The sequence below is a fragment of the Sorex fumeus genome, unplaced genomic scaffold (genome assembly GCF_029834395.1).
Source record: "Sorex fumeus unplaced genomic scaffold, SorFum_2.1 ptg000039l, whole genome shotgun sequence".
Classification (NCBI taxonomy): Eukaryota; Metazoa; Chordata; class Mammalia; order Eulipotyphla; family Soricidae; genus Sorex; species Sorex fumeus.
Genome location: NW_026606096.1, coordinates 1,943,091 through 2,087,269, shown reverse-complemented (window position 1 = coordinate 2,087,269; position 144,179 = coordinate 1,943,091). Strand labels below are relative to the sequence as shown.

General features: G+C 44.9%; 2 protein-coding genes across 2 annotated transcripts in view; both read left to right on the top strand.

Annotated features, from left to right (window-relative positions):
* Nucleotides 1-1,066, top strand: part of DYRK3 (dual specificity tyrosine phosphorylation regulated kinase 3) — a 10,484-nt gene extending 9,418 nt beyond the window's left edge. The window contains exon 3 of the mRNA XM_056118954.1: nt 1-1,066. This exon is cut by the window's left edge and continues 737 nt beyond it. Within this exon, the coding sequence (XP_055974929.1) occupies nt 1-826 (826 nt within the window). The 3' untranslated portion in view covers nt 827-1,066.
* Nucleotides 1,067-44,860: 43,794 nt separating this feature from the next.
* On the top strand, nt 44,861-112,680 carry MAPKAPK2 (MAPK activated protein kinase 2). The gene is made up of 10 exons (XM_056118963.1): nt 44,861-45,517; nt 106,912-107,051; nt 107,223-107,287; nt 107,584-107,663; nt 108,346-108,472; nt 109,102-109,177; nt 109,578-109,702; nt 110,040-110,125; nt 110,250-110,330; nt 110,998-112,680. The coding sequence occupies exons 1-10, from the start codon at nt 45,191-45,193 to the stop codon at nt 111,136-111,138; spliced, it is 1,248 nt and encodes a 415-aa protein (XP_055974938.1). The 5' UTR covers nt 44,861-45,190; the 3' UTR covers nt 111,139-112,680.
* The last annotated feature ends 31,499 nt before the right edge of the window (nt 112,681-144,179 follow it).

Below are 144,179 nucleotides of genomic sequence, written 5' to 3'. Positions count from 1 at the left end.
CAAGTTTGCTCAATCCATCTTGCAGTCCTTGGATGCTCTTCATAAAAATAAGATCATTCACTGCGACCTGAAGCCAGAAAACATTCTCCTGAAACACCATGGCCGCAGCGCAACAAAGGTCATCGACTTTGGGTCTAGCTGTTTTGAGTACCAGAAGCTTTATACATATATCCAGTCTCGGTTCTACAGAGCTCCAGAGATCATCTTAGGAAATCGCTATAGCACACCAATTGACATTTGGAGTTTTGGCTGCATCCTTGCCGAACTTTTAACAGGACAACCTCTTTTCCCTGGAGAGGATGAAGGAGACCAGTTGGCCTGTATGATGGAGCTTCTAGGGATGCCACCGTCAAAACTTCTGGAGCAATCCAAACGTGCCAAGTACTTTATTAACTCCAAGGGCCTACCTCGCTACTGTTCTGTAACTACTCAGGCAGATGGGAGGGTTGTGCTTATGGGGAGTCGCTCCCGTCGGGGTAAAAAGCGGGGTCCCCCAGGAAGCAAAGACTGGATCACAGCACTGAAAGGGTGTGATGACTATTTGTTTATAGATTTTTTGAAAAGGTGTCTTCATTGGGACCCCTCTGCCCGCTTGACCCCAGTTCAAGCATTAAGACACCCTTGGATCAACAAATCAGTACCCAAACCTCTCACCATTGAAAAGGTGTCGAGGAAAAGAGTAGTAAATCCTGCTAATGCTTTCCAGGGTCTGGGTTCTAGGTTGCCTCCAGTTGTTGGAATAGCCAATAAGCTTAAAGCTAACTTAATATCTGAAAGCAACGGCGGGATACCTCTGTGCAGTGTGTTGCCAAAACTGATCAGCTGATGGACAGCAGTATGTTCAAAGATGCATATGTGTGTATTTTTAATTATCTTGCAAGCCTTCAGGTTTTTGCAAATGGAAGGAAAATATAAGCCCATTGGTGGATATGTTTTTGTTATCTTAAACTTTTTTAACTAGGAAACACATTTTTATATGACTGTAAAAGAACTCTCTAAGGGCTAATTACCTAACCAGCCTATTTGACCATCCTGGAACATATATTAAATACCATTTTATAGGTCATTGTATCTTTGTTATTATTGTCAGATGTACGAAAGTCGTATGTATTCTGTTGGTTTGAACCCATTCTTTCGCTCAAGACAGAAAGTATATCTTGACCTCTTTTCCCTTCTAGTGTTTCTTAGCATCTGTTCCAGAGGACCAATTCAGTGCTTGGCCTTCATTATAGATGAGAGCCGAGTTAGTGCTCTTGTCCCAGATGGACATGCTGAGGGCTTCTAGGTGGAAGACTCAGAGCAGAATATAGAGTTGAGGACATTCCAACTGTTGGTACTTGAAGAGATGCTGTCACTTTTCATTGACTCATTTTCTTTCAGTTCTGTGGTACATGGTGTTTATGGTATTAAAACTAATAACCTCTGATTTGTTTCTTTGACAGAGCCTTTTACAAACATCTTTCTACTTTACCATATAGTGATATTAAACTTTAGTTTTACGCATTTCTTCCCATCCTTCATCCCAAGGAAGAGTTGCACCAGATGACACATAATGTTAAAAGTACAATCAGCAATTTAAACTGCAGCTTTCTGATTTCTTAGAATCTTGAGAGTAGGCCACTTGCGACATTTAACTAAATTCCTTCTTTCCTTCCTCTAAGAGGGTCACTTTCAGAAATACTTGGCTAAGTGGGCAGTTGGTTCAGCTGCCTACCATGTGTCATATTTACCCACATTCATATTAAAACAGTGACTATTTTTTAGTCACTGGTTCTGAATGTACTGCAGTTTTAAGGTAGAAAATCCAGAAGCCAGTGATAATATATACCTTTTTATTCACTTCAACAGATTTTCTTTATCTCTGCTAATATTTAAATGACAAGGATCAGTAGTAAAACTAATTGCTTGGGTCAGGGACCTACTTCAAAGGGTGAGAATGTATGGCTTGCATACAGAGCTTCTTAGTACCTTGTTGGGAAGGTCTGTGGCCCTCATCCCCTGAAAAAAAAAGATTGCTAGTTTTACAAGAATGAAGAAGGGACAGTTAATGACACTTTTTTTCCTATACTACTTTTTTGCCCTCCTCTTATATTGTGCTCAAACTCTGATCTCTTGAAAGTAGAGCATTGCTTTTTACAACAATGTTCTTAAAATGGTCCAGTTTCAACACCAGAAAAATAGCATTAGACCTCTTTCGTTGGGTATCACAGTAACAAAAAGAAGAAAAATCCCAATGGGGTATTACGAAAGGAACTTTTTTCTTCTCTCTCCCTCCCTCCCCCTCATATTTTTGGCTACACCCAGCGATACTCAAGAAATGACTCCAGTTACGCCCTCAGGAATTATTCCTGGTAGTGCTTGGACCTGGAGCGATAGCACAGCGGGTAGGGCGTTCGCCTTACAAGCGGCCAACATGGCCAACCCGAGTTCGATTCCTCCGCCCCTCTTGGAGAGCCCGGCAAGCTACCGAGAGTATTCGATATGCCAGACACAGTAACAACAAAGTCTCCAATGGAGACGTTACTGGGCCCGCTCGAGCAAATCGACGATCAACGGGAGGGCCTTTACCTTTACCTTTACCTAGTGCTTGGACCATTTGGGATGCCAGGAACCAGGTGCAAGGCAAGTGCCTTAACTGTCACTCCAGTCCTAGGAACTTTTTTCTTGCCCAAAGCATTCCTAATTGCCACAGGCTGTGAATAAATCAGTGTCCAGAAGGTATTCTTAGCCTCCCAGGCATGATCATTCCCTGAAAGGATAGCCTGGTACTTTTGGTTCCTTAAACACTGGGCTGTATTTTCTTTTTTTCTGGTTTGTGGAGGATGGTGGAATCAACAACACCTTTAGGTCCCTCTAACTCCTACTGACCTCTATCTTAGAAGTGACTTGAAAATTTCCTGCTTATCTAAGCAGAGCATATGTTGAGGTTGCTTCAGCACTTATCAATGCTCTTTTAAGCAAACTGTTACAAGGATTGCTACCCTACTACCGAAATATAACCAGCATGCACTGGATCTCTCTCTCTCTCTCTCTCTCTCTCTCTCTCTCTCTCTCTCTCTCTCTCTCTCTCCCATCACTCTGATAGATGACTGAAGTTCACATGGCCTGTTTCTCTGTATTGAAGGATCTAAATTTACTGAAATGTCCAAGTCATGGGATTAAAAAAAACCCATGACACTAGTCAAATTCTAGAAAGCTCTGAGAAGGTTAATCAGTGTTTTTGCCTAAATTTGGTAAACAAGAGAGTGACTCAGAGTTATTCAGGTTAACATGACTATCTTCTGTGGGTCTATTCATGTGTGGTGAGAGGGACCTGCTTTAAAACATACATGGCAGTTGTCATGCCAGATGGATTTGGGAAGGTTTATAGGTGAGTTTCAAGTTTAGAAACAAGTTGAGGTGTTTAGAAGTTAGCACTTTGTGTACAATTTTCAGCCCTGGTTGAGTGTGTGTGTGTGTGTGTGTGTGTGTGTGTGTGTATGTGTGTATCCCTCTCCAGCCATAACTATGAGTGACTATGGATTATTTAAAGACAGAGTTACTGAACCATTTTAGAGCTCTTGAACCATGGTTCTTAGAGCTCTTGATTATTAGAATGGTTCTTAGAGCTCTTGAACCATTTAACTTTGTCTGCTGATTTGTTTCCAAGTGATTATTGACACAGTGAGTTAGGAGGGGCTGATAGCACAGCGAGTAGGGTGTTTGCCTTGCACACAGCCAACTTGGCCGACCAGAGTTCAATTCCTCTGCCCCTCTTGGAGAGCCCGGCAAGCTACCAAGAGTATGTTGCCCACATGGCAAAGCTTGGCAAGCTCCCCGTGGCATATTTGATATTCCAAACACAATAACAACAAAGTCTCACGATGGAGACGTTACTGGCCCGCTCGAGAAAATCGATGAACAATGGGAGGACAGTGACAGGAGTTTTTTTTAAAGACATTTTTTAACATGGAAAATGTAAATCCAGCTAAGACGTATCCTACTTTCGCCTCCTTTAACATTTTCCAGTTTATCATTTATCTCTTAAATTATCCTTTTTTTATGATAGCACAGCGGTAGGGTGTTTGCCTTGCACACAGCCAACATGGCCGACCCGAGTTCGATTCCTCCGCCCCTCTCGGAGAGCCCGGCAAGCTGCCGAGAGTATCTCACCCACACGGCAGAGCCTGGCAAGCTCCCCGTGACGTATTCGATATGCCAGACACAGTAACAACAAATTCTCCAATGGAGACATTACTGGGCCCGCTCGAGCAAATCGATGATCAACAGGAGAGCCTTTATGTAATTTAAGGAGAGGGCAAGCTTCAGCAGGGAGGCCCTTGTCTTGGCGATGTTCTCAATGAACTGATTATAGTGCCAATGAGTGGGTTGATTTTCCTCTGTGTGGGGGAGTATGCTCACCTCTTGCCTTTTAAGCAAATCACAGAATCTGATCTCTTCATTTGGAGACAGAATAATCAGGTCAGTGGCGATCTTCTTTTGGTCCAGTATTAGACCTCTTACTAAGAAAAGAAAAATGCAGCTCTGATGGTGAGATTCTGCTGCTGGCCCACAAGTGGCCCTGTGCAAAAGGAGGATCTTCTTTCCCAGAAAAAAACTTAATGTATGGTTATGAAAGCATACTTTTGTCCTAGGAGCTATAGAAGTGTTTGGGACAGACAGGACAAGATAGCTCACTAATGTCTATTTTTCATTATATTTATTAAGAATAGGACTTACCTTTCGGTATCTGTATTGCAAATTATAATGCCCCAAAGGAGGGACGGGGTCAGGAGGAAACTGGGGACATTGGTGGTGGGAAATGCACACTGGTGGAGGGATGGGTCTTGGAACATAATGTTACTGAACCCGGATGATGAACGGCTTTGTAACTATCTCATGGTGATTCAATAAAAAAAAATTTAATTGTTAAAAAAGAATAGGGTTTAACAGCAACTTGAGATCACTAGAAGGGGCCCTAGCTTTCCCTGTGACTTCCTGGGAGGCCAGAACTGAAGATTTGGGGGGGAGGGGTTGGGGGCGTGGACTTAATACATGACTCAGAAAAACAGAACAAAAGATTAAAAACTTTGGTCTGTGAAATGACTTGAATCCATAGCAGCTGGATCCAATGTTGAAACACTTGTTTTTAAAGGCCAAATTTTAGGTTGTATCTGATAAATGGCTTTATGTTTTTCTGACTAAAAAAAATTTTACCACTTTAGTGGATCATAAAAACCGCTTTCTCATCTTTAATTATTTCTCTTGCATCTGTTATTTGATGTCATCAACACGGAAGTTGGAAAAATGACAATGATTGTTCTGTACTGCCTGTCTGCTTTTTCTCCTTTGAGAATTAAGGATAAGTACTTATCCTTTGAACCATATGGAACTGCCAAAATGTTTTTCTCCATCTTTTTCATCTTTCTGAACATGTCCAGTCCATTAAGCTTTATAATTCATGATACATAATGTAACTGCAGACAGCTCTGACAGAACAATAAAGCTGGGGATCGACAAATCAGAAAAAGGTGTCCTTTGATGGAAATTGTCCTTCCGATTTTAGTTCATTTTTTTAAAATTGAATCACCGTGAGATAAAGTTACAAAGCTTTCATGATAGTTTCAGTCATACAATGTTCCAACATCCGTACTTCTACCAGTGCACCTTTCCCACCACCAATATCCCCCATACCCCTCCTGCCCTCCACCTCTGTGGCAGGCTCCCCTCCTCCCTCTCCCCTGCCCTCTCCTCCCCTCCTCATCCCCTTATATTTTTCTTACCTTTCCCTCCCCTCTTTCCCCTCCCCCACCCATTTGGGTGGTAAAGGTAAAGGCCCTCCCGTTGTTCGTCAATTTGCTCGAGCGGGCCCAGTAACGTCTCCATTGGAGACTTTGTTGTTACTGTGTCTGGCATATCGAATACTCTCGGTAGCTTGCCGGGCTCTCCGAGAGGGGCGGAGGAATCGAACTCGGGTCGGCCATGTTGGCTGCGTGCAAGGCAAACGCCCTACCGCTGTGCTATCGCTCCAGCCCCTTTTTATTTGGGTGGTATGGTTTGCAATACAGATACTGAGAGGCATCATGTTTGGTCCTTTGCCCACTTTCAGCACACATCTCCCATCCAGAGCGGTCCCTTACAGCCATCATTGTAATAATGGTCGCTTCTCTATCCCAATTGCCCTTTCCCCCTGTCCTTGAGGCAGGCTTCCAATCGTGGACATTCATCCTGACCCTTGTTCTACTGTCCTCCCAGTGTTAGTTTTATTTATTTTTTTAAAATTTTTTTATTAGTGAAACACCATGAGGTACAGTTATAGACTTATAAATTTTTGTGCTTGGGTTTCATATACAATGATCAAGTACCCATCCCTCCACCAGTGCCCATCCTCCCCCACCACGGGTCCCAGCATCCCTCCCACCCCCCCCCCACCCCCCGTCCCACCCTGCCTCTGTGGCAGGGCATTCCCCCTTGTTCTCTCTCTTCTTTTGGGTACTGTGTTTTGCAAGAGAGGCATTGAGTGGCAATCATATTTGGTCTATAGTCTACTTTCAGCATGTTTCTCCCACCCTGGGAGGATCCTCACAACACCCTTTATTTGGTGCTCTCTTCTCTATCTGAGCTTCCTTTTCACCTAGCACGTGTGGCTGGCCTTCAAGTCATGGAGCAAAATTCCTGGTACTAATCTCAGCCATTCCCCAGTGTTAGTTTTAATGTCCTCATTGCAATGTGTCTCACTTATTAGCTCTTCAATTTGTACTTTTTAAAGCCTATGAACTTAAAATAATTTATTTCCAAAGTTTGCTTCATAAAATTCCTAAGGCTCCTTTCTTTTTGTAGCAGTGGACAACTTTTTATATTTTTGTAGATGAGTCGTATTCCTTTGAATAAATATACTGCATCTTGATCCAATCGTCCAGAGATAGTCACTTCATTTGCTTCCATATTTTAGCTATTGTAAATAATAGTGATAATCTTTGGGGAGGTTATGATTTCAGTTAAATTCTTTAGATACAAAAAAAAGTCATTTGATTAGGGGCAAGCCTTTTCAGGGATATGTCAAATTATACTTGTTAATTTTTAAGAAAAAATTTTGATTAATTTTTTTTGGGGGGTCACATCCAGTGATGCTCAAGGGTTACTCCTGGCTTTGCACTCAGGAATTACTCCTGGCAGTGCTCAGGGGACGGCGCATGCAAGGCAAACTCCCTACCCACAGTGCTATCGCTCCAGCCCATGACTTAATTTTATTGGCATGAAGTCTTGCACTCTGGCCTCTTCTCTTTAGGTAATCTTAGTTTATCAGTGTCCTCTGGTTTGACTTCTGCCTGTTTGCCTATACTTACATTGCACAACTGGTTAAAATCATCCAATACTTATATTTTTCTTCATTATTTTGCTCATTGCTAGGTGATGTTGTGTTCCCTATAGCTTTTGCATGTGTGTTTGGACAGCGGAGGCCAAACCTGGCTTTATCCTTAGGGTCACTTCTGGTGATGCTGAGGCAGGGTAGGTCTGGGAGGGACCATGTGGTGCTGGAGGTTGAACTGGGCCTCCTGCATGCAAAGCTTGTGCTCAGCCAATTCAACTCTGGCCCCATATATATTAAGCTTCTTAAAGGAAACCTCAGTGTTTTCCAAAATGGTGGCATCAATTTACAGTCCCACCAACACTGGACAATAGTTCCCTTTTTTCTCCACACCCTCTCCAATACTTGTTGCCTTTTTTTTTTTCTTTTTAGGTCACACCTGGTGATGCACAGGACAGGGGTTACTCCTGGCTCTGCACTCAGGAATTACCCCTGGTGGTGCTCAGGGGACCATATGGAATGCTGGGAATCGAACCTGGGTTGGCCATGTGCCAGGCAAATGCCCGACCCACTGTGCTATTGCTTCAGCCCCACTTGTTGCTTTTGATACAAACATTCTCACAAGTGTGAGGTGGGATCTCATTGCGTTCTTAATTCGCATTTCCCTGATGGTAAATATTTTTTTAATGTTTATAGGCTCCTGGATGTACAAATCTTTTACCCAGTTTTTTATTGGGTTGTTGTTTTGTTGTTGCTGTTGTTAAGTTCTTTATATTAAGTTCTTTCTATGAGTGCATGTTATACTAAGAAAAGTTTTTAACATTAAGTCACTTTTACCCATCTACATAAGTACCAAAAACTCTGGTCCCGAGATAAGCAGGAGCTACAAATAAATTGTCTAGACTTTGAAGGAGTGAATATGATTCTTAATATAGATCACCACTACTAAGTCAGTCCTCGACTTCTATAACAGGAAAAGCCTGCTTGTTGACTAGAAAGAGTCTCACCTCTTCTGCCACCACATGAATGAAATAAAAAGACCGGGCTGCCCTAAATCAGGCAGGATGGTGACTTGTGGCTATTTCAGCTGAGGAGGTCAGTCTCTAAAGCATCAGGTTTGAGTCACTTTGGTATGAGATTCTATCACTCTTCATTTTAATCTGCTGACAGGCTGCTTGTGGAAAGGGCAATTTAGCACGAATGAGTCTGCGGTTTTTACTTTTTTATTTTGAGGTGGGTTTTGTTTTAAATTAATGATGAATAGCTTTGACGATTTTTCAGTATCATATGACTGTTTTCCAAACTAAGTCCAAGGGTTTTCCCAGCAGGTCCTCAGTGGTCTGTGATGTCCCTAGTGGCAGGTAAGGGTGATAAAGAAAATATTCTGTAACTGGAGTGTTTGTTCTACTTAAAGGGCTGACGAGTTTCTCTGCATGTTCAGTTCCTTGGGTTCAGTTCCTGGTACCACACGGTTCCCTGAGCAGCCTCTGGGCACCACTTGTGCACCCCATCCCCCAAAAGAGGGCTGGGTTAAGGTGCCTGCCTCTGCATACAGCTAACATTGGTTCAATCTCCAGTACCACAAGATCACCTGAGCATAGCAAAGTAGGGCCTTAGACATTCCCCTCCCCCTTACCTCAGCACCATGGGTAATCTCCAGCACTGCAAGGTCCAGGCAGCAACTCATTCTTAGGTCCTTGAATTGGACTGCTAGGCTGAGAACCATTTGGGAGGTCAAAAAGAAAACAAGCAAAAACACCAAAGTATTGGGAAGGGAGGGAAGAAGTGGATAAGAAACGTTTGCTTTAATAGACTCGCCCCTAAGATGCTTTTAGCTCCTGACTCTGAGAATATGCTGGAACATATTGCGTAGGGAAAGGAGAAAGGTACTTGGGCATGATCCTCTTCCTGGGAGCCTGAGCTGTCAGCAGTCCTACCAGGACTTAGCACATTTACCCTCCAGGGACCCACCCTTGTGGGTGATGTCTGAGGAAGTGCACCAAGGAATGCATTTGATCTGGGAAGTTTGGGTGATTTCCTTAGGTCCAGACCTTGATTCCTGAGATATCTTAAACCCTAAGGAAACTGAACAAATAGAAAGTGAAGCAATATTTTTAGGGAGGCTTGGGGCCACTTATCTCCTGCCTGCTTCAAGCTGGCCCTGAGCCACTGCTCTCAGGAAAGTGGAGCTAAGTGGAATCTGAACCAAAGATGTGCTTTTTCTGCTGCCCTTGAATTGTTCCCTGGATTTATCTGTGAACAGGCTACCTTATGTAAGCCTGGCCTAGTGCTAGAGAAGGTCCTTCCGCACTGCTTTTAGAGAAACCATGGGCCAGACAAAATTTAAAAGAATATTTACCTTTGCCTTTGGGGATGGAGAGCTATTACAGTGGGTAAGGCAAGCGCCTTGCATGTGGCCAGCCCAGGTTTAGTCCTAGGCATCCCAAATTGTCCCCCAAGCATTACCAGGAGTGCACCCTGAGCACAGAGCTTTGAGTAAACCCTGGGCATTGCAGGGTGTGATTCAGTACCCCCTTCCCCCACAAAACTTGCCATCAACTTATGTTTGAATCCCCCCATAGTTTAGTACACCTGAGCCAAGACATGCCTATGGCCTTTTGTGCCATTTAAACAAAGATTATCAGAGGTTGTAAAAGGAGTGTCAAAATGGTGATGAGAGTGAGAGAGAGAGAGACTGTGCATGTGTGTGGTGTTATCTGTTTTATTATTTAAGAAGGATTTCTAGTCCAGAGGTAGAAATCTGAAGCTACGCCAAGACTAAACTTTGATGTTGACCTTTCTGTAGTATGACTGGGCACAATTTGGCCATGCTTTGCAGAGCTGCCTCTGGATGCAGGAGCCAACTTAGGATACCCACTGTGAAGCACTGTTGAGGATTCACCCACTCCTATCCTCTGACGCATATTTACACAGACTTCTGTTGTGTGACAAATGGGACTTTATTGAGTAACTACCTTGAAAATAAAATCCATGGCATTTTTCAGGGATCAAGAGCACAGAGAATGTTGCAGACCATATGTTCAGAATTTAACAAAAGCCTGGCAGTTGGTTTAGAGAAAACACCAACTATCTATACTCTTTTGGTGTTGATAACTTAGATTTTTAAACCCAGAAATGTAGGCTCAGGAACCTGAAATCGGCAAGTGAATGGGGTAAGAAGGAGAGACAGTTTCAGAAGAGAATCCTCCTGTACAGAGTGAGTTGTGCGCTCTAAATTGCAGTAGCAGGAGGAAAGATCAAAGACCCACTTCCTGCTGTTTCTGACCTTGGCAGAGACCTGGGCGCCTTGGTCACCAGATTTCTCTGACATGATTTCTGATTGGGGGTTTGATTCTGCTCCCCCTTCAACATAGTTTTAGCACAGATCATTTGCCACCCAAAGCCATTGCATATACCAATTTCCCTACTCCTTTCTTCTTTTCCAATTCCCTCAGCAACTTAATTAGCTGTGCGCTACTGGTTTTTTTTTTTCTTTATAGCTAAATCAGTGCTATTGCTTTCTGTCCTATCATCAAACCCAGGCATAACCTGAGACCAGGATGAGAACCTGGGATGGATTCCAAGGCTTCACTTCTGAGGCCCTTTCCTGCAGATTTGAGGAGCTGGCCCTAGCTCCTTGTCTGTCCATAGTGTCCTTTCATTCAAGAATCCATTCCTTTCATGAGACCCTAAGGTCGTTGTTTCTAAGTGCTGGGAAGAGTCCAAGCAGTGCAGCCCACAGGAGGACTGGCTTCTTGCCTGCTGTGGGACTGACTTTAGGTGCTGCGTTTCAATCCCACTAAATCACAGGATTGAGGGTCATGGTGGATTCTTTCTCAACTTCCTGGTGCCTCTTACTGCCCCTCCTACCCCAACCTGGCCTTGGAACAGCTGCATTTTATTTTATTTCATTTTATTTTATTTTTATTTTAAAGTTGTTCACAATAGTTCATTGCACTTAATATTCAAACACCAATCCCACCACCATGCACCTTCCCACCACCATAAGAGGAAAGTGTGTGAAGATTGTTGTATTTTATCCTGGAGCCATGTAAGCACTTGTATAAGAGATTACAAGCATGTATGTTAAACCCAAACAAATGTGTGCTACTTTTGGTACATCAGTGGGCTAGAGCATAAGAGGTCCGTGGCCACAAGTGCAGCCATGTGCTTCAGAACATTCTATATCACTCTCTTCCTCTAAATCACTCTTCCAGGAGCTTTATTTCATAGCCTCTGGATCTTGGCTGTTGATGAGATTATATGGTGGGTTGTATTTGTGGGTGTGACTGTCAAGCTACTGGAAAACTAAGGAGCTGGCGGGAGCAGGCCCAGTCCATTCCGAGTGAGCTTGGAGAGCTCAGTCATAGGTCCCGAATACCTGGGTTTTTCGAGCAGCTGCATTTTAAAGAGAAAGCAACCCCTCTATTTATTTGTTCCTCACCCTAAATCCTACTCTTCCCAGAAGGGAAATGTGTATGGTAGGGTGGGACAGAGGAATATCACAGAGATTTCCCAATCCTCAGCATTCGTAAAGCCAAATACCTGTTTGGGAACAATTACAGGAGACTTATGGCTCAGGACTGTCTTCTCCTCTTCCTCCGTTTTCTACTGGTACACCTTCAAGGGCATCAAGCTGCCCACGCTTCATCCAGTTCTTTTCATTATCAGTAAGTGCCTAGCACCCCTGTACCAGACCAGGGGATTCTGAGAGGCATAAGCTCTTGCTCTCAAAAAATAACGGGAAGTTCAAATTCATGTAAAGCAATGAAATATAATGAGATGCGTACAATGGTCACTATGGACCAGCACCCTGAGGAGTAACCCCAGGAAAGAGTCCAAGAAAAGGGTTTCTGGAACTACTGCATCAGACACAGACACCCCCAGACCACCCACCATCTGCAATGCAATGCCCCTTCCTCAGAGATCATGACTTAATGACCTCCAGGCTTGTCACAACACGACAGAGAGAAAGAGAGAGAGAGAGAGAGAGAGAGAGAGAGAGAGAGAGAGAGAGAGAGAGACCCAAACCAGAGAGATTGTTGTGGTTTAGGGCCAAACTTGCTCCTGCTGCTAGCAACAAATGTGCCCCATTCAATTGCCCTGACAGTGTTAACATTGCTTTAAATTCCCCCACCCCAGCCCCCTCCCCTTAACCCCATCCAACTCTACCAAGTTAAGCAAAATGGGGAAGGGGTGGGTTTGACATATAGGTTTGAGAACAGGGCCAAAGCTAAACCTCTGTGGCTTTGGCTGAAACTTAGAAATAATGCGACAAACCCCGCCTGCCCCAGTAGGACATTATCTGACAGAGGCGTCACATGAGCTGAAGCGGGTTAAAAGGGGAGCTCCGGTAATCTCCCAGCTCAAGTGTCATTTGGCATGAAACTGTGGGTGAGGGTGCCAGCTCTTCCTTATGGGTTGGGTGGACGGGAGCAATTGGAAGGGGCCACTTGGCCAGCTGACTTCACTCTGGGCAGCTCTCATAAGGTTGCAAGAAAAAAGGAGTTGGGAGGAAAAGAGTCCATGACCAAAGGACAGGAGAGAAAGCTCAGAGGACTGAACACATGCTTGGCTTGACAAAGGCCAGGGAGCGAACCCCAGGCACCGCTGGGTATGATCCAAAACAAAACCAAAACATTCATGGTCAAACATTAATTTGGCCACAGCCTTTGTTGCTAGTGGAGATGTGTGAACAGGTGTATACATACATTCATACAGTGCCTCCCGCATAGCTTTGTGGCCTCATTCATTCCAGTTTTTCTACCCCCAGCTATTCTCTCTCCCTTCACTCAGCCCTGGCACCTGTAACTGGGGCAGGAACTGCTTCCCCTCGTTAGGCCTCAATTTCCCTTTAAGCAACATGATGACTCTCAGGCGATCTAAGGCAGCATGCAGAAGCTCCTGATAAGAGAGTTTTTACTCCAGACCATTTTCTTGGAGCAATAGCACAGCGGTAGGGTGTTCGCCTTACAAGCGGCCATCATGGCCAACCCGAGTTCGATTCCTCCGCCCCTCTCGGAGAGCCCAGCAAGCTACCGAGAGTATTCGATATGCCAGACACAGTAACAACAAAGTCTCCAATGGAGACATTACTGGGCCCACTCGAGCAAATCGACGATCAACGGGAGGGTCTTTACCTTTTTTACCTTTACCATTTTCTTGACAGTTTGAAACCAGGTGAAATGATTCAGCAAACTGAAGACCGTCTTGTTCAGATTTGAGTTCCCTGAGATGCCGGGTGTGTTGGGCCAAGAGACAGCTGACTCAGATTTTCCCAGTGAGAGGAATGTCTCCTGGGTGTGGATGGAAGTAGACAAGAGCTCCCATCCACCGCCATGGGGTAGCTAGGCACACAAGAAGATGGGACTCTTGCTCTCTGCAGGATGACAAGGCACTGTTCAATAAGGAAGCCAAGGGAACAGAAGATACCTGGATCCCAAGAAGCCTCCACTCAAGACTAAAGCACGGTGACGGCCATGGGGAGGTTGGGAGCAGCACCACACCCTAGTACTATAGGTTATTCACCTCATAATTGGTTGTTCAAGGAGAAACCGCAACCCCAAACCATTCAAGTTTGCACTTCTTGCGGTCCAGAAATACATTGAACTGACCATCACAGGAAATAAGCAAGATCACTGGTCATTTTAAGAACTATTTTGGAATTCTAAACAAAAGTCCATTTTCTCTGGGAAATTTAAGAAATTAAAAGGGATTGGAACACCTAAGGTTTTTTTTTTTTTCATTTTTTTCATTTCATCATCCTGTTACTCGTCGATTGCCTCGAGCAGGCCACAGTAACGTCTCTTTCATCCTAGTGCTGAGATTATATTCAAGGCTCATAGGGCTGGAGCGATGGCACAGCGGGTAGGGTGTTTGCCTTGCACGCAGCCAACATGACGGACCCAGGTTTGATTCCCAGCATCCCATATGGTCCCCCGAGCACTGCCGGGAGTAATTCCTGAGTGCATGACCCAGGAGTAACCCCTGAGCATCGCCGGGTGTGACCCAAAAAGCAAAAAAATAAATAAAAATAAAAATAGTATCAATATCAATAAATTAATTCTGAGGCAATAAGCATCAATATTGAACAACCATTTAGGAGAACCCTTGATAGACACAGAGCTAGTCATGGGATAAAAATTGGTCTGTGTTGATACTGATCATAATCCTCTCTAAAACCTTACAGGGGCAGTATCATGAGAATACCATTTCCAAACCAGGGGTGGGTACAGGAACCAGTAGGGATTGTGAAACATATGGGAAAGCCCCATGAAATAAGGAAAGAGACTGAGGCTGAAGAAGGCTGCCCCATAGAAACTGCCTTCCATTGGCCAAATCTTGCAAAAAAGCAGAGGACAACAGTCTGGGATGGTCCCTAGAACTCAACCTCCTGGAGTCACAGAGCACAACGAGGGGAATAGAGTAGTTCCAGGGCCAGCGTACATGGCACCCTCTCTACAAGCCCGACAGCAGTGTCATAGCATCCATCAGCATTTCCTGAACACAAATAATTGTAATGACCACTGTATGACTGTCATTCCGTTGTTCATTGATTTCCCTGAGCAGGCACCAGTAACATCTCCATTCGTCCTAGCCTGAGATTTTAGCATGTGCCACATTGGAGGCTCTTTCAGGGTCAGGGGAATGAGACCCATCATTGTTACTGGGTTTTGGCATATCGAATATGCCACGGGGAGCTTGCCAGACTCTGCCGTGTGGGCCGGATACTCTCTGTAGCCTGCCAGCTTCTCCGGAGCGAGAAATAGACAATGAGAGGTCGAGAGGCCAGGAATGCGGCCTCGAGAGCTTCTGGGAGCTTGGTTTTATAGTCTCTGGGTCTTGGCTGTTGATGGGATTACACGGTTGGGGGGGGAGGGGGGGAAGGAGGTGGAGGGAACAGTTGGTGGGTGTAACGCCTAGCTACTGGAAGGTGGGGGATCTGGGTGGAGGAGGCCTAGTCCCGATCTGAGCAAGCTTGTAGATCTCAGCCCTGGGTCCTGCACACCTGGGTTCCTCTGCTGGTTCCTTCATGCGTGAAACTCGTTGGAGCATATGGAGATTGGTGACCACAGAGCTTCAAGAACTCTGCCTCCAGAAACAATGGGTAAAACACTTGCCTTGAATGTGGCTGACCCTGGTATTATTCCTCGCAACACATAAGATCCCCCTAACTCTGCCAGGAGTGATCCCTGGGCACAGAACCAGGTGTAAGCTGAGTATTGCTGGGTATGGCACATTCCTCCTCCACCCCTTACCCCCCACCACACACACACACACACACACACGCCTGAGACTGGTCTTCAGGAGTCCTGCCTCAGCTGGAGGGATTGAAACAGGTGTTTTTTGGAATTGCATTTCTGGAGGAAGTGTGACAGAGCTATGAGGATCCAAGAGAAGAGGCCTGGAGTGCTTTCCTTCACTGAATGTAGGAAGATGCCCCTGGGTCTCTCCACGGTGCAAGTTTCACATCTTCCATCTCTGGGATTATACACAATAGTCAGGGCTAGCAACATGCATGTGATTCTGGGTGTTCAACTGGGCAAGTTTACATCTCACCTCACTGAAAGGATCAGTTTTCCAAAACAGCCCTCTCCCATGTTGGCTGTCTGGTAGGAATTATTCCTTCACCAAATGATTTTTCTCACTAAAGAATAATCCAGGGGTTAGAGTGATCGCACAGCAGGTAGGGCATTTGCCTTGCACGCAGCTGACCTGGGTTCCATTCCCAGCATCCCATATGGTCCCCTGAGCACTGCCAGGACTGATTTCTGAGTGTATGAGCCAGAGTAACCCCTGCGGATTGTCAGGTATGATGCAAAAAAAAAAGGAGGAGGAGGTGGAAGAGGGGAAGAAAGGAGAGGAAGGGGGGGGGGAGGAAGGGGAAGGGGAAGAGGAGAAGAGAAGGAGGAGGAGAAAGAGGAGAAGAATTCAGTGAAAATACTTTTGGCTCCTAAAAAGACACATCATGCTGGGAACTCAGCCTATGCTGACTAAAGCACACTTCCTGCACTTAAGAAGCTCGGGTTTGACATGGAGTCGAGATGTGTTAGACTGTGATGGAAATTCTAGGGAGGATGTGATTAATTTCTAGAAAGGTTGGTTTTTGTTCTTGTTTATTTGTTTTTGGGCCACACCCAGCAACGCTCAGGGCTTTGTGCCAAGGGATCACTCTTGGCAGGGCTTGGGGCACCGAAGTGGTGTGCAGTATTGAACCCGGGTCAGTGGCCGGCAAGTCAAGTGCTGTACGATAGCTCTGGCTCCTCTAGAGGGTTTTGGAAAAAGATTAGAGAAGTAATGTTAACATGTAATTATTAGTAGATTAGTATATTAGTAGATTTTGCTAGATGGAAAAGGAATTCCTGGTAGAGGACCTGAAATGTGTGGGAATAGCTAGAGGTGAAAAGAGAGGGTGAGAAATTCAGGATGTAGAGCACAGCACAGAGGGAAGTGAATCTGGGAAAAGGTTTGGATGTTTAGAGAGTGACTATGGAGTTGGGTATGTGGCTCAGCGGTAGAGCACACACTGTACTGGCTTAGCTTCCATTACAGAAAAAATAAGGATTGCATTTAGGTCAGCTTCAAGATTTTGTCACTTAGATAAATATGGATCCAAGGAATGTTTTATATTTTCCCCCAAAGGAAGTTTTGGGAAGTCACACCCGGAGGTGCTCAGGGCTTACTTCTGACTTTGTGCTCAGTGATCACTCCCGGCAGGGCATAGGGACCCATATAGGGTCCTAGGGTTGGCCGTGTGCAAGGGGAGAGCCCTCCCTGCTATCCTATCTCTGCACCCCCCCCCCACATACCCCAGGATGTTTTAACTTAGTATAGTAACACGAGTTTTCTTTGGATCTCTCCAATTTTAAGGTTGCAAATATTATAATTAATATATATGCATTGGTAAAGCCTGGCAAGCTCCCCATGACATATTTGATATGCCAAACACAGTAACAAGTCTCACAATGGAGACGTTACTGGGCCTGCTCGAGCAAATCGTTGAACAACGGGAGGACAGTGCTACAGATATGCATTGGTGGAGCATGGCGTTAGGGCCACACCCAGCAGTGTTCAGAGGCTCCTATTGGCTCCGTGCTCAGGGCTTTCTCCTGGCAGCACTCTGGGTACCATGCAGTCCCTGCAGGACTGTGCAGTGTCAGGGATTAAACCAGATTTCCCACATGCATAGTATGCACAATAGTCCTCAGAGCTATCTCCCTGACCCTGGAAATATTATTTGTTCAAATGCCAAGGATGGAATCTAAGATATGGATATGTACCTCTGTTCCACCCCTTATTCCACATGCCATCCTCCACTACTCCTTTCTCAAGGAAGCAATGAGTATTTGCAAACAGTTTCTGCTCTACCTTTGCAACAAATCACCAGGTAATACAATGAGATTTTTTCTGCTTCTAGGACCATAAATATAGAGAACACCCAAAAGAATATGTCCCCTTCCTTGTTCTATCCCATGCCCAAATTGGACCACCTAGAGGATGGACTGGAACCTTTACTGGAACAGCCAACTCATGGGACTCAGAAGATGCTGAGTTTAGCATGACTAGTCAACCCCAGAGCTCTTTAGCTCCCACATTATTCTTTCCAGACCTTGTGGCTATTCCCCCAGGTCTTAGCTGAAAGACACCAAAAATAGGCCAACTCTTCTCAATTTAATTAGCCATTTCTCTGAGGACACCAGATGGAATGAAGCAAAGACAGATGCATTGGGGGCTAGGAGGGGTGGGAGTAGATTCTAAATGAGGTTGCCTCATGAGTCCAAACTGAATCCAAACTCAGCTCCACAAAGGGTGATCTTGGGGCAAGGAGCTTAAGCAGCGGAAAAACTTCCTGCCCCCTCCCCCCACCAACACCCCTCATTGGAATAGAAGGAATGGAAGGGAATCAGGTCTCTGGGTTTCCTGTTCAGGAGGAAGAACCTGTTTACTATGCAGGGGCCAAAAGCAGTTACCCAGGGGTCTTGTCGACCCTCATGAGCTCCTGTCCCAAGGAACTGTGGGCAGCCAGCTGCCCACAGAAACTCAAGGGAAGCACTGCAGTCTATTTCTGGAGCTCTTTAAGAGTGGGGTAACAGCACCAAATGACCCATTAGGTCCTTTTCTTATCTAAGAGTGACATTAGCAGATACAAGCAGCTCCTGACCAGGGGAAAATAAAATGACCCTGGGTTGCCTTAAGGGTCTCTTATGTTTAGTAACTAGCTAATAGCTTAGTGACTGGCTTCTACTAATCGCTTAGTAACTAGCTTCTTAGCAGAGCGCAAAAAGACCACCGATATGGAGCAACTGCCCCCTCTGGTGGTGAAAAAAGGGAAAAAAGTTATACCTGGGGCAGCTTCACCCCCTAATTTGGCAGCTTCTCGCTCAGATTGGGGTGGGTGTGAGGAAGAGAGAGAGAGGGCAGAGGGGGAAATTGTGCACGTGAGCTTGAGTCCCCCTGGCTTCCTTCTCTTTGCAATTTGATCCCTTGCCAGGAGCTTCTGGGTTGCCTTGCTCTGAAGCTCTGAGGCTATGCCTGGAAGGTGGGTCTGCGTCTCATGATAACACCGAGTCCCTTTCCCTTTGTGCTCCTCGGAGGAAAGAAAACCACCCACTTGACTGTTTTTCCTGAAATGTAACTCTAGCCACATCTGGAATATGGCGATGGCAGAGACACTGCCCATCCTCTGAGGGGCTGCTGCTTGGAAGAGTTGCAGGGATGCAGGCTTCCCTGCCGAGCAGAGGTCACCGTATACAAGAACTGGGGGGAGGGGGGCTGCCTGGTCCCGAGACTCATTTAGTCTCCTTGCTGGGGCTGGAAGCTGGCATCCCTGTCAGTGGTGGACCTGAGCGGCCTCCTGTTACTCTTGCCTGGACCTATGACAAAAGGTGGCTCAGCCCCTCATGTCTGCCAGGTACCTGCCAAGTGCCAAGTACCTGCCAAGTACTCTTGCCCAAGTGCCCGGTGCTGCCTGACAGGGAAGGACAGAGTGATTCAATGACTCAGAACAGAAAGACATTCCACATGTCATTCTCCACTACTCCTTTGCGCGGCGCGCGCGCGCGCGCGTGTGTGTGTGTGTGTGTGTGTGTGTGTGTGTGTGTGTGTTGGTTGGTTGTCACTTAAGTCTTTGTGATTGACATTTATTTTAAGGACCTTATCAGACATTCCTTGTATGTGCATGAGCAACTTTATCTCTTGGGTGCTATTGGTGGGGGAGGGAAGCAAGGCAGAAGCACACATTCTTGCATTCTTGTTCTTTTCTTTTTTTCCTTTTTTTTAGGAAAATGCCCCTACTGGGGTTATGGCTCTTTCAGAATAGAAATGAAGGAAATTTGTGCTATGGTTGCTTCCTTTATTTTTGCTACTCATTTATACTCATCCACTCCTACCCCTCCTTTCTTCCTTTCTTGTCTTTTTGTCCTGTCAGCTCTTCCAATTTTTTTCTCTAAACGATCATATTTTTATTGTTCCAAATTTAAGAACTTAGCTCCTTTCTCTGAGACAGAGGACACAGACCTTTTATCAAATTCACCAGGTTCAGGCCAGAAAGGTAGTACAGGAGTTAAGGATCTTTCCTTGCAAGCGTGATCTTGGACACCACATATAATCCCGCAAGCTTCCAGGACTGACTTCTGAACATAGATCCAAGAAGAGCCCCGAGCATTGTGAGGTGTGACACAACATTCCCCCCCCACACACACACCTCACCCCCGCCAATAGTGATCAGGTTTTGGCACCCATTTTCCATTTGACTTTGTCATCCAAGCCTTCACTTCAAACATTTATTTTTACTTCTAACTTCTAAGATAAGTCTGTGAAGTAAGTAATTTGTGAAAAATTAAGTGATCTGGGTAAGGCTATGGTCTGTATGAATCTGTATAATGTGAAGTGGTGGGAAACATTAAAATGCAAAGGAAGGGCTGGAATGAGGGGTCGAGCACCTACCCGACATGCATAAAGGAGACAGTCCCCAGCACTGCACAGGCTGAGTGTGATCCCTGCACTGTGGCCACTGGCGACCCACAGCACCGTCAATCAATGTGTCAACCCCCACAACCACATCCTGGACCCCTGATGATGCAACCAAGTCTTGTTTGAGCACAACTAAAGTGTGTGGCCCTAGGCAAGCCCCTCAAATGAGTTTATGTGATGCCTGGCCATCACAATAATAAGGGGGAGGGAAGAGGAAAATCTTTCCTGGGGCTGTAAGTGTGATAAGATTAAAATGCCCCCACCAAGCAGGCTAAGAGCCTGCAGAGCCTCACTTCTCAGTAGCACCAGGGGTTAGAAATCAATGTCTTCAAAGTTTCAGCAGATGACAGAAGTGATGGGTTAGCTCACCCTGTGCACTGGCCAGAGTGTGTGAATGGATATATGGATATGTATACACACGTGCACACACATATATACGGATATATATATTTATAACTCTTGGTGAGGTTGGGGAATCATATAGAGTGCTGGGTATTGCGTGTAAGGCAAGCATCATACCCTCTGTCTATCCCTCCGGCCTCATTAGTGGATTTCTTTGGGGAGGGAGTTACTAATGCTTTACCAGCTGTCCAGGCTCTATGGGGACACCGCAGCCTTCTGCTGTCAGTGACCAGGAGGCCATGCTGCTTTAGGAAAGGAGACCCATTTGTCTCCAATGGATACCTGAAGAGGAGAGGTGAGGTGACAGGCAAGGGAAAGAGAAAGGAGAAGGAAGCAGAAGAAGGTTGGAAAGAGAATCTCAAAGGGTAGCAATGTGATTCTTTGCCTGAAAATGGAGCTCACTGGCTCTTCCCTCAGCTCTGGCTTTCAGAGGCCCCAGATACCAGGGCTGCTGATGGGGCTTCCTAGAGGCCCTGGGGCCCAGACTGGGACAGGCATACACTTCTGGAGGGGGTGCCTGCTCCCAGCTGCTCAGAGATCCCAATTCCTCTACCTGCCGCCAGCGAGGGTCAGCTGGGATGAAGGAGAGATGCTCTTCTCTGGCCAGACGACTTGTCACTGGGCACAGGTGTGCAGAGGTGAGGTGCACGGCCCAGCTGTACACTGCCGCCTAGTCTTAGGGACATCGGGGGTTCAGAGGGGAGCTCTGCTATTCCTCCACCTCCCACCTAGCTCCCTTCCTTTTGAATATATTCATTTTTCTCCTTATGTACATGAAACTTTTTTTTTCTTTTTTTTTTTCTTTTTGGGTCACACCCAGCAATGCACAGGGATTACTTCTGGCTCTGCACTCAGGAATCACCCTTGGTGGTGCTCAGGGGATCATATGGAATGCTGGGAATTGAACCCAGGTTGGCTGCGTGCAAGGCAAACGCCCTACCCGCTGTGCTATCGCTCCAGCCCCTTAGCTCCCTTCCTTAAACCAGGTCACCCACTTGGTTGAGCTGCTGAATAACCTGGTATCTCCTCTCCTTAGTCTTAACAAACTCCTAACAAACTCCTAACTATGGGGGCCAAAGCGATTGTACAGTGGGTAGGGCATTTGCCTGGCATCCCCTTTGGTCCCCTGAGCACTGCCAGGAGTAATTCCAAGTGCAGAACCAGGAGTAACCCCTGAGCATTGCTGGGTGTGACCCCAAAACAAAACCCAACCGACCAATCAAACAAACAAACAAACAAACAAACAAAAACAAACTCTGAGCTGTGATATGTTTAGACATTATTCCTTTCCAGGTTGAAAGTTTTTTCACTGATATTGGGTGTCTGGTTTACTCTGGACCCAAAGTAACTTAGGTAAGTCATAAAATGAAAGTATTGTGTGGATAAGACTTTTAAAATGTGAGAGCAAATGGGGCCCAAGAGATAGTACAGTGCAAAAATACTTGATTTGCATGCAGTTGATCCAGATTTGATCCCTGACACCTCATACAGTCCCCAGCAGTGAGTGATCCCTGATCACAGAGCCAGGAGTAGGCCTTGAGCACCGCTGGGTGTGGCCCCAAAACAAAAACAAAAAAATGTGGAGGTAAAGTATCTTTGTGGTGTTTTCCCTAAAGTGGCAGTTTGGACCATGAATCTTGAAACCAATCCTAAACTTCTAGTTCCTGGGTAATGAAAGGTGGCTGGGGAAAACGGAAGTCAGGCTTCAGCCAGTCTGGTTGGAGCCAAGGTAAGCCTCCCTCTGCAGTTCTCTGAAAGGTGAACTGCTTCTTACTGGGGCTCCTCACTCATCCACTGGGCAGCAGCAACTTCTAGGCCATGTTTTTGTTGTAATGGGAGAGGAACTGTGGCTATCCGACTGCTTTCCCTTGATTGACAGCTCAGTGAACTGTAGTCCGGAGCAAGGACCTGCAGATAAAAGAAAGAGTAAAAGAAACAGAGGCATTGGATAAAGACCCAGAGACAGAAACTGCTTGTCTCAGGACCACTGAGAAGGGTGCTGGGTAATAAAGCACCCACCCTGGAGAAATTTGCAACCTAGCAGAGAGAAAGTCTTAGAGAGTATCTAACAATAATTGACTGTAGGCCTGGGGGAAGCACTTGCTCGGAGGAGGGCATGCCTTGCACTCGGGAGGCCCAAGGCTTGATTCCAGCTCACTGTAAGGAGTCACCCCTGAGCACCACTGGGTGTGGCACCAAAACAAACAAGAAAGGTCTAGGTGTAATAAGCAGAGTGTTGATGGATTGGAAACAAATGAGGCTGAAAGCAAGAAATCTAATCAATGCGTTACTGGAATATTCTAGGGAAAAACCCCAGGGCAGAAATAGGAGTGATGGGGGCTGGAGTGAAAGTACAGCTGGTAAGGTGTTTTTGCCTTGCAAGCAGCCGATGACCCGGGTTCGATTCCCAGCATCCCATATGATCCCCCAAGCACCGCCAGGAGTAATTCCTGAGTGCAAAGCCAGGAGTAACCTCTGTGCATCGCCAGGTGTGAACCAAAAAGCAAAAAACAAAACAAAAAAAAAAAAAAAAGAAAGAAAGAAAGGAAAGAAATAATAGTGATGGAAAAGGTACAGGGCTGCCTTGCTGAGGCAAGAATCAATGAAGAACTGCCAGAACATCACGGGATGTGAGTAGAGGGGTCAAAGAGAATCAAATGGACTGGAGACAAAGTACAGTGGGGAAGGTGCTTGTCTTGCATGCAACCAACCTGGGTTCAATCCCTGGCACCACATACGATTTCCTGAGCCTCCCCAGGAGTGAACAGAGGCAGGAGTAATCCCTGAGCACAGCTGGTTGTGCCCTCCACCACAAAAGAACTAACAGCATAGGGAAAGATCTTTTAAAATGAGTAGATTAGGGGCTGGGGAGATATACAGACGTTAGGTGTAACCTAACCACCTCCCACTCCCCACCCCCACCATTGCTGGGTACAGATCTGGAGGCCCATGAGCTCCGCTGGGGTGATCTTGGTAATGACCAACTCTGCATGGCTGGAACAGCACCAAACTAGCCTGAACTACTTGTCCCAGTTGACCAAGAATTGTCACGGGCCCCCTGAGCCTCCTAAGTAAGCTCTTGGGAGGCCCCGTCGATACTTATTTAACCAGGGAGAAGGCAAAATGGACTGGAGTGCAGGCTTTGCATGTGGGAGCCCAGGTTGCAGTCCTGGTACCTCACGCCAGTTAGTCCCTGAGCATTGCTGGCTACGGCTCCCAAAACAAAGTATTTTTTTTTTTAATCTTTATTAGTGAAACACCATGAGGTACAGTTGTAGACTTACAAATTTTTGTGCTTGGATTTCAGTTTATACAATGATCAAGTACCCATTCCTCCACCAGTGCCCATTTTCCACCACCACAAATCCCAGTATCCCTCCCACCGCCCATCCCCCCCATCCCACCCTGCCTCTGTGGCAGGGCATTCCCTTTTGTTCTCTCTCTCCTATTGGGTGTTGTGGTTTGCAAAAGAGGCATTGAGCGCCAATCATGTTCGGGCTATAGTCTACCTTCAGCATGCTTCTCCCATCCTGGGAGGATCCTCCCAACACCCTTTATTTGGTGCTCCCTTCTCTATCTGAGCTGCCTTCTCCCGCAGCATGTACGGCTGGCCTCCAAGCCATGTAGTGAACCTCTTGGTACTTATCTTGGCTATTCTTGGGTGTTAGTCTCCTATTTTGTTTCTTTATGTTCCCCAGATGAATGCAATCTTTCTATGTTTATCTCTCTCTTTCTGACTCATTTCGCTTAGCATGATACTTTCCATGTTGTACCACTTGTATATAAATTTCATGACTTCATCTTTTCTAACAGCTACATAGTACTCCATTGTGTAGATGTACCATAGTTTCTTTAACCAGTCATCTGTTCTCGGGCACTCAGAAAACAAAGTATTTAAATCAAGGTTGTAAACCTGACTTTCAGCTGTGAATTAACATTTTCAAAAAAGCTCTCTGCAGTATGCTTGGGTTGAATGTGTATTTTGCCTTTCATTTTTCTTGTTCAGGAATTGAACATACCAGGGAAGAAGAATGGCTATTTGGTGTGGGCTTAGCAGCCCAGGGTGCTGCACATGTAGTCTCACAGAGAACTGAGCCAAGAGGACCTGAGTCTGGTCCTTATAATTCTTTGAAATTATTGAACAAAGATCTTTTGAATGTTTATTTTTTTAAATTTATTATTATTGTTATTGTTATTATTTTTGCTTTTTGGATCACACCGGCAATGCTCAAGGGTTACTCCTAGCTCTGCACTCAGGAATTACTCCTGGTGGTGCTCAGGGAACCATATGGGATGGCGGGGATCGAACCCGGGTTGGCAGCGTGTAAGGCAAACGCTCTCCCTGCTGTACTATCACTCTGGCACCTCTGCATGTTTATTTTTAACTGGGTCTTGAAATTACGTATGCAGTACTGGGGCAGGGGTAGTTGTTGCTGGGAAGAGAAGCAGAGCTGAGGGACTTAACCCCGTCCTTCAACAGGCTGTCAAATGCCAAGACAGTCAGGGCAGGAATGAAATCTGAAAGAGAAGCTCATCCTACTAGCTGGGAGTGTTAAATGATTAAATGAGCAAATAAATGTAATGTTTAGAACTGTCTGGCACAGAGTAAATGCTCTCTACATGGTTAAAATCGTTATTCTCTCTTGCACTTATTCAACATCAGGTAGGTTAATTCACGGGGTCACAGTTAAGTTTTCCTGGTCACATTGATATATATGACCTATAGATATATTCAGAACTGGTGGTGCTCAGTGCTTAGTCCTGGCTTTATGCTCAGTGATCACTTCTGGTGGGCTCAGGGGCAGGGGTCATATGGATACTGAGGATTGAACTCTCATCAGCTGTGTGCAAGGCAAGCACCTTCCCTGCTATACTGTCTCTCCCCCACCCCCACCCCTGCTGGCCTTAAAAATATGTTTTTGTTATTGTTGATGTTGCCACACCCAGAGGTGTTGGGGCTGGGCCATCAGGGCAACACCTGCAGGTTTTTAGCTTCTCACCATCCAGTCCCAGGCTTATGACTGTCTTTGGAGCGGGGAGGGAGGGGGACACCCAACAACACGATCACAATAAATAAATGTGTGAAAATATGTGACATCTCACTATTTCCCCAACTTTGATGTGCTTTGGGTGTGTCTGTGTAGTGTGTGTTCAAGTCTTTGTGAACTTTGTGTCTCTGTTTTCAATTTTCTTTTTTTCGTTGTTGTTTTTTTTTTTTTTTTTTTTGGATACACCTGGTAATGCACAGGGGTTACTCCTGGCTCTGCACTCAGGAGTTACTCCTGGCGGTGCTCAGGGGACCATATGGGATGCTGGGACTCGAACCCAGGTCGGCCGCGTGCAAGGCAAACGCCCTACCCGCTGTGCTATCTCTCCAGTCCCTTCAATTTTCTTTTAACCCCATTAGTGAGAGGTACTTCCTAGTGGCTCCACCCCCCACCCCCAACCTGTCTTTTTTGTTCCTTTTTAGAAAGAACTCTTTAGGGCTGGAGCGATAGCACAGCGGGTAGGGCGTCTGCCTTGCACGCAGCCAACATGGCCGACCCGAGTTCGATTCCTCCGCCCCTCTCGGAGAGCCCGGCAAGCTACCGAGAGTATTGGATATGCCAGACACAGTAACAACAAAGTCTCCAATGGAGACGTTACTGGGCCCGCTCGAGCAAATCGACGATCAACGGGAGGGCCTCTACTTTAGAAAGAACTCTTTAACCACCACTGCCCCACCCTCGATCCAAGGGAAAGGCAGGTCCTGAAGGAGGATCACCACAGGCATCAAGAAATGGCTCCTCCATAAACACACAGGGCTCAATCTTTAACAACATGTGATCTCTTATAGAAGCGCTTACTGGTGCCTGGGTGAAATACAACAATCTTCAACACACTTTCCTCTAAGGAAACTTTTTTGGAGTATTTTCAGCGATTTATTCATAACAAACACTGTAACTGTCACTGTCCTCCCTGTTGTTCATCGATTTGCTCAAGCGGGCCCAGTAACGTCTCCATTGTGAGATTTTGTTGTTACTGTGTTTGGCATATTGAGTACGTCGCGGGTAGCTTGCCAGGCTTTACCGTGTGGGTGAGATACTTTCGGTAGGTTGCTGGGCTCTCCGAGAGGGGCAGAGGAATCGAACCTGGGTTGGCCGAGTCGGCCGTGTGCAAGGCAAATGCCCTACCTGCTGTGCTATTGCTCCAGCCCACATAACAAACAATACAAAACAAATTATTTTGATTCTGTTTGGCGGCAAGGGTTGTGGTTCGGGATGGAAACATTCTAAATACGGCGGTGGGAAGGTATAGAGTTGGTGGGATTGGTGTTCGAATATTCAATGTAATCAATTATTGTGAGCTACTTTATAAAAATTAAAAAGAAAGAAAGGAAGAAAGAAATGCCTCCTACCCTGCATGCTCCCATCCACCCCCATCTGAGTCCCACAGTCTGTAAAGTGCTGAGACTTTGTTCCTAGAGCCCAGCTCCTCACAAAAACAGTTCAAATTCTGGCCTGCACTTCTGTTCCATGAACTCTTGTCCTGATGAGAGTCTGAAGGTTGCTCCTCCTGCCCTTCCTAATCTTACATGTTCCAGACACATTTCAGAAAGAGAGAACTTGCTCCCTGATGGTTCCAGGGTTTCGAATCTCTAGGGATTACAGCTTTTTTCCTTAAGCAGAAATAGTTGTGGTTTTCCCTGACAGTTTAGCAAGTTCCCCATAGAGCTGGAAGTTCCCTTCATCGTAGTTCTTCACGGATGCCACAGAACCTGGCCTGCTCGTTGCCTTCCTGATGACTCTTGTCTGACTGTGGGAATCTGCTTGTACTCTGGTCTCAGATCACAAGGATGGCCTTGATGAGAGGGCTTGGAAGATGGAAAAGTTTGAAGGAGGGTTTATTTTTGGAGCACCTTGGGATTTATAAATAAATATCTCTGTGGTGAAAATAGCTATTTGGGGGAACTGCCAACCCATTTGGATTTCTTTTGAAAAAAATTGAATTTAATAATTTTTATTGCTAATTCTTTTGCTTTCTGAGGGCACTAGGGGCACATCTGACTGTGCATGGAACCCTGGATCGGATGTGTGCGAGGCAAGTACCTTATTCTGCTCTCTCCAGCACCCTTCACTGCTAATTCTCATCCCTCGCCCTCACCTCCATGCTTAGCCCCCAGCCCCCAGCTGTTGATTGGTACAGTAGATAAGCTACAACTGCCCCTTCCTGCTATACCTACACTTCTGGGAGGCCCTAGATAAACAGGAGGCAGAGCAAGGCTGCATAATTGTTATCATCGTGGTGATTATTATTCTTTCAGCATGAGAAACAGGAAGTGAAACTGTCTAAAATGTCCAGTGATAAAAGCCTACACCATCTCCAACACATGACCAGAAGGCAAAGCAAGCAGCCAGTCAAAATTTAAAATGTGCCTTGTACCCCTCCCCCCACCAAAAGTTCTGACATCTCTGATACACACTCTGGTGTGCGTGCGTGTGTGTGTGTGTGTGTGTGTGTGTGTGTGTTTGTGTTAAAGGAATGTCTTTAACTAGTTCCTAGGACTTACGATCTTTCAACTTTATTTAAGGTCCATGTGTCCTCCTTCCTGTGATGTTCTCAGAGTTCCTTCTTACTACTTCCTTCCCCATTTCCTAGAGAGAACTTCCCATAACTGCCAGCTGTCAGAGGATGTTCACCGTATATTCAATGCTTAAATGACTTCTGAGACACACACTTTTTTGGAGGATAAGGTTTGAACCCTGTGCCTTTCTATTTATTTATTTTGGTTTTGGGGGCCCCCATTTTCAGGGCTTAATACTTTCTCTGTGCACAGATAACTCCTAGAAGAGCTCAGAGGAACTCACATGTAGTGCTGAGGGGTTGAACCTGGGTCTTCCACATGCAAGTCCAGGACCTTACTCTGGTACTATCTCTCCAGCCCAGGGAATCCTCTTTGATTGGTTCTTCTCTTTCAGTGAGGTGAGGGAAAAAATTAGCTGAGATGGAGGGAGTAACACTTCAAGTTTGAAGAGTCAGGTACTGGAGTGATAGTACCGTAAGTAGGGTGTTTGTCTGCATGGCACTAACCCGGGTTCAATCCCTGGCACCCAAGATGGTCCCTGAGCCCACCAAGAGTAATCCCTGAGCACAGAGTCAGGAGTCATCCTTGAGAACCACTGGGTGGCCCAAGAATTGTAAAAGCAAAAAGGAAGGAATGAAAGTCTCACTTTTCAGGCCAGAAAGAGTGCTCATGGATGTAGCTTGTGCTTTTCCTTGTAGTCTGCTTTGTTTCCAAGACAGAAACATCCCTTGTGCTGGAGGCTACTCTTCCCTCTCCCTTCATTTTTTTCCCAATTTTATTTTATTTTTATAGAGTTGTTCACAATAATTTATTATATTCAATATTCCAGCACCAATCCCACCACCATTACACCTTCCCACAGTTAGTTCAAACTTTCCCACTACCACCCAAGCCTGCCCCCAAAGCAGGTCCTAATTATTTTGTAATGAATAATCTGCTAAAAATAATCCCAAAAAGTTTCCTTAGAGGAAAATAGGTGAAGACTGTTGTATCTTCCCCTGGAGCCATTAATCCCTTGTATAAGAGATTACTAACATGTTACAGGTTGAGCCTTGTATTGAGACCCCCTCTGGATTGCTCCAGAAATGAGGTTCAGCCTGGAGTGGTGTTTAGAGGCATCTCTGCAGCTTGTGGCTCTCTTCCAAGATTTATTTGTGAGTCTCTGGATCGTGCCCTTTAATGAGCTTATATGGCTCTGGAGGCAGTTCATAGGCATGAGCACCAGGCTCCCAGGAAGACAGGGAAATGGGGAGGTCGATCATTTCTGACTCTTGAGAGCCTGGAGATTTTGGTCACAAAAGTCACATACCTAAGTTTTTCAGCAGTTTCATTCTCATGGGTGAGGCTTGTCTGAACCTGTGGAGAATGGCCATGAGTATGGTGGCAATTGGGTTCTGGAGGTTTTGGCTGCCGGGGCTCTGTTGGGGCAGGTGCTGGACTCATCCGCTGTCCTCTGGGTTGCCCTGGAAATGAGCTTCAGTCTCGTGCAGTGTTCTGGAGGTATCTCTCCCTCTCTCCCTTTATATGAGTTCTGTTTTTCCTTCTGCCCTGGCAGCTGATACACCCTCTGCTTAAGTCTGATAATTCATTTCTCTTGTCATTTTTTCAAATAATTGATTATGGGTAATTGGAAGTTAGAAAAATAGGACATAGGGGTCAATCTAATTATCCCCTGTTGACATTCCATTTGCATGATCTTTGGAAAATGCTGAAAAGCAGTGACCTGACTTTCATACTACCTTGTCAGTTTAACTTCTTAGGGAAAGAACAAGCTACTGTGTAGAGAGTAAATGAACCAAGCTCATGTTTCAAAGTATCTTCTCTTTTGGACAAGGTTTTAAAGAAGACATAAGGATCAGAAGAGAATAATGCGCAAAGGAGAGGTCAACACACTGTCAACACTGTCCTCTCATTGTTCATCGATTTTGCTCGAGCGGGCCTAGTAAGGTCTCCATTTTGAGACTTCTTGTTACTGTGTTTGGCATATCGAATATGTCACGGGGAGCTTGCCAGGTCACGGGTAGCTTGCCAGGCTTTGCTGTGCAGGCGAGATACTCTCGGTAGCTTGCCGGGCTCTCCAAGAGGGGAGCAGGAATCAAACCCAGCTCGGCCGGGCTGACTGTGCGCAAGGCAAATGCCCTACCGCTGTGCTATTGCTCCAGCCCTAGGAGCGGTAATAAAGAGAAAATGAATAGGAGGTGGGCTCTTTTTCAGCTTTTTTTTTTCCTTTTTGGATCACACCTGATGATGCTCAGTGTCTGCTGTTTGGCCATGTGCAAGGCTAGTACCTCCTGTTCTATCTCTCTGGCTGAAGGTTGTGGGATGGGGGGGTCTCTTTTTCTAATCTCTTGTGTCTTTTTATCACTTTCATCTTGAGCTAAATTGACTTGGGGAAAACTATAGCCATATTGTTCTCATTAAGTCTTTTTCTGAGCCTCAAGTGGGGATCCAGTGGAGTCCACCCAAGGATTGGTATGGCAGTGAGGTCACAGCAACATAGAGGGAAGGCCAAAAAAAAAAAACCCTCAATAGCAGAGATTTGTGTACTGCCTTTGGTTCTTTTCCAGCTTGATTCATGCTTAGGAGAAGCATGTGGTGGCTAAGAAGACTGTTGAGACTCATGTTTGCATCTACACAGCAATTTTTACTGTAAATCTCTTAAATTCATTTGGCCTCAGTTTCTTTCACTGCCCCCCTGGAATGACATCAGGAACACCTACCTTATAGAATCGTTTTTTGTGGGAATTATGTTAACATGGCGAGCACTTAGAATAATATCAAGAGCACAATAAGCCAGCAATAAAAGGAAACAATTATCATACCTTCTGTCATTCTCTATATGCCTTCCACCACCCCACATTCGAGCCATCTAATAAGTCATTAGACATGGATGCAAAGTTGGAAGAACATAAGTGTCCTCAGAGGCTTTACTCTCTCCCCAGCTTTCTATGTATAGGCAAAGTCTAGAGTGGTGTCACATTGGCTGTCGTGGTTCCTCAACCCTATTTCCTCCTACTCCTACATACATGTTCTTTCTTTTCCCAGCAGGAGAAACAGGAGCCTGTTGTCTCTGCCCAGGCAGGTCTGAGTCCCACCAGGCACTTCGCTGGGAAGTACAGAGCACCAGGAAGTCTGCTGGTCCAGTCACAGTTCTCCCTGCCAGGCCTGGACTCCTCTACACAGGGGAAGCTGGAAAAAGGCCACGAGGCTCTGTAAGAGCTTCATTTCTTCATGGTAAACAAGAGCCAAATTCCTAGGGAGTGACGCAGTTGGAGTTCTGTGGCCTAGGCAGATGGCATTACACCACAACTTGAAGCAATATCTCTGCGGGGCCCTCACTGGTCTGAGGATGACTTTCTTGGCTATTCTTCCGGTCAATCTTTTTTCTGTGTGACTGAAACATTGGTTCTGTAGACACAGTGGCAATCCCAGATGGGACATCCTGGCTCACATTCACAGGTAGGGACGCCCGCTGCAGTCTCTTCTGTTTCAGGGTTGCCTTCCCTCTTTTTAAAATTTTAATTAATTAATTATTATTATTTTCTTGGCTTTGGGGGGGTCAGGTCACACCCAGCAATGATCAGGGGTTATTTCTGGCTCTGCACTCAGGAATTACTCCTGGCAGTGCTCAGGGGACCGTGTGGGATGCCGGGGATCAAACCTGGATTTGCCACGTGCAAGGCAAATGCCCTGCCTGCTGTGCTATAGCTCCATCCCACTTTTCCCTCCCTGTTCCCTACTCAGGGACCCAACTCCCATCTGAGCTATCACCCCACTCCCTATGCCTCCGTGAGCACTTGGGCACTCCATCTTCCATGCAGGGAGAAGCTTCAAATTCCCTAGAGAATACCCTCATCCTCTGACTTTGGATGGTGTCGTAGCCCTTCCTCACTGTGACTCCTGAGTTTAGGATCGGATGTTCCAGGATTCAGATCAAACATAGTCGCTAGCCTCAGTGGCAGGGTAGACTGGCCCAAATTCCCCCAAAAGAATACAAGAGAAGTTGGGGTGGGGAACCAAGTGGCTGAAGGTTAGGGTGTGAGGGGACATTGTACTAGAATTCATTCTGAGCTTTTTTATTTTTAGAAATTATTTTGTCTTTTTAATACAAATTGTTCTTCTTTTTGGGGGGAGGATGGAAGTGGTGACGGTTTGGGCCACACCCAGAGGTGCTCAGGGCTTACTTCTAGCTCTATGCTTGGAGTCATTCCTGGTGAGGTTTGGGGGACCATATGGGGAATTGGGGACCAAGTCCAGGTCAGCTATACGCAAAGCAAGTGCCTTACCCACTGTACTATTTCTCCGCCCTGTATCTTTGATTTGGGTTCACACCTGGTAGTGCTTAAGGGGTACTGCTGGCTCAGTATTGAGGAAAGGAAAACATTTCTTATTGAAGGGTATAAAGAAGGGCTGAGTGTGATGGTCCTGTTGGGAGTAGGCTGGACTGCTGCCCTTCTGCAGAGATGCCAGGCCTGGACTACAATCCACCACCCCCTCAGGAATGGGAGGATCATGTCCCTCCCTTGGAGACATTGATGGGGCAGGTTATTTGTGCAGCTGGTTGGCTGTATCGGGGAGCCAACTGAGAGGGTCTCTAGAGGACTCATACAAAGGAACCCAGGACACCTCATGCAAAGCATGCACTCCAGCATTTTATATATGAAAAAATACGACAGTGCCAGGGATTCAACCCAGGGCCTCATATACATGCAAAGAAAAACTCTGCTGTAGAGTTATGTCCCCACCCCAATACACTTATTTCTGAGAAATCAATATTATTCTTGGGCTAAGGGAAGTGGCTCAGGGGTAGAGCACCTGTCTTTTTGGTTTTTGTTTTGTTTTGTCTTGGGGACACACCCCTCCTAGCTCTGTACTCAGCAATTTCTCCTGGTGGTGCTCAGAGGACCATATGAGATGCTGGGAGTTGCAAGGCAAGGGCCTTATCCGCTGTACTCTCACTCTGACCCTAGAGCCCCTGTTTTTCCAGGGATGGAGTGACAGGCTCATTCCCCAGAACCACCCTACGCCTTTGGGGGCAGTTCTGGTGGCACATGCAAGTGTGATCCCTGGCACCAAAACAAGAGTGTGATCTCTGCACTGGAACTAACTGTGTGACACCCCCCCCCCCCCCATAACACCACAACCCCCACTCCCCACTCCCCACCCCCCTTGCATGAGGAAAGTCACCAAGTGTGTGGCCCTGGCAACCAAGTGTGCAAGTCCTACACATAACAACAATAACAGCGGGAAGGATAGTGGGAAACAAAACTAATGTCTCTTCCTTGAAGATTGTACTAGAGGTGACATAGGGACATTAGTACTGGGTTGTGGGCACTGTGGTGTTTGGGGAATACAGTAACTTTGTACATCAGCGCCATAAATATCAACACTACTGTAACTAGGTTCCTAAACCACAATAAAGACCAAAACCAAAGGTCTCTTTTTGTTTTAAATTCTCAGAATGTAGAACTTAGATAATATGTTGGCGTTAGCACATCATTTTTATGTATATTACCAGTGAATTCCTATTCCCTATCCCAAAATCCAAAATCTGTGTGCAACTTCTACTCCTTAAATCTGTCTCTTGTCTAACATCTCCACACCCTTCCTCACACCCCTTATGTCCCTATATTCTAGCTCGCGCTGGATCACCTGCTCTCTTAATAGCTTTTGCTCTCTCTTTCTGTGGCTCAGCATTACCCTTTCTCTCCTGTGGCTTTTCTTCTCTGCCTGTAGAATTCTTCCTATCTCTAAATACCTGGATCAAATGTCAGCCCTTCTGTGAAGACTTACTGGAGGAATCTCTTCCATTTATGAACCTCGAAACACAGACCCAAACCCTCTCAATGCCATCATGCCCATTAGCATGGCTATTACCAAAAACAAAACAGAAACTTAGAAAATTGTAAGTGTTAACTAATACGTGGAAAATTTGGAATTTTATACTTGTGGGTGAGACTGCAACAAAAAACACTGTCAATTTTTTAAATAAATTAAATTACACATACATACATATGTATATATCCAGACAAATTAAATTACCTATATCCATATACACATAAATCCAAATAGACTGAAATCAGGGACCAAAACAGGTATTTGAATCACTATGTTTGGCATTATTCACAATAACCAAAGGGTGGAAACAATCCAAGTGTCCACTGGGGGGATAAACCAAATACAAGGAGAAAGGGAAAAAATATAGAGCGAGGAAGAAAAGAAAGAAGAAAAGAAGGAAGGAAGGATTCAAACCCAGATTCAAATCCCATCACCCTTAAAAAGGAAGGAAATTATGGCATACGTTGTAACATAGTTCAGAGTTGAAGACATCATGCCAAGGAGCCTGTTAGCAGAGGACAAGCACTGTGTGACTCTTCTTAGTTGAAGCACATGAGTATGTGGGGTACTGACCTCTTTTTCTTAAGTTTGCCATACTGAGCTGCAATTTCTATTTAACCAGTATTTCTTATTAGTGCCATTTATTTTCCCTTTGGACCCTTGTCATGTCTGTTGATGTGCAGGGGCTGTTTCTGTTCCTTTTAGGTACTTCCTACTTTCTCTTTTTGTTCCTATTCCTCTCCTTTGCTCCATTTCCTCCCAGTTGTGCTGTTAAACTGTCAAAGAATGCAGTGCCCAGAAAGGCATTGGGGGGGGGGGGGGTGGAGGAGCAGAGCTTATCTTCCCTCTGGGGTATTCGTGTCCTCAGGTCATCTTTGTCAACAAAATTCTGGTTCAGTTTTGTTTGCTGGATTGGCAGTTAATATATATCCCATTTTATCTGCCTATAAATGCATATTCAGTGTTCTGTAGATGACTCTGACTCATCAAGAGTACATTGTCCAAAACTTCCTAAGAAACCTTCTTGTCGTTTACTGCCCTCTGCCATCCAGTCATAATGCCATGTATTTGTAAAAATAGGATATTTTACTCTTTTTTTCCTTTTCTTTTTGGATCACACCCAGCCATGCACAGGAGCTACCCCTCGTTCTGCACTAATAAATTACTCCTAGTGGTGCTCGGGAGACCATTTGGGATGCTGGAAATCAAACAGTGTGAAGAAAATTTAGAGAGCTGCCCTGGATTCATGGTTTATCCTATAATAGTTTAATTATGCAAGCTAACATAGATTTATACTCTGTAACAAATTAGTCCAAGATTGAGGGAAATTAAGGTGGGAGATTTAAAAGTTACCTAAAATGGAAATTATAACCTGTAACTTTGTTAGCCCATTTCTTCCCAGAAATAGACTATATTTCTAAGAGCAAGAAACATATATGAATATATCTGCTCAGGATTTAGATTAGGGGTGTAAGGGGCTGCAGAGATAGTACATTAGGAAGTACAGCTTCAGCCCAAGAAGGTTGGGGTTCAATTCCCAGCATCTCAAGTAGTCCCCAGAACTCCACCAGGAATAATTCCTGAGGGCAGAACCAGGAGTAAGCCCTGATCACCGCTGGGTGTGGCTCCAAATCAAACCAAAACAAAACAAGGCATATACCCCACAAGGGTTGTGTAATAGTTGGGATGAATTCAGTAGTGAGTGGTGAAAACTTAGAACCTCAGTTACTGCAATATGAAACTTATCTATTTCTCCTTTGCAAGTAGCACTGTAGCATTATCCTCCCCTTGTTCATCGATTTGCTCGAGAGGGCTCCACTGTGAGACTTGTTGTTACTATTTTTGGCATATTGAATACGCCATGGGGAGCTTGCCAGGCTCTGCCATGCAGGTGGGATACTCTCTGGTAGCTTGCTGGGCTCTCCGAGAGGGGTGGAAGAATTGAGCCCGGGTAGGCCACGTGCAAGGCAAACACCTTATCCACTATGCTATAGCTAAAAAGAGAAAGTGAAGGGGGAAAAAGTCAGGGTAAGGGGTTTAGGGCTGGTGTACAGGAACTGCCTCCTTCTATGCTTTTGTCCTGTCACCCTCCACTTCAGGATCCAAGATGACTTCTCAAATGGCAGCCATGAAATTTTCATTCTGGCGAAAGGAGGAAAAAGGAAAGGAGGAAAAAGGAAAAGAACTGACTTTTCCCTTCCAACTACTTCCATTTCCAAGTCATTGGCTACAACTAAATCTCATGAGCACAAATAAATATAATAGAGGCGGGGAATGTAATTTTTATCCTAAAAGTCACTTATTTAGCTAAATATTGGAGGTTCTTTTTTTTTTTTTTTTTTTTTTTGCTTTTTGGGTCACACCCGGAAATGCACAGGGGTTACTCCTGGCTCTGCACTCAGGAGTTACTTCTGGCGGTGCTCAGGGGACCATATGGGATGCTGGGAATCTAACCTGGGTCGACCGCATGCAAGGCAAATGCCCTACCCACCGTGCTCTCTCTCCAGCCCCAATATTGGAGGTTCTTTACAACACAAAAAGGGGGAAAGTGGCTATTGGGCCCTCCTCCCCCTCCCCTCATGAACACACTCCAAACTAACAATATCTATCATAGATCTTTATGAATTCTATTATTTATTTATTTTGCTTTTGGGTCACACCTAGCAATGCACAGGGTTTACTCCTGGCTCATGCACTCAGGAATTACCCCTGGCGGTGCTCAGGGGACCATATGGGATGCTGGGAATCAAACCCGGGTCGGCGGCGTGCAAGGCAAACACCCTTCCCACTGTCCTATCACTCCAGCCCCAGATCTTTATGAATTTTAAATGAGATGACCAGGTAGAGGGTTGATCATTGGTCATCATCATCACTTAGGGGATACTGTAAGTGATGTGGGGGATGCTTTGAAACACTCATATAAGATTTTCTTATTTTAAGATGATCTGCTGGTAAACTCTCTCCCCTCCTTTTTACTTGCTTTTGTCATGCGAGGAAGGTGAGGTAAGTGTTCTGCCACTGAGCTACAGCTCTGCCTTCGACCTCTCTCATCAGACATGATGAGCTTCATCTGTTATGATAACATGAAAGGGGAACACCTACATTTTATTTTTATTTTTATTTATTTATTTAAATTTTTTTTAGTGAAACACCATGAGGTACAGTTGTAGACTTACAAATTTTTGTGCTTGGGTTTCAATTATACAATGATCCAGTACCCATCCTCTACCAGTGCCCATTCTCCATCATTTACATTTCTTTTTTTAAATTTTTGTTAGTGAAACACCATGAGGTACAGTTGTAGATTTACAAATTTTTGTGCTTGTGTTTCAATTGTACAATGATCAAACACCCATCCCTCCGCCAGTGCCCATTATCCACCACCATGGGTCCCAGTATCCCTCCCAACACCCCCCAAACCACCCCCCCACCCTGTCCTACCCTGCCTCTGTGGCAGGGTATTCCCTTTTGTTCTCTCTCTCCTTTTGGGAACACCTACATTTTTTTAAATATTTTTTTAATTAGTGAAACACCATGAGGTACAGTTATAGACTTACAAATTTTTGTGCTTGGGTTTCAGTTATACAATGATCAAGTACCCATCCCTCCACCAGCACCCATCCTCCACCACCATGGGTCCCAGCATCCCTCCCACCCCCCATCCCCCCATCCCACCTTGCCTCTGTGGCAGGGAATTCCCCCTTGTTCTCTCTCTCTTCTTTTGGGTCCTGTGTTTTGCAATAGAGGCATTGAATGGTAATCATGTTTGGTCTATAGTCTACTTTCAGCATGTTTCTCCCACTCTGGGAGGATCCTCCCAATACCCTTTATTTGGTGCTCTCTTCTCTATCTGAGCTTCCTTTTCTCCTAGCACGTGTGGCTGGCCTTCAAGTCATGGAGCAAAATTCCTGGTACTAATCTCAGCCACTCCTGGGTGTTAGTCTCCCATTTTGTTGCTTTATGTTCCCCAGATGAATTCAATCTTTCTGTGTCTATCCCATTCTTTCTGATTCATTTCGCTTAACATGATACTTTCCATGTAGTACCACTTGTATGTAAATTTCATGACTTCATCTTTTCTAACAGCTACATAGTACTCCATTGTGTAAATGTACCAAAGTTTCTTTTTTTTTTAAATTTATTTATTTATTTTTTTATTAGTGAAAAACCATGAGGTACAGTTATAGCATCCCCCCCCATCCCCTCCCCCCCCCCTCCCATCCTGCCTCTGTGGCAGGGTATTCCCCCTTGTTCTCTCTCTCTTCTTTTGGGTACTGTGTTTTGCAAGAGAGGCTTTGAGTGGCAATCATGTTTGGTCTATCGACTACTTTTAGTATGCTTCTCCCACCCTGGGAGGGCCCTCACAACACCCTTCATTTGGTACTCTCTTCTCTATCTGAGCTTCCTTTTCACCTAGAGCCTGTGGCTGGCCTTCCATTCATGGAGCAAAATTCCTGGTACTAATCTCAGCCATTCCTGGGTGTTAATCTCCCTTTTTGTTGCTTTATGTTCCCCAGATGAATGCAATCTTTCTGTGTCTATCCCGCTCTTTCTGACTCATTTCGCTTAACATGATACTTTCCATGTAGTACCACTTGTATGTAAATTTCATAACTTCATCTTTTCTAACAGCTACATAGTACTCCATTGTGTAAATGTACCAAAGTTTCTTTAACCAGTCATCTGTTCTTGGGCACTCAGGATTTTTCCAGATTCTGGCTATTGTAAAGAGTGCTGCAATGAACAAACAATTGCAGATGTCACTTCGACTATACCTTTTTGCCTCTCTGGGATATATTCCCAGGAGTGCTATAGCTGGTTGCTGGGTCAAATGGGCGATCAAATTCTAATTTTTTGAGAATCGTCCATACTGTTTTCCAAAAGGGTTGGACCAGTCAGCATACCCACCAGCAGTGAAGAAGGGTCCCTTTCTCGCCACATCCGCACCAGCACCAGTTGCTTTTGTTCTTGTGGATGTGGGCCAGTCTCTGTGGTGTGAAATGATATCTCATTGTTGTTTTGATCTGCATCTCTCTGATGATTAGTGATGTAAAGCATTTTCTCATGTGCCTTTTTGCCATTCAGATTTCTTCTTTGCGAAAATTTCTATTCATTTCCTCGCCCCATTTTTTGATAGGGTTGGGTGATTTCTTCTTGTGGAGTTCAACCAGTACCTTGTATATCCTTGATATCAACCCCTTGTCGGATGTGTATTTGGCGAATATCCTTTCCCATTCTGTAGAGTGTCTTTGTATTTTGGTCACTGTTTCTTTTGAGGTGCAGAAGCTTCTTAGTTTAAGATAGTCCCATTTGTCTATCTCTTTTTTGACTTGCTTGGTCAGTGGCGTGACATCTTTGAAGATACCATTAGCTTCAATATCATGGAGGGTTTTACCAACTTTGTCTTCAATAAACTTTATGGATTCCAGTCTGATGTTGAGATCACAAATTCATTTTGATCTTACTTTTGTGCATGGCATTAGACAGAGATCTAAGCCCACTTTTTTGCATGTAGCTGTCCAGTTTTGCCAGCACAATTTATTAAAGAGGCTTTTCCTGCTCCGTTTCACTTTTCTTGCCCCCTTATCGAAGATTAGATGATCATATGTTTGGGAGGAGATGTCAGTATATTCAACTCTGTTCCATTGGTCTGTAGCTCTGGCTTTGTTCCCAGTACCATGCTGTTTTAATTATTACTGCTTTGTAGTAGAACTTGAAGTTAGGCAGGTTGATTTGTACAGTGCTTTGGGAAGTATTGACATTTTGACAATTTTGATTCTCCCCATCCATGAGAAGGGGATATTTTTCCATTTCCTCGTGTCCTCTTTTATTTCCTGAAGTAGTGTTTTGTAGTTTTCTTTGTACAGGTCCTTTACTTCCTTAGTTAAGCTGATTCCCAGGTACTTGATTTTCCAGGGCACAATTGTGAATGGGATTGGGAACACCTACATTTTAATATAGCCTTAGGAAATAAGACTATATAGAAAGAAAAAAGACTATATAGAAAGTAAGGTAAAGGTAAAGGTAAAGGCCCTCCCGTTGATCGTCGATTTGCTCGAGCGGGCCCAGTAACGTCTCCATTGGAGACTTTATTGTTACTGTGTCTGGCATATCAAATACTCTCGGTAGCTTGCCGGGCTCTCCGAGAGGGGCGGAGGAATCGAACTCGGGTCGGCCATGTTGGCCGCTTGTAAGGCGAACGCCCTACCTGCTGTGCTATAGAAAGTAAAGAAATAATGAAATAGCATTCAAGGTAATAGTATCTTGAGCAGGAGAAAGCAGATGCATTGGGGTGGGTAGAGGAAGCAGTGAGATGTATTTATCAAAATAACATAAATAACAAAATAACATAAGTAACAAAATAACATAAATAACAAAATAACAAAAAGTCCTGTTTTTTTTTTTTTATTTTGGGTAGTGGACTCATAGGCACTTAAACACATTATTTAAAAGAACTAATAACTAAATAAAAGTAGAAATAAGTCAATGAATGAACTGATGATGAAAGTTGTCATGAACCAAGGATTATGATTAATCAAACCCTGGTATTCAAGGGGCTGGAACGAGAGCACAGCGGGTAGGGCATTTGCCTCGCATGTGGCCGACTTGGGTTCAATTCCCAGCATCCCATATGGTCTCCCAAGCACTGCCAGGAGTAATTCCTGAGTGCAGAACCAGGAGTAATCCCTGTGCATCCCTAGGTGCGACCCCCCCCAAAAAATTCTGGTATTCAAGGTCTTTAAATTGTCTTGTTTTTGTGCAATATTGTAATTGTATGGTATGTGTGTTTCCAGGTCAAGACTCAACTGCAATAGCATTTTCTATTTGATAGACTAAAAATTTTGACACGTTTTTATAATCTATAAAAACTGTAATTCTTTAAAAATGATCAAGAGCTTGTTATACAAAAAGAACATTGGTTTAGTGTTGCATGGGGAAATATTTTATTTTATCCTTGTAGTAATTCTAGAAGGTAGGCAGAACAGATATTATCAGTACTATTGTATTCTAGATGAGAAAGAAGGAACTGAGAAAAAGGAGTTTCTTGGTTAGAATTGGAGTTAGGACAGGATTTATCTGTGGGTGACAAAAAAACTTGAGGCCATTAGTTTTTGTATCAAGAAGAATATATTTCCTCTTCAACTGCATAGCCTTCCTTTGTCTTTGAAAAGGTGAGAAAAATTGTATAATAAAGTCTACTTTCAAGGCTGATTGAGCACTGAGATAATGTATATGAAAACTCTTCATAAGCTTGTTATTATGAAATAGTAAATATTAAACAAACTGTCCTCCTGTTGTTCATCGATTTGCTTGAGCGGGTCCAGTAACGTCTCCATTTTGAGACTTGTTACTTGTTGTTATTGTGTTTGGCATATTGAATACGTCACGGGTAGCTTGCCAGGCTTTGCTGTGCGGACGAGATACTCTCGGTAGCTTGCCAGGCTCTCCGAGAGGGGTGGAGGAATCGAACCCAGCTCGGCCAGGCTGGCTGCGCGCAAGGCAAATGCCCTACCGCTGTGCTATCGCTAACATACTAGCATTATTAAAATATTAGCAACTGTCTCCGAAAAGATGTTAAGCCAATGAAACCCCCAGTTACATGGGTCTGCAGGCTGAAAATTCTAGAGCATTCTTTTCTTTTTTTTTTTTTGCTTTTTGGGTAACACCCAGTGGTGCACAGGGGTTACTCCTGGTTCATGCACTCAGGAATTATTCCTGGCAGTGCTTGGGGGACCATAGAGGATGCTGGGAATCAAATCTGGGTTGGCTGCGTGCAAGGCAAAGGCCCTTCCCACTGTACTACCACTCCAGCCCCTCTGGGGCATTCTTGGGAGGGGGGATGGGCGAAGTCCCTCTCCTGCCCAAGCCCCAGTAGCCACAGCCACACCCCACAGCCTCCAGCATATAAATAAACAAATTAACGGCCCAGCACCACAGCTTCAGGACTGATTTCAAGAGGTGCCACACCAAAGAATCCTCCAGGTTCTACAGCTCCCAGAGGCACAGCATATACATGCCACCTTCAAATTCCACAAAGTGGCGGCTCAGTAGGAGCACAGCAAATTAGATGGGGAAGCAGCGCAGCAGTCCAGTAAGCTCAGTAAGTGCAAACAGTAATTCAGAAGTCTCACCGAGCAATGGGGGAAGCGAAGCCTCAGACAGTGATTTTACTTGCACCGCTGTGAGAGATGGCAGTTTTTGCAAATTTTCTTCTCCTGAACTATTTATGGATAATTCCACGTGTCATTTTGTTGTAACATGCAATATAAAATAAATTCTTTTGTGCCTGCTAAGTTAGGGGCAAGCTTAGGTGATAAGTGGGAAACTGGGGACAATGGTGGAGGGAAGGTCACACAGGTGGTGGGATTGGTGTTGGAACACTGAACACCCTAAACAACTGTATTATAAACAACTTTGTAAACCACAGTGTTTACATAAGGTTAGAAAAAAAATTAGCATTATTGAGGATGGCTGGCTTGTTCCTCTGCTCCGTGTTCCCTGTCTGGGGACCTGTCCCTGATGTCAAAGCTGCCTCTCTAACTAGTAGGGGCTCTGGGAAGAAACCCAATGACCTAGGAATGACAACATAACTGACACCTGGGCTGGGGTTCTTTCTGGAGTTTTGTGGGCTGATTAGACCTGAGGGGTACAAAAACTCAAGGGCAGAGACATAATTCATAGAAATCATGTCTATAAGCCTTATAAACAGATTATTTGGCACACACACAAATATATGAACACAAACACATGAAAGTAAAAGACATGAAATAAATGCTTAATAGATGAATAGTAGTAACAGGCATGAAATAAATACATAATAGATGAGTAGCTACCATTAGGTGGGTTAACTGATGGAGCAGCAGGCAAGAGAGTCAATGTGTAAATCAAAGCTCAGGGTGAAGCAAGAGGAAGCTGGCAGGCCTCTGTGGAGGAAAACACATCAGCCTAGAGCTCTGAGCAGCGTCAGAGTTCCCATCAGCTGAGGAAGAGTAAGTGGCTGGAGCTTTCTGCCTTTCATTTTTGTGTTCTTGTTTATCTCTCAGTCCGGTGGGCATTTACTGTTTGCTTGGGGAGGTGAGAGCAATACTATGGAATAGGTAAGGTAAAGGGGTTTTACCAATCGCAAGAACTTTAGGCAGGATTTTTTTTTTTTTGTCTTTAAAGAGTCAGGGGACTCAGGGAGGACTGTCTATCCCATTTTAGTGCAGGAGAAAGCTCTGGCTACTGCTCAGAGGGGAATCCCTGGCTTTCAGCCATCAGACCCGTCTATGTCCGAAATAAACTTTGTTCAGGAAAGGGGGAATATTTGCATTAGAGGAATCATTTCTCTCCTTCACCCAGAGAGTGACCCTGACTGACCCAAGAAAAGACTGCTCAGGAGTGAGCTCCTGTTCTTCACTCTACCCTCAGGATGTTTCCTTCTTGCTTTCTGAGCTAGGTCTCTTAACAGGTGGGCTCTAGAGTTATTAGGATGTGGCCATAGGTGAAACCCCAAACTAATTAATTATTAATAATTAGGCTGAGATTTTTGTCTCTCCCCCCTTCCATTTTTTGGTTTTGTTTTTGGGCCACACCCATCAATGACAAGGGTTACCCTGGCTCTACACTCATGAAGCATTCCTGGCAGTGCTCAGAGGACCATATGGGATGCTAGAGATTGAACTTGGGTGGGCCACTGGAAGACAAACACAACCTACCTCTTGTACTTGTACCCCTTGTACAGCAGCTTCCTGTTTGTCTCATTACTCTTCTAGGCAGAGAAGGAGGAGGCAAACAGGAATGGAATGGGTAATTCCCAAATCAAATCAGAATATGCATAGAAACCCTCAGGTAGTTTAAATTCAGGACTTACTGAACCCCCTCACTTGATTTGAGGCAAGTTAGATCCTTGCTATTTTCCTTCCGTAGAGACACTGGGATAACCTGCATCAGAGTTCGGCTTCAAAAATTCTTACTTTTCCATGTGGCTTGTGTTTAGAGACTCAGTTCTCCACATTAGAAATCAGCCTATTCTTCAGACCACCTCCTTTATTACATGGTCTCATCTAATTCTCTTCACAACCCTGTGTAAAGGTAATGCTATTCTTCCCACTAAGTAAGAGGGGTGTAAAGGTTCTTCCCACAAAGAGAGGTGTAATCCGTTTTCTTCAAATCCTGTAGCCATGTCAAACTAATTTACAGAAAAAAATTTTTCAAAGGTATAGTTACTAATTGCTCACAGTTACATAAGAAGTTATACATCATTTCTAGAAAACAACACATTCATGAGAAAAATGCAAAATTCCGAGGAGAAAATGTCTCAACACTGCCGCACACCTGTTTCGTGGATTAAAGAACCCTGAATCGCCAGCCCGCACCCGAGCTCTCCATACTACTAAAAATACTTTTTAACCATCCCTCTCCGTGTTCCAAAATAGACGCCCACCCCCCCCCCCCCCCCGCCCCCAGTACTCGCCGCTGCAGTTTGAAAAAAGAGCCAAACAACTGCATAAAGGTGGACTTTCCATGTGCATCACGTCGCGTGACCCTAGACTTCGCCGTCCCCGGTCGCCTGCCCGGGCCTCCCCTTCCCGGCCCGGCCCCCACTCCCGGCCCCCAATCCCCGCGTCCAGCCGAGACCGAGACCGCCGCCCTGGGTCCACGCTCCAGGTGCCGAAAGTCCTCCCCTTTAAGGCAAGCCCCGCCCCCCGCCCCTACGCCCCGCCCCCTCCGCCAAGCCCGGCCTCCTCCGACCCTCCCCTTTAAGGACCGGCCCCGGACGCAGACGAGGCTGTGACGCGGCCGGCGGCCCGGGGCTGGGTACTTTGTCGCGAGGCCGCTTTTCCCCCCGGCCGGGCCCCCGCCGTCCCGCGTTCCACCGAGTGGCCGGCCCCCGGGGGGGGCGGGGGGCGAGGAGGCGGAGGGAGAGAGAGGGAGGGAGCGGGGCCGGTGGGCGCGTGCGGCGCGCGGCGGGACCCACGGAGCCCTGCGACCCGGGGAGCCTGGAGCCGGGCGGGGGCGGGGGAGCCGGCTCCAGCCCGGAGCAAACTTCGCCGCCGGGCGGGGGGCGGCGGGGACCCCGTCCGGAGCCGGAGGAGGGGGCGGCCGCAGGCCCTCCCGCCTCTGCCCCCACGCCTCCCGGCACCATGCTGTCCAACTCCCAAGGCCAGACCCCGCCGGTGCTGTTCCCCAGCCCGGCGCCGCCGCCGCCGCCGCCGCCGCCGCCGTCTCAGTCTCAGTCTCAGCAGCCGCCGCCGCCGCCGCCCCCCGCCCCGGCGCAGCCCCCAGCCCCGGCGCAGCCGCCGCCGCCGCCGCCGCAGTTCCCCCAGTTCCACGTCAAGTCGAGCCTGCAGATCAAGAAGAACGCCATCATCGACGACTACAAGGTCACCACTCAGGTCCTCGGACTGGGCATCAACGGCAAAGTTTTGCAGATCTTCAACAAGAGGACCCAGGAGAAATTCGCCCTAAAAGTAGGTTGGGGCGGGGTGGGGGGAGGCTCCCGGGCCAAGGGGGCGGCCGGGCCGGGCCGGGGCGGTCTCGGGGGCGAGGAGGGGTAGCGGGGGGGACTTTCCAGCGCCGGGGCTCTGGGCGGAGGAGTGGCCGCGGCGGCACGGCCGGGCCTGGCGCGCGCGCTGCCAAGTGCGCGGCGGGGAGGTCAGGTCCGCGCCCGCCCGCGGCCGCCGACCGGGTTTCCGGTCACCTCCGGGGAGAGCGGCGGGGACGCCGGGGACGCGTTGGGTCGCGGCCGTGTCGGGGCTCCGCGCGGGACCCTGCGGAGGCTCGGGACCCTTCTGTCCAAGCAGCGTGCACCCCGTCTCCAGGAAGTGATTTTTTTTTTTTCGGGCTCTCGGCCCCTCCATCCTCCCACCCCCCCATCTCTTGCTTTCCGTGGGCACAAAAGGGCCCATTACTCATTGAGCTGGTTGGTCGGCTGGGTTTTGGAGAAGTCGGCTCTCGGGGGGGTTTATTTAGCCGCAGTCCTTATTTGGGAGCCGGAATGTGTGATTTCATTTCCCTGGGCCGCGCGCGCGGGCCGCCCGCCGCCGTGGGGCGCGCCGACCCGGGAGGCGCGCGCGGCTGGAGATTCCGCGGGGAGGGCGCGTGTTCCCCGCCCGGGCCCGGCCCCGGCCCCCTCCTACCTTCGGGGCCGGCGGGGCTCCAGATGGGAGACCAGCAGGCCGCGGTGTGGGGGTCTGCCGGCTGTTTTCATAGCTCCATTGATCGGGGAGGGGGCAAACCCGGCTTGGCTCCCGGCTGATTTTGCAAATCAGAAGAGGTCCACGGGCAGGAGGAGGAGCGTGGTCCCCCGAGACGGGGAAATCCAGCCTCCTCCTTCTCCTCCTCCTCCTTCTCCTCCTCTCTCTTTTTTTTTCCCTCCAATATATGGGGACTTGCTAGGGGGAGAACAAAGACATTTAAGTGAGAGCACCTACTTCAGAAGTTAAACAGAAAGGACTGGGAGGTCCGGTGAGATGGGTGGGCCGGCCCAGTGCAGTTCGTGAGATAGCCCATCTGGGTCGCTAAAAAAGAAGGCGAGAGGGATTCAGATCAGACTGCATCTCTAAAGGTACCTAATCTATCACAAAGCCAACACAGATCTCTCTTGGTCATCTTAATGATTGGAGGAGGAAAATACTTCTTTTTGTGTTATATATTTTTCTTCTCCCTCAATTCCCATGACTATTAATAAAAAATTAATCTGTGCTCCAAGGTGGAACTGTTAGACTACATAATTAGACATAAGAAAAGTTATTTCCAGGTATTTGGGGGTTGGCGTCAAACTTGCATGATTTTCAGTTATTAGGGTCTCAAAAATTATTTTATTGCAGCCTTTAGCTTCCCTTTCAGAGAGACTTCAGCAAGCTCCAAACACATCAGCTTTCTTCTGATTTCTACCGTCAGCTGTTTTTTGGTGGTGTTGGTGGTGTAGGGATGGTTGGCTGAAGGAGAAATTTCTTGTTATCCTGAAGACTTTACTATTTGTGCCTTTTTAGATCCCTCCCTGTTTCCTCATAACTGGAGGCGGCCATGGGGAGTAGTTGGCCATGACTGACCATAGGGAGGGAAGAGTAGAGTGCTTGACTGTTTGATCAGTTCCCAGATAGTGTTGAGGGAAGGACAGACCTTTCCAGGAGTTTTCTGTGTCTTCTGAGACACCAACTGCCTTAACTCATCCAACTATTTAGGGACACTGGCAGCTCATTCTTGTGGGTAGTTGGAGTATTCTCTGAGAACTTCAGAACAAAAGTACCCAACTTATGCTCCTGGTTCTTTGTAGTTATGTACATAAATCTGCTCCTGGGTGGCAGTTCAGGGTTCTATTGTAATTAATAGTGTATTTTTCTCAATTGAGTGCTTTCAAAAGGAGAAAGATCCAGTGATATTTTAAAATAACACTCAAAGTCTAATCCTTCTGAGAAAGGTAAAAGTAGGTGAAGAATAAAATCAGTGTTTGTTTTGACAGGCAGCCTGCTCCCAGATCTTTGGTTGACTCACTGTTCAATTGCAGATTTCCCACACGTCTTTGTGTAAAAACTTAATAACAGAGGAAGAGGAAAGGAATGAGGCATTCAGAGACTGACAGTAGTGTCAACAACACTTCCATAGCCCAGTACTGGTTAAGATATAATTATATCGTGCAGGTTCAAAGAATTCTGCTCCAGAGATGCACACCAAAGAGATGTCTAGATCTCGAATCTTGAATAACTTAACTGTAGTTGCCAAGCAGTGAAGTGCTTTTTCAAAACCAAGAGTGTTTTGATTATAAAGCAAAGAGGAGGATGTAGGACAGGAAGGATTGCCCCACTGGGAAGGCTCCTGAACAGGGGAGGAGACTTGTATTTCTCCTTATGTCAGGCTGTCTGGGGATGGGACCAGAGAATTGCAGGAGTGAGTGCAGCGGAACCTCTGTCAGCTGCTTTGCTCTGGGAGTTGATGGGAGGGGGTGTTTGTTATCCAGAGGCCTTGCTCCCTGTCTGTGGTTTGGTGACTGAGCTCTATTAAACAAGATCAGTGTTTTAAAAAATAGTCCCCACTTTGTGCTGCTCCTCTTCTGCCACTGCCTCGGAGCGAATGTTTATATGCTTGGTTGGTGCTATGTCCTTGCTTCCTCATCTCTCCTGGTTGCTTTTGCGAAGTTCTGAATCACAGTCCTACTAAAGCCAGAGTGGAAAGGGGCACTAGAGGTCATCTCATCAAAAGACCTCATTTTGCAGTTGAAAAGGTTTCAAGGTCCAGAGCAAGGGAGTAGAACAAGGGAGCCTGACCCCTGGTTAAGCCTTTTCTGCTCTGAAGCTTCAGTGGTGTCTGTTGTCTGGGACCTACTGGAGCTCCTGGCTGGAGGTGCCCCTCTCTCCTCCGCAGGCCCTCTTGAGTGTCACCGAGGGTGGTGGTGAGTATTACCTCCCCATGCAGTAGGCCCTGAAGCTGGTGGACAGTTTGTAAACAAAGTTAGCATCCCCATGAGTTTTGAATCTGTGGTACCAAGCCTTTCCTTCCTCCCATCCCCGTCTTTGGTTTTTCTTCTGGGGTCACTCCCAGAGACACTTAGGGGTCAGTCACTCCTGTTTGTGCTGGGGTGACCTAAACACCTCTACTGCCTCTCTAGCTCCTCCTTCCCTTTTTAGGGAGTGCTTGATAGAGTTTTATTTATTGTTCTTTTTTTACAGAACATAGAGTTCTATGAACTATTTCTTTGGTGAGGATGCCTTGACCCAGCACATTTGTGTAGGAATTAATCATTTTCTACGTGGGGTTCCTAAGTTGCTTCCTGCTTCACTGTCATAGTGACCCTTAGGTATATATTAACAAATGTAATTAAAACCAGGACTAGTGTCCCTTCTGCTGTGTGATGATTAGTTGAAGTGTATTATTGTCTTGCAAAATACAGAGTGTTGTCCTAATTTGTCCTATCTTATTACTTTTCTGTTACATGCATTAGCAAAAACAAAGTTCTGTGGCTTCTTTTCCTTTTTCCAGCAGTCTGTGTCTTTGTCACTGTGATGTGGCTTCCTGTGGCACTCCTTCTCGTTTGTTTTTGGACCACACCTAGTACTGCTTAGGGGCTGCTCTCAGCTTTTGCTCAGGGGTTATTTTCCACAGTGATGGCGGACTAGATGTTACCAGGGATCAAACTTGGGTGTCCCTCTTGTAGAGCTTATTTTCCAGCCCTTGAGCATCTCCCCAGTCCTACCTTTGGTGTTGTCAGGGAGACAGTGGGAACCTCTCATTAGTCTAGACACAGGGAAATGCTAGAATTCCACATCCCACAGTACAGGCATCCTCCTGAGCACAGTTCACGCTGTGTACCTGTTGGAGTACATCTAGGTAGTGTTCCTGGGAGAGGAAGAATGTCCAAGGCTGGGATTTGCTGGGTAGAATAACAAGGAAAGATTGCCAAACAAGTTTCTGCCCAGGGTAGTTGCAGGGAGTTAGTGGTTTACTAAATATCTGAACATGTGCTTAGCTATATGGAGGGAATACGGAAATAAAATGGCCTTAAAATTTGGTGGATTATGATACCAATTTGGAAAAGGCAGAGTTAATAAAACAGGGCTGCAGTGTCCATTATGGTAGCCAGTACTTATACGTTATTAAAGTTTTTTTAGTTAAGCTAAATTATGACCTTGAAGGCATTGTTTTAAGTGAAATAAGTTGAACAGATAACACATAGTGAATCTCACGTATTCTTGGCATTTAAAATAGTAACAGCACAGGGCCAGAGAGATCATTGGGGGGGTGGGGCGGGAAATGGCTAAGCTTGCCTGTGGCCACTGAGATTCGAATTGTCTGTATTGCATGAGCCTCCAGCACTGCTGGGAGTAGCACCTGAGCCCAGAGGTAAGAGTAGCCTCCAAGCACCATTGGGTGTGACCTAATGGCCTCTTCCCCCACCCCCAAATAAAGCACTAATGACAATAATAAAACCAGACTCATAAAAAAGGTATCACAGTTGTAGTTGTCAGAGGTAGAGGTGGTGGGGGTGGATTGGGAGGAAAGTGGTCTACATAATTTTGTTTATAAAATAATTAAGTCATAGCAGCGTAATGTGCAGTCTGATGAGTGCAGTTAGCACTGCTGTGTGATGTAGAGGAACAATGATGAGAGTAAATCCTAAATGTTCTCATCACAGGGAGAGAATTTCTTCTTTATTTCTTTTTGCTCTATTAGTAAGATAGTGAATGTTGACTGGAACTATTAAACTAAGAACTGTAGCACTGTCCTCCCATTGTTCATTGATTTGCTCGAGCGGGCCCAGTAACGTCTCCATTGTGAGACTTATTGTTACTGTGTTTGGCATATCGAATATGTCACAGGGAGCTTACCAGGCTTTGCCGTGCGGATGAGATACTCTTGGTAGCTTGCCAGGCTCTTCAAGAGGGACGGAGGATTCGAACCCAGGTTGGTCGGGTTGGCCTCGTGCAAGGCAAACACCCTACTCGCTGGACTATTGCTCCAGCCCATTAAAGTAAGCATTTAACAATATATGTAAATCAAACCATGACGCTGTACTACTCAAATATGTACATCTACTGTGTTAGAAAACAGGCTTAAAAATCATTTGCTAGTCACATTTCAGGTGATCAAGAACCACATGTGTCTGATGGCGACTGACTGGAACAGTGCAGTAGAGCTTTGCTGTCACTGTGGAAAGTTTTCCTGGACTTCTCTGGTAGGAGTTAAGTTGTGTGACCGGGACTAGAGGGGCTTTCAAGGAGAGAAGACTGAAGGCCAGTATTGCTGAGGACGTTGGGCCTCTGAGGAGTGAGCATCTCTGCAGGAGGCAAAGTGAAGTTCACCTTGACCCCAGCTGCACAAGCTGGGAGCAGGGCTTGGTAAGGAGCAAGTGGGCTGATTGCTCAGAATCCACCCTCATTCAGCCTCCTTATCAGAGCAGGTTTTAAGGTGTTTGAGGGGTGTGAAGTAAATCTTCTTGCCAGAAAGGTTAAACATTGGGCCTTGTGGTTGTGGAGAGAGGAAAGTCAGGTTCCAGTTTCCAGAGACCCCATTTCTCAGTATGTGCCACAGTCTTGCGCCTCCTGAAGGTTGGCATCCACCAAGGTAGGAGCAAAGCCGGACGGACTCATGGTCCTTTTTCACTTGTGAATTCTGGACTCGGAAACAATTTGTAGCTAAGATCTGATATTCATGGCTGCTAGAAGGAAGAGGTGGGTTAAGGAAGCAGACCCATGGCCTTAGGATGCATAAAAGGTTGGGGGTTGTTTAGGAAATGAAGGGGCCCCTTTTGTGAGACTGAAACTGCCTATGCTGAGGATGTGTTGATTGCTTGGGATCTGAGGAGTTGGACCACCATCAGTTTATCCGTTTGAATTTCACCCCCTGGGGCTGGACATGGAACCTTAATCTCACCTCTGCGAGGTCTGTATTCTACTACTGAATCACATTCCTGGCCCTATCGATTGATGAATTTATTGAAGAAGCAGACTCAAGGGATTCAGGAAAGGGCCTTGATGAGGCAGACGTATCCCTGGCCAAATCCTGGGGCTGGGGGAGGGGCCAAAGCTCTTTCACTGGCATAGCCTACAGGTATGGACTCTTCGCCAGGACAGCAGTGGCAGGGCATTGTCATCTGTGTTTGGGTCTTCTCATAGTTCCCAGGGTTGCCCTTCTATCTTCAGCCCTGGGACTCTTCTGGCTCCTTCTCTGCGTCAGGTCCCTCCCAGGGTCACATGGAGTCTTTTCCCGCTGCTTCTCCTGTACTGAGTCTTTCCAGTACTTAAGTGTTCTGGAGAGGGCTGGGTGGGCAGGGCAGAGTCATATGTGAAGGGGCCGTGGTTTCTCTTGGTAATGATTTAATCCCCTTGGTAGAGGGACTCACACCTCACAGCACTTTGAAGCTGATAACATTCCCGCTGATCTTTCTTTTCTCCCTACACCTGGCAAGGTTGAGGCTGACCAGTCCAGAAAGTTTCAGCAACATGTCCAAGGTTGTTGTCGTCTGGTGCTGTCGTCAGAGCCTTTTCTTTGGAGCTTTGTTCCCTGGGAGGTTCCTTCTTGTCTGGATTTTTTAAGTTATTAGACATAATTGTGTTGACTGTACAAAACTAGCTCCATGAACTAGTCACTAGGGTCTTTCTGCGTAGGTCACCTTGTAGAGACAGTGGTAAAGAACAGGGACCACACTATGGGAGTGTAATGTACCAGGTATGTCATCAAATTCTGCTTTTGTTTTTGTGCCACTCCTGTCTCAGGGATCACTTCTGAGGGTGCTCAGGGGACCATAGATGGTGCTGGGGATTAAACCCAGGTCGACCATGTACAAGGCACACACCCTACCTGCCGTACTATTGTTCCGGTCCCTCTGATTTTTTTTTTTTTTAATTTATTGAATCACCGTGAGAACAGTCAGAAAGCTTTCAGTTCAAGTCTTGGTCCGTCATACAGTGATCAAATACCCGTCCCTTCACCAGTGCACATTTTCCACCACCAAGAACCCCAGTATACCCCCCTCCCACCCATCCCCTGCCTGTGTGGCAGAACCTCTGATTTTTTAAAAAGCAAATTTTACTGACTTACCACTAATGGGTTTACAATTCAGATCAGATTGTATACATTTTCTAGTTTTTATGGGGACTGGTGGTTTATTTTATTTTGTTTCTTGTGCTGCACCTGGTGGTGCTTTTCCAGTGGTGCTGGGGGGACTTTGTGTTGCCAGGGACTGAGCCTGCCTGCAGAAAGAGCACTAGGTTTTGAATTTATTTCCCCAGCCTATGCTCATTTTCTTGTTGAGTTTTTGGTCACTCCTGGCTCTGTGCTTGGGATTTGCTGATAGTGCTTGGGGATCTATGTGATCCCAGGAATCAAACTTCGGCCTTCTGTATATAAAGCATGTATTCAGATCATTGAACTCTCTAGTCCCCCATAATTTGTATTTTAAAGTAGCACTGTCCTGTCCTGTAGCACTGTCCTCCCTTTATTCATTGATTTGCTCGAGCGGGCACCAATAACATCTCCATTGTGAGACTTGTTACTGTTTTCGGCATATCAAAAACTGGGGGGGGGGCTTGCCAGGCTCTGCTGTGCGGGTGGGATACTCTAGGTAGCTTGCCAGACTCTCTGAGAGGGACGGAGGAATCAAACCTGGGTCGACCCTGTGCAAGGCAAATGTTCTACCCTCTGTGCTATTACTCTAATTTTAAAGTAAAGGCCCTCCCATTGATCGTCGATTTGCTCGAGCGGGCCCAGTAACGTCTCCATTGGAGACTTTTGTTGTTACTGTGTCTGGCATATCGAATACGTCACGGGGAGCAATTATTGAAAATACATATTTAGAGAAAATCCTGTTGCTGTGGATTATATATTGTATCAGGAAGAAAAAAGATCATCTTTTTGTGCCTTGGAGTCAGTTAGTAGAACTTTCCAGGCCTCAATGCACACATTGGTGGGTCAGACTAACAGTGGCTTCTTGTGCACCTTCACTGTGAGGTAGGAAGGCTGTGTAGGAGACAGGAGCTGGGCAGACTGAATTGCCTGCAGACTTGCTTGGTGTCTAACCATCAGCAGTGCTTGGGCCAATATGGATGCCCTTTTGATAGGCTTAATGCTAGACTCCAGGGCAGCCTGTGCAGTTAATGAATGATCATCACTGACCAGCTGCTCCTTTGCTTGTGTTGACACTTGGAGAGTGTTCCAGCTAATGTCTCAGCAGAGGGGTTGGGCTGTGTTTATTCTGTTTTTTTTTTTTTTTTTTCCCCCTGAAGCCAGCATCTAGGTGATGTGGTGGCTCAGGTTAGAGGTGGGGAATTCTGTATTTTTGCCATTGAAAACTACTTTTCCATTTGAAGTCATGGGTCCAAGTGTGGTTGTTGTTTGTTGTACTTGGCATGGGAGGGCAAGCTGAGACTTGCACACTGTTCATTTGTCAGGCTTTCCTTGGCATGTGCCTGGGTCTGTCCGGTTGGGTGCCTCTTAGAAAGGAATCAAAGTTTGGGCTAGGAGCTGTCTGAGGTGAGATTGAAGACTGATTCTCAGAGCTGATGGGGGAGTTAGAATTTATATCCAGATACCACTTCTTTTTTTTCTTTTTTCTTTTGTCTTTTTGGGTCACCCCCAGTGATACTCAGGGGTTACTCCTGACTCTGCAATCAGAAATCACTCCTGGTGATGCCTGGCTGACCATATGGGATGCCAGGGATCAAACCTGGGTTGGCCGAGTGGAGGGCAAACGCTCTACTCACTCTACTGTCACTCTGGCCCCCAGACACCACTTCTTGTCAACAAAAGGGCTCATGTCTCTGAGGATGGAAGAAGGGGGGAGTTGTCTCTTTTTTCCCCCCATCCCCTACTCGAGATAGAAGCACTGCTTTTAGCCCAGGGCTTTGAACTGTAGGGTCATAGGTCACAGATTTGGTAGGAGAGTGACACTGTGTAAAGGGAGATAGGATTAGGCTCACTGATTCTTCTGGTACTTTGGAGTTTGGGGGTGGGGATGGGTGTCTTTATTTTGATTTTCTTTTTTATTGCTGTTTGGGCTGTGGTAGGGGCTGAGGTGTAACTGATGTTCTCTTCCAAGACCATTTACAGTTAGTTCTTTAGGACCGTGGCTATCCATATGAAAGGACAACATATGAAAGGCCACCTTTCCAGGTATCTCCATGACCAGTCTGGGAGGCGAGTGTGGTACCCATGGTAGAAGTTCTACAGCCACCTTTGATTTTTTTGCTGGTACTCTTCGGGTTTCTTGGATCTGGATGCCTCCAACCTTTACTACTTCATTGGGGTTGCCTCCCTGTCCTTCTGGTACTCCCATGATTCTTATATTGTTCCTCCTGAATTCATCCCCTAGGTCTTTTATTTGCCCTTGAGCTATTTTGAGTTCTTTTTTCCTTTGTATGATAGTTCAGCATGTTTGCCTGTCATGCAACTGTCGGCAGACCCAAGTTCAATTCCTCCGCTCCTCTCGGAGAGCCCGGCAAGCTACTGACAGTATCTCACCCGCATGGCAAAGCCTAGCAAGCTACCGGTGATGTATTCGATACACCAAACACAGTAACAAGTCTCTCAATGTTACTGGGCCCGCTTGAGCAAATTGATGAACAATGGGAGGACAGTGACAGTGACAGTTGTTGCCTGTAAGCTTTCTGCAGCTCATCTTCAAGCTCACTGATTCTGTCTTCGGCTATTGTCATTCTACTGTTGAGGGCACCCGCTGAGTTTTTAATTTCATCTACCGAATTCTGTTTTAGCGACACTTCTGTTTGTAGCTTTCTTCTTTCTGCTCTCATTTCTTCCTTTATTTAATTGGCTGTCTGTTCACTGCTTCTTTCACATCCTCCTTTAATTTACTGGATGTCTGTTCCACCGTTTGTTTGAACTCATTGAACATCCTCAACATTTCAACTCTGAATTCTTTATTGACAGATTGTGTTTGTGGGTAACCCCTGTTGAGTCTTCTGGGCTCTTTTCTTCATCCACTCCTCGTGGCGGAGATCTGTGCTCTTTCTTCATGTTGCTTTAATAGCATGCAGGTGGATCCCTCTAGTTCACTATCAGTGTCCCCCTCCGGCAGTGGGTGCTGGTCCAGGATTAGAGTTCTTCTTCTGGCATACTTTCTGAAGCTGCAGGGGTCCCCTCTGATCTAGGTGCTCATGTGGGCACCTTAGCTGAGGAGAGTTTCCAGTTTTTTGTCGAACTTTGATTTTTGTCTCAGAGAAGAGGGGACGCTGGGAGCCCTATGTTTCTGGATGTTTCTTTATGTTTCAGAATCGGTGCCTTTCTGTTTCTGTTTTTGGGCCACATCTGGTGGTGCTTAGGGCTTACTCCCGCCTCTGTGGTTAGAAACCACTCCTGGTGGTGCTTGGGGTGCCAGTGTGCTGCTGGAGAAATGTGGTCCTGGGTCAGCTGCGCACGATGCCATGGCTTTATCCCCGTAGTATCTCTGAGCTCTGTCCATTCTGTTTGGAGACTCCCAGTCCATGCTGGACATTTGCAACTAGGCTTCCTGCCCAGGGCCCAACAGTGTCACTTAGCTCCTCCGTGACAGCGGCTAAAAATAAACTTGCCTTTGCTGCTGTCTCCCTGTTACAGCCAGGCCCGGAGGCCCTGAGATTTACCCCAGATCTTCTTTTTGATCTTTTGAACTACTTTTCTTTCTTCACTCATGCTCTCCCCATTTGCTGCCTTCTCTTCTAGCCTGAGCTTGGTAGGTGCTTTGTGGTTAACTTACTCTTCTGCGTTCTAGGAGTAAGCTGTGGTTTGATATTTCTCGGGGTATCAAGTTGAAGGAAGGGGTCAGACAGGGAAGAGCCTGAGCTCACCCTCAACCCTGGCTGTCCTCATGCTCCACCTGCCAGGCATCCCTGTTGGAGGGGCAGGGGTGCATAGGAGAGCCCTGCGGGAAGCCTGGCCTCACTGAAACTGTCCTGTGACCGAGCCTGCTACCCTGGGACTTGCTAAAGCTCTGTTCTCTACCTCTGCAGATTGGGGCTTCAGATTACCACATTCAAAAGTGTGACCTCATCTCCTTGGTTTCCAAGAATAACTGTCCTCCTTCCTGAGCTAGGCCATGGCTCTTTAGGCCCTCGCAGCTCCGCTGCCTGCAGAATGTCACAGGGAGTTTGGGTATCCTCTTGACTCTGAGGGACACTGGCTGTCTTTTTTTTTGGGGGGGGGGGGGTCATTTCTGATGGTGCTCAGAACTTACTCCCAGCTTTGCACTCAAACCTGGGTCGACTGTGTGCAAGGCAGGCACCTTCCCTACGTGCTGTTTAATCTCACTCTCGCCCCTGGCAAGTTGTCCTTTGAGATGGCTTTTCTCCTACTGTCCATGAGTCCTGGAGACCTGCTTAGCCGGTAGACACTGCACTTAGATTTCCTTTAAGTTGCACTTGGGCATCCTCTCTTTTATGATTTGTCATAGGTGTTGGAATTGATTATATATAGGAGGGTTTTATGTTTTCTAGAATTAGGCTTTATTTGGGCGAAGAGGATGTTGGGGAGGGTGATAGAAGTCAGATGAGGAATTCTGTCCTCTTCTAAGTCCTTCTTTACCCTGACCAACTCTTTTCCCTTTCCCATCTCCCTCCACGGAGCCTCATTCTGTAGGGAGAGATCTCTCCATTGACCCCTGCAGGAGGAGCTGGGTGTACATTGTTACTAAGAGTTTATTTTTAGCTTTGACCCAAGGAGTCCTTGGAGTGGCACTGCCCTTCAGCCTTGGTTCTCTACTGCTGGAACTTTTTGGGGAAGTCTGTAAGGATTCTCAAGGCTAGACTTCATTGCAGTTGGGCTAGGGAACAGGCATCTTCCCATGAAGGCTTGCAGTTTGTGCCCAGGGTGGGTGTTTGGGTGACTTGTGCCATGAGCCTGGAATTTGAACATCCTTGGAGGACAGTGGACAGAATGTACCTGTAGCTGGAAGCATTCCAGTTGCCCGACTGTGCTGGTGCCTTTCTTGTGCCTCTCTTTCCAAGGTGGGAGGCACCAGGGACAGAAGGAGCCCTTAGAGTAACCTGCTTTGGCAACTCTATAGTTGATGGAGAATGAGTTCTTTTGGGCCGAAGGCCAGATTCACATCTCTTCCACTGGAGCCTGTGTAGTGTTCTCAGTAACTTGAGATCCATGTGTCCCTTCCCCTGGGATGGTTTTAATCACCTCTGCTGCATGAAACGCACAGGAGGACAGGAGTGCCCTTTGCCAGTGTCTTCTGATTTGTGGACTTGTTTTGACTTGGCCTTAGGTTTTTGTTTGTGGACTACACCCATGGTGCTTAGAGGCTACTCCTGGCTCGTTGGGGAATTGCCCATGCTGGTTCTGGGAACCTAACCTGGGACGTGGTGGGTGTGTGCATAGCATAATGTCTTTGAGTTGCCTTCCTGGCCACCTTGTCTTAGACTTTGAAAAAAAAGAAAATATATTTGGGTTTGAGGTGTAATTAGACAGTTGTGTGTGTGTGTGTGTGTGTGTGTGTTGTGTTTTGTGTATTTTGGGTGGTTGTGGGGCAGTAGAACTTGTGGATGACTCTGAGAACCCTCAGTCCTGGAATGAAGATATTGTTCCTTCAATTCTTGGAACTCAGTAAAAATTAGTTTGCCTAATGCCCAGTTCTGGTTTTGTAGCATCCCAGCTTAAGCCCCTCTCTGGGTACGGTTCCCGTTGCCTGCAGAATATAGGAAGTATTCAGATCCTTCTCAGTTTGACCCCAGTCTGTTTTGCCTGAATGTGTGCAGTGTTTCAGCTTGCACTGTTTCCTTACCAGGCTGTACCTTCCCATACCCACCTTTTGCAACAGTGTCTCTTCTGTTCACCTGCATCTTCCCTGTTCCCCAGTGCCTTGGTATCTCCTTGTCTTGTACAAATGTTGGATCTCTTGTGAAGCCTGCCATGCCAGCATTGTCCTCATCACTTCCATTTATGTTTAAAATTTATTTCTCCATGTGCAAGATGCTCTTCTAGGTAATGTAAGTTCCTTAATGACTCACACCTTGATTATTATTTCAATAAAGTCATGACTATAAGATCTTATTAAAAAAATTCACAGAGTATTGTATATCTGCCTAGTCAAGATGTATATTAGCATTGAGTATCTACTTAATAAAGGTGTGGCAACTGAACAGAAGTAGGTGCCATCCACAAAGATATAAAGTGCCTAAGTGCTACTCTTAGGGCAGGTCTGGGAGAATGCAGAATTGGACAGGGCGCTCTGAGATGAGCCTGGGTATAGATAATGAAGACTTGGATGTGTCTCTTCCTGCTCCTCCTCCTGTTTGCTTTTAAGTCTTCTGACCATTTCTTTTCTTTTCTTTTAAATTTTTATTAGTGAAACACCATGACTTAGAAATTTTTGTGCTTGGATTTCAATTATACAATGATCAAATACCCATCCCTCCACCAGTGCCCATTTTCCACCACCACGGGTCCCAGTATCCCTCCCACCGCCCATCCCCCCCATCCCACCCTGCCTCTGTGGCAGGGCATTCCCTTTTGTTCTCTCTCTCCTTTTGGGTGTTGTGGTTTGCAAAAGAGGCATTGAGTGGCAATCATGTTTGGTTTTGACCATTTCTTTCGTCACCACCTTCAAATCGGTTGACTTAAGGTGGCACCTTCTATTTCTTTTCATGGGAGTTCTCATTCTTCCCAGGGCCCTGACCACAGTTTCCCACTTATGTCTTCCCTCTTTCTCCCTGTTTCACAGCCCCTCTTTTCTGCTATTTCTCTATGGAGATGGCTCTGTTGCCCTTTGGAGAACTTTCATGTAGGAGGGAAGATGTGGAGCCAGCCAGTTCGACCCTCTTGGTGTTATTATCTACTACATGGTTACTCGTACAGTGCAGACCCGCAGATGTAGTCCAGTTTACCTGCTGGCCTTGTCCCTATGCTGAGGGACCTGCATAAGTCCCAAGGAACCTTGTGGGGCTGCTTAACATCAAGCTTCAGATTTGTGGGGGAAACAACTGGACAAGTTGATGAGGGACCCAGCTGCAAATCCTACCTGAGCCTCCAGCAAATTCTGGAACGTCTCTGTGCCTCAGTTTCCTTTTTGTCAATCAAAGCGAACAGGCTTGATCTCTAAGGATTCCTGTGTGGAGAGGCCTTCAGTACTGTTGCTGTGGCCCCATTGCTGGGGGAGAGGGCTGGGCACAGTCTGCTTGCCTCACTTTCTGCAGTTTAGTTTCCATCCACCTTCTTTTTCTCTGTCGTGTTCATTCAACTATTCAGGCAGTGTTTATAAACATTTATTCTTCTCTGGGCTTGCCTCCTGTCTTCCTGCTGACTAGCCATCAGGAAACCCAGATGGCAGGATTAGTGTAGAATGAGTGATGTAGTCAGGGTCATCCCGTGAGTTTAGAATCCCTTTAATACATTTGCTGTGTAATGGGAGGAATTTAGAATAGCGAGGGTTGATACTTTTGTGGGGAAAGGGGAGGGCACAACTGGTGGTACTTAAAGGCTTTTCCTGGGGCATTTGCTCAGGGGACCATGTGGTGCTGAGGTCAAACTCTGGGCTCCTCCTGCACACAAAGCAAGCACTTCCGCTCTTCAAGTGCTACTCTCTGCCCAACGAAGGGGAGTGTTTTTTTCAAAGCAGTTTAGAGTAGACCCTATTTTCCTATAGCAGGATTTGCCTTCAGGTTTCTTTTATTCCCCTGCGATCCAAAGCAATTCAATAAAATGAGTTAGCACTGTCAAGGTTGACTCTTACAGCCTCCTAAGGATTTCAGAAGGGCAAATTGACTTTGATCCACATAACAGTTGTCTTCTGCCTGATTCAGATCACTGCTGAAAGTATAACCACACCCTAAGGTTCCCCATGTCAGTAGCAAGTTTTTATTGGGCAGATTTTTGTGTAGCAGACTTGGGGTTTGGTATTTCAGTTTTGTTAATCCTTAAGGCAAAGTAAAAACCCATATTTTACAGAGAGGAAAATATGTTAAATATGTACAGATATGTTCAGAAAAATTTGTCAAGAGTTACTTACTGAACATCTGCCAAGGGCTCAATATATTTTTTTTGGGGGGAATGTTGTTTTTGTTTTTTGGCCACACCCGGTGATAGTCAGGTGTTACTCTTGGCTCTCCATTTAGGAATTACTCCTGGTGGTACTCAGAGGACATATGGGGTGCTGGGGATCAGTCCCAAATTGACCACGTACAAGGCAAATGCCCTACCTGCTGTATTTTTTTCTTCCATCCCAGTGTTGTTTTAGGCTTTTAAAATGTCGGTATACAAAAAGGAAAAGAAGTCCTGTCTACCGAGAGCTTGTATTCAGAAAGACAAAATAGAATTGAATGTTAGAGCCTGTCAGATTGTCATAGGTACACAGGGAGAATGTAAGCCTGGGAAATGTAGGGTGAGGGGAGGAAAGGAAAAAAGGGAGAGAAAGAAATAGGAGAGAGGGAGTGGGAGAGAGGAGAGGGAAAGAGGAGAGAAAAGTAAAATTTGGCATTGGTTAAGTTCATAACCCTGAGGCTATTAATGTTGAGAGTATCTAGTTACTAGTTTTTCTTAAGCCTGGGTTCCCATAATGAACGTAGTTGACATACCATTTTATATTTGATCATTAAGTATTTGTGTATTGTTTGCTTTTAGTCAGTTGCTATGGTAAGAGGCAGGTTCTGCCCTCAGAAACTTGCAAGAAGTCAAGGGGAGAAATGTGCATGTATGAAAGAAATGAAAAAACAAAACAAAACGAAACACCCTGCCTGTTCTGGACTGGGCTCATTCATACACCTTCCCCTTTGACACTCTGACAGAGGCAGTGCCTCTCAGATCAAAGTAAGCCTAGGTGTGTGATTCCTGGCTCCATACATGAAGAAAGAGAGTGACTGGCAAGGGAGACCAGGCATGAGCTCCTCAGGTGAGAGGGGTTTGGGAGGGGCCCTTGGCCTGGCAGGGGTAGAGGACACTTCCCACATCGTTGTAGGACAGATAGAAGCTGAACCGGGGGCGGCGGGGGGGGGGGGGGGATTCTAAAGAGAAGTGGATGAGTGCTTGCATCTTGTTTTTTGGTTGAGACAATGTATTGGTGTCTTCCCAGTGGTGTGTCCTGTATAGCAAATGCTTAAGTGTTGTTGTTTTTTGGCTGGGTGCCCCTTATGGGCTCCCAGAATACTCCAAGAGGGTCATAGGTGAATATTATGTAAAAACCAGTGGCTGTAGCACAAAACTTGGGGACCAGCTAGTTGGATAGCAAATGGATGGAGCCCCAGGAAGTGGACAGTGTCCGAAGGGGATCTTGGTTGGAAAAGATTGGGAAACTTGGACTAGGTCCTAGAGCCAAGGAGGAGGGTACATTGAAAGAGAAAGGGTTGGCTAAAGGGGTTGCAGAGGTAAACACTTTCTTAGAACCCTGCAGGACATCTCTTGCATGAAAGACATCAAAGCCTACCAGGTGGCGGGGAGGATCCACGGGTACTGGGAGGCTCTCTCTGCCCTCTGAGTGTACACAAGTCAGCCCTGGGACTAACGGGCTGTTGGTGCACATAGGAAAGTGAAGCAATGGGCCTGCTCAGTTTTTCCTGAGCATGTGCTCTGTGACAAAGGAAGTTGCAACATGTTTTTTTGTTTGTCCTTTCTTTTTAATAGAGCAAGAAGCAAAAGAACACACATCTTCCAGTAAACTTCACATCCAGTATCTCTTCTTTGTTGGAGGTTACCCCCTCTCCCTTCACTCTTCCTTTTGTGGTTTTCCTTCCCTCCTTAACTCCATCCTTCCAATCCAGTGTCCCTCTGTGGGACTGTCTCCACTGTGGGTTTGCTATCTCCAAAAAGGGAAGTGGTTTGTGGCTTGACTGAGTGAGCATTGAGAAAGCACTTTGTCCATTGCCTTCCTGGGCCAGGTGGGGCAAATGCTGTCTGCTTGCCTGGGAATGTCACCTGGTGGCCTCTCTTGCAGTAATAGCTGTTTAAATATGACACGTGCTTGCTGACACCTGCCTGACCTCTCACTGCATGTCGGTCTGCACTCACTGAGGCAGTATTTGTAGTGTGTGTGTGGATGCACTTGCTGGGAAGGGCAGCCTCAGATGTGGCAGGCAGAAATCAAGGTCGAAGGGCCACACTTTTTTTTTTTTTAGATTTTTATTAGTGAAACACCATTTGTAGACTTACAGATTTTTGTGCTTGGGTTTCAGTTATACAATGATCGAATACCCATTCCTCCACCACTTTTGAAATGAAGTCCTTGTTTTAAATTTGGCTTTTCTGAGGCAGCAGAGCAGGAACATTGTTGCATTTGAAAGTGTTCAGATGATATGTATTTCTGATGAAAAGATTTCAGGTCTGGAAAATTTGTAGAATCGTGTGTGTGTGTGTGTGTGTGTGTGTGTGTGTGTGTGTGTGTAATTAGATTGCTGTATTCCAGCATAGTCGAAAAAACTTCTAGTATGAGTCATCTTTGAGAATGCATCTTTAGTTAACTAAGGAATGTTTGACGTTATTCCCTGGCAGTAAGATCTGTTTGTGTGGACTACATGATGCTGGTGATGCTCGTGCTCCTTGTACTATAGCATTCTTGGCCAGAGAAGGGCCAAGTCCTCAGGAGTGAGAGTTTGTGTTTAGGCTCTTGGTACTTGTGGGCACAGCATACATGGAGATCCTCCTTTCCTGTTGTTTTCTTTGAATTTTATTTCCCTGCTCTCAGGTCTCTAGATGACAGAGTGCCTGAGAGGTACTGGGGGAAAGAGGGTAGAGAATGTGCTTCTTTGCTTGGGGCCCATGATGAATGTATACGCTCTTGTGCACAGGAAACTGTGCTGATCAGTTCGGAACCCTCTAGCCGTATGTGACTTGTACATTACTTAAATTGAAAGGATTAAATTAAAATTAAAAGTAAGCGCTGGTCACACGCTAGGGAAAAAGGCAGCTCAGATAGAGAAGGGAGCACCTAATAAAGGATGTTGGGAGGATCCTCCCAGGATGGGAGATGCATGCTGATAGTAAACTATAGACCGAACATGATTGCCATTCAATGCCTCTTTTGCAAACCACAGCACCCAAATGGAGAGAGAGAACAAAAGGGAATGCCCTGTCACAGAGGCAGGGTGGGATGGGGGGTGGAGTGGGGTGGGGGGGGAGGGATACTGGGATCAGTGGTGTTGGAGAATAGGCACTGGTGGAGGGATGGGTACTTGATCATTGTGTAACTGAAACCCAAGCACAAAAATTTGTAAGTCTACAACTGTACCTCATGGTGTTTCACTAATAAAAATTTTTAAAAAAAGTAAGCACTGAAGAGATAGTATGGTGGGTAGTATACTGTCTACATTTGCCTTACATGCTGTTGACCTGGGTTCAATCCCCAGCATCCCATGGAAGTCCCCAGAGCCCTGCCAGGAGCAATTCCTGAATGCAGAGCCAGGTGTCAGCCTGAGCTTCACTGGGTGCGACAACCTCTCCCCTCCTGCCACACACACACACACACACTCAAAAATTTTTTTGTAAGTGAGTTTCTTTGAAGTTCTAGCAACATTTTGAGTATTTGATAGTCTCCATAGTCTTATGTCATTGGCAGTGCAGATAAAAAAATTCCATCTTCGCAGGACATTCTCTTAGACAATGCTGGACTCTGAGGTAATTGTTTTAAGGCATGGCAAAGATTTCTCTGAGCTGGAAGGGATTTATGGAAGAGCACATCAGAGATTTTGAAAGAGAAAGTAATAGTTAAGAAGGGCTTAAATAGTACTTTATGGTTCATACTTTTTTTTTTTTGTTTTTACTGTGTCAAAGACTACAGGAGTAATACTTAGGAATGTGTGTCTTTATTGAATAAATGTTTAGGTTTGGCAATCAACTGATAGTCACAATCACGATCATGATCATCCTGTTGTTTGTCAATTGCCTCAAGCAGGCACTAGTAACGTCTCCTTCGTCCTAGCCCTGAGATTTTAAAAAGTGCCATATTCAAGACTCTTTCAGGATTAGGAGAATGAGACCCATCATTGTTACTGGTATTTGGCATATTGGGTACGCCACGGGGAGTTTGCCAGACTCTGCCGTGTGGGCAGGTTACATTCGGTAGCCTGCCAGGTTGTCCAAAGTAAGAACGAGATAATAAGATGTCTTCCAGGAGCTGGGTTTTATAGTCTCTGGGTCTTGGCTGTTGATGGGATTACCTGGCGCCGGGGCAGTTGGTGGGTGTGACCCCTGCCTACTGGAAGATGGAGGATTTGGGTGGAGGATGCTCAGCCCCGATCCGAGCAGGCTTGGAGATCTCAGCCCCGGGACCCGCATGCCTGTGTTCCTCTGCCGGTTCCTTCATGCGTGTGGAGAGTGGTCTCAGCATGGTTGTGGCTGGTTCTAGAGGTCTTCGGCTGCCGGGGCTCTGCTTGGGGCAGGGAGGGAAACTCAATGCGCGCCCCTCCAAGGGTCCCCGGCGAGGACGGCCAGGCGTGGGGGCAGGAGACTCTGCTGATAGTCAACCCAAGTTAAATTCTTTCAGTGATAGGAGGTAGAGGGCTTCTTTTCAAGAGAACCGTACCATTAAAAGTAAATTTGCCATTGTTAAAGTTCTATATTTACTGAGTCTAAAATTTAGTTTCCTGAACTTGTAATGTTTCTTGTTGTTTTTCTCATTTTCAACCTGTTGTAGATGTGACAATACTTTCTGGTTTCTGCTGATACTTGAGCACAGCTGTGGTATTCTCCCTTATCACCCCAAATGCCACTGGCACATTTTCAGGGTGTCCAGATTACTGTGGGCTCTAGAAGTGCAGAGTTGTGACTCCATTCCCAGCATCCTTGCTGGGAGCCTGCAGAAAAGTCTATGAGTCAGTGTCCCTGACAAAGGTGAGTTTCAGCTGGGCCAGGAGATATCCCACAGGGCCGAGTCCCTCAGATCCTCTGAGCACTACCTGGAGTCACCCCTGAGTATCGTCGGGAGTGATGGGCATTGCTGGGTATAGCTCTGAGCACTACAGGGTGGCCCTGCCCCATACCCTTAAATAAAAAACAGATAGAAAGACAGTGAAATAGTTTATGGGCTGTGTTCACCCGTGTTTCTGTTTGTGGCTTCACTGGAGAGTTCCTGTTTCTCTGTGCTTGCTTTTCGAGGCCACTGATCTGGTTTTCTTTAGAGACATCTAGAGATCAGCCAATCTGTTCCCAGTCAGTTATGACCACAAACATCACTTCTGTTTAGGGACTTTCAGTGGCTTCCCCTTGCCTCCAGCTTGACAGTTAACCCCCTAATCATGGTATTGAAGCAGGTCGGTTTTGACTTCCATCCCCACCTCTAATGCCCCCTCGCCCTCCCGAGACCATGTCTTCCCCTCTACCATGTGTCCTTATGCTTGTGTATGTGACTTCTCTTGGGCCTTCCATCGATTCTGTTATGTCTTGAGAGGATTTTTGCTTGCCCTCGGTGACCCAGATTTTACCTGCCCCCGTTCCAGGCAGAACTCCCTATACTAGCAGAGGTTCATTCTAGTGTGTGACTGCCCCATATTAGAACAGCAGTGACTCCTGTCCATGGCTCTGAGCTGCTTTAGGACAAGGCTTTCTCGTGCTCGTTTTGCGTTTCCTTGGAAGCATGGTGCCTGGCACTTAGCTAAAGTGCAGGGCCCACAGAAACAGGTTCCTTTCCTCCTGTTTGTGAACCCATCGGAGGAGCACCCTGTTCATACCCAGGGTGGCCTCAGGGCTCATTAGTTCCTGGGAGAAAAGTGCTCTTAGGCTGCTGAAATTTAACAAGCAGTGTTTGGAGGCTTGGCTGCCTCAGAGGCAAAACTGGTATTTAAACAATAAAAGTTTCAAAATCAAGAATTAAAGTGTCAGCTTCAGGAGCAGCTACAGCTAAACACAAGCCCGCCCAGTAGAGGAGATGAATGGAATAATTAGAGTCAAACACTTCTCTCTAGTCTTTAGAGTACATAGAGGGAAAATGTCCTTGGTGGGGTGGTAGCTTTCTGGGGTGCAGTCTGAGGGTGCCTGGAACATAGGCGTGATCCATTAGAAACGGCTGTCAGTGACCAGTGTGCCCTTCTCCCCATTTCAATCGATTGGACTAGTTTTGCCAAATAAGCAAGAAGAGAAATTTGGGAAAATGGTGTAGGAATCAACTTTCAGCTTTTTCCCAAGATGATAAAGGGTTAATTTTGGGGCTTCTCACGTGTTATTGAGGGCCCCTCCCAGTGATACTCAACTGACTGACCGGGACATTTCAGTGCTCCAGCCCGGCAGGGCAGTGCTGCTTAGATCTAGCAGCCCTGGTTCTGTCAGTGCTTGGGACGGGGATGAGGGGCTGTGTGGTACCAGGTAGAACTTGGGTTCTTGCAACCACGGAGCCATCTCCTTCCCCTAAAGCACTGTAGCACTGTGGTACTGTCCTCCCATTGTTCATCGATTTGCTCGAGCGGGCCCAGTAATGTCTCCATTGTGAGACTTGTTACTGTGTTTGGCATATCGAATACCCCAAAGCACACTTGTATTTAGTGATAGAGATTATTCAGTACTACTTGCTGGTCCCTCATGTTCTTCTCATGCTACTGGGGTGGAGAGGAAGAGCTGACATTGGGGTCTCCTCACTTCCTAGGTTAGAATCAGAGAGTGAGGAGGAATTCCCCAGTCTTTTGATGGTGCCAAGATACTAACCACAATCATAATCCCCATCTCCCTGAAGGTCTTCTAAGAAATGTGCATGCCACAGACAGTTGTTCAGAGGCTTCCTGTGGAGGAGAGGAGCACTTGAGTACTCTGCTACTGGGGTGCAGGAATGGGAAGGGTGCGCCTGCCCTAAGAAGTCAGAATGAGACACCTTTCAGGGTCCGATTATCATGAGTGAAGCGGAATGCCAGCTTCCCCAGGAAAACCAGAGAAGCTGTTGGGTCACTCTACAAACTCGCCCAATGTACATGTCCTCTCTCTTCCCAGCCCAGAGTCAGGATTACAGAAGTTGTACTCCCATCCTCGTCAAGCTTGGTTGCCCTTTCTGATTTCCCTGCTGAATTAGAGATGCTGGTGGCTGAGGTCACCCAGGACACTTTCACTGGTGGCCTCTCTCTGACCACCTGATGCATGGTGGACGTGCTTGCCCATTTGCCTTTTAGCCAAATGCAAAACAAATGGGAAGTCTGGGGAGACTTGGTAAGAGAATAAGACCAATTTGTTCATCTGGGGTCAAACCCTTAACCTCGGCGGATAGTTCAAGGGGGCTGAAGCAGATAATTTGCATGAGGAGTCTTGGTTTTAATTCCCAGTACCTCATTTCCAACACCACTGGCTGTGAACCCCAAATTTAAATAGCGGAAACAACACAAAAATACTCTACCCCAAACAAAGCCCCTTATTTTAGGTAATGTCAACATGAATGGTCCACAGCCTAGGTTAACCTGCATGTGTGTGTGAACTGAATGGGGAAGGCGCCAAGAGCATGTGTGCGCTGCCTCTTCTGTTTGTTCATCTCTTGGCAGAAGTGTGTTGAGAGGGAAACGCTTCAGCAAGGAATTTCTTACACACCCTAAAGGGGAAGAGAGAGATTAGGTGAACGTGGAGGGGAGAGCCACCTGTTTTCCAAACAGGAGACCATCTTGAAATGTGTCAGTGGAATGCCAGCCCCTGATGTGCGCTGTGGTGAAATAATCCAGGAAGGTTACACTTAACTCTGCTTCTTGGATTATTTGAAACTTGGGTCAGAAAAGTTCCGGAGTGAAATAATCTGTTAAACTCTGAATAAACTGAGTGCTTCTGACATTTCCAGGGCCTATTTTGTTTCGTTTCACAGCTTCCTGTCCTAGGGCTTTACTCCTGGCTCTGCTGAGGGATGACTCCTGGTGGTGCTGGGAGATCATGTGCGGTGCCAGAAATTGAACCTGGGGTCTGGCTGTGTGCAAGGCAAACAAACACCCTACTGCTGGTTCTCTCTCTAGCCCTATAGGACCTCTTTATCACTTACTGACCTTTGAATGCAGTATGTTTCCCTGATCTGAGAACTGACCAGTGATTGAGAGAAAAATCCACCTGGTTTTCGAAATGTGAGATGTGTGTGTGTGGGGTGGGGTGGGGTGAGGGGGGGGGGGGAGAGAGAGAGAGGAGAGAGAGAGAGAGAGAGAGAGAGAGAGAGAGAGAGAGAGAGAGAGAGAGAGTGTTTGTGGAGTGCCACTTCATTTCAGCAGCAACAAAGAGGAAAGGGTGGTAATAAAAGTGTGTATGATGCTAAGGGTGTGGCACAGAAGAGCACTCGGCAGGTGGCCTTGGTTGGAGTTGGCCCCATGCACATCCCTGCCAGCTTTGTACTTCTGGAGAAGCCTTTTGTCCTGGCTTGAACATGTGACTAGCAGCTACATCTGTCATGCTTGGGAAGTGGCAGTTTTTGGGGGAGGGGTGAAGCAGCCCTGAGCAGACATCCCTGCCGGAGGCCCAGACTGCCTGGAGCTCCTCAGGGCTTGGAGAGGGAGGGGCTGGAATCAGGGGGCAAGGAGTCAGGGGGCAGCTGCTTGCTAATCCTGGAAGTGGAGGGGAGCAAGATTTAGCTCCTTCATTCTTGTCAGATGTGCGACATTGTTTTGAATCTTCAGATGGCAGCCAGGAAGAAGCAGGTGGGCTAGATATTTTTCTTCCCTCTTCATGTCCCAAAGGGCAACTGGAGGGAAACCGGAGATTGGATTTGGGGGGGGCGGGCAAAGCATTTGGATCTCTATTAATTACCCAGGAGAGCTGAGGGGAAAAAAGACACTTTGCTTTAAATTTAAGAAAGGATGCTGGGAGAGAGTAGAAGGGTGAAGGCACTTGTCTAGCATGCCACAGAGCTTGTGTTGATCCTTGGCACCATAAGGTCCCCCGAGCACTTCTGTGTGTGGCCCTGAAGGTCCCCGGCACTTCCGGGGAGGTCTGGGGAATCCCTGCACTGGGACTCCTAGGCCTGCCACCAGCCTGGTTGTTCAGACCATTGGAGGCCAGAAGTGTCTGGGAATGCTTGGTTCCCTTGATTGATTTCCCGAGAAAAGCCTGGGTGGCCCTACTGGATTCTTCTGGAACCAGTGTAGCAAGGGAATTCCCAAGCCCCTTGTAGGTCTCAACACCCTTCGGGGTAGTTTTGCTTGGGAGGCTGTTGTTAATGGTGTGGTAATCAGTTGCTCTTCCTGGAGAGAGATTATACACTTCATTGTGGGGGTATTTCAGACAGGCCTAGAATTTTCTGTTATGTTTGTATGTATGTTTCTGTGTATTTATGTTTTTTGGACCTTCCCAGAGGTTGGGGGCTTACTCTGCCCCAGGAAGCTCCATCTGTGCTTGCTTTCTTCCTGCTTTTTCTCATCCATAGAGGCACTGAGTCGCTGCCGTGGAGCAAAGCCTATCCCTCTGGTTGTTACTTGTGTCAAAGGAGAAAGAGCTGAGAAGTGCTCCTTGAACAAGAAGGTGGATAGTCTTCTACTTGGACAGTAGTTAAGATTACTAACTAATGCCGACTCGGCTAGTGTATGTAGCCTCTCTGAAGAGATCAGTTTCCCCCACTTGTAAACTTGCTGCCTCCCCCAACCAGGGAGCCCTAGTCAGGAATTTGTATAATTGTTGAGGACTGGTGTGAGGGGGGATGGGGAGGATGGTTTTTTGTTTTTTTTTTTTTTTTAGGGTAGGGGAGGCCTGAGGACTAGGACAAACTGGGGGTACATCATCTCTGCTGGGCTGGAAATGTCTTCAGGCCTCTAGAGACTCAATAAATTGGCTATTCTGGAAGTTCTTTCTTACTCCAGAGAGGGGTTATGTTTACTCTGAAAACTCCCCATGTGCTCTCTCTAGCATGAGTAAGGAGTCTGTTATTACCTTCTGCCTCCTCAAGAGGGCAGGGTGGTGTGTAAGGCCACTCCAGCCAATTCCTTGAATTTCGCACAGCGGGTAGAACGTTTGCCTTGCACATGGCCTACCTGGGTTCAATTCCTCCGCCCCTCTCAGAGGGCCTGGCAAGCTACCAAGAGTATCCCGCCCACACGGCAAAGCCTGGCAAGCTACCTGTGACGTATTCGGTATGCCAAACACAGTAACAACAAGTCTCACAATGGAGACGTTACTAGTGCCCGCTCGAGCAAATCCATGAACAACTGGAGGATGGTGCTACGGTGCTTATTTCATTTGTGGATCTCTCAGATGTTTGTGGGTTTTGTCCTGTAGTGTAGGCATGGAGTAGTAGAGGAAGGACATGGCAGTGCATGCCCCCACTTTCTTTTTCTGCAGGTCCTAACCTTCTGGGGTTGCCACTTCCTGATATTGACCCACCCATAGCTCTGGCACCCCTGGCCCTAGATGGCAGCACCTGTTGTGCTACATCCATTCCCTACCTGATGGCCATGGTCACTCTGGGAGGGAACCTCCAGGTTCCCATGACTCCTTTCTGAGACCTGTCCTTGGAGCAGTCTGCCCTCCCTTCCCCTCTCCCTGGAGGAAAGTGATAGGGGGAATTTCTGCCCAAAGATGGTTTTTGATTTGTGAAGCAATGTTTTTCTTCTTTCTTTTTTTTAAAAAAAACCATTCCAGTGAATTCATTTTAATTTTATTTTAATTTAGTCACTGTGAAGTTACAAAGTTATTCATGATTGGGCTTCAGGCATACAGTGTTCCACCACCTGTCCCTTCACCAATGTCAACTTCCTCCACCAGTTGACCACCTCCCTCGCCCCATTTGCCTTCCACACACTGAGGAGCGCATATGTATATATGCTTGTGGAAGGCTGTGGCGTGTATGTGTGGTGTGTGTGTGTACACACACGTACATATTCTCGCAAACACACGTACATATACATCTATGTGTATATATGTGTTTCTGCATATATGTATATTTATATATGTTTCTGCACTGTATTTTGCAGTAGTGTTGCTGATAGGGTTTCATTCCTAACACTTTACCGCCTTTCAGCACTACTGCCTCTATGTTGGCTGGGGGACAGGATCTTACCTCCTCCCTTTCCTGTCCCCCAGCCACCCTCAAGTACCATGCTTCCTACTGAATACCAGTTCTCCTGTTCTTTTTCCCACTGTCTTTGGGCATTTGTTATGTTTCTTTTTATCCTGCATAGAAGAGAGATCATTCTTGATCACTCTCTCTCTCCCACTAACTTCACCTAGCATGATAACTCTCCAAATCTCTCCATGAAGCAACAAATTGCATGGTTTTATCTTTTCTTATAGCCAGGTACTATCTTTTCTTATGACTGAGTAATATTCCGTCGTATGTATGTCCCATAGTTTCTTTATTCAGTTATCTGTTCTTAAACATTTGTGTCTTTGGCTATTGTGGATAGTACTGCAAGGAACACAGGGGTGCAAATGTCTTTTCTTCATTTTTTTTTTTTTGGTTCCTGGGGTATATTTCAGAAATAGAATTGCTGAATCAAATGGAAGCTCAGTTCTGAGATTTTTTTTAAAAAGAGATTTCCATATTATTTTTCAGAAAGGCTGGACCAGTTGACATTACCATCAGCAGTGAATGAGGGTCTCTTTCTCCCCATATCCACACAGCACTGGTTGTTCTTGTGTTTTTTTTTTATGCTTGAGGCAGTGATTTTTAATTTAACAATTCATCCATAAACTCTCCTCTTTTAAGATCTACCATCAGAAACACAAGATTCATGCTAAAATGCTAAAACTGTGGTTCATGAAGTTCTACCTGTATTGTGATTTTACAGATGATCATATGTACAGAAGAAGGTTATTTAAAACTAAACAAACCTTTATTTTGTGAAGGGGAGTTAAATCACATCCATCAGTGATCAGGAGGTCACGAGGTGCTGGGATTGAACTCTGGTCTACTGAATGAGAAACCTGCCCTCTTGAGCTATTGTCCAGGCCTAAAGCTAAACATTTTAAGGATTGTTTACCTAGGAAGATACAATCTTATCGAAGAATTTGAGATGGAAAAAAACAAACACAAGATGGATCTTAGATTTCACAGAGTAGGTGTAAGTGCATAAGTGATTTTTCTTCAGGTACCCAATAAGATTGCAGTAGAATTGGCACTAGAAGCAGAGTAGTTAGCATTTGTCTTTTTCCTTCTGTCACTTGATAAAACTCCAGGATGTGGGTGTGTGTTTTGGGGGAGGAGAGCCACAAAATATACCATATAATAGAAAATACCATATTTTACATGCAGTCAAAAATCTCCTTGTTATTGAAGGGAGGCTAGTCAAATAGAGAATCTTGGGAAGGATTGGAAAGTTCAAAGTATCAGAAATTTTTTTCCACCACAAAATATCTTTAATTCGCTTGGCTTTCATAGTGTTCAGTGTTCCAGAAACCTATTGTATGTTGGGTGCAGAGTACTCCTGCTCCTTTCTAAAAAATCATTTTTTTTAAATTATATTTTTAAATTTTATATTGAAACACCATGAGATACACAGTTACAAAGTTGTTCATGATTGAGTTTCAGTCATACAATGTTCCAATAGGCACATCTTCATCAGTGTACATTTTCTACCACCAACATCCCCAGTTCCCTCTGCCTTTCAGCCTACCTCTATGGCAGATACTTTTCTTGTCTCTCAATCTCTCTCTCTCTGCCCCCCTCTACCCCCACCCCCTTTGTTTTCTATTTTCCTTTTTAGGAACTGTGGTTTTCTTGCTACTGTTAATCATGCATATCAGTTTACCTCCTCTTAGCACTCAGTTCTCATCCAGAGTAACCATTTCCAACACCATTGTCATAGTTGTCTCTTCTCTGCTCTAATTGCATTACTTCTACTTTGTGGCAAGCTTCATACCATGGGCCAGTCCTTCTGGCCCACATTTCTATTCTCTCTGGGTATTATATCCTGCAAATGAGTGTGATCACTCTATGTCTGTCTTTCTTCCTCTGACTCATTTCACACAGCATGATACTCTCCATGTCCATCCATGTATAAGCAAATTTCGTGACTTAATTTTTCTAAACGGCTGCATAGAATTTTGTTATGTAGATGTATCATAGTTCTTTTACCCACTTATCTATCTGTTCTTGGGCACTTGGGTAGTTCCCAGATTTTGGCTATTGTGAGTAGTGCTGCAGTGAAACTTAGGAGTGCCGATGGCTTTTTTTGTATTGTGTTTTTGGACCCCTAGAGTATATTCTTAGGAGCAGTATAGCTGGGTCCTATGGAAGCTCAACTTTCAATTTTTTGAAGAATGTCCAAAGATGAGAATTCCTTTCTCCCTGTATCTGCACCAGCACTGGTTGTCTTTTACTTTTTTTGTTTTGTTTTGTTTTTGTTTTATTAGTGAAACACCATGAGGTACAGTTGTAGACTTACAAGTTGTTGTGCTTGGGTTTCAGTTATACAATGATCAAGTACCCATCCCACCACCAGTACCCGTTCTCCACCCCTACCAATCCCAGTATCCCTCCCGCCCCCCATCCCCCATTGTTTTTTACTTTTTGATATGACAGTCTCTGTGTTGTGAAACGATATCTCACTGTTCCGATTTCCATATTCCTAATGATTAGTGAGCTGGAGCGATAGCACAGCGGGTAGGGCGTTCGCCTTACAAGCGGCCAACATGGCCGACCCGAGTTCGATTCCTCCGCCCCTCTCGGAGAGCCCGGCAGGCTGCCGAGAGTATTCGATATGCCAGACACAGTAACAACAAAGTCTCCAATGGAGACGTTACTGGGCCCGCTCGAGCAAATCGATGATCAACGGGAGGGCCTTTACCTTACCTTACCTTAGTGATATAGATCATTTTTTCATGTACCTTTCAGACATTTGTATTTCCTCTTCCAGAAAGTTTCTATTCATCTCCTCCCCATATTTTGATGGGGTTGTATGTTTTTCTCTTGTAAAGTTCTACCAGTGCCGTATATATCTTTGATACTAACCCATTGTCAGAAGACAGTTGGGTAAATAATTTTTCCTATTCCGTGGGCTGCCTTTGTATCCTGGTCATTGTTTCCTTTGAGGTGCATAATTTAACATAGTCTCAGTTGTTTATCTTTGCTTCTACTTGCTTGGTCAGTGGTGCTTCATTCCTGAAGATGTCTTTAGCTTCAATATTATGGAGAGTTCTATGTTTCCCTTTAGGTACTTTATGGATTTAGGTCTGATAGGAAGATCTTTAATCCCCCCCTCCCTTTTTCTTTTCTTTTCTTTCTTTCTTTCTTTCTTTCTTTCTTTCTTTCTTTCTTTCTCTCTCTCTCTCTCTTTCTTTCTTTTTTTTTTGTGCATGGCATTAGAAAAAAGATCTGAGTTTGTGTTTTTGCTTATACCTGACCAGTTTTCCCAGCACCATTTGTTGAAAAGGCTTTTTTTGCTCCACTTTATATGTTTTGCCTCTTTATCTAAGATTATCTGTCTCAGGATATTTATTCCATTGATCTGAGTATGTGTCTTTATTCCAGGACCATGCAGTTTTAATTACTACTGCGTTGTAGTACAGTTTAAAGTTGAAAGTGATGCTTCCTATTTTCTTTTCCTCAAGGATTGCTTTAGTTATTCTGGGAGAGGGGGCATTATTGTTCCATATGAATCTCAGGAGTGTTTGGTCTATTTGAAAAGTGGCATGGATATCCTTATAGGGACAGCCTGTATAGTGCTTTGGGGAGTATTGCCATTTTAATGATAGTAATCCTCCGAATTCATGAGCATAACTTTTGATGAATTGTTGGATTTGGTTTTCTAGTATTTTGTTGAGGACCTTTGCATCTGTATTCATCAAGGATATTGGCCTGTAATTCTTGTTTTTGTGTGTATGGTCTGGTTTTTCTATCAGGGTGATGTTTGCTTCATAGAAACTGTTTGGGAGTGTTTCTGTTTCTTCAGTTTCCTGGAAAAGCCTGAAAAGGATTGGCAATACATTCTCTTTAAAGGTTTTGTAAGAGTTTGCATCCATTCTGTGCCTGAGTTTTAATTTTGGGAATACTTTTGTTTACTATTTTAGAATTTCCTTGAAAGTGATGTCTCTTCAGGTATCCTAGAACCATGGGAGGCTATAGGGGGCCCAAGAATTTATCCATTTCTTCTAGGTTCTCTTCTTTTGTGGTATAAAGAGTCTCAGAGTAATCTCTGATCCTTTGAATTTCCTTGATGTGTGTTGTGACGTTCCCTCTTTCATTTCTGATTTGGTTTATTAGGGTTCTCTCTGTCTTTTTTTTTTTTGTGACTCTCGCTAGTGGTTTATCAATTTTGTTTATTTTTTCAAAGACCTAGCTCTTGGTTTCATTGATCTTTTAGATTGTTTTTTAGGATCCCATTTGATTAATTTTTCATCTAAGCTGTATTATTTCCTCCCTTCTGCCTGCTTTGGGCTCCTTTTGTTGGTCATTTTTTCAGTTTCTTAGGTTGTGCAGTTATGTTATTTATGTGGATCCTTTCTTCCCTCCTGATGAATGTTTGCATAGCTTTGAACTTTCCTCTTACATCACCTTTGCTGATCTCACAAGTTCTAGTAGGTAGTGTCTTCATTCTCATTTGTTCCATGAATCTTTTAATTTCCTCTTTGATTTCCTCTTTGACCAACTGGTGCTGAGTAATGAGCTCTTTATTTTCCAGGTGTTTGAGTGTTTCTCCATTTCTGTTATTAACTTCTGCTTTCAGTGCATCATGGTCAGAGAAGATCGTTAATATGATTTCTGTGCCTTGTGGAGGTTTTTTTTTTTAAATTTTATTGAATTACCTTGAGATAGTTACAAGCCTTCATGTTTGAGTTACAGTCACACAATGATCAAACACCCATCCCTCCACCAGTGCACATTCCCTACCACCAATATCCTGGGTATACCCCCCCTTTCCCACCCTCCCCCTGCCTCCATGGAGGACAATGTTCCCCATACTCACTCTCTACTTTTGGGCTTTATGGTTTGCAGTACAGACACTGAGAGGTTATCGTGTTTGGTCCTTTATCTACTTTATGCACACATCTCCCATCCCGACTGGTTCCTCAAGCCATCATTTTCTTAGTGATCTCTTCTCTGTTTCAGCTGCCTTCTCCTCTTTGCTCATGAGGCAGGCTTCCAGCTATGGAGCAATCTTGTGGAAGTATATTTTGTTACTCAGCATTTGGTGTGTGTTGGAGAATGTACCATGTACATTGGAGAAGAATGTATATTTGACTTTTTGAGATGAAAAGCCATATATATACATATATGTATATATATACATACATGTGTGTGTGTGTATATATATATACATATAGATATATATACACACACACATATATATATCCTGTCTTCCATTTCTTCCTTCAAAGCATTTATTCCTTACTGAGCTTTAGTCTAGTTGATCTATCAAGAGGTAACAGCAGTGTTGATTACTTTTGTATTGCTATCAGTGTCTTTCTTCAATTCTGTTAGCAGGTGTTAAGTATTAGCTGATCTCTTATGAGGTGCATATATGTTTAGGATTTCTTTTTGATGTAAATTTTCCTTGATCATTAGGAAATGACCTTTGCTATCTCTTCTTACCCTTTTCAGTCTGAAACCGTTGTCCTCTGATAGTTGTATACCCTCCACCACCACCCGCCAGGATTTTGGGGAGTTGTTTGCTTGAAGAATTTTCTTCCATTCTTTGACTTTGAGTTTGTATTTACTCGGACTATTCATATGTGCTTCATGCAGGCAGCAGAATGTTGAGTTCAGTTTTCTAACCCGTCCTGCTACTCTGTCTCTTAATTAGTGCATTTAGCCATTGACATTGAGAGAGATTATTGTCATAGAGTTTTGTGCCATCTTTCTGCAGCAATTTGTGGTACAAACCTTGTCTTAAAGTAGCCCTGTTAGTTCCTGTAAAGATAGTGAGGATGGTTTTGAGTCTGTGACTTTCCTGAGTTTTTGTTTCTGTAAAGCCTGGCAAGCTACCCGTGATGTATTCGATATGCCAAACACAGTAACAAGTCTCACGATGGAGACGTTACTGGCCCGCTCGAGAAAATCGATGAACAATGGGAGGACCGTGACCGTGACTGTGACTGTGAAGTTGTGTATTATTCCTTAAAATCTGAATGATAGTCTAGTCTAGTTGGGTAAAGTATTCTTGGTTCATTTCATGGAGTTTTTTTCACTATATCCCATCACTGCCTTTGGGCCTGGAGGATTTTGTTTGATAAATCTGCAGTATATCTTAAAGATGCTCCTTTGTGGCAGCTCAGATAGAGAAGGGAGCAATAAATAAAGGGTGTTGGGAGGATCCTCCCAGTAGACTATGGACCGAACATGATTGCCACTCAATGCCTCTTTTGCAAACCACAGCACCCAAATGGAGAGAGAGAACAAAAGGGAATGCCCTGCCACAGAGACAGGGTGGAATGGGGGGATGGGAGGTGGGAGGGATACTGGGATCCTTGGTGGTGGAAAATGAGGACTGGTGGAAGGATGGGTACTTGATCATTGTATAATTGAAACCCAAACACAAAAATTTGTAAATCTACAACTTTACCTCATGGTGTTTCACTAATAAAAAGAAAAAAAAAAAGAAAAAATGTCGACAGATATATAAAGAAAAAAGATGCTCCTTTGTATATAATTTCCTTCATTGATCTTGCTTTCTGTATTCTCTATCTGTGGTTTTTGCCCTTCTGATTAGGATGTATTTTGGAGTTTTCTTATTTGGAATTCTTTTAGCTGGTGTTCTTCGAGTCTCCTGGATCTGGACGCATGCATTCTTCAACTCTACCAACTTCTCAGCAATGATGTCCTTGTTGCTGCTTCATCAGGGTTGCCTTCCTCTGGGACCCTGATGATTCCTATGTTGTTCTTCTTGAATTCATCCCAAAGTTCTCTTGTGAGCTTTTTGTGTTGTCTGGAGGTTTTCTGCCCCTCATCTTGGACCGCATTGATTTTGTTCACAGCAGCTGTTAACTCTGCTGCTGAGGCCTTCCAGTGAGTTTTTCATATTGCATACCAAGTTTTTTAGTTCTGTGATTTCTGTTTGTAGTTCCTCATTTCTGTTCTCTTATCCTTCTGTGTTTTATTGCAGGTCTGTTTCACTGTTTCTTTGAGCATCCTCAACTGTTTTTCTCCAAATTGTTCACGTCAACAATTCCTTTCCAGTTCCTTATCAGAGAAGTTATATGGCTGGTTATTACTCTTAGAGCTGGCATCTTCACTCGCTAAGCCTGGTAGGGTTCTGCGCAATGGCTGCAGTGCAATAGCAGCGGCTGTAGTGGAGGGAAGACAAAACAAGAGGAGGAGGTAGTGTTGAAGGGTGATGAAGTTTTAGGCACGGAACCCTGTTGGCAGCAGTACAATAAACCACAATGCAAAAACATAAATTTTATTTTTATTTATTTTTTAAAAATGGAATCACTGTGAGATACATAGTTGTTCATGATTGGGTTTCAGTCATACAGTGTTCCAATACTAGATTGTTTAGTTTCCCTCTTGCTGTGCCCCCTCGCCCCTCCCTCCCTCCCTTCCTCCCTTCCTCCCTCTCCTTTTGGGCATTATGGATTGCAGTTCAGGTACTGAAAAGTTACCATGTATCTCCCTTTACCTACTTTTAGCATTCAGTTCTTGTCCAGAGTAATTATTTCCAAAGTCAGTGTCATAGCTGTCCCTTCTCTATCCTAACTTCCCTTCCCTGTCTCCCCCCACTGTGGCAAGCTTCCAGCCATAGACAGCAATCCTGCTGGCCCTTAAACATATATTTTTAAAAAGTGTCCCTCTTAGAAGCAAACTGGTGGGTGAGAGGCAGAGCGGGAAACGGGGAGAAACTGGTGGAGGGAAGTGGGCACTGTTGAAGGGTTTGGTGTTGAAACATTGTATTCATGATGAATCATGAATGACTTTGTAATTTTACCATGACTAAATGCCAATAAAGAAATATTTATTGAATATTCACAAAATTTTTTTTTCGGGAAGGAATAAGACATGGTTCTGGTGTCCAGTAGACAAAAAGTCTGTATGAAAGGATGACGAATTGATGTGTATGTGTGTGTATGTGGGCTGGAACAATAGCACAGCGGTAGGGCGTTTGCCTTGCACGCAGCCAACATGGCCGACCCAAGTTCGATTCCTCCGCCCCTCTCGGAGAGCCCGGCAAGCTACCGAGAGTATCTCGCCCGCATGGCAGAGCCTGGCAAGCCACCCGTGATGTATTCAATATGCCAAACACAGTAACAACAAAGTCTCCAATGGAGACGTTACTGGGCCCGCTCGAGCAAATCAATGAACAGCGGGAGGACAGTGACAGGACAGTGTGTGTATGTTTGGTTTTATTAAAAATTTTTGTTCATGAGTTTTTGCACTGTGGTTTACATTACTGTTGCTCATGGGGTTTCATACATAAACTTTACTACCTTTCAACCCCACCTCAGGAGGAGGAATAGGGAATAGTCTTACACATAATTTCAATCAATGCTGAGGAAAAAAGACTTTAATACGAGCCTGTTGCAGCAGAGAGCAGAGGGGTCGGTGCTGCCTGGCTCTGGTCAGGGAGGCAGACGGAGGTAATCACACTGGACCGAATACAGTTATGGAGTCAGAGGAGGCCTGTCTTGTCAAAGGCCAGTAAAGGGTCAGTGCAATTTAAGTAGTGAGGTGTACTTAGAAGTGAACAGAGGCATTTACAGCTGTGAGCTAAGAAGAACCAACTTAAGGAATTTGGTTTAAAAAAGAAATCTTAAAAAAAAAAATTGTCGTGGGGCCAATATTGCCTGGCATTGTGGTGCCAAGATTGCACGTAGGACCTTGCTTTGCCTTGCAGGACTGGTGGTGGCTGTCACTTGAGAGCAACGTCTGTGGCCTCAAGGAATTTGGATTTTATCCTGTTAGACAATGGGGAGAAAATATTCCTTTCAGATTTGCCTTTCAGTTGAGGGAGAATGTATTGGAGAAGATTGCATCTAGAAACCAGTTAGAAAGCACACAGAAGAAAAGGCAGAAACTGTTTGACTGACAGTCTAATAGACAGACTGGAAAAAGTCGATAGAGTGGGGGATCCTTCCAAAGACAAAACTGAATTGCTTCTGTGTATGAGGGGTAGAGAGGAACTGAGGATGACGTCAGGATTTATACCCGGGAACTGGGAGATGCTCAGTGGTTCAAGTTTTGCAAGTGTGAGGTATTGAATTCAGCCTTTTGTGTGCCACTGATGCCAAGTATGATTTTTGACAACTCTTCATCTGAGATCCCAATTTCTGTGAGAGATTTCCAGCTGCACCAAAGCTGGCTGTGTTCAAGCACTAGAACTAAAGGGTGCAACCCCCAAGGAATCTTCATGATGGCAGAGCTTTGCTGTACTAGAGCTTTGCCAGAGAGAGCTGTGAATTAACATCTTGAAGTTTGAGACTATAATCTCCAAAAATAAAAGAGTAGGAGAATGAATATTTATATTCAGTATGTACCATCCTTTTAGCAAGGAGAAAGCTCTTCACATTGGAGGAAGCTAAGCATTTCCACATAAACTTAAGGGAAACTGCAAACCAAGAACCAAACATGTAATCATCTGAGGATATCTGAATGGAAAGAATCTAGTCTTGGAAGAGATGATACCCCTGAATGCGGGACTCTGCAGGTGTGATCCTAGAACCACTGCCTGCAGTCTTTGGGCTCTGACGAGAAGGAGGCAGGAATCTCCAACTTTCTGGCAGCATACATTCCCTAAATTCCCACTAGGCTCCAAGCTCTAGACTCTCTAGACTAAACACTGGGGATTAAGTGCAATCCAGTAGAAGAAACCCAAGGAAAAAGAAACTATATAAACTTACTTGTTAGTAATATATCCCTTAGAGGATCTTATGGCCTTTGTCTCAACATCTAAATAATGGTTTTCTTGAAATACTGGTTTTGTTTTGTCCTCTGTTATTGTTTCCTCCCTAAATTAAAATTATAAAGGTGTACTTTCTTTAGATGTGGTGTTTGTGGTGTTACTGTTTTAGCTAATTAAGGTTCTTCACACACACACACACACACACACGCACACACACACAATTGAATAGACTTGCTCTTTGATTAGAATTGGAGTTTAGGGTAACAGTTTCTCTTGTTTGCATTTTTGACTGTATGACCTTGTGGAAAGGTCCATCAAGATATGTTAGGTGCTTTCATAAATTTCCTGATTATAAAAATGGAAAAAAATATAAAGAAGCCAAAGTCAATCTTAACGTTACAAGCTAGAGATAATGACTGAGGGTTTTTTTAAAAACAATTTTATTTTATACATTTTATGTGTGATTTTCTTAATATTTACCTGACTTGGAACTTTACGAATCTTTAAGTAGATGTGTTTCATTAGTGTGGAGATTTTTTAAAAATCAGCTACCGTTTTAAAAAAGAACTTATTTTATTAAAGGACTTTGATTTAAGAAGTCACTCATAATTGAGTTTCAGATATACAGTGTTCCTGCAGTGATCCCACTCTCTCCACCGCTGTTCCAGGTTCCCATGACTCCCCTACCCCCCAGCCTGCCATCTTGACAGACACCTTTTTAGGCACCTTTTTAAGTTTGATTGTTACTAGTTTGGGTCTCATGACTACTGTACTGAATGCTGCAATGAGTTACGGTGTTTGTATGTCCTTTTCTTAGTCCTGGGGATAAATACCCAGAAGTGGAATCTTTAGGTCATGGCAGAGCATTTTGCCTATATTTTCCTCATTGTACTTTTTAGATTGCAGTCTGAATTCAAGGTCTTTGATGTACTTTGAGTTGACTTTTGTTTAATGTGTGAGATATGGATCAAGCTTTAATTTCTTACATGTGGTTATCCATTTCTCCTAATACCATTTGTTGAGGAGGCTGTTTTTATTCCATTTCATGCTCTCAGCTCCTTTTTCAAAAATCAGCTGGCCATATATATGGGCGTTTTCCCCTGGATATTCTGTTTTGATCCATTCGTCAGAGAGTCTGTCCTTAGTCCAGTATTCCACTGTTTTGATCACTATAGTTTTATAGTATAGTTAAAAGTTAGTTAAAATTAATGAGGTACCTCCCAATTTCTTATTTTTCAGTATGGTTTTGGTTATCTGGGATCTTTTATGATTTCACAAAAACTTTATTATGTACTGTTCTAAGTCCTTGAAGAAAGTTGTCTGAATTTGGATAGGGATTACATTGAATCTATATAGCAGTTTTGGTAAGATGGTCATTTTGATTCTTCCAATTCAAGAGCATGGAATGCTTCTTCCATTTCCTGGTGTCTTCTTCAATTTCTTCCTTAAATATTTTAAAGTTTTCATAGATCTCATGACTCTTTTGTTAAGTTAATTCCTAGGTACTTGATGTTTTTAGATACTATTTTAAATGGGATAGACTCTGATCTCTTTCTCCTCTGATTCACTGTTTGTATACAGCAACACAACCGATTTTTGTGAATTGACTTTGCAGCTGGCCACTTTGCTGTTTCCAGGAGTTTATTGTTTATTGTTTCTGGGAGTTTTTTTTTTATGGACTCGTTAGTGTTTTCAGTATATATAATCATGCCATCTGCAAATAGAGATAATTTGACTTCCTCTTTTCTAAATCTCATTGATTTCTTTTTCTTGCTTGATTGTTGCTAGGATTTATAATCCAGTGTTGAATAAGAGTGATGACGGTAGACGGTAGACGTAGACGTCCTTGACTTGTGCCTAATCTCAGCAGGAATGTTTTCAGTTATTCACCAGTAAGAATAATGTTGGCTGTGGGCTTTTTATAGATAGCCATTACTATCTTGAGGAAGTTCCTTCCACCCCTATTTCATTGAAGAGTTTTTAATTATGAATGGGTATTGAGTCTTGTCAAAAGCTTTCTCAGCATTAATTGATATGATCATATGGTTTTTATCTTTTACTGATATGGTGTATTGTGTTAATTATTTTCATATATTGAACCATCCTTTCCTGCCTGGAATGAATCCCAACTAATCAAGTTGTGTGATTTTTTTTTTTCTTTTTGGGTCACACCAGCGATGCTCAGGGGTTACTTCTGGCTCTGCACTCAAGAATTACTCGTGGCGGTGCTTGGGGGACCATATGGGATGCCGGGAATCAAACCTGGGTCATCCGCGTGCAAGGCAGATGCCCTCCTCACTGTACTATCACTCCAGCCCCTGTGATTTTTTTTTTAAATGTTAACCTGCTCTTACTTCTACATGATGTTTGTATTCCTATCTCTCTTCTTCTCTGATGTTATTTACATATATTTATTAGCTGCCTTATAGCAGCCCCAGTATCTCTTACCTTTTCCTGTGTATTTTTTACCCTTTTGTCTTGTTTCATTCTGAGTTTTATTTTATTAAACATTTTTTTTAAATTTTAGTGAATCACCATGATACATAGTTACAGATTTACAAATTTTCAAAAGGCAGGTGGGAGGGAGAAGAAACCACTAAGTAAATGATGGTTGGAGGGATTGCTTGTGATGGTAGATGCTTGCTGAAAGTAGACTAAGGATCAAACATGATGGCTGCTTAGTGCCGTATTGCAAACCATAATACCCAAAAGGAGAGAGAAAGAGGGAATGTGTCTGTCACAGAGGCAGGGGGAGTGGAGGGATGGGGGTGGCGGGAGGGACACTGGAAACATTGGTGGTGGAGAAAAGGCACTGGTGGCAGGATGGGTATTCGAACATTGTTTGAAAAATTTCCCACCTGCCTTTTCCCCCAGCACATGAGATCGGCTTCCAAGCTGTGAGGCCATCCTCCTGGCCCTTATCACTATTATCCTTAGGTGTTATTCTCCTGTTATGTTAATTTATATTCCACAGATGGATGCAGTCATTTTGCGTCTGTCCCGCTCTTTCTGACTCATTTTGGTTAGCATGATATTCCCCATGTTGATTTACTTATGTGCAAATTTCATGGTTTCATCTTTTCTAACAGCTGCATACTATTCCATTGTGTAGATATACCAAAGTTTTTTTAACCAGTCATCTGTTCCCTGTTCTAGGGTTTTTCCCAGATTCTGGCTATTGTAAATAGTGCTGCAATAAACATACAAGTGCAGATATCATTTCTACTGTACTTTTTTGCCTCTCCAGGGTATATTCTCAGAAGTGGTATTGCTGGGTCAATGGGAACTCAATGTCTAGTGTTTTGAGAAAGGTCCATATTGTTTTCCAAAAGGCCTGAACTTGTCGGCATTGCCACCAGCAGTGTAGAAGTGTCCTTTTCTCCCCACATCCACACCAACACTCGCTGCCTTTGTTTTTTCAGATGTGTGCCAGTCTCTGTGTTTTGATCTGCATTTCTCTGAGATTAGTGATAAAGTGCATTTTTTTATGTGCCTTTTGGCCATTCGGATTTCTTCTTTGGGGAAGTTTCTGTTCATTTCATTGCCACATTTTCTGATGAGGTTGGATGTTTTTTTCTTGTAGAGTTCAACCAGTGCCTTGTATATCCTTGATAGTAACCCCTTCTCGGAGAGACATAAACAAATTTTTAAAATTTTTTTATTTTATTTATTTTTTTTATAATGTAGGAGCACTTCTGTTTATTCAGCCATTGATTAAGCTGACTGAATTGGGCATGAACTCCATAAACAAAAACAACTTTTTTTAAATGAGAATTTTTTATGTGTATTTGCTTTGGGGCTGTACCTGGCATCGCTCAGGGCTTACTCCTGGCTCTGATCACATTAGGTGGGACTTTGGGAACCATCTGAGGTGCTAGGGATAAACACTGGTCTGGCGCATGCAAGGCAAATGTCTCCCTGCTATACTCTCCACTTCCCAACCCTCTCTTGCCTTTTTTTCTTTTTCCTTCCCTCTCTCCCTCCCCCTCCCTTCTTCTTTGTGTTCAAGTTGTGTGGCTTGGGCTCTGTCTTATCGGGGCCATTTTTGCTAACTGTGGGAAAGAGTTCATCTCTTTGGCCTTTGACCATGTGTTTCCAAAATAATCGCTTCACTGTGGTTCTTTTCTTTCCTATCCTATTGTTCTTCAGTCTCATGCATGTGGAATTGTGCCATTGTTGTTGAGGGACGTGTGAGTGTATAGAAGGCTTGATTTGTCAGCCCCTTCTTTTCCTTTCTCCCTTCCCCATCCGATGGAGTTTGTTGAGTAATTAGGCGTCCATACTATGACCTCATTCCACTAAGTTGGGGCAGTGATGGTGAGAAAATGTTATCCTAATTGAAGATTTAATTTCCTCTGTCACTATATATGGTAAAGTTTAGGCCAGAAGCTGTATTCTGACCTCCTCTGTCTTCATTTTTTTCTTCTTTTTCTTTTTGCGGGGGTGGGGGAAGTAGGAGAAGTTGGGATACACCTGGTGGTGCTCAAGGCTGTTCCTGGCTCTGTGCCCCAGTTGCTTGAACTGGAGCTGGTGATATATAAGGCTCCTGAGCCCTCTTTGTTTCTTTTGGTCATTGTCCAAAAATAATTCATGCTTGGATATCTCAAAGATCATGTTTTTTTTTTCCCCCTTCCTGCCACTATGAGTTTATTGTAAAGCCAAATGGGAAAGTTTAGTGTATCATAGAAGGGAAATCTCTTATTTTCTTATTGTAAGCCATAGCTTGTAAATTTACTCTGATATACCCATTGCCCATTTAATTTGAAGTGTATATTGTAGCACTTCTGTGCCAAAGCTCCGTACTAGGTCTAATGGATGCAAAGAAAAATGGAACAAACCTGTGAATGGAACTGGGAGGGAGACTTCATAGGAGGATTCTGGTCATCTGTAAGTCATCTCAATAGCGCAGGATTTTGTGTGTCAAAACCTCCTTTAGTAGGAAAAAGATTCATGAGATTGGAGTCTGCATTAGGTTTGAATCTTGGCTCGTCCCTTTCTAGCCTGTACTCTTGGCATTTTTCCCCACAGGGTTGGTTGCCCCACTTCTGGCTGTATTCAGTTAGAAGGCTTTAATGGAGCACCTTCCTATGTGTTTATGAAGTGTACCTGACACCTGGTTTTGGGTAAATGAAAATTTCTCTTTCTCTTTCTTCCCCCTACTACTCTTTCCTTTTGTCTGAGGACGCTGTTGTTGGTTTACTGGGGGCTGCACACATGCTTCATTGTGATGCGTGCACATTTTAGTGGTGCTTGCCAGGGCTATTGCATTAGGATATTGCATATTCGTTCACTTGGCTACAGTGCTTGCCAAGGGCTGCAGTTTTAGTTGTAATGGTGTCTATACTGGTAGGGGTTGCTGTAGTGCTCACATATGTGCTTGTCAAAGCTGTACTTCCTACCGTGGTACCTGCAAATCATTCAGTTGTGGTACTTGCAAATCTTTCACTTGGGATACTTGGAAATCTTTCAGTCCGGGAGTCATACTCCTTGTGCTGCTCACACATTCCTGATATAGCCAGAAGTTGCTTGTGGTACAGATTAAAATGACAGAGCTGCCAGGATTGCTTTTTGGTGCATGTGGCAATGCCACAAGCTTGAACTCATAGCCTATACTTGCAAGACAGGTTCTTTCTAAGCCACTCCTCTAGTCCCTCCTCTTACTCTTCAAAGAATCATCTGCTGGAAGAAACAACAACTGTATCTTTAATCTTTCTGTTTCCTAAGACCCAGACTGGTTGCCGCTCCTGCTCTGTGCAACATTCCTTTTGTGTAACGCAAAGCAGTTAGCAGTGGTAGCTGGGGAACTCGGTTCTTTATCACATTCTGGTATATTACTCAGGAGGATGCTAGATCTTTACATTAACCATGCTCCCCTCATCCTGAGGGGTATAGAGGATTGTCCCTACTGTGGCAACCAGGGATTGCTATCGGCTCACTCCCTTTTCCAGGAGTACGGTTGACTTGCTTCTGGAATCCACGCATAACTGTCTCAGTACAGGAGTCAAAAATGAGGTATATTGCACCTTTGAGTCTAAACTCCTTGAGATGAGAAGAAATACATACAGACGGTAAAGATCCTGACAGCATAGAGGTATTAAGTGAAAAGGAAGAAAGGAGGGCAAGAGAGTCACATAGGGAGAACAAGTGTCTGCGTCCTTTTGCAGTCACTGCAAAATCTACAGTGAAATGTAGAGTGATCACAGAAATGTACCTGAAACCCATCCAGGAGGTGGGCTCCCTGACAGTCTGGAGATGAAAGGATTGTCTCACCGAGAAAGAAATCCCACTGTGGAGCATCAAGCAATTGGAAGAGATTTCAGAGGAGTAGAAGTACTTGGGAAGAAGATACCAAATACTCCGACAGTTCAATGCTAAAACCTTATTCTCAAAGACACTGGAATGGGAGCAAGGAATGAAGGATAGAAACAGCGTGAGAGTCACCGGAAGGTGCCATTAGGGTGAACTTCTGCACCTTTTTGTTGGATACCATATTCAATTTCTCAGGGTCACAGATCCTGAGGGCAAATTCCTGAGGTGTGAGCTTTACCTACTCTAAGCTAATAACTGAACTAAGGGGGGGTGGGGTGAAGGCTGAGAATCATTGAACCCTAGCAAACAGACATACATGACCCCTGCCAGTCTATTTTTGACTGCTAGCATGCAGATAGCACCTCTGTCGTCAAGAGTCACTTAGCATTGCAGTCTCCATTTCTTGCTGTGTAATAAATAAAAGGAGTCTTCTAGCCACTTTTTTTTTTTTCTTTTTGGGTCACACACTGCATTGCACAGGGGTTACTCCTGGCTCTGCACTCAGGAATTACTCCTGGCAGTGCTCTGGGGACCATATGAGATTCTGGGAATCTTTGAATCCAGGTTGACCGCATGTAAGACAAATGCCCTACCTGCTATGCTATCACTCTAGCCCTTCTAGCCACTTTTTTTTTTTTTTATGAAGAGCGTATGATGTCACGTGGCCACAATAGCAGCCGTGCGATTTCTGATTTTTGATATTTTATTAATTAAATCTGGAGGGATTTCTGCCAAAAGCCGCAGTTTCGAGATTGGTTTGTGTGCCGGTTTGTGTGCCAGTTTCGCCCCCCCATCCCATTAGGCTGCAGTTGCCCCATCACCTCATACCTGGCTCTTACCTGGCTGTTCAATACACTCTGAGGTGGTGGCCACCGTGCGGGGTGCGGGGGGTGGGGGAGAGGTGGAAGAGACAGACACCCTTTCCCTTCCAGGGAGGGGGGGCATGGTGCCGTAGCCTAATGCATAGTCCATTCACATTTCTGCCAATAGCTGCTGGGTTACAAATTAGGTCTGTGGTCCTCTGGGACCATGGCTGTGCTGGAGAGCTGCTCGTGGTGGGGAGGGGGGCAACTTGTGGACTCGGTGGGGTGGGAAGGACATGCTGGTTCTGCTCCCCCATCCCATGAGGCCGCAGTTGCCCTGTCACTGCTGGCTCATACCTGGTGTAACCACCTTTTAAGCCTGCCTTCCACATAGTTTTTTCAGCAATGCCAAGGTCTGTGTGGGGGATTGTCCATTTGGGGGATTGTTAGGCACTGTTGTCTGTCAAACTCTGGTTGCTACTCACATGCTTACAATCTTGGTACACACTAGTGTCCCCAAAGCACTCATGAGTTTAAACTTCTGGTTCCCGTCACAGAGTCCTCTAGAACTTGATGTTTAAGTGGTTCCAGGAGTCCACGTATCTCAGGTTGTTCCACAGTCCTGTTTGTACTTGGCACAAAGTGACCACTGAGCACATGCGACTGTACACCTCAGGTTGTGGTCCAGCGGCACCTGGGTACTGGTAATTTGAACCCTGGGATGCCCCCAGTCTTGTTTACAATTGGTTAATGCATAGGGCCAGGGGTGTGACTCAGTGGTAGAGTATTAGTCCTGGATTCAGTTCATGGCACTGTACAAGCAACACAAAATAAAGTGATTCACAGCTGTCCCAGACACTGTAAACTCAAACCACCCATGGCTGCCTACATCTACTGGGATTTGGTGTACAGGCGTTCCTAGGCACCCCCAAATTTAAATATTTGGTTGCTTAAGCAATACTGACAACAAGAACAATGGGAGGCATTGAGTTCTCTGGCTTTATTCTGTAGATTTATAATAATTAAAACAGTGTGATAATCAATAAAAGCAGACACTCATGCCAGTGGAACAGAGTTGAGAACTTAGAAGTAAACCCTCAAGCTATGTGGACAGTTTAGTTTACAACAAGGGAACCAAGAGGATAAAATGGAGAAAGAAAAAGTTTCTTTAGCAAGTGATGATGGGAGAACTAGATAGCCATATGCAGAAGAGTGAAGTTGGACTTCTACCACACACCATGCACAAAAGTTACTCAAATGGATTAAAGATTTAGATCTCAAACTGGAATTCATTAAATACAATGAAGGAAACACTTCATGGTGTTGGCTTCTATGTTGTTTTTGGTAATTCCACTCCTTTCACAAGGAAAATAAAAGCAAGAGTAAACAAATGGGACTAAAAAGCTGAAATTTTTTTGTTTTCTTAAAAACTATTCTAGTGAACGGGAGAAAATACATATACACTATACAGTTTACAACCACAAATAACTGTCACTGTCCTCCCATTGTTCATTGATTTGTTCGAGCGGGCCCAGTAACGTCTCCATTGGAGACTTTGTTGTTACTGTGTCTGGCATATCGAATACATCACGGGTGGCTTGCCAGGCTCTGCCGTGCGGGCGAGATGCTCTCGGTAGCTTGCCGGGCTCTCCGAGAGGGGCAGAGGAATCGAACTCGGGTCGGCCATGTTGGCCATGTAGGGCAAGACAAATGCCCTACCGCTGTGCTATCACTCCATCCCAAATAGTCAACATATATACAATATACAATTCTCATAAAAATTAGCAACAGAAAAACAACTTCGTTAACAAATGGGAAAATTTAATGGTTCTCCAAATAAGTAAGGCAACAGATGGCCAATAAGCCCCCCGCTTCCCCCTCCCAAGCACGCACTTTATCACGATTATCAGGGAAATAGAAAACAATTCTCACACCAGTGAGAACAAATTATATTAAAAAGTTGGGAGCCAGAGTGATAGCTCAATGGACTAGAATACAAGATTTGTACACCGGAGGCCCAGTTCTGTCCCTACACCTCATGCTGGCCAAGCACTGTTAGGAGCAATGCCCAAAAGCATCAGAAATCCATCTTTGGCTGTGGTTTTAAAAATAAAGTGATGAATGAGAAGTGATGCTGATAGTGGTGGTTGGGGGATTATAGAGAAATAGGGAATTTGTTGTGGTTCAGCCTCTTTGAAAAATAGTGTTGTGGTTTCTCAAAAAGTTAAAAAAAAATAGGGACCCTTAAGAAAACTCCAGCTCATGCTAATATGTACTAGGCATTGAGTTTGATCCCCATAGGCTTGAACTCAATCCCCCAAAGTATCGTGACCCCTATGCACTGCTGGGCCCCAGAGGACTCTTGAGCATTGCACAGCCAGACCAAACATTTCTGGGAGTACCAGGGGTTCTCTATACATTGCCTGGCGTAGTTCCTATAAAAATTTCAAAAGGGCCAGAGAGTGCAAAGGGTAAGACTTGCCTTGTACTCATCCTTGGCACCCCATCCCCTCCAGGAATGCAGGGCCTGGTATAAAAGCGCTTTAGGTGTGACTCCAAAACAAAACAAATTCACCTTACAGTGTCTTCTTAGGGAGAAGACTTCTCCCCGTTGCAGCAGCCTGCACCACTGGCAGTTGCCGATCATGAGCGAGCTCCAAGTGGGCAGCCTTTGGTTCCTGCATACCTGCCCCTCCTGGCAGAGCAGCCTGAAAGCTGCCTTTGAGCCCAGGCATGTGGTTGACAGTGTGCAATTAAAATTTGTAGAGCTAACAAGCTGTTTTGCCTCTTCAAAAAATAGCATGCTAATTATAACTCAACCTAGAATAAAGCTATTAAAAGGAAAATTATGTTGCCTGTGATCCTATCTTTCCAATGTAATTACTATTAATGTTTTACTGAGTGTGGTGCATTTCTTGTTGTCTGTGTAGACATATACATAAGTATACAAACAGCGCTGTACAAGAGTTCATAACTTGGATTTTCATTGATTATCAGATACTTTCTGATTTATTTAAAGAAACTACAGCTTTGGATTTGTGCTGAAAGAAGGTAATGTATCCTAGTAGCAGTGGTGGTGACGGTAACTAAAAATCCCAGCGCACTTAGAAATTCAATTCCCACAAAATATTCTTCTGGAGACCATCATGATGGGTGTAGACAGTGAGCATTTCATTTGCACAGTAGCACTATCCTCCTGTTGTTCACCGATTGTTCATCGATTGGCTTGAGCGGGCACTAGTAACGTTTCCATTGTGAGACTTGTGGTTACTGTTTGAGTTTAATCCCTAGTAGGCTCACATATGCTGAGCACAGCCTGAGCAGCTGTTAAGATTCCTGATACCACAGGAGGTTTCTGGCTAAACTGCAGCCAGGCGTGTATAAGTACAACCTAAACAGGGGTGAGTCTCCCATAAGCACTTCTGCAACTTGAAAAAGATGTGTAGCACCACCGCCATGAAGTGTGACTCTAGCAGCATGGATATGAGCAGCGCAGTGACCTCCAGTGAGCACTTCCAGAATTTTTACATGCACATGAACTAGAGTATGACTCCTTTGCGACTCTCTCAGCAACCACTCTGGCTGACTCTGAGCATCACACCTAATGTGCGACCCCTAGAGGTCACACAACTAAATATGTGAGCACCACATCTGTGACACAGGGTGATTGTAACATCAGTGAAAAGGAAAGGGCTGAAAACAGCAATATCTTGCTTATTGCTAAGAATTTAGTTTTGTTAGCCATTTCTAGTTAAAGTAGATATTGGGTGGCCCAGGAAAACACTCTGGGCTGGAGCATGGGCTTGGCTGAAGGAGTCCTGAATTTGAGCCTCAATACTATGTAGTTTCCTGGGCCCCACCAAGAGTGACCCTCAAAAAAAGCCTAAAAAGAGCCCCAAACCTAAACAGAACAAAAAATAGCTAGAGATGTATATGTTCTAAAAGTTTTATCTGTGATAGGTAGCACTGTAGCACTGTCCTCCCGTTGTTCATCGATTTGCTCGAGCAGGCCCAGTAATGTCTTCATTGTGAGACTTGTTGTTACTGTGTTTGGCATATCGAATACGTCACGAGTAGCTTGCCAGGCTTTGCCGCGTGGGCGAGATACTCTCGGTAGCTTGCTGGGCTCTCCGAGAGGGGCAGAGGAATCGAACCTGGCTTGGCCAGGCCTGCTGCGCGCAAAGGCATACGCCCTACCGCTGTGCTATCGCTCCACCCCTATGATAGGTACCTTAGCATATAAATCTAAAGGTAACTTCCAACTTTTCACTTGGAACATAAATACCTTCTTAGCACTCCAGTTTGGCTGTTGGTTTGTACAATATTGGGCAGGTTTTTCCTTTGGTCTCATCAGGTGTAGAAAAGGGACTTTGGGAAGGGCTGGAGCGATAGCACAGCGGTAGGGTGTTTGCCTTGCGCGCAGCCAGCCTGGCCGAGCCGGGTTCGATTCCTCCGCCCCTCTCGGAGAGCCCGGCAAGCTACCGAGAGTATCTCGCCCGCACGGCAGAGCCTGGCAAGCTACCCATGACGTATTCAATATGCCAAACACAGTAACAACAAGTCTCACAATGGAGACGTTACTGGGCCCGCTTGAGCAAAATTGATGAACAACGGGAGGACAGTGGACATTGGGAAATGGTGAGAATGGCATTGAAATCCAAGCCCTGCCACAGATTGCTGAAAGGCCTTTAACTAATTGACTTAGCTTCTCCTAGCCTGATCTTTGTCATTTATAAAACAGGTGTCCTGTTGGAAGTACTTAGTACCCAGTTAACATCAAGTTTGCTCAGGAAGCAGCGCTCCCTGTCTCTCTTCCCCTTCGTCTTTGGCTGCCTACTCTGTGTTGAGGTTGCTAGGATTCACCCACAGGGTGCGGGGTTTTGCTCTGACCTGCTGGGCATGCAGTGTAAGAAAGACACTTAGTGCCTGAGTCACTGATGCTTTGTATCACTCTTGGCACTGAGAGTCAGTCTTGAGAAAGGATGGCTATCTTTGCACTCACCTGTCCAGTTCAGGTGGTGCAGAGAGGGCAAAGGAGAGCCCAAGGGCAAGGTGCGAAGGGCATTCGAGTTTTCTTGGCCCTCATCCACCCTGTGCTGGTAGGTGAATGACTCCTTAACTGAGATGGGTTTGAATGGCTTCCCAGCTGCCCACCTCAGTGGGATTCTAACACTTGGGGTTGAGGGTGGCGAAGGGAAGAATTGCCAACACAGATGCAGTGCTTATATATATGTGTGTGTGTATGTATATACATATCAATCAGTGTTATTAGTAATTTGCATAAGGTACTTGTCTCAATTCATTTTTAATAGTCACCTATAGGTAGGTGCAGTCATTTTTCTTTTTAACTGAAAAGACACAGCTTTTTCCGGTTCACAGGCCTAGAAGGGCCTGTTCCTTTCCTGTCCTTTCCACCTATCAACCTTGCTGGTGAACAGCTCCTCAGACCCTCGGTTCTGTTTCCTTTTTTCCTGCTGATTTTGTTCATCTAAGGACGTTAATTATTCCTGCATCTTCATGTTACCACATAATAAAAAATTTGGTGGGGACAGGTAAGAGGAACTGTGAATAACCAGAATTGGGCATCGCTGTCATCAAAGACAGATATTTTGAGTGTTTCCACATTCCTCTCATTGCCACGGTCATTCTAGATTCTTTCCCAGGCTCTTTGTCTTCTCCCAGGTCCTTTCCACACCTGCTAGGTGGATTTGTCAGTTGCATTACAGTTTAGCATATGCAACAGTTAATCTCTTATGTAGCACCAGAGAATTTCAACATAATTGTAAATTGCTGGGGGTGGGGGCTGAGTCTATCTGTTCTAGTCTTAACATGAACTTAAAATATTTCAAAATCCTTATGTAAGGGCCTATGGGAAGACCTTTAAAAAATTAAAACATATGACTTATAAAGTTATTCATGGTTGTTTTTCTTTTTTTAAAAAAATAATTCAATCACTGTGAGCTATACAGTTACAAAGTTGTTCATGATTGCCAGTCATACACTGTTCCAGTACCCATCCCTTTACCAGAGCAGATTTTCTGCCAACAGTGTGGCACTGTGGGGTGTTTTTTGCAATATTTTTTGTTAAGTATTTTTTCCACAGTATTATTTTTGCAGTGCTGTTACCAGTAGGGTATCATGCATATCATTTTTACCTCCTTTTATTCAGCACTCAGTAGACTCGAATATTCTTCTTTTTTTTTTTTTTTTTTTTTTTTTTTTTGCTTTTGGGTCACACCTTGCGATGCACAGGGGTTACTCCTGGTTCTGCACTTAGGAGTTACTCCTGTCAGTGCTTGGGGGACCATATGGATGGGATGCTGGGAATTGAACCCGGGTTGGCCACATGCACCCTACCCACAGTACTACCGCTCCAGCCTCTAGACTTGAATACTCTAAGACAGATCCTCAGGTATATGATCAGTTAATATTCAATAAAGGACCAAAACAATGAAGTGGAGCAAGGAAAGCATCTTCAACAAGTGGTGCATCCCACAATGCCACTGATGTACCTGAATCCCATTGCACCCTTTCTTTCACCTCCCCCCCGACCGCCATCTGTCTCTTCTCCCTTTTCCCTCTACTCTATTTCTTTCCTTTTCCTTCCTGTTCTTCGGGACTAAGGGTGATCTCTGCGTCTCCCCTTTGAAACCATTGCATTCCCTCATCCAGTTTTTCTAACTCCGCATATAAATGATATCCTGTGGTTATCCTTTTTCTTCTGGCTTCCATTTAACAGGATATCTTCAAGTTTCATCCATGTTGCCACAAATTGTATGATTCTGTCATTCCTTACAGCTTTGTAGTATTTAATTGTGTATATATACCACATCTTCAGGATTCACTTTTCTGTCGTTGGGCATCTAGGTTGGTTCCAAAACTTAGCTAGTGTACTGAGTGCTGCAATGAATAGTGGTGTGCATATGTCATTTTGAATGAATGTTTTTCTGTCCTGGGGCTAGATACCCAAAAGTGGAATTGCTGGCTTGTAAGGCAGCTCAGTTTTAAGTTGACTGAGAACCCTTCATACTATTTTTCATAGGGGTTGAACAAGATGACATTACCACTAGCAGTTGATGAGAGATCCTTTTCCACCACATCCGCCCCCCCCCCCCCCCCATTGGAGAAGTGTCTTCTCATGTCTTCTCCCCATTTTTTGATCGGATGTTTTGGATTTTTTTTGGGTTGATCTTTGTATGTACTGTATATATTCTGGATATCAACCTTTTATCTGATGTGTTAAGTACAAATATTTTTTCTCACTCAGCTGTCTTTTAGTTTTAGTCTGTATTTCTTTTGCCATAAAGAAACTTTTTACTTTGATATACTCACTTGTTTGATTCTGTAGCCTTTTCCAAGGCATTGTAGTGTTGAAGACTCCACTGTGGTCTAGGTCTTGGGGCATTTTGCCTATATTTTCCTCAATGTACTTTGTAGATTCAGATCTGATCTCAAGGTCTTTGTTCCACTTTGAATTGACTTTTGTGTAATATGTGAGATACGGATTTTTTACATTTGGTTATCCAATTTTCCTAACATCATTTGTTGAAGAGGCTATCTATTTCGCTTCATGCTTCCAACCCCTTTGTCAAAAATTAGCTAACCATAGATATATATGGGCGTTTTTCTTTGGATATCTATTTTGACCCATTGGTTGGAAAATTATTTCAGCAACCACACTGTTTTGATCACTATAGTTTTATAGTATAGCTTCAAGTTAGGTAATGAGGTACCTCCCAGTTTCTTATTTTTCAGTATGGTTTTGGCTACGTGGAATCTTTTATGATTCTTAATGGACTGTTCTACGCCCTTAAAGAATATTGTCTGAATTTGGATAAGGATTGCATTCAATTTAAATAGTAGTTGAGTTAGGATGGTCATTTTGACAATATTGATGTTTTTAAATCTGAGAGTTTGGAATGTTTTTCCATTTTCTAAAGTCTTCTTTAATTCTTTTTTCAGGTTTTTCTTTTCTCAGTCCTGCCTTTCTACCTTCCTCCATCCATCACTCCATCCGTCCATCCATTCCTCTGTGAGACACAAAGTTACATAGCTTTTAATGATCAAGGTTTCAGTCATACAAAGTTCCAAAACCCATCCCTCACCTGTGTGCATTTTCCACCACAGTGTCCACAGCTTCCCTCCTGCCACCAATTTCTTCCGCCACTCACTGCCCACCCCCCAAGCCTGCATCTGTGGCAGGCACTTTTCTTACTTCTTTTTGAACATTATGGTTTGCAGTACAGATACAGGTTGGTTATCATGTTTGTTCCTTTGTCTGCTTTTAGCATGTGATTCATTTCGAACCATCGTTGTCCTAGTGGTTCCGTCTCTATCCCAACAGCTTTCTCCCCAGGCATTTGAGGCAGTCTTCCAATCATGGACTAATCCTCCTGGCCCTTGTTCTACTGTCCTTGGGTATTAGTTTCATATTATGTTTGCTTATTTCCCACAAATGAGTTGTAGGCATTCTGTGTCTGCCTCTCTCCTTCTGACTTATTTCATTCAGCTTGATACCTCTCCATGCCCATCCATTCATAAGCAAATTTCATAACCTCATTTTTCCTAACAGCTAACAATATTTCATGGTGAAGATGCGCCATACTTTCTTACAACAGTTGTCTGTTCTCAGGCACTCAGATTCTGGCTATTGTGAATAGTGCTGCAGTGAACATAGAAATGCACATGGCATTTCTGCTGTGTGTTTTTGCACCCCCCCCCCCCCCCCCCCAGAGTACATTCCCAGAAGTGGAAGCTCAATATTCATCTGATAAGGGGTTAAACTTTACAAGAAAAAAAGCATACAGCCCCATCAAAAAAACGGGGAGAAGAAATGAACAGAAACTTCCTTAAAATGAAATACAAATGGCACGTAAAAAATGCTCCATTATATTGCCAATAATAAGGGAGATGCAAATCAAAACAACGATGAGATATCATCTCGCAGACGGAGATCGGCACATACCAAAAAGAACAAGAACAACCAGTGCTAGTTGTTGTGGATGCAGGGAAAAAGGCTCTCGTTCACTGCTGTTATAAATGAGAGTCCAATCTCTGATTGGTCCAGCCTTTTGGGAAAATAATACAAACATTTTTCTTGAGTGTTTTGAAGTTTTCATGGTATCTCACCTCTTTTGTTCATTCCTAGGTACTTGATGTTTTTGTACACTATTTTAAATGAGATACTCTTTTATCTCTTTCTCACCTGGTTATTTGTGTTATAATGCAAATAAAGTAATGCAAACTTTTTTTTTTTCCTTTTTGGGTCATACCCGGCAATGCACAGGGGTTACTCCTGGCTCTGCACTCAGGAATCACTCCTGGCGGTGCTTAGGGGACCATATGGGATGCTGAGGCTCGAACCCGGCTCCTGAGCCAGATCAAACCCGAGCTGCATGGAAGGCAAATGCCCTACCCACTGTGCTGTCGCTCCAGTGGGTATGACCCAAATTATCACTTAATCACTTAATCACTTAACTTCCCGTTAGTCGTCGAGTTGCTCGAGCGGGCGCCAGTAACGTCTCCATTTGTCCCTGTCGCGTGCCAGTGTAGCCCAATGGCATCTGTTCGCTCCAGGAACATGAAGGGCCTCCAACCGATCGTTCATGATCTTGACGAAGAAGTCTGACCATCTGGTAGGTGGGCGGCCACGCGGTCTTTTGGCATCCCGTGGAATCCAGTCAGTAACAGCTCTAGTCCAGCGGTCATCTTTAAATCTCATTACGTGACCAGCCCATCTGATTTTCGACATCTTGGCAAATGAGATAGCATCCCTGATTCTTGATCGTCGACGGATGTCAGAACTCCGGATTCACAAACAATTTTTGTTTATTGACTTTGTAGCTGGCCACTTTGCTGTATTGGTTTATTAGACTGAAGCGATAGCACAGTGGTAGGGCATTTGCTTTGCATGTGGCCGGCCTGGCCCAGCCCGGTTTGATTCCTCCGCCCCTCTCTGAGAGTCCGGCAAGCTGCCGAGAGTATCTCACCCGAATGGCAAAGCCTGGCAAGCTACCCGTGACATATTCCATATGCCAAACACAGTAACACGAAGTCTCACAATGGAGATGTTACTGGGTTCGCTCAGGCAAATCAGTGAACAATGGGAAGACAGAAAGACAGTGCAGTGCAGACTTGTAGCTGACCACTTTGCTGTAATGGTTTATTGTTTCTAGGGTTTTTTTTTATGGACGCCTTAGGGTCTTCAGTGTAGATCATCATGTCATCTGCAAATAGAGATCATTTGAGTTTCTCTTTTCCAGTTTGGACCCCTTTGATTTTCTTTTCTTGCCTGATTGCTGTTGCTAGAATTTCTAATCCAGTGTTGAATAGGAGTGGAGACAGTGGGCATCCTTGCCTTGTGCCTCATCTCAGAGGGAATGCTTTTAGTTATTCACTGATAAGAATAATACTTACTCTGGATGGACTCTTTATAAATAGCCGTTACTATCTTGAGGAATGCTCCTTCCACCCCTATTTTACTGAGGTTTTGGGGTGTTTTTTTTTTATTTTTTGGTTTGTTTTTGTTTTGGTTAATCATGAAAAGGTGTTAGATCTTGTCAAAAGCTTTTTTCATATGCTTTTTATCTTTTTATTTGTTGATGTGTATTATGTTAATTTGTGTATATTGAACCTTCCTTAAATCCCTGGGATAAATTCCAATTGATCATGGTGTATGATTTTTTTACTGGTTTTGGCATATCGAATACACAACGGATAGCTTGCCAGGCTCTGCCATGCGGGTGGAATACTCTCAGTAGCTTGCCAGGCTCTCCAAGAGGGATAGAGGCTTTTTGGGGCGGCCTCTAATCGCCCTTGTAGGTGTTCCCATGGTTCAAACCATGTTCAAATCTTATAAAATATGGTGCGGCAATCCTGGAAGATGGCTCAAACCATGTTCAAACCCTATCAAATATGGTGCGGCAATCCTGGAAGATGGGTATTAAGTGTGTTATAATGTTTTGTGCGGCTGCTTTGTGGCTGCGCATTCTGGAAAGTGTCCTGGAGTGTGGCGGCGCGGCTGGGTAGTGGAGGTAGTAGAGGTCTGCCTGGTGAGGTATTTATCTGGTAGGTAGGGGTAGGGTGGGTCTTCTGTGCATAATCCAATCCCTGGGTCAATCCCTGGCGGTTGGTGGAAGCAGACAGGGGAGAGTAGGGTGGGACTCCTGGTTTTAATCCCTTGGTCGCCTGTGGTTGGTGGGAGCAAGCAGAGGATCTCTGTCCGTGGGTCCGTTGAGCCTGGAGTCCAAGGTCTCAGAGTTCTGCTTATCTTGTATGATTTTTTTGGATTCAGTTTGCTAAGATTTTGTTGAGGATATTTGCATCAGTGTTCATCACGGAAATTGGTCTGAAATTTTCGTTTTTTTGTAGTATTTTTGTCAGCTTTGGGTCATCAGAGTAAAGTTAACTTAGTAGAAGGTGTTCTTTAGGATTCCCATTTCTTAATATTTTGGAAGAGTTTAAGGATTAATGGCAGTAAGCCTTCCCTGAAGGTTTGATAAAGCTGACCTGTAAATCAATCTGGGTCAGGACTTTTATTCTTAGGTACTGTTTCAATTTCCTTGCTTGTGATTAGCTTGTTCAGGCTTTTTACTTCCTCTTCATTCAGTTTTAGGTGATTACATGTTTCTAGAAATCCGTTTATTTCCTCTAAGCTCTCCAGCTTGACGGAGTAGAATTGTTCATAAAGTGCTTATGGTGTGTTGGATTTTGGTGGGTTCTGTTGCAATTTCTCCCCTTTTGTTTCTGATCCCATTTATTGGGCACTTTCTCTTTTTACCCTCATGAGTCTAGCCACTGGTTTTTCTATCTTATTTCCAAGAACTGGCACCTGGTTTCATTGATACATTTTTTTTTTTCTTCATTGCTTTCTTCATTTCTGTATCACTGATTTCTGTTCTGGTTTTTATTATTTTTCTTTTATTAGTCTTTGGATTCACTTGTTGTTTATTCTCCAGACATTTAAGGTGTGCATTTTTGTTTTGTTGTTGATTTTATTTTTATTTTTTTTCTTATGTTAACCTGTATTGTTATGCCTTTCTGTACTGCTTTTGCTGCTGTGTCCTATAGATTTTGCTGAGTTGTTTCTTCATTATCATTATTCGTCTCAAGGAGCCTTTTTATTTCTTCCGTGATTTCTCTTTGATCCAGCTGTTATGTAGCAGCATATTGTTCAGCCACCAGGTATTAGAAGTTCTCCACATCCTTTTTTTTTAAAAAGCTAGCTGTGATGTATTCAATATGCCAAAAACAGTAGCAATAACGGGTTTCATTCTCCTGACCCTGAGAAAATACGCCATTGGGCTATGCTAGCACATGACAGAAATTAATGGAGATGTTACTGGCGCCTGCTCGAGCAACTTGATGAACATCGGGACAACAAGTGATACAAGTGATAATTTACGTCATAAAATTTGATCTGTTGTGGAGAATGTACATTGCACTACAGAAAACTGTATATTCAGCTTTTTGAAGAGGAAAGGCACGAGGGCCCTATATATAAATCCATTAGTCCCAGCTCTTCTAGTTCCTCATTTAAGTCTCTTGTGTCTTTACTGATACCTGTCTTGTAGATCTATCCAATGGCGATAGTGGGGTGTTGAAGTCTTCTGTTACTATTATGTTTCCATCCAGGTGTTTCTCTAGGGTTGTGAGCAAAAGCCTTACAAACATTGCAGACCCAACATTTGGTGCATATATGTTGATTGGTGTTACTTTTGTTTTGGTGTATTGTTACTTGGCCAATAAGTAATACCCACCAGTCTCTAATTACTTTCTTTATTATTTTTTATTTTTTTGCTTTTTGGGTCATGGCTGGAGTGATAGCACAGCGGTAGGGCGTTTGCCTTGCACTCAGCCAGCCCGGCTGAGCCAGGTTCGATTCTTCCGTCCCTCTTGGAGAGCCCGGCAAGCTACCGAGAGTATCTTGCCTGCACGGCAAAGCCTGGCAAGCTCCCCGTGAAGTATTAAGTATGCCAAACACAGTAACAAGTCTCACGATGGAGACATTACTGGGCTCGCTCGAACAAATCGATGAACAACGGGAGGACCGTGACCGTGACCGCCTTTTGGGTCACACCCAGCGATGCTCAGGGGTTACTCCTGGTTCATGCACTCAGGAATTACTCCTGGCGGTGCTCAGGGGACCATATGGGATGCTGGGAATCGAACCCAAGGCAAGGCAGACGCCCTACCCACTGTGCTATTGCTCCAGCCCCCCTCTAATTACTTTCTTTAGGTTGAATGCAGTTTGGCCTGATAAGAATATGATGGTCCCAGCTTTGTTTTGTTTTCCATTATCTTGTATAATTGTTTTGCAACCTTTAACTCTGAGCCTGTCTCTATCCTGTGATTTTAGATGTGTTTCCTGTAAGCGGCAAATGGACGAATTTTTACCGATTCATCCTGCAATTTCGTATTTTTTGATGGAAGAGTTTAGCTCATTGACATTCAGGGGTATTATTGACATAAAGAGATGTGTTGCCATTTTACTGTGTAGGGTTGTTGCTATTGGCTGTTTGGTTTATATAATTCAGAATTTGGTTTATATAAGTGGCCTTTCAGCAGTTCATTCAAGGCCAGTTTGGCTATCACAAATGTTGCCAGCTCATGTTTGTCTGAGAATGTTTTTATCCCTCCTTCCTATCTAAATGAGAGCCTTGCAGGATATGAAAGTTTTCTTTCCTTCAGTAATCTGAATATGTCGTTCCACTCTTTTCTCATCTATATTGTTTCATATCAGAGACCTGTTGTGATTCTTTCATTATTTCCTTTATATTTAAGGTTTTTCTTCACTTTTGCTGCTTTAAAAAGTTCCCCTGTCTCCGGTTTTTGCCATTTTGACATAACTGTGTGTCTTGATGTTCTGTTGGAGTCTATTTTGTTAAGTACTCTTTTGGGCCTCTTGAATTTGTGCAGCTGCCTCCCTGCAGAGAGTGTAGAAGTTCTCAACTGTTATGTCTCCCACCACTCATTCTTCCCCTTTCTCTTTTTTCTCACCTATGATATTCCTGTAATTCAGAGATTGTTCTTCTTACTATTACATGTAGTGCCTAACATTTTCTTCCATTCATTGCTCTTTTCTTTTTTTGACTTGCTTATCAATGCTGACCTGTTTTGTCTTTAAATTCCTCTAGATGGTTCTCCCTCTGATCTACTCTGACTTGCTTGTGTTCTTCAGCTCCTTCAGTTCCACGTGTATGGAATCTCTCATCCTCAACTCATCCTTCTTTGAGTTGGTTGAATTTCTCACGTAGCACTGTAGCACTGTCCTCCCGTTGTTCATCGATTTGCTCGAGCAGGCACCAGTAACGTCTCACAACAAATTGTGAGACTTGTTGTTACTGTTTTTGGCATATCGAATATGTCACGCGGGGCTTGCCAGGCTTTGCTGTGCAGGCGAGATACTCTCGGGTAGCTTGCCAGGGTCTCCAAGAGGGGCGGAGGAATCGAACCCGGGTTGGCCACGTGCAAGGCAAATGCCTTACCTGCTGTGCTATCGCTCCAGCCCTAGTGATGGCTTAATTTTGCTGTCAAATGCTTTCCTGATTTCTGTTGCCTGGGCAGTATGTCTTGATTGTAAGGCCTCACTGACCAGGCTCAACTGTTTTGATGGACTTGGGGGACTTCCTTGGGTTTCTGTCCCTATGAGCAACTGCAGATGTGTTCCCTTGTTTCCCCATTGATATTTGAATTTTGTGAGTATTAATGATGGAAGTTTAGATTTCACTTGAGAACTGACCTGTTTGAGTTGTTTATTCCAGACAGCTACCACTACTACTAATGATACCGTTATTGTTCAGATTATTTTCTTGACTGTGCAGCACTGAGTATGCCCAGAAATTTGCCAACTAGTTTCTCAGTTGAGTTAATTGAGATTTAAGGCTGTGTGCTTTCTGGGAAATAGGGGTCCCACATCCCACCTGCCCTCAGTCTAACAGATACATGTGCTAATGTTTTCACATGGACACACCTGCAGTGTTTTTTTTTTTTAATTACATTTTTTTATTAGTGAATGACCGTGAGGTACAGTTACGGACTTACAAACTATTGTGCTTGCATTTCACACAATGGTTGAGTGTCCATCCCTCTACCAGTGCCAATTTTCCACCACCAATGGACCCAGCATCCCTCCCACCACCCCCACCCCATCTCCCACCACCCCACCCCACCTTTATGGCAATACCTGCACACTTTTGGATCGGATATAAGAAGGGGTCAATGCTTGGCCTAGGTTGCGGGATATATGGGCGCAGGACAGACCTGGGATGAGGTTCACAGACCTGGGACGAGGTTCCCAGGTCCGCAGGTGCGTGTCTGCATGGGCTTCAGGGCGGGGAGGGTCTGGATTCACACATTCTTGCTGACTTGTCTCATTCTCCGCACCCCACTGCTGTCTGTGAAAGCCCAATGGGCTCTTCTGCACCTCCGCTCCAGTGAGTCAGTCGGCTGAAGGCCTTGCTTTTATTGCTTGGGATTTTGTTCAGGGACTTCTGATAAACATGTGCCTTATGTTGTTTGTTAGTCTTTGTGGGAAACTCATTGTTTCTCTTTCTATTGTGTACTTAGTTTAATTGAATCCAGTTTTACAGATTAAGAACCCTTGGAGGCAGATAGATTTCCTTGTTTGGTATACTGGGAGGGTCCTACAGAAAAGGCGATGATCCAGGTGTGATTCTTAGGCCTATGTTTTTTGTTCTCTATTACTCTGGCCTCGACCTGGTGAAGACTTGTATATAAGTCTGGAGTGGAGACTAAAGCCAGCCCATCTGTTTACAAATTCTCTTTTGCCGAATGCCGCTTACTCAGAAAGCGAAACTTGGGGTATGCACTCTGAGCTTGGGGTTGTTAGAGGCATGCACTTGGGTTTGGGCCTTGGTGTGTCCTCAGCACAGCTCCTGTTGGTAAGAGCAGCAGTGCTCTAACCTCTGTCCAATGCCCCTGTGTGATGACAATTTTGCTGCTGGTTTGTAGTGACGAGTGTCCTTCTAATAACAGAACACTCTCTCACTGGCTCTAAGAGGAAGTGGGCCAGGTAGCTGTTATATTCCTTCTAAGTTAAGAATATAGAACAAGTTCAGAAAGGCAATGACCTCTCCAGGGCTACTCTAGCCAGAAATCAACAAATTCAGAATTCTCCAAATGGCTGTCCCTGACATCTGCCCTAGTAAATTCAACAATGGAATCTTCCTCTCTGTGGCACAGTTTTTATGTGCCACTAGGGGGCAGTAGAAGTCCTTCGTAATTGACTGCTTCCTTTGAACTTGTGGGTCTTACAGCATGTTTTCTCTGTGAATTCCTCCCATCACACTTCATTCCTCCTCAATTCTTCCAGCCTGAGTCTCCAAAAATCTTTTCTACTTGGTCTTGGCATCCAGTATAATATGTGACCCCAAATAGGATCTCCTAAATGCCTCTTGTATTGAACTGTATACAAGTAAAATCAGCTGGTGCATCCTCCTGTTCTTTGTAGTGCAGGGGAAAGGAAAACTTCCTGCTGTGATTCCTCCCAGTGAATGAAGTTGAAGAAGGCAGAATCAGGATTTGTGCAGTACCTGTGGGTGGACACTAGATGGTGGTGTGGCCCCATGGTGCCTTGCTTCCTGCTCTCCTGAATTGCTTATGCAGAGTCAGTCTGCAGTTGGTGGTTGGAAACTGACAAGTCTCTGTCTCTCCTCTAAAATCTGTGAGCTACAAGTGGAAAGATGCGGGTTTTGTGATTCAGATTGGATTCCACACCTAACATATCACTTCTCTAAGCCTTAGTCTTGTAACAAGGTGATTGCATAAAGTGACAGTTCCTACAGACTGGTTCCATGCAGCTGTGCAGACTTACTCACCAACTTCCAAGCACGCTCCAACAGGTCCCTGAGTTGTCCTTGCGGTAGCACTCACCTGACTCCTCTCCCCCTGCCCCCCATCCCCACATAGCAGGACCCATTCCCTTCTGTGCATCTCCTCAGTCTTTCTTCACCCAGCCCCACAAATGTCTATAGCATTGGAATATATGCTGGACAGGACTCATCTTGACTTCTCATGGAGGTGCTGTGTGTGTGAGTGCTTAATTATTAGGCACCTCTGCTGTGCACTTAGTAGACATTCATTTGGTAAGGAGAGTGATAGCTACTGTTATTGAGCCACATGCTAGGCACTTTGCATAATTTTTTTCACTTAATCCTTAAAAATGATCTCTCTCAGCTTTATACTAAGATGTAGCAGGATATTTTTGTCTCAGATTAAAAATTCTACCCAACCAATTAGGAAAGTTTATTATCCTTTTTTTTCTTTTTGGGTCACACTTGGCATTGCACAGGGGTTACTCCTGGCTTTTGCACTCAGGAATTACTCCTGGCGGTGCTTGGGGGACCATATGGGATGCTGGGAATTGAACCTGGCTTGGCCACGTGCAAGGCAAACGCCCTACCTGCTGTACTATCGCTCCAGCCTGGAAAGTTTATTATCTTACCTAAAAAAGAAGCCAGAGCAATAGTAAAGTGGGTAGGGCATTGCCTTGCATGTGACCTGCCCAGATTTAATCTATGTCACCCCATATGGTCCCCTGTATCCCAAAAGGAGTGATCCCTGAGCACAGAATCCTGAGAATTGGCAGGGTGTGGTCCCCAAACTATATTAAACTGAAATACAGTAACAGAAATCCAGGTAGTTGCCAACTGTATTGTTCGTCTCTCGAGGGATAGTGTGTCTCCTATTGAACCAACACAAGTCCACGTTCCCAGATGCCATTTTCTTTTTTTCTTTCTTCTTCTTTTTTTTTTTTTTTTTGCTTTTTTTGGGTCACACCTGGTGATGCACAGGGGTTACTCCTGGCTTTGCCCTCAGGAGTTACTTCTGGTGGTGCTCAGAGGACCATATGGGATGCTGGGAATCGAACCCAGGTTGGCTGTGTGCAAGGCAAATGCCCTACCCTTTGTGCTATCTCTCCGCCCCCAGATGCCATTTTCAAGAGAAACAATGTATGTTCATTTGCTTCCTTTGAGTGGCTTTGCAGCAGATTTCCCAAGAGAGTTCTTCCTGGCCAGTGTTGGGAACTGGTATAAAGGGCCCAGGATTCATGAAAGGGACCAGTAGAGATTTTGCCCTAAGGCTGGTGAGGCATCCAGCCGTTTTTAAATGCTCTGGTCTTTGGAAAGAGAGGACAGGATCGAGGGAACCAGCTTTTCAAACATAGTAAGAAAAATAGCCGGTTGAATCTCAAGATCACTTGTTGTTGAAGGAAGTAAATTGCAAAAGTAGGAAGAGCACTGTTCTGGGCTTGGTATGCTACCAGGGTCTCGAGAAGGGTTATCTTTGCAGAGCAGATAGACTGTGAACTGCAAAATTCAGGAGGACAGGGCTGGAGCAATAGCACAGCGGGTAGGGCGTTTGCCTTGCACGCGGCCGACCCTGGTTCGATTCCCAGCATCCCATATGGTCCCCTGAGCACCGCCAGGGGTGATTCCTGAGCGCAGAGCCATGAGGAACCCCTGTGCATCGCCAGGTGTGACCCCAAAAGAAGAAAAAAATTCAGGAGGACATTCCAAGGAAAATGCCAGCTGGCTGGTAGAGGGTCAGCAATAATAGATGCTAATGAGATGGAATCAGTGGGAATGTCCTTGGCCCGGAATAGGCCCGTGTGTGCGCAGTAGGCTAGAGTTCTTTGCAGTTACACAGTTCCTTAGAAACTGGTTTCCCTTGCAGATGCTGCAGGATTGCCCCAAGGCCCGCCGCGAGGTGGAGCTGCACTGGCGGGCCTCCCAGTGCCCACACATCGTGCGGATCGTGGACGTCTATGAGAACCTGTACGCAGGCAGGAAATGTCTGCTGATTGTCATGGAATGGTAAGCTGCCCAGTCTGTCTGCCTGCTCCTCCCCGAGCAGGCTCCGCACCCTCCAAGGGCTGCCCAGCCCTGGGCCCTGCAGCGTAGAATGCTTGATTACCTTTGTGGGGGTGATGAAGAGTGGGGGTGAGGTGTTGTACTCTTCAGATTCTGACTGTGACTTCGTTTCAGTTTGGATGGTGGAGAACTTTTTAGCCGGATCCAGGATAGAGGAGACCAAGCATTCACAGAAAGAGGTAAAAAAGGAACCGTGGAGGTGGGCAAGCCAGGTTCCAGGGGTCTGAAGGGGCCTCTTCATGAAAGCGGGGCCCTTCGTGAAAGCGTTTCGCACTTCGTGAAAGCCGTGTGGCCTGCTGCCGCCTCAGCTCACTGCCAGTGTGGGCCGCGAGCCAGCTTGGCACCGTCTTTCTCACGCAGTTGTGCAGGTGGGCTGGGTGGTGGGGAAAGCTACGAGGAAGAGTGGAATATTGAGCTTTCAAACCTAGCGACCCATCTCGGGACTTTCTTTCCCTTTCCACCTTCTCTCTTACAGAAGCGTCAGAAATCATGAAGAGTATTGGAGAGGCCATCCAGTACTTGCATTCTATCAACATTGCTCACCGGGATGTCAAGGTACCAGCTATTTATTTCCCAATTCGGCTACAAAGGGCAGTGGTTGGCAGGGTCACGGTGACCCTGGGAAGGTTTCACCGTGACCTTCGTCTTTGCTGTCTGTCTCCAGGGGTAGAGTGGGGCAGGTGGTTGTTGTTTGCGCAGCAGGGCCTGTCCTCCTTGGGCAAACTCCCGTATCCTGTAGCAAAGCCTTCCTCTTTCTGTTGTTTGCTTTTATTTGGGGGGTGAGGGTGGGGGGTAGAGAGGGAAGTTGTTTCAGCCACACCTGGTGGTGCTCAGGGCTTATTCCGCCTGGATTTGCACCCAGGAAGCATTCCTGGCTTGGGGGACCATATGGAGTACCAGGGATTGAGCCCAGAACAGGTGGCTGCAAAGCAAGCACCCTGCTCACTGTACTGTCTCTCCAGCCCCTATAGCAAAGCCTTCTGGGCCTCTTCATGCAGCAAGGGGCTCCTTTGGTTTCTAAGTCCCTGTGATGTCCTTGTCTTGTGTTAGCGTCTTAATCTCAAACACATTTTAAACTCCTGGAGGCTGGGAGCTGGTCCCAGGGGCTAGGAGTGCACCATAAGCTGACGTTTCTTGGGTACACAGGTCAGAGGATATAGACAGGTGGAGCGGAAGGAAGGGAGGGAGAGCTTGGTACCCTTTTGACTGCTCATAGCCCCTCTGTTTATCTCTGTAGCCCGAGAATCTCTTATACACTTCCAAAAGACCCAACGCCATTCTGAAACTCACTGATTTTGGCTTTGCCAAGGAAACCACCAGCCATAATTCTCTGACCACTCCTTGTTATACTCCATACTATGTGGGTAAGTTCAGAGGAGGCCCAGGGGACTTTTCCAGCGCTTTGCTCAAGCCTTCTTCTTACAGTTCCCAGGGCGGCTCTGGTTGCTGTAAGGAGGAGGGTTGTTGCCTTTGATCCTCCCTGGTCCCGGTTCTCATGTGACCTGCCTCAAGTTAGGGTAGTGAGATCTAGGCTGGGATCGAGGCACTCTCGCACGTTGTCTGCCCGAGTCCGTGTGCAGGATCTTGTGCAGACTTGCATTTATCCTGAGAGGAGCCATTATTGCCGTCACATTCTCAGTGGAGGGCTGACGTAGATTTGGTGCCAGAACCTCCGCCAACTGGGCAGAAAATAAACTCCCCAAAACATGTTCGTCAAATCAAACTGACAACGTGGGTCTGAAAGGCTCATATAGTTCAGGACTTGTTACCTCTTCTGATGCTAACTCTGTGGTTCCTCTTGGAGGAGCAGTTTCTGCTCTCTTCTCTCCACCCCGGGGCTGAACGGTTTCCCTACTCATCCCAGGTTCGGTTCTAGCACTGTAAGATAAAGGGCTCAGATGTTCACACGTTCCACAAAGAGACTGGGGTAAAGTGTTCGGAGAGTCAGTGTTCCCCAGGCCCAGGCCTACCCACGTTGATTTTTGGTTTGCAGCTCCCGAAGTGCTGGGCCCAGAGAAGTATGACAAGTCCTGTGACATGTGGTCTTTGGGTGTCATCATGTATATCCTGTGAGTGTGCTGGCGGGGGCTGCTGGGGAGAACTGGGGCTGGGCTGGCAGGGCCAGGCGGAAAGGAGGCTGCGCCTCTCCGGGTGAGAGGAAGAGGCAGAGGTTAGGGGCCCCTGCTGGTGGGCATTCTCTGGGGATCCCCTGCATGCCACCTTCTCTGAATACTCAGTGGGCACTAAGCACGGGTTGGTGATGGGTTTAAACTAACAGGCAAGAAAATGTGTGGTAGAGACACTTGATAGAATGGATTCCTGTTCTTGTCTTTTTTATATTGTGCTGGAATCACCGAGTCCCAATTTCTCTGTGACCTAGACAGAAGGCCTGTTGTTCGCCCTGATCCCAGGCCAGGGCCTATAAATAACTTCAGCTCTGTCCCTCTCTCCCTGCTTCCTCTTGTTCAGGCTATGTGGGTATCCTCCTTTCTATTCCAACCATGGCCTTGCCATCTCTCCGGGCATGAAGACCCGCATTCGGATGGGCCAGTATGAGTTTCCCAATCCAGAATGGTCAGAAGTATCAGAAGAAGGTAAAGAGCTTATATATGCACATGTATACGTGGGTGTGGGTGTGTGTGCATGTGTGTGGGCATCTGTATCATGTGGGTGTGGCACTGTGGATTTGCAGCTGTGCCCATATCTGCTGGCTGAGCTGCCCGAGGCAGGATTATGAGGGGCCGTGAGGGCCTTGGCAGGGCCTATCCATTAGTTTAGGCATGACGGTCCTCAGGGCCAGCTCTTAGCGAAGATGGTCATCTCCCCCTCAACCCCCTGGTCTGGTCCCCCCCCCCTTAAAAACCACTCTGGGAAAGAGTAGGAACAAGAGAGTGACCCTGAATTGTCTCTGTCCCCCCACCCTGCCAACAGTGAAGATGCTCATCCAGAACCTGCTGAAAACAGAGCCCACTCAGAGAATGACCATCACAGAATTCATGAACCACCCCTGGATCATGGTGAGCCTGACAGGTGGCAGAGACTGGGGCTTTGGGACTGGCCTGTGGACTGAAAGTTGAAGGGGCTTGATCCTGCCCCTGACTTTCATTTGAAAACTCCTCGCCTCCCTTTCTCTCTCCTCAGCAATCAACAAAGGTCCCTCAAACCCCGCTGCACACCAGTCGGGTCCTGAAGGAGGACAAGGAGCGGTGGGAGGATGTCAAGGTGAGGGGACCCCTGGCAGAGAGGCTGTTGGGGCAGGACTCCCTCGCGTGAGTGCTGGCATGGCTGGGCGGCCGTGTTCCGTGTCCTCCCAGGGAAGCTCGGGGGCTACAGCAGCCACTTCCGTGCCCAGGTTTTGCACTGCAGTTTCTGTACTCCAGCTCTATAAATCCTCGACTCCCTGGGATTGGAAATGCCATCGGGTACAGTCTCCTCATTTTACCTATAAAGAAACAGGCCCGTGTTCAATTTCACGCAGCTAGTGACTGGCTGGGGTAAACCAGAAATCAGGTCTCTAGACTCCTTCTCCAGTGCTCTTTTTCTCTGTTTTTGAGTTGGGAGGGGAGCTTTGGGTTTGTTTTGTCTTGGGGTCCATACCTGGCAGTGTTCAGGGTTTATGTCTGCCTCTGTGCTTAGGGAACACTTCTGGTAGTCCTCAGGGGCCCACATGTGGTGCCAGGGATTGAACCTGGGTCAGCCACATGCAAGGCAAGTGCCTTTACCCAACTGCACTCTTTCTCCGGCTCATTGGAGAGCTTTGGGAGGCCCGTGCCAGCACGGCTCAGGCTAAGCTGACCTATTGTCTTCTTGCTTGGCCTCTGCCCGCGTCACGCTCATCCTGCCATGACCTCTGTCTCCTGTTCCTGACCTGTCTCTTGTCTCCTTCCAGGAGGAGATGACCAGTGCCTTGGCCACAATGCGAGTTGACTATGAGCAGATTAAGATTAAAAAGATAGAAGATGCATCCAACCCTCTGCTGAAAAGGCGGAAGAAAGCTCGTGCCCTGGAGGCGGCAGCCCTCGCTCACTGAGCCACCATGCCCATCCTGCCCTGTGCGGGGACAAGCAATAACTCTCAGCCGGAATCTATTTTTTAAAATGAAGAGAAACAGAACTGCCCACTTCTACCCCCTCTCTTCCTCCACCGCAAAGAACTTGGGACCTCCTCAAAGGCTGAATTCCACCTTGGCTTACGCGCACCCAGCTGGGAAGGCGGGGAGGCGTGGAGAGAAGGGAGCAAGATGCTCTTGAACCTGTGCTCATTTTGCAATTTGATCAGTAATTTGATTTAGAATTTTTATGACACTTCTTTTATTCTTTTCCTCGCTCCCCCTATTCTCTGCCAGGCCCCTTTATCTTTGGGTACCTCCAGGGGTTTGGTAAAGAATTTGTGGAAACCGTAGGGAGTGTCCCTGTGCTGTCCTGTTTGCCTTTTCCGTCTCTCCACCACAGCCCAAGGGCCCCACTGGCAGAGACGTTCAGGGAGGTCGGGACAGCGGAAGACTCGGGCCAGCGTACCTGTCACCCTTTCTCCTGCAGGCTTCAATGTGTAGAGGAGAGGGTTCGGGTGGAGAGTGCGTGCACGCACATCAGATCTGTACACTCCAGGCGTAGCGGTAGACAGGACTACAGAAGGAGGAGCCCTGACATGGCCTGGGAGCCTTTTCTTTCCTCAGGCCTACTGTGCTGGGCCCGCCAGGCAACCTTGGGAGCCTTCCCAGCTTTTGAGCCAGGCCTCCACGGCCTGTCTCCCTGCTAGCTGGTTCTGGAATTAGAGGGGTGACTTAGGACTTGGTGTCCCAATCGGTAGCTTGGGCTCTCCAACCTAGGACCTCTCCTTCCCCCGCTTCCCATTCAGTGCTGGTCATCTGAGGCCCTGGTCCACCTCCCAGATGACCTCTCTGTTCCCCCTTTCTGTGGTGATCGATCCACCTTCTTTATTAGCCTTACCGTTCTAGCTATTTCTCAGCTCGTGTGGGTGGGCCTGGACAGTGCATAAGTGATGCAAAGCGTCTGCATTTCATAACGTCTCCCCCAGGCTTGGGGCGATTGCTCTTTACCCCTGCGTGTAAAGGCGACCCTCCCTCTGTGGTTCTTCAGCTGATGTCCCTTGTGTGGCCTCGCAAGCGGGGGTGGGGGGGGAGTCTTTGTACCAAAGATGCCCTGACTCTTGCCTTATAGCCACTTGACCCCCAACCCAAACAGCTCGACTTTATGTGTCTGGGCCAGTGAGGAGAAGGTGGAGGGCCCGTCCCCCACACGAGTTGGGGTGGGGGCTTCTGTGCCAAGGTTCTTTGGGCAGGGGAGCCGTAGAAGTTCAGCTTTGATCTCCCTTGAGAGGGGAGGGTGGTGGAGGGGTACCCAGGGTCTTCTCTGGGCCAGGGGAAGGGTTTCGGGTGCTGCAGCAGCGTCTTTCTATGCTGATGGTGTGCCCAGCACTCTTACTGTTGTAAACTATTGTTGTTTTGTATGAGCAAAGTTGTCTTTACTAAACAAATTTAATAGTTCAAAAGTTTTCGTTCTCTTCCTTCATGGGGCTCCTCCGTTCACCCTCCCTCCACCTACCTCCTTCCCGCACACAGAAAACTTGGGTATTGGGAAGGCAAGAGTCTGGTGCCCTGGGGGAATGGAGAGAGGAGGGGGGAAGAGCGGAGTGGAGGACCCAGCACCTGCCCCCTCCTCACCCAGGGGCCTGCTTAGGACAGGTCTGGCATAGGAAATGCTACTGCTCTCCTTCACGGCAGGGTAGGGGTGCCAGTGATGGCTGCTCTTTGGCCAAATAGCGACTACGAACCAAACTGCTGCTTTTTTTCTTTCCTTTTTGGATCATACCAGCAAAGCTCAGGGGTTTACTCCTAACCCCACACAGGAATTACTCCTGGCGCTGATCGAGTACTATCGTGGGATGCCAAGGATCAAACCAGGGGTAGGCCACGTACAAGGCAAATGCCCTACCCACTGTATGATCAGTTTGCTCTGGCTCCCCAAGCTGCTTCGTAACTATTTTTGGGGACCTGTTGTCCTTAGTCTGGGGATCCAGCAAGCCTAGGATTATGGGGAGAAGGGGTTTGTTGATCATTTGGTTCAAACCAGGAGAAGTGATCAGGAGAGCCAGTTGTACAGTTCCTAAAAGTTCCAGGAGGGGGCAGTAGAAATTAGGCTGAAACCCAGTATCTGTATCAGAGCTGAAAAGCCTCTGGTTCAAGTGATTCATCTCCTCAGCTCTTGAGGGAACAGTCTGGAGCCCAGAGGGGAGTGTCTAAGATCAACAAGGAATTGGTAGGAACTCAAAATAGAATTTGATCTCCCTCCGCTGCATTTCTTCCCGGTCACATGAAAAAAATAATATGTCCTAGGTCATTTCATTTACATTTTCACATGTGATTCTCAGAGGACAATGCACTTCCCTTTTTTATGATTGAGAGAACACAGCTAAATGGTTTGAACTGGAACTAGGATCCCACTCTCCTGTTGTGGAGAAAGTGTACTGTCCCCAGAGCCATCAGTGTGGATCACTCATCCACCACTCGCTCTCATGGGCTGAACTCCCTTGTGCTGAGGTTGTTCTTCTTGAAACGACTCATCACTCCAGAAACTGTTGCCACAGGAGTCAGCATGAGGCTTAAGTTCCAGAGAAGTCCAGCTGTGTTCCTGCATTTACACGTGTCAGATGTGATAAGAACCCAGGGAAGAGGGGAGGGAGTTGTCAGCACCGTGCTAATTTTGAAGGCGTTATTTTATTCCAATTTTCGATATTTTATTCCAATTTTCGATTACTGTCACAATATAATTTATAACTTCAAAGAGCACAAATTTAATCAAATTTAATCAGAAGTCTGATGGGATCTCACAAGGTTAAAAGCAAGGTCATATGTATATATATCTGTACACACACACACAGACACACACACACATATACATTAAATCGTGGTTTGGTTTCAGTCATATAGTGTTCCAACACCCATCCCTCTACCAGTGCACTTTTCCCACCAACAACGTTCCCAGTTTCCCTCCTGCCACCCTCGCCACAAGCCTGTCTATGGAAAAACTCTTGCCTTCTCCTCCTCCTCCTCCTCCTCCCCTCCACCTCCACCTCCTCCTCATCCTTCTCCTCCTCATCCTCCTCCGCCCATCCTCCTCCTCCCCCCCTCCTCCTCCTCCTTCTCCTCCCCCCCCCCCCCCCCCATCAAAACAACATATTAGGACTTCTGGCCTGGCTTTGATCACAGACCTGGTGTCCCTCCTCAGAACTACATACTTTGTTGACCTGTTACTGTCATATCTCTGAAATAGCCAGGAAGAACTTCCACTTGTAAGATCCTAGGTCTTAGATTGGTCCTACCCTGAGATACTAGGATAATTCCCCTCATTGCAAGAACCCGAACTATAATCCCATCTACAAGGTTCCTTTTTCAGTGTAATATGTTCAGAGTCCAGTGATTAGGATGTGGGCATCTGTGAAGCCAGTCATCTGCTCCAGAGACCACACTTGGCCTTCTCAGCCCTTACCCTACACTGACCTTGTTCTGCACCCCCTTCCGACTGGTCTGCCCTTCTAAGACTATAGTGGCCAGTAAGGAGCTTCCCTGGAGTTGGTGTTTAGGGAATATGGCCATAGAGAAGGGCAAAGAGGGGCCTACTTTGCAAATAGAAGCTTGCTGTGCATTTCTATTTTCTCTGCCCTGGTCTTCCATGCCGGTGTGGGCCTGTTAGCTCCTGTTTCTAGGTCAACCACTTCTACCTTATATATTCCTAGGTACAATGTTAATGGAACCTTTGTCCCTAAAGGTACATGCTGACTTGCATAGGTACAGGAACCATGGGGTAAGGTCTTGACCACCTTTAGGTGGTATGCAGTGCCAAAGAGATCTTGAGGAAACCAGGAATGAATAATGTGCTGGGCTAATTCACTCGATCTCCCCTCGGTCCTTCATGGAAATTGTTGCAGGCGTCTTAGATGAAGTGGGTGGCCTTGAGAGTGTCGGAGTGCTGCCACTTTCTGTTCCATCCACCTCTGTCACCCAGGGACATTCCTGGGAGGATTAGGGCTGGTCAAGACTGCCACCAGCACCGGCAGGTGGCACTTGCCACATAGACACTTGCCCCGCTAGGCAGCCATCAAGCTGTACCCGAATTCTACTTGGTTGTGCAATGGGTCCTCACCATTTGAGTTCATGACCTCAGGCTAGAGTGAGGAATTACTCTATGCAGGAAAAGAAAGTCAACCCTTTTCTCCTCCCAGGTTCCCAGTTCAGTCATCTCTCCTTGCAGAAAAGAATTCCAGGAAGGGAACAAAGAAGCAAAAGCTGTCTTTATTTGGGAAATGGGAGAGAGAAACATTCTCAGAGGGAACTCGGTCTTCTTCAGAGGGGAGAAAGTCCAGGGTACAGATCCCAAATTGAGAAAGGAAGATGCGGGCGGCCTCCAAGATGAACATGCCTTGCTTGCCTCTGCAAAGTCAGTTTTATAGAGTTTTCTAAAACTTCCTCTGTGTGGCAGTTTCTATGTAGATAAGAATTTGTTCAAAGAGTCTGTTGCTAGGGTGTTAGGGAGCTTGGAACTTTTTGATAGTTTTTTTTTTTTAATTACTTAGGCTTTCTTTCTCTGGGACCCCCTCTCTTGAGGGGGTCCAGCCTAAGCTTTGACAGAATTTTCTGTGTCCTTCATTTCTAAATCTTGGGGTTTCCAGCATACATGCTTCTGGGCTGCTTTTGGGTTAGAGACACAACGGCTTCTATAACCCACGTCTTGGTTTTCATTGTCACTGCCTCCCACTCTCAGCCCTTGTCGCGGACAGTGAGTTCCTTTGAGGTAGTCTGTGAGAAACTGGCTCAGAGCAGCGTGACGCTCCCAGGGTCCTACAGCCACCAGGGGAGTACCTCCTGCTTGTGAGTTTCTGGTTCCTCACAAAACCACACCCGGTGGGGAAAATGCTCAAGGGTTCATGCTTTACCTGCGAAAGGCCTGACTCATCAGTGGAAGCCACCTCTGAGCAATGTGCAAGGAGTAGCCCCCAGTGGTCCCCAAATCAAACCACACATTTGAGGAATGTGGGGGTGGGGTGGGAGTGAGCACAAGGAGAAGACTGGCTTTTCTTTGACTGAGCACTTTGCTTTCTAGAAAATACTGGTATTCCTGGGTCCTAGACTATTGTGAGGAATTCAGTGAGAACGAATTTTTATTTTTTTAAACTAAAATTCTTTTTAAAATTGAGATTCTGTGGCTTCCAGTACTGTTAATAATGGTTTCTCACACACATACTCTAACCACATCCATCACCAGCGTACCCACCTCTAGACCCTCCCTCCCCAAGGCCCCCAAAGCCCTTCCTTTGCAGTCTCCCCACCCCCCTCACCTCCCAAACTCAGTTGTGTGGTTCAGTTCTAGTGATTTCGCCATTGGCTCTTGCTGTGTATCTTTAAGTCCCACTAAATTTATTTTTTAAGAAGAGTTAATTTGTGGGCCGGAGTGATAGCACAGCAGCTAGGGTGTTTGCCTTGCACATGGCCGACCTGGGTTCAATCTCTGGCATCCCATATGGTCCCCCAAGCGCCGCCAGGAGTAATTCCTGAGTGCAGAGCCAGGAATAACCCCTGTGCATCGCCGGGTGTGACCCAAAAAGCAAAAAGAAAAAAGTTAATTTGTTTGGGAGCCATATCTAGTGGTTCTTAGGGATCACTCCCAACTTGGTGCTGAGAGATTGTCCCAGGATTGCTTAGGGGAGCATGCAGTTGGGATTATACCCAGGTGATCTTTATTGGTGTTAGAGGGCTGCCTTGCTGGAGACTAGGGAGCTTTTTAATAGGACTGGGCTCTTGATCACGGTCTCTGTCTGGGGGGAGAGGGGCAGTTGGACTAGTAAACAGTATCATACAGTAGGAGGAGGGGGTCTTTAAATTGGGGTGGAGACAGGAAGTTGGCAGGGGTGTGACTAGGCAGACTGGATAGGCCAGACCTGCTCAGGGTGTGAAGAAATTTGATTATCAGGGAGAGGAGGGGGGCTGCTTGGCACATAGCTCTCCCAAACACTGGCGTATGTATGTGAAGAAAACAAGCCAGAGTGGGGATGGAGAAGACTGGGGGGCAGCCTCTGCATGAGCTCGGGGCACCCTGGAATCCTGTCTCTGGTTGTAGCTCTGGAAGCCTGTAGTTTGAGGCTCAGATACCCCAGGGGACATCTGGCCCTGTTTGGGAATAATTGCTCTTTCAGAAAGGATACAAGGTTCACAGCTCTGAGGATGAGAGGTCAACCCCCTCTCTCCCTGTGCTCCATCAGATCGGTGTGGAGAGCAGCAGCAATCTACATCAGTAAATCCCCAGGCACTTCCTGTGTGTTATGACTTGGGAAAAATACAGAATCTGCTCTGACTTGATGGTGGTCAGGGAGAGAAAAAAATGCATGCAGCCGCAAGAGACCTTATCATGCCCTTCTCTGTACCCACAGTACTGTACACATTGTGCTATGCGGGACCCATCTGCTAGGAACTACTCTTGCAGCAATTAAGTGTGTCACCCGAGCCCAGGAGGCAAAGGGTAGCCTCTTGGAGGCCTGGGGTGGGGGTGGGGGGGGGGGGTCGCTCTTTATGAAATTGGAGAAATGAGGGAGGCAAACAAAATGTGTTCTGGACCTGTGATGGGGTTACCCTCAGTCCTAGCTCCACCCAGGCAGGTGAGGACCAAATGAAATCATGCCTGGGCCTTAAGGGGTAGGAAACCTTTGGGGCACACAAGATCAGGGCCATTCCTCAGCCCACTGGCCACGTTTGAAGCAGAGTCAGCTTCAGACACCTCTACCAGAGCTGCTTATTCTTCCAGTTTCTGACACTATTGTGGTTGTCCAGAGGTGTGGAACTGCTTTCTGAGACTCTTGATTTTTTTTTTTTGGAGGGGGCGGGGTTGATACACATCTGGTGGTGCTCAGGGGTTACTCCTGGCTCTGCACTCAGTAATTATTCATGGTGGTATGGTAGTGCTCAGGAAATCATCTGGGCTGCCGGGGATCGAACCTGGGGGGTCAGCCACATGCAAGGCAAACGCCTTACCCACTGTACTATCACTCCGGCACCTGATTCCGCTGACTTTGAGCAGTTTGTGCCCGATGCTCAGGGCATTGTGGGGATGGGTCTAGAGAAGAGAGACTTGAACCGAACAAATCACACGAGAGTCACTGCTTCCACAGCTATCAAGAAGGTGGATTCGGGAAGTAGGGGTCCTGTCACGAAACCGGTTGAGATGGTTTGCTGTTTAAGTGTTTGATAGAATACAGTAAGGGAAATATAACAGTGAAGATTTTCTGTCAGATTTCTGCTCTATCTTCTGCAAGGCCCATAAACTTCCTTTTGAGTTTAGATACGCCTTTATTTGCTCTGAACCTATTCATTGTTTCATTTTGACCTTTTTACCCTTAGGGGTCCATCCATGAGAAATCTGATTGCCCTCTCCCCCACTCATTATTGGGGCACCCTGCGTGTTCACTGTGCCTTTTTATAACTCTTTCAACCTGGGGTTGAGTTCCCCTTAGTGATCATATTTGTTTCCCTCAAACAAAAATGTGGGAACATAATCTTAACAGGGATTTCCCCACCAAGTTTTCAGTTAGCTAATTTTAAAAGAAGACAGTTACGCCTTAGATCTAGAGCTGTATTAATGATTTATTTTATAGACTATTATAGAAAACATATAATATGAAACTGGGCGGGGGGGGGGATGAATGGCTTTTCAGTGCTTCCTGTTCCTCGCTCCTCTGAGTATCACTAAGAAGCCGTAGCTGTAGGGCTTTCTCATCCCTTTCATTCTGGTCTTGAAGCCACAGCCTGTGCCTGAACCAAGAATCCCTTGGGAGCTTCCCTGTTCCACACAGTTATGAACCTTCCACCCCATTTCGCCCCCCGTTACCAGCATCTCACCTGTGTTATCCTGGAGAGAAGGAGCAGTTTGCTCAGAGGGGAACTTACTCCCCAAAGCCTCTGGCCAGAAAATCTTGGTTGCGAAACCTACAGGGTCCCAGGTGGGTCTCCTGCTACTGAGAGATACTAACCTGAGAGTGTTAAGTCAGTGTTGGGGGCCAGGGCTGCCACGCAAATGGGCTTGTTTGCATAATCTTCTTGCTCCAAGGACTGGTGAAGTTTCCTACCAACTAGACATCCCTGCCAGGATTTGCAAGTGAAATCTTGGCACTTGCATTTCCCCTTGGCCATCTCCCTCCTTGACAAGCCTTCCTCTCTGCCTTTGGTTTTGATTCTGTCTTGCATGCCTCATGTGATCAGCTGTCACTCTTAACCTCTCTAATCCTCGGGGAGCAAGGTTCCCAGGTACCGATATACAAAGTAGAGATAAAGGTTATTGCAAATAACCCCCAGTCTGGGTGACTCTGGCCACTACTGAGACCCTGTGAAACATGATTTTGGTCTCCTTCAGACCTGCCAGCTCCGAGAGTCTCTTGTTCCTCAAATGGCTAGAGCCTTCGGGGGTGGTCAGGCCTCAAGTTTCAGAATGAGCTAAGTTCTCCCAGCCTTACCCTCTAATTTTGAAGACTTGTAGTTCTGAATTCACCAGAGTTTGATTTTTCATAGCAACCACAGTCACCTCTTGAGTCTGAGATGAAACTGCTTAGTTGTGACTAAGTCTGGAGTGCGGAAGAGCTGGGGTTTGCATTGCAACCACTAAGACCTTGAGGGACCCGGGGTCCCCTGGCACAGCTCACTCCTTTTCTGGTCTGAGCCCTGTCCTAAGGAAATGGTCTTCGCAGTGAGACTACAGTTCCACTACTCCCCACCTCCCCTACACAGGGATGCGGGCAAGCCTGTAAGGTGGAGTGAAGCCGTGAAGTCCATCCTCGTCTACTTTATTCTATGTTCTGAAAGTGGCAGTGACCTGGGGACATGATATCTGTTAGATGAGTGTAAACACAAGTAATTTAGTAACTCAGACACCAGAGGGATTGCATATACATAATAATTACGCATATCTTCTTTGTGTAAATATCATAGAACTTTATTTATTTTGCTACAGAAGCCACTCAGCAGTATTTGGAGGGCCTGGGGACCACTGTCAGTGATGTTGGCTTAGTAATGTGGGCCCAAAGGTTTAGTGCTCAGGCCAGGCATACTCAGCAGCAGTGCTTAGGGAATTGTGTGGGGCCAAGGATTGAACTCAGGGTCTTGAACATGCTAGGCAGGTTAGTACTTTTGCCTTTAGCAGTTTGGCACCTCCATATATAACTTGCTTTAACATTATTTTGTCTAGTTTTACAAAAAGCATTCTATTTGCTTATAGCCATATGCTTAGGAAGAAAAATACATGAGAAATTTCTCTGAAATTTATAACCAGTACAAATGGCATTGTTAAGCATATTGTTCTGCAGCATATTGTTCTGCAGTCTCCTTTAAAGAATAGTAATAGAATTATATAACATAGGATTGGCATGCAGCTCACTTTATTTTTTTATTTTATTATTTTTTTATTTATTTATTTGGCTTTTTAGGTCACACCCGGTGATGCACAAGGGGTTACTCCTAGCTTTACACTCAGGAATTATTCCTGACAGTACTCAGGAAACCATATGGGATGCTGGGAATCAAACCCGGGTCGGCTGTGTGCAAGGCAAATGCCCTTCCCACTGTGCTATCACTCCAGCCCCTGCAGTTCATTTTTAAACAGCACATCTCAGTGGATGTCTGTGACTGTACTCATAGAGCCATTCACTATATTGTTTTCTTTCTTACATTTTGTTTTTGGGTCACATTTGGCAGTGTTCACAGCCTAATCCTCTGCTCAGGGATGATTCCTGGCAGTACTCGGGGGCCAGATGCCATGCCTCTGATTCAACTGGGGTCCTCTACGTGCATTGCAAGCACCTGAATCTTTGTATTGTTACGTCAGCTGTCCACCATATTCTTTTTTTTTATATCAACAGAGTATTCAACTAGTATGGATGTGCTATGGTTTATTTAAGTATCTGGCATTGATGTACATTACATTTGTTTTCTTTTATATGATTTGTAAAAATGCTGCAAATATTCTGTGGTTCTATAAAATGCCTTTGTAGCACTGTAGCACTGTCCTCCTGTTGTTCATCGATTTGCTGGAGTGGGCACCAGTAACGTCTCATAACAAATTGTGAGACTTGTTGTTACTGTTTTTGGCATATCGAATATGTCACAGGTAGCTTGCCAGGCTTTGCCGTGTGGATGAGATACTCTCAGTAGCTTGCCCGGCTCTCTGAGAGGGGTGGAGGAATTGAACCCAGGTCGGCCGCATGCAAGGCAAACACCCTACCTGCTGTACTATCGCTCCAGCCTAAAATATCTTTGTACACATAAAAAAATATATATATATTTTGAGGATAGATTTCTAGGAAAAATCTAAGGGTATATACATCTAAGGGTTTGATAGGTATTTCCAAACAAGTATCAATTCATGAGTTTGCACATTTTTTGCATATTGCTTTCTAAATGGTAGGTCAATGGGGTAATCTGGCGTTAGAAGAAGTCAGCTGAGAATAAGGACATTCAAAGAGTTTCACAAAATTAATGGCCACATTGTGGGTAACTGGAAAAATTAAATCTGGAGGGGTAAGGGGGTTCTTTCAATTTCTCCCTGTACCACAGCTTTAGTCAATTAAGATTATTTGCATATATTTTGGGTGTGTAGGCAGAATGACTAAGACAAATACGAGGTTCAGCATTGTTTAGCCTCTAGTAGTATCTGATCTTAAATAGAAGACCTAATCTACCTCATCATGTGAAGTACCCCTGGATGGAACATTAAGATGGCAGTGTGCAACTGAGTGGCTTTGGGCAGACTGGCAAATGCTGGAAGAGAGGCCCAGAGTGCCAAGGAGGTTACCTTTTTTTTTTTCCTGGGTAAAAGATTCTGCAGAGAAGGTGACTCTGGCTCTATATCCTATATGTTATGAGGTCACAGGAAATGTGTCAGCATTTTCTCTTACCAAGTAGGAGATCAACACATTGCCCTCACAAGGAAAAAAAAAAAACCAGGAAGACTTGCGATTCTTGTGTGCTTCCGCTGACCACTGAGTCTGAGAAGGAAGACTGAGGAGTAAGGCTGCAAAGTGGGAGTCAGTAGCTCCAGGGCTCATTGCACAGGAGAAAACTCTGGAGTTACACCAAACTGGTTTCAAACTGTGGGTAGTAAACTTGACTCCAGTGACTCTCAGTGTATCAACCAGTGTGATAAGGATAGTGATGGCACCCCAAAATTGTTCATGATGTTTACTAGTAATATTTACAACAGATTGTGGTAAAGCCTGAGCCTGTGCTTCACAGAAGCCAGTTACAGGAAGCGTTGCTCAAGAGTACTGAGCTCCGCTGTCGCTTTCGTGCTGAGACCCTGCTTCCCGCTGCTGCTCCTGGTCAGTGGCAACACAGCAAAGTTATTGCTGATTATGGTGGGAGGATTCTGTGGCTCCTCTGTGGGACGTAAGCTTAGACTGCCCTGTAGTCTAGGACGCTTGTGATTATGCTTTATCTTGCTCCTCAGTAGGGTCAGATGCTAGCTGACCTCATGACTTTCCCAATGTGGCCCAGCTCCCTCCCGATCTTCCCTGATAAAGACTGTAAAGCTATTTAATCTCCTTGTGGCTTCTTCTTCTCAGAGGGCCCAGACTGGAATAGTAATAGTAATAACATCTACCTCACGGGGTGGTTGCGAGGAATGAATGGAAAATCATGTAAAAATGAATGGAAAATCATGTAAAAACATGATGTGTATTTCACACTGTGTATTTCACACATGATGTGTATTTCACACTGTATTTCACACTGTGCTTATCATCATGTCAGAGTATTGTTTGCACCAGTTGAACAGGTTGCTCTATCAAGAATGTGAATTTGTGGGGCTGGAGCAATAGCATAGTGGGTAGGGTGTTTTCCTTGCACGCGGCTGACCCAGGTTCAATTCCCAGCATCCTATATGGTCCCCTGAGCACCATCAGGGGTAATTCCTGAGCGCAGAGCCAGGAGTAACCCCTGTGCATTGCCGGGTGTGACCCAAAAAGAAAAAGTGAATTTGGGATTCAAATGTGTCTTCCTGTCCTTTCCCCTACATCAGTTCTCTGTCCCCTGCTGATCCTTGTCTAACCTACGTGAGGACATACACTTGTTCTTTGATCACAGCGGTCTCTGCCATGTCAGCTGTCTTGGTTAGCTGGAGCTCTGCCTGGGTTAAGGTAGTTGATGCTCTGTAGCTGGGTAGAGAGAAGAGGCTGCTGTCGGGATATTCCAACCCACTGTAGATTTGTGGCTCTTCAGCCCATCAGGAGAGTTCCTCAATCCCCTGATAGGACGTGCAAGGTGAATAGCTGGGGGGATCACCAGAACTGTTAGTAATTGCAGAGTTGGGGGGCCAAAAGGGGATGATGGAATGACTGCCTGGCTTTGAATAAAATGGGCCAATAGAAGTAAGGGTGAATCACAGGGCATCTCTCAAAATCCTCATGCCAAGGCAGTAGGAGCTGAAAAGTGGAGCCACCAACCTAACTTCCACATCAGTTCTAAGAATGTATCCCCTTTAGGCCCCTCCCACAGTTGCCAAAAATTAACCTGACCCCTTACCTCAGCATTACTGTTTTCTTATTAGAATTTGTTCCCCTGGAAAGGAGGCCACAGAAATTAGGACTGGTGTGAGCATCTGTGTCTGAGTTAAGTTTCAGAATCTGGTTCTTGCTGCTCACACCCACAAAGAAATAAATGATGGGGAGAGTTGTGGTGTGATGTGGTGTAGACAGGTCCCTGGATGCCTACAGACCCACCACATTCTCTTCTTTCACTTGCAGCTTATGGCCCTCAACTTCTCTAAGCCCCAGTTTCCCATCACTGAAATGTGAGGTGAGCTTCTTTGTTGTGGTGTTTCTGTAAGAAAACAGTGAAAAACTAGCTAACCAGTGTAAGCCCTTACTCCAGTTCTTGGCACATGATGAATGAAAGTCAAATGAAGGGAACTTCCTGGCTTGGTTCTTTCTGTTCTTTCTGTCACTTCTTTTCTTTTGGATTTTGACTCTAATCTTCCCGTGACATAGTATCTCATTTCTATTTCACAGATTTGTAAAATGAGGCTCAGTTTAATTACATAGAAAGCAATCCTTTGTGATACTGATGATTAATGGAACACCTCCAGTAGACTATAAACAGTAAAGAGGCAGTGAAAGCAGATACTTAGAATGGCTTGACGTTGGCCATAGAGAGAAAGTGCCAAAGGCAGAATGTATATTCCCATCTCCTGAGCATTCCAGGGAATGACCAGCCAGCAGTAACCTCAGCACAGTGAGGGCCAAGAACCAAAAAAAAAAAAAAAAAAAAAAAAAAACAGAAGGAAGGAAGGGAAGGAGGAGGGGGAGGGAGGGACGGAGGGAGGGAGGAGTGGCTCATAGCTCCTTGTATTACCAAAGCTAAGTTTCAGGGTCATGAGGATTCATCACTTAAAACACTAGTAGGATCCACTATAGTTGTTTCGTCTGCCCCACCCCAACCCCCAGGATAGAACATTTCTTCAGATACCTGTGCGACCCCTGTCCTTGAAGTCTGTACATGTGCTTGCTTTTCAACAAAGCCTACCCAAAGTGCTCCTTTTCTGTTTTTGGTTTGGGGCCACCTCTGGTGGTGCTCAGGGTTTATTCCTGGCTCTATGCTCAAGGATCACTCCTGGTGCCTTGGGGATCCATATGGGGTTCCATGGACCGAACTCAGGTTGGCCGCATGCAAGGCAATTGCCCTACCCACTGTACCATCCCTCCTGCCCCAGTACTGGGTAAGATTTAAGATTTTAAACTATAATCTTCCCTTTTCTCCTGACTTCCTACCCTGGGAATTCATTTCCCTTATGACTTTATTTTTAAAAATTGTGTTGGAGTAGAACGTACATATAAACTAACTGTTTTCCCATTGTTCATTCATTTGCTCGAGCGGGCCCAGTAACGTCTCCATTGTAGACTTCTTGTTACTGTGTTTGGCATATTGAATACTCTTGGTAGCTTGCCAGGCTCTCTGAGAGGGGCAGACAAATCGAATCCGGCTCGAGCGGGCTGGCTGCATGCAAGGCAAACACCCTACCGCTGTGCTATCACTCCAGCCCTGTACATATAAAAAGTTACTCAATTTCCTCTCATAGATCTGCTCACCAAAAATTTTGTAAAACTTATTTATACTAACTGGAATCTAAGATACTCCCCCACCCTCAAAGGTAGGAATCTGCATCTGCCTTTATTCATTGACCAAGCCTTCAGACATATGCTGGATGTCGGTGGGACTCATAGCAGTTCTAACAATTTAAAAAACCTGTATTTATTTTAAATTAAAGTCACGGTGATTCACTAAGTTATTCAGAACAGAGTTTCAGGTACATGTTGGAACATTGTATGCAATACTCTGAAGAGCATGAAGATGTCTGTGGCTCCCTGCTGTGACAGTTGTGTGTGAAACAGGCGGGGGCCCCAATGAGATGAGTAAGTGCCAAAGGATGTGGCAGAGACGAAGCAGGTGTTCAAGGGGAACTGGTCCCCACATGAGGTTCTATTGGACCCCCTGGAGGGGCGGGGTGTAGCTGGCAACCAGATCAGGAAGCTCTTGCTTTACTCGAGTCTGTTCCTTTCCTGAGAAAAAGGAAAGCTATCCTCCTCTCGTCCCCAACCCTTCCTGCTGCTTTTGTTAGGCCCTTGTTGGCTGGATTGTTCTGCATGCTGAGTGTGGTCCTATCATGGGCATGGGGTGGGGGGTAATCTCCCTTCTGGGGAGGCAGGACCTAGCTCTTCTTGGTTTGTGTCCTGTGTCCCTTAACCAAGACCTACCAAAGGGTGTCATGATGAATGTTTTCTGGGAGCATTCCTGAATCACATAATTCATGAATTTTGGGCAAGAGGCCTACAAAAGGATACTGTTGTTTCTCAAAACTCTGAAATCAGAGCCAATATTTTCCATTCTGAATCCCCACAAATCTTTCACTTAAAAGGTATCTCTGTTCCAAACCAGTGAAAAAACCCAGGAGGTTATTATTTCTTTAGGTATTGTGTTTTCGCAAATAGAAAAACGGGCTGGAGCGATAGCACAGCGGTAGGGCGTTTGCCTTGCACGCAGCCAACATGGCGGACCTGAGTTCGATTCCTCTGCCCCTCTCGGAGAGCCCAGCAAACTACCGAGAGTATCTCGCCCCCACGGCAGGGCCTGGCAAGCTCCCCGTGTCGTATTTGATATGCCAAACACAGTAACAACAAAGTCTCCAATGGAGACGTTACTGGGCCCGCTCGAGCAAATCGATGATCAACAGGAGGGCCTTTACTTTACTTATATGACAATAATATTTTCCTCTATTCTCATTTGTCATTGCTTTCATAGGATTGGGACTAATAGTTCCATGAACTCTGTAGCTTTACCCATCGATCCCAGGGTTAACTTCTTCCCAGGAAGGACTTTTGTATTAGAAGCCAGAAGCCTTTCTTCTTTTGTTTGTTCGCAGTAATCCAGAAGTGTAGTCAATGATGTCCCCTGTAGAATTGTCTAGAAATGACTGACAGTGGGTGACTATAATGAAATTAAGGAAGATGCAAATTTTGAGCCTTAACTTGCATGAATTCTTCCCTATTGGAGTAACTTAATATTTCGTCAGGACAATTTCCTAGTTATTTAAGCCTTGGCCTAACTAAACCAAGATACACTTTTGTTTGTAGTAGTGTGACCCTACTTCAGTTACACATTGATATACTTTCCCTCTTCCATAGTTGTTTCTGTGAACTGTTTGTTTAGCCAAGGGGAACGTTTTCCAGCACCTCCCTTATGACTTACTCTTAGAGAATGGAGTGTGAGTAGAGGAATATAGTCACAGTTCCCAGGCTTGATTTGTTAAAACCTTCCACATAACTCTGGGGCTTGGCTACACAGAGCCTCCACTTGCACATGAGTGGACAGAACAGTCCTCCTGTCACTTGCTTCTGCACCCATCCACACACATTCTTTTTTTTTTTCTTCTTTTTTGGGTCACACCTCGTGATGCACAGGGGTTATTCCTGGCTCTGCACTCAGGAATTACTCCTGGTGGTGCTTGGGGGACCATATGGGCTGCTGGGAATTGAACCCAGGTCAGCCATGTGCAAGGCAAATGCCCTACCCTCTGTGCTATTGCTCTAGCCCCATACATTCTTAGTCTCTGAGTGGAAATAAATTTTCTGGGTTATGTCACTGAGATTTCAAGATTTATCTGTTACGGAAACTAATGTTAACCAGCATACCCCTTGATAAAAATGATTTACTAGTTCCGTCTAGTCCCAGTATCCTAAGTAGGGATTGGGAAATCTGAAAGCAACAACAAAAAAAATTGGATATTTTTCTTTCTGACTTGAGAAAAGGTACTTTATCAGCAAAATTATTGGATTTAGGTTATAGGAACACAGGTGTTGGGATTCTGGGGTGGTGGGTTATTTTGCTTCGTTGTATATATAATTTTATCCACTCAGTAATTTTTTGGAAATAAATAGATTTTATTTGGAGGATTTTTAAGGTGTGGAGGGGGAGAGAGAGAGAGACAGAGAGAGAGACAGAGAGAGAGAGTAACGTACTCAAGAGTCACTCAGTATTTTCACAAGGAGAAAAGAGAGGAGGGAGCAGAGGGCTCTCATATGTTATGAAACTTAGGAAAGAAGGAGGGAAAGGAAGAAGCTAATAAAGACAAAACAACTATCAGAGAAACACATCAGTCATGAGATTGCTAATGTCCAAGCAAGCTGAACTTTATGACCAGGTATTTAAGCTAGGAATGAAGGACAGTGATGGATACAGGCAGATACAGATTTTTCCAACCTCCCTCCTCTCTGTGAATTTAAGATTTCACACAAAGTTTTGGTTTCTGGCAATAATACGAAGTTACTTGGCCCATCACCTCTCAAATTTGGGCTTGTGTGGTATCTGTTCATTTTACATTATGGCTTCTCTCCTTAGGAGTGGAATTTGCTGGTTTGTTAAACCAAGTGGTATGTGAACAAGGCAGCACTCTTAAGATTCAATCAAGGTTCACTGTTTAGGTCTTATCTTTAAGAATACAAAAGTCTTATGTCAGAACTATGCTTCGGGAGACACCTGAGTCCAAAATCAAGGTGTCTGCTAGCGATGCTTGTTTAGAAAGCTTCAGAGAAGAACTATCTTCTTGTTTCTAGTGTTTTTTTTTTTTTTAATTGTTTTCCTTGGTTTGTGACAGCAACTCTAATTCTGCCTCTTTCACATAATCATATTCCCTTTGTTTCTGTGTTGGTCCAAATTCCTCATTTGTTATCAGGACATCAGTCACTGGATTAGAGTCTAATAATTCAGCATGGCCTCATCTTTACTAATTACATCTACATAGGCCCTCTTTGCAAATAAGATAAAGTCTTTGGACTTGAACATAGCCTTTTAGGAGACACAGTTTCCTATGGCCAACAATGTGGAGTGACTGTCACTAAAGGTGCTATGTGATAACAGTGAGACTGTCTCAGATAATGCTGGAGAAAGAGAACCTGTTGAAGAGTAACTTGCTCACAAGCACATCCAGAAGATTCTGCAGCCTCTTCTTTTCCTATGCCCCTGGGTTTGATGCATCATACACAATTTTTATTGTATTTTTTCTAGTATTCTTTCCTAGTCTTCATTGCTGATATCTGTTCCTTAGCCAATCCATCAAATGTTGTCTTCCTTAGTTCTTAAAGCTGTCTTCTCATTCTTTATGTTTTGTTTTTGTTTTCTTTCTGAGTGAATAGACATCATTGTCCATGACTTTACCATTATAACAATAATGTCTCTGGAAGCTCAACTGGACAGCACTGTTTAGATATCTTAAAGTAGCACTGTAGCACTGTCCTCCCATTGTTCATCGATTTGCTCGAGTGGGTACCAGTAACGTCTCCACTGTGGGACTTGTTGTTACTGTTTTTGGCATATCTAATATGCCACGGGGAGCTTGCCAGGCTCAGCCATGTGGGCAGGATACTTTCGGTAGCTTGTCAGGCTCTCCAAGAGGGACAGAGGAATCAAACCTGGGTCTGCCGTGTGCAAGGCAAATACCCTACCTGCTGTGCTATCGCTCCAGTTCGTATCTTAAAGTATCTCGACTAAATGTACCCAAAACTGTACTCTCATCTTTTTGTTTAAAAGTCATCAACTTTTTTTATAGCTGTTTTTCATTTATTCATTTATTTATTTATTTATTTTTATTTTTTGCTTTTTGGGTCACACCCGGCAATGCACAGGGGTCACTCCTGGCTTGGCACTCAGGAATTACTCCTGGTGGTGCTCAGGGGACCATATGGGATGCTGGGAATCGAACCCAGGTTGGCCACTTGCATGGCAAATTCCTACCCACTTTGCTATCTCTCCAGCCCCAAAAGCCATCAACTTTTAATTTTTATGTTTTGTTTTTTGGGTCATACTTGGTAATGTTCAGGGCTTACTCCTGATTCTGTGCTTAGGGATCACTCCTGAGTGGAGCTGGGGGGAGTATTTGGAGTGCTAGGGCATGAATTTGGGTCGAGTGCAGGCAAGTTAAGGGCCCTAACCACAGTACTCTCTCCTTGGTCCTTACTTTTGTTATTAAAAATACCTGGTGCTCCTCTAGGTCTTCCAGGGTCAGTTGATGGTGTAATATTTACCCATTTGTCCAAGATATCTATCATTTCTCCATTTATTTTATTCCTCACTTTTAGCTAGCCATAAAATCTAACTGGTGTTATTTCTGCACTAGTTTACATATATGCTTATGTAATTTTATTTCCATTAATGTTATCTTGGTTCAGACCACTGCCTAATTTAGGGGGGAGGCAGGGGAGCTTGGATTACCATAATGGGTTTTGAAATGGTTTGCCAGTCTTTATTTTTTCATTTTTTAAATTTTTTTCATGTATTTATTTTTTAATTGAATCACAGTGATAAACACATTTACAAAGTTGTTCATGATTGGATTTCAGTAATATAATGTTCCAACATCTGTCCCTTCACCAGTGTACTTTTCCCACCACCAATGGTCCCAGTTTCCCTGCCCTCCGACACCGTCCCACCACCTGCTACTATGACAGGCACTTTTCATCTCTCTCTCTCTCTCTCTCTCTCTCTATCTATCTATCTATCTATCTATCTATCTATCTCCCTTTGAGCCTTATAGTTTGCAATACAGATAATGAAAGGTTATCAGGTATATCCCTTTACCTATGATTTTCATCCCACACACTCTTGTGGTAAGTTTCCAACCTGCATTCCTGGCCCCTGTTTACCCTCACCTTGGATATTAGTATACACACACAGACACACACACACACATATTTATAAGCAAATTTTATGACTTTATTCTTTCTAACAGCTGCATTTCATTGTGTAGATGTACCATAGTTTCTTTATCCAGTTGTCTGTTCTTGGGCACTCAGGTTGTCTCCAGATTCTGGCTATTGTCAATAGTGCTACAATGAACATCGAAGTGCAGATGACATTTCTGCTGTGTATTTTTGGGCCCCCAGGATATATTCCCAGAAGTGGTATTGCTTGGTCAAATGGGAGCTCAATTTCTAGCTGTTTAAGATTGAGTTTTTTGAGATTTAGAAAACAATGTCCAAATTGTTTTCCAAAAAAGCTGGACAAGTCAGCATTCCCACCAACAGTGAAGGAGAGTCCCTTTTTACCTACATCCGCACCAGCACTGGTTGCTCTTGTTCTTTTTGATGTGTGCCAGTCTGTGGAATATAATGATATCTCATTGCTTTGATTTGCATCTCCCTGATGATTAGTGATGAGAGCATTTTTTTCTGTGCATTTTGGACATCCGAGTTTCTTCTTTGACAAAGTTTCTGTTCAATTCCTCTCCCCATTCTTTGATGGGGTTGGATTTTTTTCTTGTAAAGTTCTACCAGTGTCCTATATAACCTTAATATTATCCTTTTATCCGATGGATATTGGGTAAGTAATTTTTCCCATTCTGTGGGTTATCTTAGACACTTTTTCTTTTGAGGTGCAGAAGCTTCTTAGTTTCATATAATCCCATTTGTTTATCTTTGCTCCCACTTGCTTGATCATTGTACTTCATCTTTAAAGATGCCTTGAGCCTCAATGTCATGGAAGCTTTTGTATATTTTTTCTTCCATGTACCGTTTGGATTCAGGTCTGATATTGAGGTCTTTAATCCGTTTTGATCTGACTTTTGTGCATGGCGTTAGACGGAGATCTGAGTTCATTTTTTTTTGTATGTAGCTTGCCCAGTTTTCCCAGCACCACTTGTTGAAGAGGCTTTCCTCGTTCCACTTCATACTTCTTGCTCCTTTATCAAAGATTAAATCTTCATATATTTGAGGGCCTGTCAGGATATTCAACTCTTCCATTGGTCTGCAGCTCTGTTTTGTTCCAATACCATGCTGTTTTAATTACTACGACTTTGTAGCAGTTTAAATCTGGGGAAGTTGATTCTTCCCATCTTCTTTTTCCTAAGGATTGCTTTAGCTGTTCGTGGGGGTTTATTGTTCCATATAAATTTCAGGAGTGTTTGGTCTATTTTTTTTTAAAGCCATAAGCATCCTTATAAGGACCGCATTGAATATATATAAGGCTTTGGGAAGTATTGCCATTTTTACAATGTTAATTCTCCGAATCCATGAGCAGGAGGATCACTATCTAATTTGGGGGTGAAGGTTGGGGAGCTTGGATTACTGTAATGGGTTTTGAATGGTTTCCCAGTATTTAAAAAATACTATACTTATTTTTGTTGAATCTTCATCAAAGTTATTCATGATTGAATTTCAAGCATCAAATGTTTGATCACCAATCTCTTCCATTTCTTCCATTTCCCTCCTCCAGTGTTTTCAGTTTCCTCCCGGTCCCCCAACCTGTTCTCTAAAGCAGATACTTTTTCCTTTTTTTCTTTCAGGCACTGTGCTTTATAATACTGTCATTGATAGGGTGTCGTGCATATCACTTTACCTCCTTCCCACACCCAGTCCTGTTCCAGAATGGCTATTTCCCTCTGTCACTGTTGTAATGGTCCCTTCCCCAACCTATCTCCCTTAACCCCACTGTGGCAAGCTTCTTACTAAGGATCAGTTCTCCTGCTCTTCATTTCCATTGCCTTTGGGCATTTGTTTCTTATATTCTGAAAATGAGTGATATCGTTCTGTGTCTCTCTCTCCTTCTGACTCATTTCATTCAGCACAATACTCTGGTTTCCCAGTATTATTCTCCTGTAACCTACTTTGCACATAGCAATCAGTGTTGTATGAACATTCGGTTAGGCAGTCTGAGACACTGAGACAAAGAATGTGAGAGAAATTATTTTTCACGGAAAATCACAGGACTCGCTCAGATCTGTGACCAAGAGTAGCCTTATCAGCCTCCTCTTATTTGCTGTTTTATTGTAAATCCGTCCAGTGCAATTCAACAGAGTGGGAAGAGTCAAAACAAGGAAAAGGAGGTACAGGGGGAGCATGTATCAAAGTATACATTGTTTTGCCCTGATTATGAGGCAAACAGTTATAATTTCTGGGAAAGAAAACATGGTCTAAAACTAGGCTCCATAGGTCAAGACTTCCTCGCACCTGGGGTCTGTGATAAACAGGTGAGGATGTTTACAACTAAAGGTTAGCTAGGTTTGGGATATGTGAGAAGGGGCAGCTGCTTCTTTGTGCTGCAGGAACTTGCTGGCCACAGAGGATTGGTTTGGCCTTTTCCAGATCAATCAAACTCACAAGCTTAGGCTTGCCCACTTAATGCAAAGTGGGGTCCTAGTTCTACTTCCTGCTTTCAGGGCAGGGTCCAAGGGCTCATCCTCATGATCTGGTTGGGTACCACCAACAAGAATGCAAATGTGATCTTATTTCCCTGCAGAAAACCCTTTAATGTATTCCTACTCCCTTTAGGGTATGAGTCACCTTTGGTAACATGGTCTAATAGAAACAGTGTCACCTGATTGCTGCTTATTTCTCAAGCCTCATCTGTTTTTTTTTTAAATCTTATTTTTATAGCCTAGCAGGTGGGGCATTTGCCTTGCATGCGGCTGACCTGCCGACCCGGGTTCGATTCCTCCGTCCCTCTCGGAGAGCTTGGTAAGCTACCGAGAGTATCTCGCCCGCACGGCAAAGCTTGACAAGCTACCCGTGACATATGCCAAACACAGTAACAAGTCTCACAATGAAGACGTTACTTACTGGTGCCCGCTCGAGCAAAACGATGAACAACGGGAGGACAGTGCAGTGATAAAGTTGTTCACAATAATTTATTACATTCAATATTCCAACACCAATCTCACCACCATTATTACAGATTTTTTCACCACCACCCAAGCCTGCCCCAAAGCAGGTCCTAAATAATGTATTTTGTATTGCTTGTTATGAGTAATCTATTAGAAATGGTCCAGAAAACTTTCCTTAAAGGAAAGTGTGTGAGGATTGTTGTATTTCACCCTTAAGCCATTAATCTCTTGTATAAGAGATTATTAACATGTTACAGGTTGAGCCTGTGTGTGTGTGTGTTTGACCAAGATTAGTTGCCTTCTACCTTACACCCCATCAAACATGCTGTGCTACTCTTGGTACGTCAGTGGAATAGAGTATGAAATGTCATGCCAGGGATTCTAAGATTTTAAATAGGGTGATACAACTGGGGATGACTTTGGGGTCGGGAGGCATCTCTGCAGCTTGTGATTCTTCCGAGATTTGTTTGTGAGTAACTGGATCATGGTCATTAATGAACTTATATGGCACCAGAGGCAGTCCGTGGGCATGACTGCCACGTGTTTTCTTTTCATACTTTCACATACACCCTCTTCTCTACATCTCTTGACTTGTTACTTCAACCAGAATTCTGTTCCCTTCTCTTTGCCTCACTTTACAGGCAGGTCTCAGTTTAAATGTCCCATCTTCTAGGGAGGTCTTCTCTCATCTACAGTTTGCTTGCTGTGTTAGGGTTCGAGGTTGATAATCTCCCCTCTCCGAACCACACAAAGAGTCTAGCCAGTAATACAAAATACAAGCGGAGTTTATTCAAGCCAGCTAGCTGGGGTCAAGCTCTTAGGCACACAGGGCAGAGCAAGACCCCGAGCGAGGGAAAAGCTTCAATTTTTATAGTCAGGGTGTGCGTCATAGCCCACAAAGGGAGATATAAATAGAAATACAAGTTTCAACCTAGTTTCAAACAGCACAATTAGCCGTTACGAACAGGTTGTCTTATCCTGATAATTTCCCGGCTGTTCTGGCCGTTGTTCCCTCCTCCCCTGCTCCCGTGTGGTGGTTTCTGGGAACCAGGGCTGAGCTATCAGCCCGGGGGGGAAGAAGTAGAATTCTAAGAATAAAGGCTGAGTTATCAGCCCAGATGTCCTTCTTTGACAGATGGCCAGGATGGGGGTGGGGGGGTGGGGGGGGGGGAGGAAGAGCACAGACCTGAAAAAGCCATACTGTTGAGAACCACAATTCATCCAGAAAAACAACGTGTGGGACAGGGAAACACAACAAGAAGCATGGAGCAGGGACTCCAGGAATGAAGTCCATCATAGAGTCTGTCAGGTCCTGCTCCATACCAACAGTTGCCATCAGTGACTGTTCTACCAAGTGACATTATGCCCAGGGGTAACATTTGTTTTGTGTTATGGCAGTGCAGTGACTTTGATCTTCATTGTCACTGTTTGTCTTCCCATCTGGACTACAAATTCCGCATCTGGTTCTGCTATTTGTCTTGCACAAAGTAAGAATTCAGTATAATTCTTGCTGAATTAATAAATAGGATACTTTATTGCTAGATTAATGATTTAATTTGAATCTAGCCTTTTAAAAATCATTTGAGGTTCTGTGATTTACAATACTATTGGTTATGGTTCCTCATGCACCTAATACCACACCAATCACCCATCCCTGGTGTACTCATTTCTTCTAAGGACCCCAGCACTCCTCCTTTTTAACCCTATCATCACCAACAACTCAATTGTGTGGATCAGTTCTCCTATTATAATGGTTGTGGACTTTTGTTGATACCTTGTTATGTATCTTTCATATGAGACATATAGTCCTTTATCTATCCCTTTCTTTCTGACTGACTTCACTCAACATATCCTCTGGTTCCATCTATTTTGCTGAAAATTTGCATGGTTTTATTCTTTCCTAGAGCTGCATAGTATTCCATTATGTGTATATACCACAACTTATTTTTTTTTTAAATTGAATCACCATGAAATATACAGTTCAAAGTTGTTCATGATTGGGTTTCAGTCATACAATGTTCCATCACCCATCCCTTCACCAGTGCACATTTCCCACCACAAATGTCTCCAGTTTCCTTCCCCTACACCCAGCCTACTTCTTTGGCACTCTCTCTCTCTCTCTCTCTCTCTCTCTCCTTTTGACACTGTGGTTTGCAATATTGTTACTAAAATGTTATGTGTATATCCCTTTTGCTTTCAGCACTCAGTTTTTTCCCAGAGTGATTGTACCACAACTTCTTGATCCAGATGATCCAAATGAAATACTCTTAGTGAATGTATACAGAGGAAAATGCGAGAATGGAACTCTTAGAAACTACGCCATGGACCTGGGAGATAGCCCAAAGGATGAAGGCATGCATTTTATGTAAGAAGTCCTAAGTTTGATCCCTGGCTTATCACACTTAACCCCTCACCTCCAGCACTGTGTAACCCTGGTAGCCCCCAAATACATCAGGACCTGAGTAGCACCACTTTACCAGTCACAAGCACTGAACTGTTTAGGATTTCCAGGAGTTGCTACCAGGCTCTCCCAGGTACCACTTGTTTATATATATATATATATATATATATATATATATATATATAAAGTAAAGGCCCTCCCGTCGTTCATCGATTTGCTCGAGTGGGCCCAGTAACGTCTCCATTGGAGACTTTGTTGTTACTGTGTTTGGCATATCAAATACGTCACGGGGAGCTTGCCAGGCTTTGCCGTGCGGGCGAGATACTCTCGGTAGCTTGCCGGGCTCTCTGAGAAGGGCGGAGGAATCGAACCAGGCTCGGCCAGGCTGGCTGCGTGCAAGGCAAATGCCCTACCACTGTGCTATTGCTCCAGCCCACATTATACATATATGTATATATAAACCTATACCATTCACAAGTAATTAAAATTATAGTTTGAATAGCACAGCGGTAGGGCGTTTGCCTTGCACTCAGCCAACATGGCCGACCCGAGTTCGATTCCTCTGCCCCTCTCGGAGAGCCCGGCAAGCTACCGAGAGTATCTCGCCCGCACGGCAGAGTCTGGCAAGCTCCCCGTGACGTATTCGATATGCCAGACACAGTAACAACAAAGTCTCCAATGGAGACGTTACTGGGCCCGCTCGAGCAAATCGATGTACAATGGGAGGGCCTTTACCTCGAGCAATTAAGATTTAGAACAGATAAAATAGTTTCCTTCACTAGTTTCAGAGTTATCATGAGAAAATGGGATGTATTTATTTAATTTAATCCCAGAAAACAAGTTGCAGAGAAGCAAGTTTGGGCCTGATAATTACCTTGAAAAAATTTTCCACTAAATAAAAGCTGTCCAAAAATGAGATAAGTGGCAAATCAAGTGATGGTGTGCTTCATTGCAAACATGAACGTACAGGCTAGTGGGTCGTTGTGGGTGAAGTGGGATAAAGGCTTTCATGACCTGTGGGGAAGCTCTCTTTTTAGTTTAACTCAAGTATTCAGTTTATTTAAAGTCCTCTCTGTGCTTCACACTCTTCAGGTCGAGGGACAATGCCAAACTCAAAGAAAACAACTGGAGGACAGACTCAGAGTTCCTTCAGTGGGTGGGTTGCACCGAGGCTTGGTCAGCAAGTGGAGACAGTATTGTGGTGGAAGTTTTCATAGGAAGGGAGATAACTGTGCAACAGTATTTTTGGGGGGTGAATGGGGGAACACCCCCAAGCAGTGCTTGGGGCTTTCTCTTGGCCCTGTGTTCAGACATCACTCTTGGCAGTTCTCAGGAGGACCTATGGGATGCCTAGGGATAGAACATGGATAGCCACAAGCAAGGAAAACACTCAACTCACTGTACTATCCCTGTAGCCCCGGGAGAGGGGATTTTGAAAGGGCCTTAGAGCAGTGTTTCTCCACTAGGGGCCAGGATATTCCAAAGGTGGTGGGAGTGGGAGTGGGGGTGGAATCAGGTGAAAATCATGAAAATGTGGAGCCACAGCATGAGACTAGAAATTATATTGTAGAACAGAGGGTCAAAGGAAGGAAGCAATTTTTGAAGGGGATCCTAGTTGGAAAAAAGATTGTGAAACACTGGATTAGAAAATGGAAAATAACTGAAAGGCAAGTCCACCTCAAGTGAAAGAGAGGAGAGAAATGGAATGGGGGTCAGAACTAAGCTGATGCTCCTCTCTTCCTTCATAACACCAGACTTCACTCAGTTTGGGGAGATTTTCTTTCCTTTGATGAAGCTGATGAGAGAGGGATGGGGGGTAGTCTGAAAATTTGCCAGAACTTAGAAGTCATGTCCTGTGGCGTGCACATTCCTTGTCTGTAACCAACTCCCTCAAATACTTGGGACTCAGTGAATAAGTCAGAGGTGACTCAGCCTTAATAAGAGAAAAGAACTAGGGAAAGCCCCAGGAGTGAAGTTGTTCAACTGTTCATAGCACAAGAATTCACCTATGGGACTGGAGTGATAATATAGCAAGTAGGATACTTGCTTTGTATGTGACCAATCTGGGTTTGATCCCTGGCATCCCATATGGTCCCTTACACCCATCAGGAGTGGTCCTTGAGTCCTAAGTCAGGAATAAGCCCTGAGCACTGCCAGATGGGACCCCTCCTTCGCCCCACCCACTGCCCAATTCTCCTATGTATTTTTTGAATATAGTTTCAGCTGCCATATCCTTATCCAGTTAGGTTTGTAGCACTGTCCTCTCGTTCATCGATTTGCTCAAGTGGGCTCCATTGTGAGACTTGTTACTGTGTTTGGCATATCAACTACGTCACTGGGAGCTTGCCAGGCTCTTCTATGCAAGCGAGATACTCTCAGTAGCTTGCTGGGCTCGCCGAGAAGGGCTGCACGCAAGGCAAATGCCCTACTGCTGTGCTATCGCTCCAGCTCCAAGAGAGTAAGAAGAGAGTGAACCTCCAGAAAAACCCATGTATGCAGGATTTTGTGACTGAGAACACTGAGTTCAACAGGATGGAGAACAGAGATCCTCTGCCCATACCCCCCTGTATCTGGCAACTCAGTAGTCACACCTCTGGCTAGTGCCAGATAATCTTGTCCCTGGCCACCATCCAGCTCGCATGTCCTTCTCTCCCGGAAGTGAGCATAACATGATGCTCCCCATAACCATGCCATCAGACCTTACACCAGACTGTTTCACTTGGAGCGCCCCAGAAGGGGGCAGGTGGGAGCCCTCCCTGCCCCAAAGGACCCAGCCCCGGCAGCCTAAAACCTCCAGAACTCAGCCATCGCCATACCCATGGCTGCTCTCCACACACTTGGGCCTAGCCTCATCCATGAGTGAATCTATTCATGGATCACGCAGTCACATTTGAGTTTGCGTGATATTTCAAAACACACACCATGCTCCAATATTACTGCACCATATTTGATAGGGTTCAAAAGTAGGAGGCAGCCAATCTTAGAGGGAAATATACATTGTTTTACACACACACACACACACACACACACACACATATATATATATATATATATATATATATATATATATATATAAAGCAGACAAGGTGCAACTGTTAACAACATGCTAGTGATCTCTTATAGAAGGGCTTAATCGTTGGTGCTGGAGCCATAGCAGGTATGGCATTTGCCTTGCACGTGGCTGACCTGGTTTGATTCCCAGCATCCCCTATGGTGCCCTGAGCACCTCCAGGAGTAATTCCTGAGTGCAGATCCAGGAATAACCCCTGTGCATTGCCAGGTGTGACTCGAAAAATAAAAAAAAAAAAAGAAGGGCTTAATCACCCCTGGGTGAAATACAACAACTTCCACACTCTTTCCTCTAAGGATATTTTTTGTAGCATTTTCAGCAATATTTCATAACAAACATTACCAAATACATTATTTCAGTTCTGCTTTGGGACAGGGATTGGGGTTTGGGATGGAAACATCTAAAGTATGGTGTAATGGTGGTGGGATTGGTGTTTGAATATTAAATGTAATGAAATATTGTGAACTACTTTATAAGATCAAAAAATTATTTAAAAAATAAGGTCTAGTTCCCATCCCTTACCACCCATTTGACCCCCTCTCCTGTTTTAACTATTCCTTCCCTCTTCCTGTCTGGTATACTTTATTCTATTGTTAGAATTTAAGGGTTTCTTTCATTTTTTTCCCACTTGCCTGTTTTTCCTTTCACATATCTTTGCTTTTCTTCACCTGATTTATTTAACTTGCTATAATCCCCTCAAGTTCCATTCATCTTGTGACACATGGCAAGATTTTGTTTGTTTTAGTCACTCTTGGTGGTGTTTGAAGGACCATGTGGTGCCAGGGATTGAACCTAGGGATCCTGTATGGAAAGCATAAACTCAATCCTGTGAAACTCCCCCCAGGACCTAGATTTCATTTTTCAATTAATAGCTGAGTACTATTCATTGTTTCTATATGCAAGAGGTTCTTTATTTATCTGTGGATGGGCACTTTAGCTGCTCCATTCTTGACATTGTAAGACAGCAGCAAATAGGCATGCATATATCTTTTACAATTAGCATTTTGTTTTCCTTATTGGATCATATGGTAGTTCTATAGTAGATGTAATTTACATTCACACCAAAGGTGTACTCAGGTTCCTTTCCTTCTATACCCCCCACAAATACATACTGTTTTTTACCTTTTTGCTAAATATCTTGTGTATTTGTTGTTTTGACTTGCATTTCTCCAATCTTAAGTGATGAAGAACACACTTTTTTTTTTCTTTTTTGCTTTTTGAGTCACACCTAGCGATACACAAGGGTTACCACTGGCTCTGCACTCAGGAATTACTCCTGGCATGGTGGACCATATGGGATGCTGGGAATTGAACCTGGGTTGGCCACATGCAAGGCAAACACCTTACCCACTGTGCTATCGCTCCAGCCCTGAAGAACAACACACACTTTTATGTCAGCTATCTGTATGTCTTCTTTGGTGAAATGTCTATAAATCCCCTGTCCCATTGTGTGTGTGTATGGGAGGGGGTCGTTGAGGGGAGGGTCATGGGGAGGCTCCTAAGCAGTGCCCTGGGATCTTAGGGCTACTTCCAGAAATGTTGGATGAGACAGACCAATGCTCAGGTCTGGTAGTACTTGGGTATCACCATGGCTAGACCTGGCAGTACTCTATCCAATTTTGGATGGTTACTTGGTTGTTATGTTTTTTTATATATTGGATATTGATCCTTTATTTGATGGATGGTTCTCAAATATATTCTTCCATTAAGTAGGTTGTCTTATTTTAACATAGGTGTTTTGTTGTGTATATTTTTGTGATGCCGGGGATCAAACCCAAGGTCTTGCACATGTAAAACAAATGCTCTACTGCTGTACTACATCTTAATTCTTTGTACAGAAACTTTAGATTGGTGTGTTCTATTTATTTTTACTTTTGTTTCCTGTATCATTGGAGAAGAATTCACAAATATCACCAAAGGTTATTAACTATGTTTTTTTCTGTGCATTGTATTATTTCAGTTCCTATACTTGGAGGTTCTAGCAGGGGAGATGTCTTTAATCCAGTTTAATTCATTTTTGCATAGGTTGTAAGATTATTATCTTACTTAATTTGTTTTAATGTAGTTATCCAGTTTTTCCAGCACAATTTATTGAAAGGAATTTTCCTTCTCTATCGTATGCTCTTTTTCTTAGAAATGACTATATTAATTTATTATGTTATTTAAACTTTTTCTATGTGGAAACAAAATCATTAGCAAATAATCATTTTTCCCTTCCTGAAATGAAAATTACAAAAGGAGGGCCAGATTTTAAGAGAAAAGAAGCTTCTGGGTGTAGCTCAATCAACTTCTGCCCTATTCTAATAGGGTTACTCTATTAAAAATTGTTCATCCTCTTTGTGTATATTCTAGCATTATATTTAAGAGTTTGTCTGCATACATATATTTATCATCTATCACATTTACCACATTTACACATTTATCTATATATATGCATATATATAGAAAAAAATTCTCTTAGCTCACAGAAGACAGAAATATTTATCACAGAGGGCTATTATCTTGTTGGTGAAATAAGATTATGTCTACATTCAGTCTCTATCACCAGACAACCAAATGACAGGTATCATTTGAAAAAACACTGCTGCTTTCTCATATATCAGAATATAGGGGGTGAAGCTGAAACAACACCTGGAGGAAAGATTTTTTTTTATCTTACCACATCATAAAAATTTAATGAACAACAAAATTAAGTTAATGTTTCATCCAATAAATTTTTTTTGCCATCTTTTTTTTTATTAGTGAAACACCATGAGGTACAGTTAAAGACATATACATTTTTGTGCTTGGGTTTCAGTTATACAATGATCAAGTACCCATCCCTCCACCAGTGCCCATCCTCCACCACCACGGGTCCCAGCATCCCCCCCACCGCCCATCCCCCCAGTCCCACCCTGCCTCTGTGGCAGGGCATTCCCCCTTGTTCTCTCTCTCTTCTTTTGGGTACTGTGTTTTGCAAGAGAGGCATTGAGTGGCAATCATGTTTGGTCTATAGACTACTTTTAGCATGCTTCTCCCACCCTGGGAAGGTCCTCACAACACCCTTTATTTGGTGCTCTCTTCTCTATCTGAGCTTCCTTTTCACCTAGCTCGTGTGGCTGGCCTTCAAGTCATGGAGCAAAATTCCTGGTACTAATCTCAGCCATTCCTGGGTGTTAGTCTCCCTTTTTGTTGCTTTATGTTCCCCAGATGAATGCAATCTTTCTGTGTCTATCCCGCTCTTTCTGACTCATTTCGCTTAACATGATACTTTCCATGTAGTACCACTTGTATGTAAATTTCATAACTTCATCTTGGAGGAAAGATTTTTTGATGGTGAATTTCTATCTTCTTGCTCCATAGGAAATACTGAATATAATCGTGTAATATGTAAGAAATGATGCAGGCTCTAAAGAATCTGAATGTCAAAGCAAAAAAACATGTTTAGGACCCAGAGAGAGTATAGCAGGTAAGGTGCTTGTCTTGCAAGTACCTGGCCTGGATTTGATCCTGGTACCCCTTAGCCTTGTCAGCAGTGATCCTTGAGCACAGAAGTAAGCCTTGAGAACCACTGAGTGTTGCCAAAGACCAAAAAAGGTAAAAAAAAGTTATATTTAGAAATTTTCTGGAGGTTCCCAATTTGATGTGTCATTGAATGATGATTCATCTTCGCAAAAAAAAAAGCTATTTGAGTTGAGTGATTTTAGGGTGCATGTGATTAATGATTGGACATTGATTTGACGTGAAAATGACTTATGGTAAAATATGTTTACAAATTTATAGGCAGCTTTATTAGGGAATTCCCAAAAGTCTGTATCATGAGTTTTTCCAAGAAATTTTAACCTCTCTCTTCTAAGCTTTAGGAACTGAAAATGATCATTTGTTCTGTTTATGAAGCACAGAAGACCATAGATATATGAAAACTGTAATTCACAAAAAGCTCTGGGAGATGCAACCATTTGCCTTTGCTTCTTATTTACAAATAGTTACAGCACCTACATCATACTCTTTCTTCTACTTTCATGAGCCTGATGAATTTTAGTGTCCTGGTAGAGGAATTGTCTAAAGTTTGTTTTTATCATTTCATGGCTCTTATAGTTCCAAAGACCTTTTCCTCCATTTCTGCCACTCAGTTCTAATGGTTTTAATTTGGGATTAGTCATTCCTAAAAAAAAATCTCACTTTCAAGAACTTTTTTCTATTCAGTCTTTCCACTTTCTGGTCACGCCTCCTTGGTGATTCAGAACCTACTTTCACAGCTGTTCCTGGATCCCACTAGAACCTTCAGTTCTTTGATTCATACGCATTATCCATTCCCCCTTTTGGGGAGGGCTGTGATTACAGACTGCTCCTGGTGAGGTCACTTTTAGTGGTTCTTGGGTGATACTAGACTGTGCTCAGGGCTTACTCCTGGCTCTCTGTTCAGGAATCACTTCTGACATTGCTTGGGACCATATGCAAGGCTAGAATCAAACCCTGTTTGGCTACATGCAAGATCAATGCTTTATTGTTATACTATCTCTCCAGTTCCTTCACCACCCCCTACACACACCCCACCACAACCCCCTTTTAAAAGCAGCTTTCTCCTATTTTCATTGCTCTCATTATTTAACATTGAATATCAGTGCACATTATCAATCAGGTTATTGTACTCTGAAATTTATTTCTCCTTTACCCTTTTGTTATACTCATGGGACAGAAACTATGATTCCCCTTCTCCCCCAGGCTAGCAAGAGCATCTGGGAGAACCTGAGATAGAATGATATGCTCTGGAAGATGACTTCTGTTTGTGATCACCTACCTCAACTAGGTGTGGCACTATATGGAACTCTCCCACATTTCCTTATTGTTTGCTTTCCACATTTCGGAAAACATTTTGAGTATTTCTTTCTCTCCTCAAATGCCCTTTCCTTCTCTCTTCCTTATTTATATTTTTTCAGGGAAAATTAAAATCATCTAAAGGAGCGACTTCCTTAACTTCCTGTCAATATATTTTCAAACCAGCTTGCTTCTCTGCCCACTATCTCTACTTCCATTCTTTTATTCAGTGGATATGGTCTTCCTCCTTTCATGGGTCTCTCTTTCTTCATTTTACCATCTCTGTTTTCAACTTATTATTTCTTCTGTTGGTCGAATTTTTTTTGAAAGAGTTGTCTACACCTGTCATTCTACTTTCTTTCTTGTTTAATCCACCACCCCATATATTTTATTTCCTTCCACTCCTGCACACTCCTACTTGGTATATCCTATTGGAGCTCCTTTGTCTTACTGTTATTGCCTCCCACCCAAATTTTATCTATCTGATGTTCCCTTTTTTATTAAAATGGTTTCTTTTATTAGTTTCAGAGATGTAATTACTAGTACTTCTTTCTACTATTCAGATAATTCTTTTTGTTATTGTTTTTTAAGAAAACAAGTTTTGATGT

Bases quoted from the DNA above. Each gene is read 5' to 3' on its own strand.
- MAPKAPK2 (XM_056118963.1), top strand. From the start codon at position 45,191: ATGCTGTCCAACTCCCAAGGCCAGACCCCGCCGGTGCTGTTCCCCAGC. The intron at 45,518-106,911 runs GTAGGTTGGGGC...TTTCCCTTGCAG, and splicing joins AGGAGAAATTCGCCCTAAAA to ATGCTGCAGGATTGCCCCAA. The intron at 110,126-110,249 runs GTGAGCCTGACA...CTCTCTCCTCAG, and splicing joins TGAACCACCCCTGGATCATG to CAATCAACAAAGGTCCCTCA.